The sequence below is a fragment of the Lytechinus pictus genome, chromosome 3 (genome assembly GCF_037042905.1).
Source record: "Lytechinus pictus isolate F3 Inbred chromosome 3, Lp3.0, whole genome shotgun sequence".
NCBI classification, from domain to species: domain Eukaryota; kingdom Metazoa; phylum Echinodermata; class Echinoidea; order Temnopleuroida; family Toxopneustidae; genus Lytechinus; species Lytechinus pictus.
In genome coordinates, this window is record NC_087247.1 from 67,027,402 (window position 1) to 67,171,580 (window position 144,179).

The window sequence follows — 144,179 nt, forward strand, 5'->3', positions numbered from 1 at the left end:
AACATCCTTGTTACTTGTCCTATATTTGCCAATTCACTTCTCACAGGTGGATATGAAGTATGACCGTTTTTAAGTTATGGGAGTTACACGCCATTTTGGAAGCCCTCTTGGATTTTAATGCAAAATGGACAATTGCATATCATTGTGAGGGGTCCCAAAGTATTATTTGATTCCTGAAACTATAGACACCAAAATACTAGTAATATCTCTCACGCGGATGTAAAATATACTAATGTCCCTTTGTAAGTTATAGCAGCCACTTTAGACTCCATTTTTTGGCAGCCATCTTTGATTTTTTGACATACTGGACCACTGAGTCTCCTTTTATCTTCTCGTAATGTATTATTTGACCCTTTAAACCATGGTTTAGAAACCACGCTATCATCTCCCAGGCATATATTAAATGAACTGTTATGTTAATTTGTTTGTAACAACAGCCATTTTAGACTCCATCTTTACAAGCTGTCTTCGATTTTTGGACATACTGGACCACTGGCGGTCCTGTTTTTCTTGTCCTAGTGTATTATTTGACCCTCTAAACAATAGTTTCGACACCACAATCATATCTCTCGTGTGGATTCTTAATGAAATATGTCAATTTTTCAGTAGCAGCAGTCAATTTAGACTCCATTTTTGGAAACCACTTGGATTTTTGGACATACTGGACCACTGGCGCTCCATTTTACTTGTCCTGGTGTATTATTTGACCATTTAAACCATAGTTTAGATTCCACAATCATATCTCTCGGGTGGATTTTTAATGAAGTATGTACATTTTTCAATAACAGTAGTCAATTTAGACTCCATTTTTGGTAGCCATCTTGGAAAATTGGACATACTGGACCACTGCATGTCTTTTCTAACCTGTCCTAATGTATTATCTGACCCTTTAAACCATGGTTTAGACACCAAAATATTATCTCCCTGGCAGATATTAGATGAACTATGTCAATTTTAGACTCCATTTTACAAGTCGTCTTTGATTTTTATGTCAATTTTTCAGAAACAGCAGTAAATTTAGACTCCATTTTTGGAAGTCGTCTTGGATTTTTGGACATACTGGACCAGTGAGAGTCTTTTTAACCTGTCCTAATGTATTATTTGACCCTTCAAACCATGGTTTAGACACCACAATCATATATGCAGGCAGATATTAAATGTACTATGTCAATTTGTAAGTAATAGAAGCCATTTTAAACCCCATTTTTGGAAGAAATCTTGGATTTTTGGACAAACTTGACCATTGACTGTCCTTGTAACTTGTCCAAATGTACTACTTGACCCTTAACACCACTGAATAGAAACAAAATTAAAGAAACTAACATAAGCAATAGATGAATTGTGGATTTTTAGGCTTTGGCGGCCATTTTAGACGCCATCTTGGATTTTTAGGTATACTGGTCTGCCTATGTTCACTCTAACTTTTATCAATAGCTCTTTTTACACCTTTAAACCATGAAATATGCCCCAAAATTCGATGTCTAGGTTGGATAATGAGAGCGTTATGGCCATTTTGGACGCCATCTTGGATTACGGAAAACCCTCAAGGAGGATATATGAGGACTTTTAGTATGTTATTCTAGACACATTCCTGGACCTATCCTGAAAAATTCAGCTTGTTACCTGAAATTTCCTTTCTTAAGCCTATTTTGGCCTAATGCTCTTGGACTACTATATGTGTATTCAATGTAATACCTAAAAACTTTGTTGTTTCTTTCTGATCAATTTTCATATTATCAATAAAAATATCAAATGACCGAATATTAATATTGGAGCATTGATTTTAAAGTATATATAATTTGTCTTTTTTACATTTAATGATAACTTGTTACTTCTGAACCACGTGGAGACTTTGGGTAGTTCTGTATTAATAGTTTCAATAAGATAAAGGTCATGGTGAGAAAAAAATACATTTGTGTCATCTGCAAATAAAATGAATTGAAGTAATGAAGACGAATTACAAATATCATTCATATATATAAGAAACAACAAAGGACCAAGGATTGAACCTTGGGGAATTCCACATTTGATAGGTAAAATATTTGAGTTGAAATTATTATAAGATATGTATTGTTCTCGGTCTGAAAGATAATTAGAAAACCACGATAGGGGGGTTCCACGTATACCATAATATTTCAATTTTTCCAGTAATATAGAATGATTAAGTGTGTCAAAAGCCTTACTTATATACCCCCAACATGGCCAAAGTTCATTGACCTTAAATGACCTTTGACATTGGTCATGTGACCTGAAACATCCTGTGAAAGTTTTAGGTCACATGATTAAAGGTCATTTAGGGTCAATGAACTTTGGCCATAATGGGGGTATCTGTTGAATTACCATCATAACTTCGAAAGTTTATGGATCTGATTCATGAAACTTTGACATAAGTGTAATCAAGTATCTTTGAACATCCCGTCCGAGTTTCAGGTCACATGACCGATGTCAAAGGTCATTTAAAGTCAATGAACTTTGGCCATGTTGGGGGTATTTGTTGAATTACCATCATATCTGTGTAAGTGTATTGATCTAGTTCATAAAACGTGGACATAAGAGTAACCAAGTATCACTGAACATCTTGTGCGAGTTTCAGGTCACATGACCAAGGTCAAAGGTCAATGGACTTTGGCCATGTTCGGGGTATTTGTTGAATTACCATCATAACTCTGTAAGTATATTGGTCTAGTTTATAAAACTTCGACATAAGAGTCACCAAGTATCACTGAACATCTCATGCGAGTTTCAGGTCACATGACGAAAGTCAAAGGTCATTTAAGGTCATTGAACTTTGGCCATTTTAGAGGTAATTATTAGATAGCTGTCATAACTTTCAAAGTCTATAGATATAGTGTTTAAAATGTGGATATAGGGGTAATCAAGTATCACTGACAACTTTTAAGTCACATGATCAAGGTCAAATATCAATGAACGTAGTATTGTATCATTATATGAATGGTGTGTGAATAATTACTTTATAGTAGTTTTCAAAGTCAGCACTGCTTCTATATTGAATCGCGTGATGCAGGTGAGACCGCCAGAGGCATTCCACTTGTTACGCTAATTTATGCAAAATTAATTTATGTATATTTTAAAAATTCACATAAAATGCTTCATTTGTTGACCGATTTTGATTTTTTTTTCTTCCATCTGGTAGAGCTTGATAAGGTTCACCAAACTTCTACACAGAATTTTTAAATTTGGAGTAGAAAATTATTTATGGTAATTTATGCGAAATTCATAAATCACAGAAAATGCCTCTTCTTTATTTTTGACTGACTTTCAAAATGCTTCTTCTTTGTCATTTTAAGTCTGATTTCAATTCTGTTTGCTTTATATGAGAGCATTAAGTGGGGGATCCAAAACTTCTACACAGAATTTTGAAACTCATTAAATATGCTAATTTATGCCTATTTTTAAAAATTCACATAAAATGCTTCTCCTTTGATTGTTGATCGATTTTGATTTTTTTTTCTCCCATCTGGTAGAACTTCATGAGGTTCACCAAATTTCTACACAGAATTTTGAAATTTTCAGTAGAAATTTATGCTTGCTAATTTTTGCAAAATTTATTCATAAATCACCAAAAAAAAATTCTTCATTTGTTGATCAATTTCAATTTTGTTTGCTTTATATGAAAGCTCGAGGTAGTGATACAAAATTTCCTCACAGAATTTTGAAACTCATTAAATATGCTAATTTATTCATACATTTTCAAAACTCACAAAAAATACTTATTTATTTGTTGAATTTTGATTATTTTTGTTCCATCGGAGAGCTACATGAGGTTCACCAAGGTTCTACATAGAAATTTTGACTAGAAAATTATTTATGCTTAATTTATATGAAATTTATTCATAGATCACAAAAAATGCTTCTATGTCATTTCTTCATCAATTTCTTCCTCAATTTATGTCACCAATATAATTCACTACATTGTCAACTGGGCTAAAATTAAAATTGTGTTAAATTTTGTTGCGAAATGCCGGATGAGCTCCACATCATTGATGTGCTAGTTTTAATGACAGCATAACTTAGAAAGTATATGGACCTAGTCAATGAAGCTTGGACATAAGGTTAATCAAGTATTACTGAACATCCTGCCTGAGTTTCAGGTCACATGACCAAGGTCAAAGGTCATTTAGGGTCAATGACCATGTTGGGGGAATCAACATCAAAATATTAACCGAAGGTTAAGTTTTTGAAATGTCATCATAACTTCGAAAGAATATGGGCCTAGTTCATGAAACTTGGCCATAAGGGTAACCTAATATTACTGAACATCCTGCCTGAGTTTCAAGACACATGACCGAGGTCAAAGGTCATTTAAAGTCAATGAACTTTGGCCAAGTTGGGGGTATCAGTTGAATTACCATCATAACTTTGAAAGTTTATGGATCTCATTCATGAAACTTAAAGAGTAAGAGTAATCAAGTATCACTGAACATTCTGTGCAAGTTTCAGGTCACATGATCAAGGTCATTTAAGGTCAACAAACTTTGGCCAAGTTGGGGTATTTGTTGAATCACAATCATAACTTTGAAAGTTTATGGATCTGATTCATGAAACTTGGACTTGAGAGTAATCAAGTATCACTAAATATCCTGTGCTAGTCTCAGGTCACATGACCAAGGTCAAAGGTCTTTAAAGGTAAATTCCAGTTTTGGTAACGATCTCAAAATGACTTTTTACAGAATCCAATATAATGACCACCCAAGTGTCTGTTTGTATGAATAAAAAATATGTGCAAAAGGATTCTGGAAGAAATAGTGTAATTGCTGAGAAATAAGCAAAATAAGCGCGGATTCGGGCACTTCCGTCGGGTCTTTATTCCAGCAATAATAATATACTGTCCCACGTGTGCCTATCTGTGTTGGCGATCTTCAGTGTGATCGTTTTTCAGCTTAGATTTTATGATTTCACAGAGTTCAGTTTATGTAACTGTACCAGATCTAGATCCACGATGATATAGTAATATTTAAACTTGGTTTTACAGACTTTCTCACGAAATCAGTGTTTACTGCAACTACTATCATTTAGCTTTAAGGTCAATGAACTTTGGTCATGTTGGGGGTATTTGTTGAATTACCATAACTCTATGTAAGAGTAAGAGTAATCAAGTATCACTGAACATTCTGTGCAAGTTTCAGGTCACATGATCAAGGTCATTTAAGGTCAACAAACTTTGGCCAAGTTGGGGTATTTGTTGAATCACAATCATAACTTTGAAAGTTTATGGATCTAGTTCATAAAACTTGGACATAAAATTAATCAAGTATCACTGAACATCCTGTGCAAGTTTCAGGTCACATGACCAAGGTCAAATGTCATTTAAAGTCAATGAACTTTCACCATGTTGGGGCTATTTGTTGAATTACCATCAAAACTTTCAAAGGTATATAGTTTATGAAATGTAGATATGGGGGTAATCAAGTGTCATTGACATGTCTTAGGTCGCATAAAGGTCAAATGTCATTTATTGTCAATGAACATAGTACTGTATCATATGAATGGTGTGTTTGTGAATAATTATTTTATGGTAGTTTTCAAAGTCAGCACTGCTGCTATATTGAATCGCGTGATGCAGGTGAGACTGCCAAAGGCGCTCCACTTGTTTAAAGGTCAAGTCCGCCTCAGGAAAATGTTGATTTGAATCAATAGAGAAAAATCAGAGAAGGCATAATGCTGAAAATTTCATCAAAATCGGATGAGAACTAAGAAAGTTATGATATTTATAGTTTCGCTTATTTTTCACAAAATAGTTAAATGCACAAATTTAGTCACATGCAAATGAGAGAATCAATGATGTCCCTCACTCACTATTTCTTTTGTTTTTTATTGTTTGAATTATACAATATTTCAATTTTTACAGATTTGACAATAAGGACCAACTTGACTGGACCATAAAATGTTAAACAATAGTAGTTCCACATGTTCAGGGCAAAATAAAACTTTGTTTCACAGGACAATTAGGAGAAAATTATAATATTTCATATAATAAAATACAAAAGAAATAGTGAGTAATGTCATTAGTTCCCTCATTTGCATACTGACCAGGATGTGCATAAAACTATTTTGTAAAATTAAGCGAAAATTGAAAATGTCATAACTTTCTTATTTTCCATCCGATTTTGATGAAATTTTCAGTGTTGTGTTTGTTGGATTTTTCTCTTTTTATTCAAATCAACTTTTTGTTGGAATGGACTTGTCCTTTAAGAATTCAATGACATATGCATTGTAGATAAACATGTTGGCTAAAGATCATATCAGAAGCCAAAAAACACCATAGTTGGAAATATTAAAGGGGAATGAAACCTTTTGAACAAGTAGGCTTGTGTGGAAACAAAAAAATCAAAGATAAGAATAAAGAAAGTTTGAGAAAAATCTGACAAATAATGAGAAAAGTTATGAGCATTTGAATATTGCAATCGCTAATGCTATGGGATCCTCCCATTCGGGCAATGCGACAAAGGTGTGTGATGTCACATGTGAACAACTTTCCCTTTGATGGACTATAAAATACACACAAAATTTCTCTTTTTGCTCTTTCTTAAGATAATTCAAACTCTTTATCCATAATGTATTCTTTGAAAATCTCTATTACATGCCCTCCTATAGAAAGAATACATGACCTACTGATAGGTGTGAAGAAATATATACAAAATTAATGGGAAAGTTTTTCACATGTGACACCACACATCTTTGTCATATTGCCACTTGGCGGATCTACAATGCAATAATGATCTAAACTTCAGGTTCTCTCAACTTTCTTATTGTTTATTCAATTTTCTCTCACTTTCGTTGATCTGTTTCTTTGATTATTCTGTTTTTTACACAAGCTATCTTGTTCCAAATTTTTCATTTTCCTTTAAGAAGTAGAATACGACAATAATGGTTTCATCATTTTCACTGTTATTGTGCTCTTAAACCATTCAAAATAACAATTTTTTTCGATGACCTGAATTGTATGATCATGGCCGTATGCAGCAGGGGAGGGGTAGTTGCTTCCCCTCCAGAAATATTGAAAAATTACACCAAAATTGTGCATGAAAGCCTTCAATTCCACTTTTGAAAAATACAAAAATACCCCAATTATAAGGTTGGTTGCTTCGCTCCCTCACCTTTGAGTTTCTTCGATTTATTTTTTACGCATTTTGCCCCCCCCCCCCATGAAAAAAATTATGTGTACGACCAAGTGTATATTTGAAAGGAGTTGTGACTACAGGTGTTTGTGTATGTAGAAAATTTCAAATTTTTCCCTTGTTTTTCTAAGTCTGAATTTAAAAAAATAATTTGAACCGTAAAATAACGTGGAAAATATTTCCTGCTCAGATGTTGAAATCTATTTGTAGAACATACGTTTGGCCCAAGCTTTATACTGCATTCACCTGTTTACCTGTGCATATTCAGATAGTATGAAACTGGTTTGCCTGGCCTGGCATAGCAGTCGACCAAGTAATAGGCAAACACTAAATATTCCAAGTGAAAACTACATCCATTTTTAGCCCACTCAACCCACCCCCTCAAAAAATAGATAAATAAATAATGATGATGATGAAGATGATGTTGGTGGTGGTGGGGATGATGGTTATACTGCTGCTTGTGCGGTGATTGTGTAAACTATTTTGTAAGCCATTATACCTTTTTGATGAATGATTAAAATTCACCATTCTGAAGGAGGGCTTGGTTGCCTTTCTGTGTCTAAGTTTTTATTGTTTATTCTTCCGGGGGGCACTTCCATTGACGATTGGATACCATGCGTTAACATGGGGTTTCGAAAAGCACCCTAAACATGTATTTTCCATGTTCTTAAGATGCACCCCTTAACAAGTATTGGCGTGTGAAACCCTACCCTTAACAAGTATTGGAAACAAAACAGTACCCTTGACAAGGGTACTGTGAATTGACCCCTAAACAAGTATACAACGATATTTCATTTGTAATGTCATGGATGTGATCAAGGACGTCGGCTTTACCTTTACTTTCATTGGGTTGAGTACTAGCTTAGAGGACTCCGTGATGATATTTGTTATTCATCACGGAGTCCTCTAGGCTAGTTGAGCACCATCCAATACACCTCACTCAAATCGGACCCTAAACACTCAGTGATGGGGCAAAAAAAGTACATCCAAAAAGTAAATCCTTTAGAAAGTATTGTAGTTTTTTATACCCTTGAAAATTGGACCGTAAACACATAGTTTTCCTAGCAAAATGTCAACCCTTCCATTATTTTAGTGTTTTTGACACCCTTATCACGTTACGTGCGTAAAATCTTGAAAAAGAGATCCTTCTTACATGTGTTTTTTTTTTCGGGAGGGGGGGTCACGCATGGTATATCCACTCTTCAATGGAAGAGCCCGCCCCCCCCCCCCCCCAGGTTTATTATTTTATCCGAATCTTGTCAGCTTGTTTTGTTTCCTTCGCGTCGATCATCATCATCATGACAAATTTGCCTTTGCCCAACGATCTGTCCCTCAATGGAATAAACTCCCTCATCAAGTAGTTAAAGGTAAAGTCCACTCCAGAAGAATTCTGATTTGAATAAATAGAGAAAAATCAAACTAGCATAACGCTGAAAATTTCATCAAAATCGGATGTAAAATAAGAAAGTTATAACATTTTAAAGTTTCGCCTTTTTCACAAAACAGTGATATGCACAACTCAGTGACATGCAAATGAGACAGATGATGATGTCCCTCACTCACTATTTCTTTTGTTTTTCATTGTTTGAATTATATATTTTTACAGGATTGACAATTAGGACCAACTTGACTAAACCATATAGTATTAAACAAAGCCAATTCCACATGTTCAGAGAAGAATTAATCGTGTGTTTTTTTTCATTTGACTATGAGGAGAAAATTAGAATATTTCATATAATCAAATTCAAAAGAAATAGTGAGTGGATGACATCATCAGTCTTCTTATTTGCATACAGACCAGGATGTGCATATGACTGTTTTGTTTTTCTTACTTTACATCCGATTTTGATGAAATTTTCAGTGTTCTGCTTGTTAGATTTTTCTCTTTTTATTATAGGTTTTCCCGTCCAATTTCGTCAAAATTTCAACCGATTTTATGATGTAATGATTCAATTTGCAACTAATTTGAATGACCTATGAGATCAACATTTAAATAGCCAAATACTTAATTCAATTTAATTCTATTGGCACGCGATTTCACGGTTATCTCATTTAAACAAGTATAAATAATAAACAACGATCAAATTAAAATAGCTGAAGAAGTGTTTTCAAATTCGCACCGGTACCCTCCTTGCGAACGTTTAGGAATTCAAAATTATTAATATGCAATCACTTATAGGATATGGACAGTGTTTTTCGTTGTTGTGTTTTTTTTTACTTCTTTTGAATAATCATGGAAATGGGTTTTACTTCTAAATTGGATGTTTACAATTTTACTGAAATGTATCATCCATCTGACAAACCATCATCGAAACAACAACTCGTTTTTGTTCCCCAAAACGATATAAATTACAATTATGTAAAATAGAAAAGAACAAGATGATGAAGAAAAAATACCTACCATTGGCAGAAGTCATCCACCCACTCACTGGCGGATCCAGGGGGTGTCACAGCTAGCTCGTGCCCCCCCTCCCCTTCGAGAGGCACAATTATTCCTCGGGTAAATGTGCCCCCCCCCCCTTTGTGAAATCCTGGATCCGCCCCTGCACCCCCTCATTAAAGGACAAATCCACTCCATCCGATTTCGATGAAATTTGTAGCGTTATGTTTGTTTGATTTTTCTCTAACGATTCAAATCATCAATTTTCTGGGTTGGACTTGACGTACCTATAATCACTAAAAGAATAACCGTTTACAACCATATCCTATAAGTGTTACATGAATTACGTCTTTATCAAACATACTGGAATAAACTGATTCTAACTGAAGAGATCAGAAAAATTGAAGAAAAAAAATTGTATAACGTAATACAAAAATGAGCACAGAAACATGTTGTCTGAATTTGGACGTTTAAAGTGCAAATATGTGTGCCGATAAAAGAAATTGAAAATGGTATTTTAGGCAAAATTAAACGATCAGTTCGTCGTCGCGAAATTAAATGACAACTTTGGGCCATTAATTTGAACGAAATTCTCACTAAATTGAATTTCTACAAAATTCAAAGGAATGATATAAAACGAAATTGAATGCTGAATAAATGAAAATGAGCCATGTGTGCAGAGGGTTGACAAAATATTTCGAATTTGAACGTTCTTTCATTAATTTAAAAGCAACTCTGATGAAATTGGACGGGAAAAACCTATAAAAGGCAATCTTATTGGAAAGAGTAAAATGAGAGGAACAATTTTAAAGTTTCATCAAAATCATCAATCATCAAAAGGTCTTGTTGTACTTTATATATGGAGATCCTCAAATTGGCAAACATGCGTCAAAATTGCTGATTTTATGGACAACTCCATTTGTTTTGTACACAATTTGTAAGATTTTCCCACTATATTTGATATTGCCTCATTCTGAGCATAATATGGGAAAATACAATTGACACCACATACGTCAAGGTCAGGATGAAATGATGTGAAATGTGTAAAATAAAGGGGCAAATCTAAACATTTGTCTACTCAACAAACGTGACAAATGGAGGGTTGTCCACAAAATCAGACATTTTGAAGCATGTTTGCTAATTTGAGGATCCCCATAGAAAATACAACAAGACTTTTTAAACGTCCATAACTTGCCTATTTCATAACCGATTTTGATGAAACTTGTATCAATTTTTTTATCTTGTTTTACTCTTTCCATTAAGATTCCTTTTCCTCTTGGGGTTTCTTTTTCGGTTTTGCAGTCTCGCATGATAGCTTCCAAAAGCTCTTGCAAAATCACCTTGAAAATACACCTCACTCCTCCTCATAACGTACATCCAAGTCTAATTTCATCTTCGAGGCTGCAGAGCCCTTTGAAGCTTATACAGTTGTAGACCAAAAGCTTCGGTCTCTTATATCTGTTATATTGGTTGTGTTCCGCTGAACTCCGTTGGCTTCACCCACCAATTACAGAGACCGAAGTTCAAACTCGACCTGTACAGGGACTCAATGGCCATATATGTTCATGTGAATAAGTTCGGATAAACCAGGGAGTGGGAGTTGCGTGGCAGCCGAAGTAATTAAGTCACTGTGTTTTTTCCTTTTAAGTTTATTTTTTCCCGTTTTGGTGCATTTCAGGCCAAAACGGAATAATTATCATGATTTTGGTCCAGCTAGTTCTTTTTATGTATTTTTATGAAATAAAGAAAAAACCGACGAGCCCCGGCCGTCGGGGGATTTTGCATTGTTAACCCCTTATTTTTTTTGTTTTGTAATAATATTTATTAATCATTCAGTTCAAATTCAAAAAATAGTGATACATTGTAAAATATTACAATTAAATATTAACAAAACACTGTTCACAAAAGACAAATAATTATCCATAATACAAATAATCGTACAACATGTCATGGTATTAACATATTCATATATATACAGTGGATAAATTCAGTAACAAAAATTAACCATTTATAACCAATATAAATTCACAAAATCATACAAAAGCTATGCAGAAAATTGATTGCTCAACATTGATTAAACTGAATGAAATTTATAATATAAAAAAAACGGAAAAGTGTTCGAGTGCTCACTCCCCACACAAGCCCATAAAAAAGAACGAAATCGCTCTCACACCCACCCACCCCCCCCCCCCCCACACACACACACAGACAAGACACAAAACAATTAGACAGTACCAAAAAAAATACAAAAAATAAGAAAAGCAGGAGGAAGCAAAGAAAGAAAGAAAGAGAGAGAAAAAGAAAGAAAAAATTTAAAAAAAGAGAAAGAGAGAAAGAAAGGAGATAAGTAACATGCAAAGTAAAGAAAAGAGGACAGTTTACAGTGACAGACAGACCAACAAACCCCGCACGTGTGCAAACCGGGTAAAGCCATCCCTTCCTCATCCTTAATTGCTTTTTAGGTGTTCCCACTTTTTATAGTGCTGTGTTTTTCGCTCTATAGCAATTTTCTTTTCTTCTTCTTTACTTTTAAAAAGCTTTACTTGTATCTCTTCAGCAGTTGGTAGTTTATGATTCCCCCTTCCGTGATATATTAATGACTGTTTTGTTTTTCTTACTTTACATCCGATTTTGATGAAATTTTCAGTGTTCTGCTTGTTAGATTTTTCTCTTTTTATTATAGGTTTTCCCGTCCAATTTCGTCAAAATTTCAACCGATTTTATGATGTAATGATTCAATTTGCAACTAATTTGAATGACCTATGAGATCAACATTTAAATAGCCAAATACTTAATTCAATTTAATTCTATTGGCACGCGATTTCACGGTTATCTCATTTAAACAAGTATAAATAATAAACAACGATCAAATTAAAATAGCTGAAGAAGTGTTTTCAAATTCGCACCGGTACCCTCCTTGCGAACGTTTAGGAATTCAAAATTATTAATATGCAATCACTTATAGGATATGGACAGTGTTTTTCGTTGTTGTGTTTTTTTTTACTTCTTTTGAATAATCATGGAAATGGGTTTTACTTCTAAATTGGATGTTTACAATTTTACTGAAATGTATCATCCATCTGACAAACCATCATCGAAACAACAACTCGTTTTTGTTCCCCAAAACGATATAAATTACAATTATGTAAAATAGAAAAGAACAAGATGATGAAGAAAAAATACCTACCATTGGCAGAAGTCATCCACCCACTCACTGGCGGATCCAGGGGGTGTCACAGCTAGCTCGTGCCCCCCCTCCCCTTCGAGAGGCACAATTATTCCTCGGGTAAATGTGCCCCCCCCCCCCCTTTGTGAAATCCTGGATCCGCCCCTGCACCCCCTCATTAAAGGACAAATCCACTCCATCCGATTTCGATGAAATTTGTAGCGTTATGTTTGTTTGATTTTTCTCTAACGATTCAAATCATCAATTTTCTGGGTTGGACTTGACGTACCTATAATCACTAAAAGAATAACCGTTTACAACCATATCCTATAAGTGTTACATGAATTACGTCTTTATCAAACATACTGGAATAAACTGATTCTAACTGAAGAGATCAGAAAAATTGAAGAAAAAAAATTGTATAACGTAATACAAAAATGAGCACAGAAACATGTTGTCTGAATTTGGACGTTTAAAGTGCAAATATGTGTGCCGATAAAAGAAATTGAAAATGGTATTTTAGGCAAAATTAAACGATCAGTTCGTCGTCGCGAAATTAAATGACAACTTTGGGCCATTAATTTGAACGAAATTCTCACTAAATTGAATTTCTACAAAATTCAAAGGAATGATATAAAACGAAATTGAATGCTGAATAAATGAAAATGAGCCATGTGTGCAGAGGGTTGACAAAATATTTCGAATTTGAACGTTCTTTCATTAATTTAAAAGCAACTCTGATGAAATTGGACGGGAAAAACCTATAAAAGGCAATCTTATTGGAAAGAGTAAAATGAGAGGAACAATTTTAAAGTTTCATCAAAATCATCAATCATCAAAAGGTCTTGTTGTACTTTATATATGGAGATCCTCAAATTGGCAAACATGCGTCAAAATTGCTGATTTTATGGACAACTCCATTTGTTTTGTACACAATTTGTAAGATTTTCCCACTATATTTGATATTGCCTCATTCTGAGCATAATATGGGAAAATACAATTGACACCACATACGTCAAGGTCAGGATGAAATGATGTGAAATATGTAAAATAAAGGGGCAAATCTAAACATTTGTCTACTCAACAAACGTGACAAATGGAGGGTTGTCCACAAAATCAGACATTTTGAAGCATGTTTGCTAATTTGAGGATCCCCATAGAAAATACAACAAGACTTTTTAAACGTCCATAACTTGCCTATTTCATAACCGATTTTGATGAAACTTGTATCAATTTTTTTATCTTGTTTTACTCTTTCCATTAAGATTCCTTTTCCTCTTGGGGTTTCTTTTTCGGTTTTGCAGTCTCGCATGATAGCTTCCAAAAGCTCTTGCAAAATCACCTTGAAAATACACCTCACTCCTCCTCATAACGTACATCCAAGTCTAATTTCATCTTCGAGGCTGCAGAGCCCTTTGAAGCTTATACAGTTGTAGACCAAAAGCTTCGGTCTCTTATATCTGTTATATTGGTTGTGTTCCGCTGAACTCCGTTGGCTTCACCCACCAATTACAGAGACCGAAGTTCAAACTCGACCTGTACAGGGACTCAATGGCCATATATGTTCATGTGAATAAGTTCGGATAAACCAGGGAGTGGGAGTTGCGTGGCAGCCGAAGTAATTAAGTCACTGTGTTTTTTCCTTTTAAGTTTATTTTTTCCCGTTTTGGTGCATTTCAGGCCAAAACGGAATAATTATCATGATTTTGGTCCAGCTAGTTCTTTTTATGTATTTTTATGAAATAAAGAAAAAAACCGACGAGCCCCGGCCGTCGGGGGATTTTGCATTGTTAACCCCTTATTTTTTTTGTTTTGTAATAATATTTATTAATCATTCAGTTCAAATTCAAAAAATAGTGATACATTGTAAAATATTACAATTAAATATTAACAAAACACTGTTCACAAAAGACAAATAATTATCCATAATACAAATAATCGTACAACATGTCATGGTATTAACATATTCATATATATACAGTGGATAAATTCAGTAACAAAAATTAACCATTTATAACCAATATAAATTCACAAAATCATACAAAAGCTATGCAGAAAATTGATTGCTCAACATTGATTAAACTGAATGAAATTTATAATATAAAAAAAACGGAAAAGTGTTCGAGTGCTCACTCCCCACACAAGCCCATAAAAAAGAACGAAATCGCTCTCACACCCACCCACCCCCCCCCCCCACACACACACACAGACAAGACACAAAACAATTAGACAGTACCAAAAAAAATACAAAAAATAAGAAAAGCAGGAGGAAGCAAAGAAAGAAAGAAAGAGAGAGAAAAAGAAAGAAAAAATTTAAAAAAAGAGAAAGAGAGAAAGAAAGGAGATAAGTAACATGCAAAGTAAAGAAAAGAGGACAGTTTACAGTGACAGACAGACCAACAAACCCCGCACGTGTGCAAACCGGGTAAAGCCATCCCTTCCTCATCCTTAATTGCTTTTTAGGTGTTCCCACTTTTTATAGTGCTGTGTTTTTCGCTCTATAGCAATTTTCTTTTCTTCTTCTTTACTTTTAAAAAGCTTTACTTGTATCTCTTCAGCAGTTGGTAGTTTATGATTCCCCCTTCCGTGATATATTAATGACTGTTTTGTTTTTCTTACTTTACATCCGATTTTGATGAAATTTTCAGTGTTCTGCTTGTTAGATTTTTCTCTTTTTATTATAGGTTTTCCCGTCCAATTTCGTCAAAATTTCAACCGATTTTATGATGTAATGATTCAATTTGCAACTAATTTGAATGACCTATGAGATCAACATTTAAATAGCCAAATACTTAATTCAATTTAATTCTATTGGCACGCGATTTCACGGTTATCTCATTTAAACAAGTATAAATAATAAACAACGATCAAATTAAAATAGCTGAAGAAGTGTTTTCAAATTCGCACCGGTACCCTCCTTGCGAACGTTTAGGAATTCAAAATTATTAATATGCAATCACTTATAGGATATGGACAGTGTTTTTCGTTGTTGTGTTTTTTTTTACTTCTTTTGAATAATCATGGAAATGGGTTTTACTTCTAAATTGGATGTTTACAATTTTACTGAAATGTATCATCCATCTGACAAACCATCATCGAAACAACAACTCGTTTTTGTTCCCCAAAACGATATAAATTACAATTATGTAAAATAGAAAAGAACAAGATGATGAAGAAAAAATACCTACCATTGGCAGAAGTCATCCACCCACTCACTGGCGGATCCAGGGGGTGTCACAGCTAGCTCGTGCCCCCCCTCCCCTTCGAGAGGCACAATTATTCCTCGGGTAAATGTGCCCCCCCCCCCTTTGTGAAATCCTGGATCCGCCCCTGCACCCCCTCATTAAAGGACAAATCCACTCCATCCGATTTCGATGAAATTTGTAGCGTTATGTTTGTTTGATTTTTCTCTAACGATTCAAATCATCAATTTTCTGGGTTGGACTTGACGTACCTATAATCACTAAAAGAATAACCGTTTACAACCATATCCTATAAGTGTTACATGAATTACGTCTTTATCAAACATACTGGAATAAACTGATTCTAACTGAAGAGATCAGAAAAATTGAAGAAAAAAAATTGTATAACGTAATACAAAAATGAGCACAGAAACATGTTGTCTGAATTTGGACGTTTAAAGTGCAAATATGTGTGCCGATAAAAGAAATTGAAAATGGTATTTTAGGCAAAATTAAACGATCAGTTCGTCGTCGCGAAATTAAATGACAACTTTGGGCCATTAATTTGAACGAAATTCTCACTAAATTGAATTTCTACAAAATTCAAAGGAATGATATAAAACGAAATTGAATGCTGAATAAATGAAAATGAGCCATGTGTGCAGAGGGTTGACAAAATATTTCGAATTTGAACGTTCTTTCATTAATTTAAAAGCAACTCTGATGAAATTGGACGGGAAAAACCTATAAAAGGCAATCTTATTGGAAAGAGTAAAATGAGAGGAACAATTTTAAAGTTTCATCAAAATCATCAATCATCAAAAGGTCTTGTTGTACTTTATATATGGAGATCCTCAAATTGGCAAACATGCGTCAAAATTGCTGATTTTATGGACAACTCCATTTGTTTTGTACACAATTTGTAAGATTTTCCCACTATATTTGATATTGCCTCATTCTGAGCATAATATGGGAAAATACAATTGACACCACATACGTCAAGGTCAGGATGAAATGATGTGAAATATGTAAAATAAAGGGGCAAATCTAAACATTTGTCTACTCAACAAACGTGACAAATGGAGGGTTGTCCACAAAATCAGACATTTTGAAGCATGTTTGCTAATTTGAGGATCCCCATAGAAAATACAACAAGACTTTTTAAACGTCCATAACTTGCCTATTTCATAACCGATTTTGATGAAACTTGTATCAATTTTTTTATCTTGTTTTACTCTTTCCATTAAGATTCCTTTTCCTCTTGGGGTTTCTTTTTCGGTTTTGCAGTCTCGCATGATAGCTTCCAAAAGCTCTTGCAAAATCACCTTGAAAATACACCTCACTCCTCCTCATAACGTACATCCAAGTCTAATTTCATCTTCGAGGCTGCAGAGCCCTTTGAAGCTTATACAGTTGTAGACCAAAAGCTTCGGTCTCTTATATCTGTTATATTGGTTGTGTTCCGCTGAACTCCGTTGGCTTCACCCACCAATTACAGAGACCGAAGTTCAAACTCGACCTGTACAGGGACTCAATGGCCATATATGTTCATGTGAATAAGTTCGGATAAACCAGGGAGTGGGAGTTGCGTGGCAGCCGAAGTAATTAAGTCACTGTGTTTTTTCCTTTTAAGTTTATTTTTTCCCGTTTTGGTGCATTTCAGGCCAAAACGGAATAATTATCATGATTTTGGTCCAGCTAGTTCTTTTTATGTATTTTTATGAAATAAAGAAAAAAACCGACGAGCCCCGGCCGTCGGGGGATTTTGCATTGTTAACCCCTTATTTTTTTTGTTTTGTAATAATATTTATTAATCATTCAGTTCAAATTCAAAAAATAGTGATACATTGTAAAATATTACAATTAAATATTAACAAAACACTGTTCACAAAAGACAAATAATTATCCATAATACAAATAATCGTACAACATGTCATGGTATTAACATATTCATATATATACAGTGGATAAATTCAGTAACAAAAATTAACCATTTATAACCAATATAAATTCACAAAATCATACAAAAGCTATGCAGAAAATTGATTGCTCAACATTGATTAAACTGAATGAAATTTATAATATAAAAAAAACGGAAAAGTGTTCGAGTGCTCACTCCCCACACAAGCCCATAAAAAAGAACGAAATCGCTCTCACACCCACCCACCCCCCCCCCCCACACACACACACAGACAAGACACAAAACAATTAGACAGTACCAAAAAAAATACAAAAAATAAGAAAAGCAGGAGGAAGCAAAGAAAGAAAGAAAGAGAGAGAAAAAGAAAGAAAAAATTTAAAAAAAGAGAAAGAGAGAAAGAAAGGAGATAAGTAACATGCAAAGTAAAGAAAAGAGGACAGTTTACAGTGACAGACAGACCAACAAACCCCGCACGTGTGCAAACCGGGTAAAGCCATCCCTTCCTCATCCTTAATTGCTTTTTAGGTGTTCCCACTTTTTATAGTGCTGTGTTTTTCGCTCTATAGCAATTTTCTTTTCTTCTTCTTTACTTTTAAAAAGCTTTACTTGTATCTCTTCAGCAGTTGGTAGTTTATGATTCCCCCTTCCGTGATATATTAAAAATTTGATAAGTAAAAGGATATGATTTAATAATTGTCTATTTTCTGTTGTCTCTTCTAATCCAACATGGATATCCTTCCACTGTAAGCTTTTAAGATTCGGAAATTTTAATATATTGCTACACAATCTCTATAATACTTTAACCATTTCACATTCGTAAAAAATATGTCTATAAGTTTCTTCATCTTTACCGCAAAAAGAACATTCATTACTCGATACAAATCGAAACCTATATAAATGGTGGTTAACAAAGATAATATTGTATGATAATTTATATTGAAACTCTCTTAACTTATTATCTAATGTGCAAAATCTTGGACGATAAAATACTTTTTCAATTTCTTTTTCAGACATGTTATTAGACGATTCGAGATTGTAAAAACTGACAGGAGTGTCGGCAATATTGTTTATACATGATCTATACAGCTGTTTTGAACAAACTGACTCAAACTGGAAAACATTTTCAAAGAAAATAAATTCAATCTTCAAACCATCAACTAAGGTATTATTTTTTAATTCGACTTTCCATTCTACAGGAACATGTGCAAATATTTCATTAATAGTTACTATTTCGTCGTCATTTAGACCCATAGATCTAAAATAAGTATTTGATTTAAGTTCACCATGTTCACCTACAATATGGTGCAATTTGTATGTGTTTTTTAAGAAAGCATTTTCATGAAAATACGCTTTTCCTTCATTTTTAATATACCTGTTATTGAAAAAAAAATCATTTCTTTTATTACTTATGTCCTTTTTGATAAACACAGATATATCAAACCAAATACTTAACATTTCCTGGTAGTACTTTGGAATTTTTATATTGATCATATCAGGTGTAAAATTACAGTAAAAAATTGAATTACCACCTAATGGTCTTAGCAGAAATTTGAAATATTTTTTCCATTTCACTTTCTGGTCACCGTTTACCAGTCTTTTGACCCACATCACTCTCTGTACCATTACAAAAAGTTTAAAATTGAGCATTTTTATTCCCCCTTGTTTATATCCCAGATACAATGTTTTTCTTTTAATTTTATCTTTTCCTCGCCATAAAAAGTCGAAACAAATTTCTTTAAAAGCCCATTCCGGCATAGGCGTTGAAGAACTTACATAAATCAATTTAGAAAATGCATATATTTTAAGAAGATGAATCTTTCCAAACAAAGTTAGATCTCTTTGTTTCCACCAATTTAATAACTTTTTAATTTTGCTTAACATTTCTTTATAATTCATTTCTTCAGCAACGTCAGGATTTAATGAAAAGACAATACCTAGAATTTTAACCATATTAACTTGTTTCCCAAAAGGGAAAGGGTGAGTAAGGCTAACAGAGGGTCCTAGAGGCAAAATAAACGTTTTGTTTTTGCTCATCCTAAGTCCAGATGTCTTCCTAAAATTTTCAAGAATTAATTCTAGTTTACATACTGAATCTAAATCTTCTACGAATATAGTCATATCATCAGCATAAGTATTTGTTTAATTTCCGTTTCACCAAATCGAATACCCTTTACTAAATTATCATTACGAATACAATGCGTTAAACATTCTATACAAAGTATAAAAAGGTAAGGGGAGAGGTGATCCCCTTGTCTTAGCCCCCTCTCGATTGCAAAATAACCGGTCGATTTCCCCCCATTAAAGACACAACTCAGCGAGTTGGTGTAAAGAACATTAACCCAGTTACTAAAAATCGGCCCAAAACCAAACGATTTAAGCACCCTTTGAAGGAAGGAATGTGAAATTGAGTCAAACGCCTTTTCAAAATCGATTGCAACTAAGTATCCTGGTTTATTAAAATTTGATGTATGAAAAATCATATCGTTTATTATTCTTACAGCATCGCCAATATTCCTATCATTTAAGTAACCTACTTGGTCGCCTGACACAATATTATCCAAAATGGTCTTAATTCTTTTAGAAAGTATTTTGGTTAGGATTTTATAATCTACATTAAGCAAGGAAATTGGTCTATAATTGCTAATAAACATCGGATCTTTACCTTCCTTATGTATAATTGTAATTATTGCTTGATTTTGTGAAGGTGACAATTCTTTATATTTCATAGCATCATTAAAAGCATTAAAGACTAGGTCACCTATTACCTGCCAAAATGTAATATAAAACTCGACATTGAAACCGTCATTTCCTGGTGATTTATTTAGTTGCATTTCTTTTAAAATTTCAATACAATCCCCCTGGTTAATTTTCACTTCGCAATGATTTTTTTTTGGTTTTCGCTTAGTTTCGGTAAGTTAAAAAAACAATCACCATGTTCTACCTCTCCTTTAGAATATAAGGAAGAATAAAATTCTTTGATTTCTTTTAAAATACTAGTTTCGTCATTAATTACATTTCCATTAACTTTAAGTTCTTTAATGAAACCTTTCCGACCATTGTAATCTACCTGTTGTTTAAAATATGCAGTTTCTCGTTCTCCACTTTCAAACCATGAAGCTCGAGATCTGATTTTTATACCTTCATTTAAGTACGCATAAATTGTTTTTAGCTCACTTCTTTTTCTTGCCAAAAGATCAATAAAAATATCATTTGTGTTCGATGATGTTTGCTGTAATTGAACTTCCTCTTCCAATTTCATAATTTCCTTTTCTAACTTATCAACCTTCTCTTTTTTTTCTAAGAATATTTTCTTGTGAAATTTCGAATTTCCATTTTAACATAATCATGAAAATTCCACAGTATTCTATTATCCATAATCTCTTCAGACAGCCGAAGTTTTAGACGAGTTATTTCCTCTTTCATTCTTTTAACATATTCTTCATCGTAACATAGGCTATTGTTGAATTTCCAGTATCCTGTCTTTATAACAGGATGAGCAATGGCAAAATTAAAATTTAATTCTATTGCAGAATGATCAGGCGACAAAGCCAGTATTATTTCACATTTTGATACTTTTTCAACAAAAATGTCTGATATCACCCAATAATCTAATCTGCTCTGCATGTAAGGAACCCGCTTGACTCTTCGCAGTCCGTTTCACGAGTTTCAATCTTATAACATCTTCTACTTGCCTCCTGTTTTACAGGTAAATAATCAAATTTTCTATCATTTCTACTCTTAAGTATATAACGGTATTTTGTTCCATAACTATTTGTGGTTATATTGATATCATTTTGGATGATTTTTGACATTTGATCATATTGAATTTAATGGAAAGAATATTGAGTTAAGAAGAAACTTTCCATCTTGAAACAAATGATACTGTGCATGTACTACACGGATTAACGTAATCCCGAATATAATTATATCTATTCCTATACCAAAATACGGGCTTACATTTAGACTGGGATATTTCGTATTATTTTTCTAATTACATATATATATGTATATATATGTAAGTTCGGCATATGGGCTAATACTATGTATGTCTTCTGTTAGCAATTCACCTTTTCCTGATTTTAGAATATTTGACAAAACTTTAGATGCTCGGTTGATAAAGTTCTGAGACATTCCATATCTAACAGGGATACCGTTCGTACGTACAGAGACGCTAGTCTTTATCATACATACCTCAGTATAATTCGCTATAATGTCCAGCCGGAGCGCTGGAGTAAGTGGTTCATTGTGATCAAATATGTTTTTATTCTAACTATGTTCACTGTAAATATGTAAATAATTATTATCAATATGTATATGTTTATTCCGTATGGGTTTGTAGAGCTGGTGAATACTTATTCGTTAATGATTTAACGTCTGCGGAATCAGACTGGCTACGGACTGTGTAGTTCATGGTCAGTCTGGGCAGTGAGACTGACCGCATCCATGAGCACAGAGGAAAAAATGTGATGTTTAGACTTATTCTTACAACATTGGCACAAATGGGAGGTGGACAGTAGTCTCTCTTTGTATTAGCGGGGAAGGGATTTGTTCGTTGTTCATTTCTTTACGAGATGGGTTAAGTGATTTGAGGCGTTTGGGTTCTGGCTATTGCTATGTATGCCAGGGGTCCGTATGTATTAAAATGTTTCCCGTAATTAACCCGTCCTTTTACATGACTGCATGAGGGGTTATATAGTCATCTGGGGTTATTTACAATTCTACATGAGCGCCTGATTCATTCTGGCACATTCATTTATATCTATATACTCGTTTACTTCTCTCAAAATATTTTGTATTCTTGGTATATAAGTAGGTTGTTGTTCATGCAGTCTATATTAGTGAATCTTTAAGTTCCTTTATTCATTCCATGATTGAGGTAGCTTATACTCTATATTATGTTTACAGTTTCAACTTCTTGTCTAGAGATCGTTTATCATTTATTCAGTCATATTTGTACTTATCCCATTCAAATAATGATAATAATAACAGTAATAACTAGAACTGCAATCGTTTCATTACGATGTGCATGCATTGACGTGTCTGATTTAGAGGTCAAGTCCACCTCATAAAAATGTTGATTTGAATCAATAGGGAAAAATCAGAGAAGCACAATGCTGAAAATTTCATCAAAATCGGATGTAAAAAAAGAAAGTTATGACATTTCAAAGTTTCGCTTATTTTTAACAAAAGAGTTATATGAACGAGCCAGTTACATCCAAATGAGAGAGATGATGATGTCACTCACTCAAAATGGTGCATGCACTGTCATGCATGAATGAGTTTAGAAAATGAAATATAAGGTACACAATAATGCATCATGGATAACATGTCTACCAAATCGGAATGAATTTGGATGAGGAGCGGAGGCAGGGGAGGACTAACAAAAATTACATGTTAATCAAAGTGGATTTTGGTACATTTTGCCCTCCATAGGAAGTTACATTCTCAAGTCAAAAGGATTTCGTCCATTGGGCCATTTTTAGACCATATGGCCGCTCAAAAAAAAGAGAGAGAACAGTTCATTAACGTAACTCAGTGTAAAGTACATAGCAGAACGATGTGCATGCATAATACGTTATGCCATAGACATTGTGTACAATTCTGTTGTTGATAATGCGTGCATTGTGAGTAGTATACCATGTGTTCAGATTGGCTTATCTTGAAATTTTCTGTTGTAACCTATGTCGTATTTGGTATCACTGGATAGGGCATTCCAATGCGGTGACATTGATACCACTTTTTTTTGTGCGCAAGCAATAGACCGGAAGTAAATGCCATATAAAGAAAGACATTAAAAATGACAGTTTTGCACAATAATTTTGAGCTTACGTCAGCTCTATGTCAGTTTCTGTCACAAAAGGTTGACGAACGGTTGAAGTATATATCAATACTCATATCTGCCAAGTTAGAAAGGATAAACTTCAATAATAAGGAAATAAGAGCAAGTTCAAGTTGTGCTGGCATTATAGTGCATTTTTGCGAATTTTGCTGATTTTCGGGAGCATTTTTCAGATATTTCGTCAGCTGTAAGGTATATTTTTTTCTAAATGGCATGAAAGGGCATATCTTGAACACCCTAAATCTAAAAAAGGGTACGGGTTTGGCCATGCATGACGCAATGAGGAGCATTCAAAGATAAGCGTTTTTGAAACTTTAGAGGGCGCTATTTCAGTAACGGAAATTCAGTGATGCGTGAAAACTAACTCCTATGTATGATATGGTACCAGTATCAATTCCTGAAAATATGAGCTCGAAATGAATAAAAACAAGAAAGTTATGGCCATCTTACGATTTTTTGACTTTACATTTCAATAAATATGACGTTTTTGAAGGAAGGCTATTTCGGATTTGAATTTAGGGCATGAAGATGGCATTTTGAAGGTCAGGTTATACGTCGCAAATGATGGAACAACTCTTTGACTATCTATAGCAATTTGTTAGAAGTCTGTAGAATGCAGGATGCGGGAGTTAGGACGAGATTAGTAATGGTATGCAAATGGACTTGAAATTTACAAAATGGCGCCTAGATGGTCATGCATGAGTGATTTTGAAGAAAGGAAGACGAGGGGCACAACTAGGGATGCTGGACAACATGTCTACCAAGTTTGGATGAATTTGGATGAGGGACGGAGCCAGGGCAGAGCTAACAAACACCATGTGTTAAACAAATGGGATTTTGTGGAAGAAGCAGAAGAAGAAGAAGAAGAAGACGACGGAATAGGAATACGGAACAAGAACAATGCATTGTCGCCGTTGGGCGTCAATGCAATGATGGTGATGGTAATAATGATGGTAGTGATGATAACAATAATAATAATAATAATAATAATTAGAACAAGAACAAGAATAAGAAGCGCGATATCTTCATCGTCTTATTTTTGGTCATCATGGCCGATATATTAACGCAAGTAGATCTAGTTTCTGATTGATTGTATAACCTTATCATAATCCTTGATTGGTATTATCCGAATATTTGTCGATATATTGTTGGTATATAGCTATTTGGATTGGAATGTGTATATGCCATGTCAGTAGACTAGGATAGAATTCCTTGTTGGAGTGTTGATACCAGTGATTTATGTGGTATATGAATGTTTAACTGATATATTGTCGAAGTAGTGTTGTGATTAAAATGCAGTCCGTTTCACGAGTTTCAATCTTATAACATCTTCTACTTGCCTCCTGTTTTACAAACTCATCTCAAGAGCTATCTTATCTTTGGTAACCAACCTCTAATTATTACGTGGGCTACACTATAATAAAAGGTTTATTTTTAAATTCTTTCTCCTCCAAAATCTGGGAAATATTTTGCAAAAAATCTAGTTGCTCCTGTTCTTTACTTCCTACAGGAAAATAAACATTTCCTAGTACAACCTGCTGATTTTGCAACAGACCGATTATGAAAATGTATCTGCCATTTGGGTTAAATAATTGTATGTTTTATCTTTATGTTGACCCCTCGAGCAATAAGTATCATGACTCCTTTCCCATGGTTTGTACCATGGCTAAAAATACAATTCCCCTCCCACAATGAACTCCAGTTCCTAACTATTTCTTGAGTACTAAAAGTTTCCTGTAAAAAGATAATATGCCCATTTTTGTTCTTACACCATTTGAAAATACTTTGTCGCTTATTTTTCTCTCGAATCCCCCTTACATTATTTTAAAGAAATAAAATTACAAACAGATTTATTTATTTAAGGACATGTTGAAAAGACACTACATAGGATGAGAAATGGATGACTGCCTCCACGGTCTACCCCACTCGAAGTCGACCATGATCAAAGTGTCACTGCAAACTGACCTTAAGAAGATAGAGAAAGAAAAGAAACAAGCAACAAAAAAGAAAAACGACACAGACGAAAACTGACCGCGAAAAGACATACCTAACTCAAACATAGGACACTCTAAATATTATTGTGTAACACCCACCCCTCCCTATACCTTAACACCCGATGCACTTGGTTATTTATCCCTCTCAAACGCAGGGAGTTGAAGAATCTAGTGATTTAGAAAACGATGGAGAGGATGAATCGTCAATGTCAGAGACACATAACATGGATGAAATTGAAGACAACCTTGCTTATCGAGGATGGTTAGAGCAAGCCATGACAGCCATCAAGGACCTGAGAGACGAAAAATATCAGAAATATATTTCAGAGGGAATGGAAGAAGAAGACGCTAAAGAAAAGGCTCATGTGAAACTACTGTGGGCCGTCAAACGCATCTTTTTCGATCTTTACTCCGAGTTCTTACAGCAGAACGTATACCTCGAAAAAGCTGACATCAATCTTGAGATCGTGTCTGATCTCACGGAAAGATTAGAGAATGGCATGGAATTCCGGAAAGCCGTACAGAGAGTCTTAGCCAGGCATGGTTCACAATTTGATGGTTTATTCCAGTATCAAGATGAAGGTGACGATGACGATAATGATGATGATGGAGAAGAAACGGAGAGCGAAGATGGAGTCTACACCTAAAGGCACAACATCACCTATAACCTTGTCAAAATAATGATAATAATAACCCAAGAAAACACCGTCAACATATTGTGTGGCCATAGTCAATATCAATCTAGCTTCTGAATGCCATCCATATACGTACATGTGTTACAATCAATATTAAGTTAAGCGAAGATACTTCACTTAATATTCACAATGAACAGTTAATAATTATCTTGTTTACAACGTATTTTTGTAACCTAACTTAAATTATTTTTACCCTAGCTTGCATGTATGAAAATCTGCTGTGTATGTAATATTTGAACCTATCCACATTGAAATGGAATAAAATGAATAATAATAACAAAGGATCATTCTTTACTACATAGTGTTTTATGTTATGTGATCACCATGTGTACTGCAGATGAATGAAGTTGATTTAAAGGGGAATCCAGCCTTGGCCATAAAATGTTGTGTTAGAAAGGAGAAAAATAAATTAAACAGAATGGTGAAAGTGTGAAAGAAATCGGACAAGCAATAAGAAAGTAATAGCTATGGCACGCCCATAGGGAAACAATTATGTATGTATTTCACTTGAAAAAAATATGTTTCTCTTCTACTAAACCATTTCACTCAAAGAAATTTATATTTCACTTTTCAAAAAAATATATTTCACTTTTATAAAAAAAATATATTTCATTTTTCAAAAAAATATATTTCACTTTTCAAAAAAAATATATTTCACTTTTCAAAAAAATATATTTCACTTTTCAAAAAAATATATTTCACTTTTCAAAAAAAAATATATTTCACTTTTCCAAAAAATATATTTCACTTTTCAAAAAAAATATATTTCACTTTTCAAAAAAATATATTTCACTTTTCAAAAAAATATATTTCACTTTTCAAAAAAATATATTTCACTTTTCAAAAAAATATATTTCACTTTTCAAAAAAATATATATTTCACTTTTCAAAAAAATATATATTTCACTTTTCAAAAAAATATATTTCACTTTTCAAAAAAAATATATTTCACTTTTCAAAAAAATATATTTCACTTTTCAAAAAAATATATTTCACTTTTCAAAAAAATATATTTCACTTTTCAAAAAATAATATATTTCACTTTTCCAAAAAAAATATGTTTCACTTTTGAAAAGAATCATTTCACTTGTTACATTTTAATTTTGAAAAAAAACAAATCCTTTCACTTTTGTTGGATATCACATGCGGCTGCCGTATTAGACCGTACGTAAAATTCATCTATCTATCTATCTCTCTGCCTAATATATATCTATCTGTTTAAATCTATCTATCTATCCATCTATCTGTCTGTCTATTTATCTATCTATCTCTCGAACTATTTATTTTTCTATCTATCTAACAATTATCTGTTTAAATATGTCTGTCTATCTATCTATCTGTCTGTCTCTTTATCTATCTATCTATCTATCTATCTATCTAATATCTATTTATTTATTTTAATATGTCTATATCTGTTTATTTATCATTCAATCTATCTATCTATCTAATGATTTATCCGGCTGTTTAAATGTCTGTATATCTGTCTTAATTTCTATCTATCTGCCTATTTATCTTTATCTATCTATCTATCTATCTATCTATCTATCTATCTATCTATCTATCTATCTATCTATCTTAAGTCTATCTGTTCAAAATATGTATGTCTATCTGTATGTCTACCCGTAGTAGGTCCATGGTCTACCTTTTATCTTTCAATCTAATATCTATTGATCTGTGCAAATAATCATGTCTGTTTATTTGCCTGTTTATCTATTTAATATCTATCTATTAAATCTGTTAAATATGTTATTCTATCTGTCTATCTATCAATAAATATATCAATCTATTTTCTCTCTATCTATATATCTATCCATCTGTTTATCTATCTGCGTATGTATCTATGTATCTATCTGTCTCTGAATCTATGTGTATATCAAATATAATATCATAATCACCGTTATCATCATCATCATCATATTTGCCATCAATCATCAGCATCATCCTCCTCATCGTATTTTTTATCATCAATCAATATCTATCTAATGTCTATCTGTCTATCTATCTAATACCTATTTATCTGTTTATATCTATCTATATATTAATCCCTTTTATTAATATATATCTATCTTCTATTGATCAATCCACCTATCATTTATCTCTCCATCCATCGATCTATCTATCTATTTATCTATCTTTCTTATACGTATCTGTTTAAATATGTATGTCTATCTGTCTGTCTATTTATCTTTCATACTTATATCCACTCATTTGTATAAATAATTATGTCTGTTTATCTACGACCGACCACCTAATTCGTCCGCACGACGAATTAAAATCTAGTTTCTTTTTCACTTGTTACATTTTAAATCTGAGTGAAAACAAATCCTTTCACTTTTGTTGGATAACACATACGACGGCGGCTGCCGTATTAGACTGTACGTAAAATTCATTCCTCACGTAAAAATCCATTCCTCTCGCTACGTAAAACATTTCACTCTTGTTGCAAAATTCATTTCACTCAATTGCAAAAAAATACGTTCCTCTTTTTTTTCGGCCTGTAGGCGGCGCACATCATTGTTGGCAGGACGAGGTAACAGAGATGGTTGCAAAATTTTCGCTGTGCTGAGGGGAGAAATCATGAATCCGGTTGCAACACACAAAATGACAAGGATATGGGGATACCAGCGAACCCAATTACGACACTTTCCCACGCGTGCCCGAGAATACACCACGAGGTGGGCCCATGAACACAAAACATAAAGTTTGATTTTATTGCTGATTATGCACAATAGCCAGTGCAATCAGCTGTTGCATTCTGCCCTACGATCAATCACTAACGTTTTGTAGGCATGATATGAAGCATGAATAGCTCCACGCATGGCACTACACTATCTCCGGAGCTAAATGGACAAGGTGTTGAAATTTCCCTTTTCTCCATTCCGTCTGTCTTTTACTTCATTGACATACGATAATCGCGATGATTGATGAAATGAAGCTTACAAAAGGCTACATTTCACTGGTCAACTCGCTTGTACTTCCGTTGCAAAACCAAATTCTCACCATTTTGTCACGCGGGCAGTGCTTCTAGCTTCAAACCAGACATAGGCGGTAAAGCATACATGACTGAATGGGTGAAGACGTCATCGCTTTCGGTGGACATTCTCTCGGCTTAACACCAAATTTTTAGGGTTGAGCGATGACGTCATCACTTAACTTCAGTCCCGTATACTCACTTTTCATGTCTGTTCAAAAGACGGTGAAGTACTGCCCGGCTGAGAGTAGCATTGGAAAACCCCCCATTCATGTCTCGGACAAACTGGAGAGAATTTGGTTTTGCAGTGCAGGTACAAGCGAGTTGACCAGTGAATTGTAGCTCTTTGTAAGCTTCATTTAATCAATCATTACGATCATCGTATGTCAATGAAGTAAAAGACAGACGGAATGGAGAAAAGGGAAATTTCAACACTTACCTTGACCATTCAGCTCTGTAGATAGTGTATGTATAAAGTATTCATGCCCCATGCCTACAAAACGTATAGCCAGACCGTGCTAAGGTTAGTGATTGATCGTAGGGCAGAATGCAACGGCTGATTGCACTGGCTATTGTGCATAATCAGCAATAAAATCAAACTTTACGTTTTGTGTTCATGGGCCCACCTCGTGGTGCATTCTCGTGCACGTGGGAAAGTGTCATAATTGGGTTCGCTGGTATCCCCATATCCTTGTCATTTTGTGTGTTGCAACCGCTTTCATGATTTCTCCCCTCAGCACAGCGAAAATTTTGCAACCATCTCTATTTCCCACCAACAATGAAGCGCGCCGCCTACAGGCCGAGAAAAAAGAGGAACGTATTTTTTGCAATTGAGTGAAATGAATTTTGCAACAAGAGTGAAATGTTTTTCGGAGCGAGAGGAATGGATTTTACGTGAGGAATGAACTTTACGTACGGTCTAATACGGCAGCCGTCGTATGTGTTATCCAACAAAAGTGAAAGGATTTGTTTTCTCTCAGATTTAAAATGTAACAAGTGAAAAAGAAACTAGATTTTAATTCGTCGTGCGGACGAATTAGGTGGCCTGTCGTAGATAAATAGATAAACAGACATAATTATTTAAACAAATGAGTGGATATAAGTATGAAAGATAAATAGACAGACAGATAGACATACATATTTAAACAGATACATATAAGAAAGATAGATAAATAGATGGATGGATGGAGGGATAAATGATAGGTGGATAGATTAATAGAAGATAGATATATATTAATAGATAGATATATATATATATATAACAGATAAATAGGTATTAGATAGATAGACAGACATTATATAGATATTGATTGACGAAAAAATATACGATGATGAGGAGGATGATGCTGATAATGATTGATGGCAAATATGATGATGATGATAACGGTGATTATGATATATTTGATCTAAACATAGATTCAGAGCATGGGCGGAAATCCCAGGGGGGACAGGGGGGACGTGTCCCCCCTACTCAAAATAGTAGGGGGGACACAATATCAAATGTCCCCCCTACTATTTTTGGTCTTTTATGATGGTAAGAAATACATCATTCTAAATCGAAATAAAACATGTATTTGGGGAAGAGTTGGGACAAGATGGCCTTACTTTTGGGATAACCTTTTTTTTTTGCTTGTCAAATGTTCCCGCCCCTTGTCCCCGTAGGCGGACCAGGGGGCCGAGGGGCCCGCCCCCATCCCCCTCTTGGCGGAGCAAAAAAAAAGAAGAAAAAAACGGAAAGAAAGAAGGAATAAAAGAGGGAAAAGAGAGGAGAAAATGAAGAGGATGACGAGTGCATAAAACAAGATGAGGGGAAGACTTGGAAAATAAAAAGAATCTTTCGTGCCACTATATATAACATTTTAGCTCTCGCTTCGCGCTCGCATTGCCTGTTAGGTGATTTACATATCTTGTTCAATATGGAGCTCGAATGTCAAGTTTGGAAGTCAACATACAAAACATATTTCACCTTGGAAATCGAACTTTCATTATTTTGTGTGATTTACAAATTGATTTTTAAAAAGTGCTCTGTAAAAATGTCAGTTTTATGGTCTGAATATTAACATTTGCTGCTTGCCTTACAATTTTTCTACAAAGTGCTTGAAATATAAAGCTGAAATTGACTCTTTTTTCAGATCGGAGTATCAAAGTTTCATGATTTACATGATTAAAGATGTACATGTATATAGAATGCTTAGATTCTAGGTCTAAATAATTTATGAAACACGCGCGCGCATGTTTATTCAGATACTCAACTTGTTCTCTATTTAAATCATTATCCAGTTTCAGATCACAATATCAAAATATTTCTGCTCGCGCTTTGTGCTCGCATTATTAATGTGGGAAGACCCAATATTACTCATCCTTTTGTACATCATGAACAGAGTGGCCCATTTTTAGGTCTAAATCTCACGGTTTTTTTTTCTGCTCGCGCTTCGAGCTCGCTTCAATTATTAAATTACATAGCTATCCTGTTCACGAATACAAAAACTGATTAAAATTTTCCATTCTTTCTTTAGAAAGTTCAAAAATTTTCAGCTTGCGCTTCGTGCTCGCATTTTTTGATTGTTGAAATATGTAACGCCTTCATGGCTAAGTGCAAGCAGTCCTTAACAGTTACCTTTTCAACAGGTACCAGTTCAAAACGTATATAAAAATTTTCTGCTCGCGCTTTGCGCTCGCATTATTAATACTCATCCTTTTCATGATTTACAAAACATGAGTAGAGTGTCTCGTTCAGTAAATATTATAGGACTAAATCTCGAAATTTTACGCTCGCGCTTCGCGCTCGCATCAATTGTTTACTTATATACCTATTCTGCTTGAGTTTCAATTCTTTAGGTGAAAATGTCAAAAAAAAATTAGCTCGCGCTTCGCTCGCATTATTTGATTGTTAAATGCTACTTTAACAGGTATCTTTTCCATCAGTTTATTTCTGCTCGCGCTTTGCGCTTGTAGTAATTATTAAGTTGCATACACATCTTTTTCAGGATAACAAACATTGCCCAGAATGTTCAAATTTAAGGAAAAAATACATAAAATTTCCAAAAAATTAGCTCGCGCTTCGCGCTCGCATCATATAAATAAGGATTATGATACTATATATTAATTTATAAGAATAAAGCTAAGAAGTGACTAAGGAGGACTGCCCCTTCAAAGAAACAAACAAAAATCTTCTTCGAGCTGCCGATCGGGGAAAATATGGCTGAAACAAATTTCCGCCCCCCCTATTGGCGAAGGCTGGATCCGCCCCTGTGTCCCCTCTACCTTTTGGGAGAGATTTCTGCCCCTGATTCAGAGACAGATAGATACATAGGTACATACGCAGATAGATAAATAGATGGATAGATGTATAGATAGAGAGAAAATAGATCGATAAATTTATTGATAGATAGACAGATAGAATAACATATTAAACATATTTAATAGATATATATTAAATAGATAAACAGTCAAATAAAGAGACATGATTATTTGAACAGATCAATAGATATTAGATTGAAAGATGAAAGGTAGACATACAGATAGACATACATATCTTGAACAGATAGACATAAGATAGATAGATAAAGATAAATAGGCAGATAGATAAAAAGACAGATAAATCATAAGATAGATAGATAGATAGATTGATTGATTGATAAATAAACAGATATACAGACATATTAAAAAATATTAGATAGATATATAGATAAAGAGACAGACAGACAGATAGATAGATTCGTAGATAGATAGACATATTTAATCAGATAATTAATAGACAGATAGATAGAAAAATAAATAGTTTGAGAGATAGATAGATAAACAGACAGACAGATAGATGGATAGATAGACATATTTAAACAGATAGATATATATTAGGCAGAGTGATAGATAGATAGATAGATATATCATGTAGGTAGATAGATGAATTCTACGTACGGTCGAATACGGCAGCCGCATGTGTTATCCAACAAAAGTGAAAGGATTTGTTTTCTCTCAAAATTAAAAAAAAATTTGTTGAAAAGTGAAATATATTTTTTTCAAAAGTGAAATATATTTTTTTTGGAAAAGTGAAATATATTTTTTTGAAAAGTGAAATATATTTTTTTTGAAAAGTGAAATATATTTTTTTGAAAAGTGAAATATATATTTTTTGAAAAGTGAAATATATTTTTTTGAAAAGTGAAATATATTATTTTTTGAAAAGTGAAATATATTTTTTTGAAAAGTGAAATATATTTTTTTTGAAAAGTGAAATATATTTTTTTGAAAAGTGAAATATATTTTTTTGAAAAGTGAAATATATATTTTTTGAAAAGTGAAATATATATTTTTTGAAAAGTGAAATATATTTTTTTGAAAAGTGAAATATATTATTTTTTGAAAAGTGAAATATATTTTTTTGAAAAGTGAAATATATTTTTTTTGAAAAGTGAAATATATTTTTTTGAAAAGTGAAATATATTTTTTTGAAAAGTGAAATATATTTTTTTTGAAAAGTGAAATATATTTTTTTTTAAAGTGAAATATATATTTTTTTCTTAAAGTGAAACATATTTTTTTGATAAGTGAAATATAAATTTCTTTGAGTGAAATGGTTTAGTGGAAGAGAAACATATTTTTTTCAAGTGAAACATATATTTAATTGTTTCCCTATGAGCGTGCCGTAATAAGCTGCTTTAAAATTGAGATCACTAATACTATGTAGATTTCAAATTGGCAACTGGGTAAGTAAATTATGATAAGGGGCAAGGACAACTTTCCCATAGGCCATGTACTTTATTATCAGGGATTTGTGGTTTTCTCCTAAGTACCCATTCCCCTGGGGCAGTAATCTAAATATAACCCAGGTAGTATATTGTTTTATGTTCTCATGAAAGAAAAATATAATTTGAAATAAAACTTTTGGGGAAAATTAAATTTTAGCCATAATATGTATTGGAGTACATGGAAGAGTAGTCCTTGCCTTACATCACTATGCCATCCCATATGCGGCCAATTTTAAGTCTCCATGGGTATAGTGATTACCAATATTTACAACTTTTAAAAATTTATAACTTTCTTGTTGTTTGTCCAATATTGTTCAAACTTTCACCTATCAACTTGTCTGATTTTTCTTTTCCTTATAAAAACAAGTTTTTATTTGGGTTGGATTCCCCTTTAAGCTGTCATCTACTGGTTTCGATGTATCGTACGTTTTTGCAAGTCACTGAGAGTGAGCGAGTCGTGTGAATCAAAATGAAAAGTATGGAAGTGTAAACAAAAAAGTATGAAAGAGTCAGAGAGTTTTGATGGGGAAAAGTTTGAAATGATTAGGCTCAGAGATGTCACTGTTATCATGATTATAATCACATTTTGGATTACCAATAATTGTTGCATGGTGATACAGTATGAAACAGCAGCAACAAACATAAACACCTAGTCGTTGCCTGTAGCAACCTCCAAAATTGAACACGGTCAAGAATATAATTAAACAAGGATCCCAATTGGTGTATAGCTTACTTAACCATCACTGATGGAACCACTAGCGTACCTACGGGGGGGCAGGGGGGGCACTCTGTCTGCCCCCCCCTGACGAGTCACAACCCATGCAAAAACGTATCTTTGCCCCCCCTGACGGGCTTGAAAAACCTTTTTTGCCCCCCCCCTGACGAGCTTTAAGACCTCTAATGCCCCCCTGGCGAGCTTGAAGACCTTTTTTTTTTTTTTTTTTTTTTTTTTTTTTTGCTTGTCAATTTTTTTTCTGGAACGAAATCCTTCAAGACCTTTTTTTTTTTTTTTTTTTTTTTTTTTTTTTTTTTTTGCTTGTCAAATTTTTGGGCGGACGGTTTTGCCCCCCTGTGGAAAATCCTAGGTACGCCACTGGATGGAACGCTTATCATACTCAAATGGTCCGTACGGTTGTTCTTATTTACTCCTTGCCGTTATAATACTGTACAATGAAGAAACTTGTACAACATTGACCAACACGGCGATGGAAAAAAAAATAAAAATAAACGACCATGCAGCATACCCAACTCGGTAGTATTAAATATTGATTTTCCGGCACGCGATGACATGACTGTAGTCGATTATGCAATACACATCGGATTCTTTTCAAGCCGAAAGGCTGACGTCATCCAGGGACTTTTACCACTGACGGGTTCGGACTAGAACTCATAATGGAAGGAGATGGAAAGTTAAGAGTATGTGTGGGGGGTGACCCGACAATTGCTCCGCCGACATCTGCTCCGCCGACAATTGCTACGCAAAATAAGACAGTTGCTCCGCCGACAATTGCTCCGGACAATTGCTCCGCCGACAGTTGCTCCGTCGACACTTGCTCCGCCGACATGTGCTCCGTCGACACTTGCTCCGCCGATATTTGCTCCGCCGATATTTGCTCCGCCGACATGTGCTCCGCCGACATCTGCTCCGCCGAAAATTGCTCCGCCGAAAATTGCTCCGCCGACAATTGCTCCGCCGATAATTGCTCCGCTGACATCTGCTCCGATTATACGACAATTGCTCCGCCGACAGTTGCTCCGTCGACACTTGCTCCGCCGACATGTGCTCCGTCGACACTTGCTCCGCCGATATTTGCTCCGCCGATATTTGCTCCGCCGACATCTGCTCCGCCGACATCTGCTCCGCCGAAAATTGCTCCGCCGACAATTGCTCCGCCGATAATTGCTCCGCTGACATCTGCTCCGATTATACGACAATTGCTCCGCCGATATTTGCTCCGCCGACATCTGCTCCGATTATACGACAATTGCATGAACATCTTATTTCTCCAAGTTGGTCTATGTTAAATGATAAGAAATTCATACTGATACAAATTGTTTTGTCGTTGTTTTGTTCTTGTTATTCGTTAATGTTTTATTTATTTTATTCTCCCCCTATCATCACAGCTTTCTGCTTAAAAAACAAAACAAATTGTTCTCCCTGCCGCTGCCACTTGACAAATTGTAACGGAGAAGGGGAATGACACACTCCCCATTGAAATTGTGAATCTGGATTTTTGTTCATATATTATTATCATTGGTTTCACTCCGGTCTTGAGCGGGGAGAGAATTTTTTTTTTTTTTTTGGGGGGGGGTGCTGGACACAATATCTCTTCTGCTTTCCAGCAACTTATACACCATACATTCGCGCGGGCTCTCTCTCTCTCTCTTTCTCGTTTTGTTCTTTCACGTTGTTTATTTTTATTGGTGACCGCTTGATTTATTGTATATTTATCAGTATTATAATTATTAATATTTGTATCAATAATTTTTATTTACGTCTTCGGCCTTATCTACCCTTGCACTTTTTTTCCTTCAATTTGTTTCAAACGAAAGTATGATCATCACTGGCGTACAGATGGGGGAGGGGCGTGCTAGGGGTCACGGATCCCCCCATTCTCCCTACCAATGAAAACAAAAGAATAAAGGAAAGGAAAATAAATGTCATCCTTGTCTCGCCCCCTCCATTTCGCCCCCTCCATTTTTTGTTGTTGGCTCATTACGCTACTGGTGAGTTACTATAAAACTAGACTTCGGTTGTATTTTTGTTCTATTCTGTGCAAAGCGACAATATAAATATATTATAATAAATGAATATATGTATGTATCTCTCTCATTACGTCTAAACAAATAATGTTATTTTTAAAAGACAATAATATATATACCAGCAATAATATAGTTACAAATTCATGAAACCCAATACGCATCTCACTGAATTGTGTGTGTGAAAATGAAGGTGTTTGCAGTCATTAAAGTGTAGTTTTGGTTGGAAAACGTTAATAAAACTGTCGAGAACGTACAGTCTTCATGATTTCATTTATCTCATGTTCTGATCAGTAAATCAAATAAAAAATTATAATGACAAGAACTTGTTAAGTTTATCCTTCTATTTCAATCCCATGAATAAACAGAAATCGCGATATTCAGAAATAATAAGTCATACACCTCCTTTTTTCCTCAAGCTCTCACTCACTCCCCCTCTTTCTCTCTCTCTCTCTCTCTTTCCCTCCATAACCCTTTTCACAATCATTTTTGTTTGATTTCCGCATAAGCAAAACGACGACGACAATGATAATGATGGTGATGATGAAGATGCTGATAATGATGCTGATGATGATAATGGTGGTACAATGATAATGATAATAAGTACATGAACACACGTTTTCTTCTCATATAGTTCATTCTTGGAAAATACATAGGCGGCCATATACACATGAAGGTACATATCATTTATAGAAGAAAATCTTGTTTGATTGATTTTTTTTATTTTTTGAAACTACGTGTAAAATTATATCCCCCATCAACAACAAATTGTTACTTACATTGTAACATCATTATGAATATAATTCGACTATTGGCGGACCATATTTAGATTTAGATTAAGATTTATTCATTTTCCGTTCACAAAGCACAACAAAATCAAAGTAACAATACATAGTCAAATTTAAAGTACAATATCAATCGGTATAATGCATAAGAATTAGAACGTATAAACAGTGAGAACTAATGCGAACTAAAGTAACCTTGACTAATAACTATATAAAACAGAACATATGGATTTTATTTTTGGATTATTAAAAAAAAATTAATTATCCTTTTTCTATCAGTGAAGAAAACAATCATGATCAACATAAAACAAAAAAGCAACTCATTATTATATACAGTATTATCATAATCTAAAGACCTACGGTGTGTATGACATGATGTGGATGTGGAGACCAGACTGAGAGCACTGTGTGTACGAGAGGATATGGAAACCAGAGTGGAGGGGTGTGCCGAGAAGGTGACACGACATGTAGCCTTTCACATGTTGGTATTTTCTTGAATATTAATTTTTACTTACTGAATGTCTTGGTCCCGGGGGGGGCACTCGACCAAAAAAGTGGTGGGGGTGTGCCGCGGGCGAGACAAAAAACGGGGGCCTTGGAGCGGGCTTATTGTAAAAAGGAGGGTCCTCGGAACGGGCTTCGGAACTACAGATGTTTGTGAAAACGGGGGTCCTTGGAACGGGTCGCCTGCGTGCGAGTGCGTATGCATCCCTATGGAACGTGCATGCAGCTGGGCTGCGGCACGACTGCCGGGCGCGCTAGCGCAGAGGCGATGGTCAGACAGCGAGCTGCGGCCGCTTTTCACCAAAATTGCGACCGGAACGGCGTAACGGAAAATATGCGAAGCCCTGGAGCGGATTTTTTTCTTCTTTTTTTCTCGAGAAGAAGAAAATGCTATGCTTTGGAGCGGCTTTCTTTGTTCTTTTTCTCAATAGGACAAAAATGCTATGCCTCGGAACGGAAATTTGAGTGTAAAAATGGGGGTCCCCTCCGCGGCACATACCCACTATGCATTATATACTGAGTGCCCCCCCCCCCGGGGTCTTGGTCATGTTTGTATGGCACAAAATTTGCCGACAGTAAACATTTTGCGTGACTACAGTACAGGTTTTCGACAAAATAAGGTGGGGTATACCGTTGAATTTCACCTGGAGCAAATGTCTCCACTTCGGAGCATATTTCGCCAGTCTGAGCGATTTTGACGCTAAGAATGGGGTATGTCTAATTTGTTTCTACTGTTATAACATGGAGCTATATGGTTATAATAATTACATGAAAACGCGTGTTTTTTTTTTCATTTTAATCGCCAGGCACGTAATAAAACTTACACAAATGCTCCCCCCCCCCCACCATGAATAAGCATTAAGAATATCTATCCCTCCTTTGTGCTTACCCCTTTTTTTCTATTTCTTTCTATATGCATGTATCAGGGGCCGCGGAGCCGGGGGGCTTTAGCCCCCCAATTTTCCAAAGCCGTGTACAAAAAACGTAAGAATGACCATATGATTGTGATTTTTAGCATGGACAGCCCCCACTTTTGACTCAGCCCTCACTTTGAAAACCGTTCCGCGGCCCCCGGCTGTGTATGACATTTAATATATCATGCAAGCATAGTTTAAGTTAACCTTGTAAATTCATGGAGCTATGCTCCATGGTAAATTGACGCCTTCAGCCTGTGCTAAAATTGTTATGCGTATGAAAGTACGAATAAAAAAATAAATAAATGATTGTCGCATTATCGGAGCAATTTACGGCGGAGCAGATGTCGGCGGAGCAATTATCGGCGGAGCAATTGTCGCGGAGCAATTGTCGTATAATCGGAGCAATTTTCGGCGGAGCAATTGTCGTATAATCGGAGCAGATGTCGGCGGAGCAATTGTCGCGGAGCAATTGTCGTATAATCGGAGCAATTTTCGGCGGAGCAATTGTCGTATAATCGGAGCAGATGTCGGCGGAGCAATTGTCGGCGGAGCAATTTTCGGCGGAGCAGATGTCGGCGGAGCAGATGTCGGCGGAGCAAATATCGGCGGAGCAAATATCGGCGGAGCAAGTGTCGACGGAGCACATATCGGCGGAGCAAGTGTCGACGGAGCAACTGTCGGCGGAGCAACTGTCCGGAGCAATTGTCGGCGGAGCAGTTGTCGTATTTTGCGTAGCAATTGTCGGCGGAGCAAATGTCGGCGGAGCAATTGTCATGGAACCGTGTGGGGGTGACGTTTGTATTTTGTTTTTCGAAAGAGGAACCTTAACATAATCTTGCACGATTCCATGCTTAACGTAGTACTATAATCCCTTAATTTATTTAAAGCAAGATGATTATCGCGTTTACATTTTGGATGAAGATGATGAGTGAAAAAAAAAATTGAGTTCTGATCACCACCTTCTCCTTCCTGTCAAAGTTGGGATGTTATCGTACTTCCCTTGCTTCCAATCAAAGCATATTATCCTGTACACAAAATTGATGAAACATAGGCCTCAGAATCATGGTTTAATGTTACTATGGATACTTTGACGATGCGCAATCACGTTTTTGTGAATTGTTGCGACATTATCTTCATGCGTGTGAATCGATTTCATTTTAGAGTTTAATATTCTTTATTTGGAGATCATCGCATTCATGGAATATGACAATGTATCTTGTTTACATCGTTGCTATGGATATTACGATGTCACACTATTATATTATACAAACAATACAGTAGAAACCATTATGGTGTTACCTTACCATCGTCGTAAATAAATGCTTAAAACACATTAGTACAATGACATGGTCATACTATTCTTTTGAATGTTAATAATGGTACTAATAATGAAGTAAAAAACAAACAAACAAACAAACAATCAATCATCCACCAGTTGTGTACCAACAGTTTTATCAATCGAAGATATCAACTCTTTGCTTGTTCGATTTCTCCAAGCAAGTACATGAACTAAAAATGAACAACACATGCTTGGAAAGCTATATACGCCTTGATTCCTTAAAACACACACTCGCGACTATTCCCTGGTTGATATATAAAACATTATTATTGTATAATTTGGGGATGAACACTCTTCCTATTATTGATTATTTCTTCCTTGATACGGTGATCTCATCGCAAACAAAAGAACAAGTAAAACAGACCGCATATGTGTATTGTTATCAATCGTCGATATACCCTCCTAAAACTCCCTCACTCCTCTTTACCTATTGTTTGAGAATTCCACTCTCTATTGTTCTCAGGGGATTATTCTTTTGTTTTCCGCGACATACCCTCAATATTTGCTCCTCAAACGGACTCTCAGACCACCTCCTATACTAGGTTCCACGAGCCTAATTACATCAGGAGGGCTAAAGATATTCGTTCGACCCAACCCATTCGAATTTTTGTCAATTTGATATTGCTGATTGACAAAAATGTATGAATGTGATTCAAAATCTAACACTGATTCTAGAAATGGTAACTACTGAACTTACTTTGCCCAAATTGGGAAGATAAATAAGTGACTTGGAACTATTTTTTGACTGGCGGAATAATTAGGGCTATTTTACTGTTTCAGTTGATGAATTCGATCGATTCATAGTTATCTTCATAAATGGCGATTTATTTTTAAAATGAGCTGGCTACGATACCCTTTCCTGGTCAGATTTGGAATGTCATATATATATCCTATCCATTGGTAGTAAACATTCCAACCTCTAATTTCACATTTATTTTTTATGAATTTTTCAAAAGTGCCATTTTAACACACAAGTCTGTGGGGAATGTTTTACGCGCGTGACACCACTACTTGCTTGCCTGGGCGGTATGCGGGTTGAAACCAATTCGTCTGGTGCTAATTCCTCCACTGCAGGGTCGATCTACATTCATTTTAGTCTAATGCAATTCTGTCCATTAACTTTTCGCCTAACAGGCTAACAACCATATGGTCCAATAAACATTTGGTCCAGTCATCACTTCGTCTAATCACCAGTCCGTCTATGACCATTTCGTCTCATAACTAGTTGGTCTAATATCAATTTTATTTTCCTTAATTTCGCCCAATTTTTAACAAAAAAGGAGGGAAAAGAGAGGAGAAAAAAAAGAAGAGGAGGAAGACGAGTTAAAAAAAATAAGATGAGGGGAAGACATGGAAATAAAAAGAATCTTTCATGTCACTAACTATATAAAATTTCGCACTCGCATTGCCTGTTAGGTGTTCCAGGGGCGGATCCAGCCTTCGCCAATAGGAGGGAATTATTTTTCAGCCATATTTTCCCCGATCAGCCGCTCGAAGATGATTTTTGGTTTCTGTGAAGGGGTGGTCTTCTTAGATTTATTCTTATAAATCGACATAAATATATAATATCATAATATTTATTTATATAATATAATTTTTTTTTGAAATCTTATGTAATTTTTCCTATAATTTTAACATTCTGGGCAATGTTTGTTTTCCTAAAAAAGATGTGTATGCAAATAAATAATTACTACGAACGCGAAGCGCGAACTGGTGGAATAGGTACCTGTTAAAGACTGCATGCAGTTAGTCATGAAGACGTTATATATTTTAAAAATCAAATAATGCGAGCGCGATGCGCGAGCTGAATTTCTTTGACATTTTTACTTAAAAATTGAAATTTTTATCAGTTTTTGTAATCGTGAACAGGATAGCTATATAACTAAACAAATGATGCGAGTGCGAAGCGCGAGCGGAAAAAAAATCGAGATTTAGACCTAAATACGGGACACTCTATTCATGTTTTGTAAATTTGGAAAAGAATGAGTAATTCCTACATTAATGATGCAAGCACAAAGTGCGAGCAGAAAATTGTTTATATTGTGATCTGAAACTGGATAATGATTTAAATACAGAACAAGTTGAATATCTGAATGAACATGCGCGCGTGTTTCATATTTAGATCTAGAATCTAAGCATTCTAAATACATCTTTTATCATGAAAATCAAAGCGAGCGCGAAGCGCGAGCTTAAACTATTTGATATTCCGATCTGAAAAAAAAGAGTCAATTTCAGCTACTATATTTCAAGCACTTGAATTGTAAAGTGGATATGGATCGCACGTACAGAGCTGATTTTTTTTCATTATAATTACGTTGAGTTTTGACATAGGACCGGTACATCTTTAGGACATGTAGGACATGTCATTATATGAAAATGATGAATGTCTTCCTAGGCAGCATCGACACTGAAAAAACCGTTCTCAGGGCCCGTGGAAGGCCTATAGGCTCCACTGGGCCTTCTATGAAACCCCATTTATTTTGTTGCTAGGATGGGCCATATTTTCTTAGCTCAAAATATTTATTAAAAAAACATTTTTTTCTCAATGTCTTTCAGGCTGGTCTTTCCTGCATCGGGGCCTAATTAAGTTGGTTGGTTTACGCAATAGGTCCATGGTTTACGTTAACGCCAGTGCGTGAACCGAAACTCGACAGTACACATTTTGGCGATTTTATTGATGGCCGAACTGTCAGGTCAGAGCTCATAGTCATACCATTTACATTGCGCAATAGTATTCGACCCATAGAAATGTATGCGTTATTAGTATACATCTCTATCGACGACGGATTCGACTAGTCTACGTATTTATGTGGGGCTTATTTACATTTTAGCAAAGTTATCCCTTTGTATTCTTCCAGCAATGTAAATCTATAAAATCTAGAATGGAAATATTCATTTTTTATAATTAATAGAAGTAGGCCTAATATAAATATTTTAGGATAATTTCATTCTGCTCGAAAATGAATTTAGGAAAAAATATAAGTTTGTTTGGAAATAAGTTAGCATTGCCATTATCAACAAAATATGGGGCGTGGCTCCTCATGTTCATGTGTTGTTGTCCTCAAAATAGATCATTACAGCATGATCCGAATTGGGACGTGTGCCTTTTTGTTGTGAATACACGCACGTACCGGTATGTATAAAGAGAGGAGAGCTGAGAAGATTGGAGTCAATGCGGAAATCCCATCATATTGCCTGTGTGTTGTGTCGCTGGGCCTAGCCTGTGTACCGTAGTTGTTTTTGCCTCTTCCGCGATGTTTGCTTCCTCTTTCATTCTTTGGCTGAATCGGGAAAAAAAGGAGATAATTCAGGATAAGTGCTAAGTAGATCAGATCTAGATCTATTTCAAGAAAGTCCTGGCATTGGGTTGGCTTGTCTAAATAAAGTCATAGATCGACTACAGCAGTACAGAGTCAGAGGGTAAGTTTCAGAAAATGAATCAATAATTTATAATGTCAAAACGTAGTAGTCATGGTACATGTAGTAAACTATTTACTAATACTAACGTTAGTAATAGGGATAGGGTGTGTTTAATTCAATGTCGATTTTCAAATTGAAATTAAACAGCAACATGAATCATGATTGAAAACTCAGTTTAGAAATCACCTACAATACATCTACACAAACAAGATCAGTGGTGCACTGTTCAGTGTCGAAAATATAAAGCCGTTCATATTTTGAATTTGATTGTCTTTAAATTGCCCGCTTTCGTTTATAGCGCAGCTTTGACCCATCACAAGAAAGGTCAGTTCTGGCACCTGTTTGCGTAACGTTAGGCTTCCACTGCGAGAGTAAATTTAAAGACCTTACAAAACTCAAATGTTTAAATTTTCCTCTGAATCCTGATTTGAAAGACGTTTACTTTTCGAACACACCCTTTGTTTCTAATTATATCCATGTTTTGTAACCACGTTTTCAATCATGATCCAAGTTGGCGTTTGAATTTGGAAACCGACTTTGAACACACCCTTAGACTAAAAAGTAAATTGTAAATAAAAATTAATAGCTTACTACACAGTGCACAGGCTGCTGATGCACTCACACTAGCAGTAGAGGTGCCGGTCCAAAATTGGGATTGTCCCAGAAAACAAGGATATCCCAGCATAAACAAAGACAAATCATGTCTTGATAAATTGAGACTGTCCTTGTTTATGGGCACAGCTTTTCTTCACTTACCCCTGCAGGACATGATGGCAATTACGGGATTGAGAGTGCTGAAAGTAGACTCAGTGACCTCAATTCCCCCCAGTTTACTGTCCATTTTACATGACTTGCAGTCTTCTAATAATCTTGTGATGAAACCTGATATGTTTACATTGACAAGCGCACTCGATTGATGTCGGCACTTGACAGGTGAATGAACTTTCCAGATTTCTTGTGTGGATAAATCTTTGGAAACTGAGACAGTCCCTGTAAACTGGGACGATCCCAATTTGCTGACTGGTCCCTCTACTGACTAGTGCGAGGTTAGTATTAGATTAGTATTCTAACCTTGAACAAAGAACCGCGTTTGGCAGTGGATTTCTAACTAGAGGGTCGTGCGTGCTGCGACGCCACTTCTGGCATCTGTGCACGGCGGAATGTAATGAACACTCGAGTGGGACTGATGTAGGTCTAGTGAAGATTAGGCTGTTCAGGCTGCTGGCTGTCAAGTTTATTCGCTCGGTTCACCGTTCTCTTCACTGTTTTCTTAAATTTGAGTGTAGTCGTCGTATTCATCTAGATCTAGACAGGAATAACTTACTATACTTACTTACTTTGGATAGGCCTACTTATGTGGAATATTCTGAATGAAGTCATTATGACTCTATTCAGTTCCAAATTCCTTCTCCTCTTTAGGTTGGCCAGAGCATGTCCTGGTGGGTCTCTGGTTCACATCTCCAATGCTTGTCCAGTCCATTCTTGAAGCTGTAGACACTGGGTGCATTAACTACATGCAATCCATTACTGAGACTATTCCATGGTTTTCTCATTCTTATGTAACATGATTTCTTATGTTTCTCAGTGACTGATCTTGGGATAAACAATTTCTTATCATGAACTCTGGTAGGCTCATGCACCTGATCCAAATCTGGCACTACCTCCTGGTCATATCTATGAAATAGCTTGAAAACTTGTTTCAGTCATATCCCCTTGAGCACGGCGGTATGTCAATGTAGGGAGTTTTAGTTAGATCAATCTTTGTTCGTATGGAAGGTTTTTTTACCTGAGGTACCAATTTAGTGGCCCTTTTCTGTACAATTTCTAGTGCATGAATATGTCTCTAGGGATATCATATATATCAACAAATTTTTGAGTCATTTGATTACTATCATCATCTATTGTAGACTGATAAATCAATATTTTGGTCAGTATATGCTCTGCTGAGACTTTGTCTGGCTTCGCGGTGTAGGAGAAGGACTGAAGTTAAAAAAAAATCAGAAAATATAAAAAAAACTTCTCCAAAACAACGGATATCACCATTTTATCACCATTTTATCACCATTTTATAACCTACCCCTTTTATTATACTGTTAAATCATTTGTTCTTAAGTTATACTCATTGTAAATATGTTACTTTTGTTATATACCACTATGTAAAGGGGCCCCGCCAACAAGCTGTGCTTCACTGGGGTCCCAAACCTATCATTCCGAGTCCTATGATGTTGTGCTTTGTACCACTGTTTGCGTTTGATATGGTTTGAATAAAATACTATACTACTATATATCAGTCTACAGGCAGGGTAGCCAACGTACTTCCGTGGAACAATGAAGTTTTTGGTCTACTATTTACAAAGCATCTTTTTGTTTTCTTTAGACTACTTTAATTTCTGATTGGATGCTTAAGGCTATAGACCCTAATCCCTTTTAAATTTCCCCCCAATTGGCTCTCCATAGTTAAATCACAACTTTAAACCAGAGTTTAGAATATGGGCCTTAGGCCTTTGGTCTAATTAGGCACTTACTGTATCTGTATGTGAACTCTTTCACAATGTCAAAGAAATGGAGTCGATAAAGCCAACATATTTTATGCCTTTAATTTGCAGTAATTGAGAATGCAGAATATAAAGCTGTTGGTGGTTGGTGATGGCGCTGTGGGGAAGAGCTGTCTTTTCATCTCGTACACAACAAACAGCTTCCCAAATGACTATGTCCCTACCGTCTTTGATAACTACTCGGCTAATGTGATGGTCAATGGTGTACCTTATAATCTAGGGCTTTGGGACACAGCTGGTCAGGTATGTTTATACATGTATTATTCATTCTCCTGTTGGTTTTTTTTATTTTTTTTAGATGTGTTGGTGCTGAATTAGAATGTTGATACAAAGTATTAGTCATGTATTCTACCATATTGAGATTGTAATTTAAATGATCATCTTGATTTGGGAATGTTAAACTTTTCTTAAGCAATTAAGATTTGTGTATTCAATATTTCTTGATTCTTTTTATTTAGTATAGATTTATACAATTTCACAAAGTTTTAACATAAGAATCTTTTGACAAAACTTTAATAGTAAATTAAAGTATATGATTTGAAACTTTAATGGTTCTTTGATATCCAGATGAATTCAAGTGTTTTTAGTGTATATCTTCAGTAGATATGACCTAAAAATGTAGGTAAAGATAACTGCAGATAAGCATTGTTAATGATTTTATTTACTGATCTTTTCATCCAGGAAGATTATGATCGCTTGAGACCTCTATCCTACCCAGGGACAGATATCTTCCTTATTTGCTATTCAGTGGACAGAAGGGCTTCCTTTGAAAATGTTGAAGAAAAATGGTACCCAGAACTAACCCATTATCTCCCTAATACACCAATTCTTCTTGTTGCAACAAAGATTGGTAAGCAAAAAACCCAGTCAAACCAAATTAATTTAAATTATTGAATTGTTGTGTTAAGCATGTTAAGGATATTCCACAGTTAAAATGAAGTTGACCCATGTCATTTTCACCAAAATTTGCACAGAATCACTTGGGTATCAAATTCCAATATTACATGCACTGTTGGGAAAATTTGCAAAAATTGATAAGTTCATGTTCTCATTTTCTTTCCCAGGGACTTTCATTTGGCAAACTTGAAGGTATGTGACGCCAATAAGATATTTACAAATGTTCGCTATGTACGAGCATAATGAACACCTTGCAATGACATTACCCTCCAGCCCCCCCCCCCCCCCCAATAAAAACTTGAAATCTTGGACCTGGAAAAGCAGATTTTGTAATAGGAGACCCCTTAATGATTTAAATTGACAATATCTCATTGTACTAATTTTATAATGATTGATTGATTATCAGATCTTCGTGGATCAAACACTGGTGGACAGTTTGTTAGTTTTGATGAAGGAGCTAGACTGGCAGCAAAATTGAACTGTGGCTTTGCAGAGACCAGTGCACTCACGCAGAGTGGATTGAAAGAATGCTTTGATAGAGCTGTAAGTTGAAACTTGTGATTGAAAATATCCACCAGGGAAGGGGCAAGGGGGGGGGGGAGGAAGGACTGTATAAACACACACACAACCAGAAAAACAGGAAGGGTATTTTTGTGTTTTGTTGTTCCTTGATTAAAAAGAAGAAATACATTAGCAGGCCTATATGTTTCAAGCAAAAAGGCAAAGTTCAAGATATAGATTGTGGCTGTGGAGGTTATTAATTTGCTTAGAGATATCATTTCGCACAAAATAGTCAAGAGTTTTATACAACCTAAAATTCAAAATTCTTTGTATCAGGGTATGTTTAACACTTGATGGGGTAGAATGTACACAGAAAGCAAAATTCAATTATATTCAGTTTAACCCTAAAAGGACTGGGCTATTTGAGATGTATTGAGGACAAGGGGGGGGGGAGGGCCATGATAGCCCCCCTTCTAATCTTGGCCGCCGTTAGAGCGATCGTGCCAAAATTTGGCATGCACATTCATTACCATATAGATTACAAGCCAGTATAAAAAAAAAATCTGATTTTTTTAAATTTATTATGAATAAAATATGCAAATTTATTCATGAAAAACAATATTTGCATATTTAACATCAAATTTCACTTCACATTTTCTTTTTTTTTTCCAGATGTCATCTTTCTTATCTAATTTAAAGGTTTCCACATAGAAAAATTACAAAAGTTTTTTCTTTGTTTTTAGAATTTCTTGTGTATTTCTTTGTTTTTACATCTTTTGTTTTTCATTGTTTTTTCTATGTAAATTATTACAGACCATTCAACAACTAAATTAACCCCTAATAAATTAAGCAGACCAATTAGAATGAAAAATAATCACCCTTTTATGAATTTCATCTCCCATAGACTTTGTACACAAAGTATAAAAATGAGCCATTTTCGGCATGACATTGTCTCGTGAAAAGTCACGAGACGTCCCAATGCTACACCCGTATGTTGCGAATTTGGTCTCAAAAGTTGCGCGAGACTTCAAAGAAAAAATTCATAAAATTTTGCATTTTGGAAATATCGCGCGAAGCGTTGAGGGGGGGGCCATCATGGCCCCCAATCCTTTTGGGTTAAGTCCATAAAGGAAATTTTGTTTTGAGATTTACGTAGTTATTGAAAACATAAATTACATGATAACATTTTAAAATACATGAATGAAAGACATAAAAAGTGGAAATGGTAATTATACCAAAATGGTGTATCATTATAAAAATATAAACATGACATCAACAAAGTAAATTTCCTACGTTTATGCATTCTATTATCTCCTCCCCCATGCTTGCCCTAACAAGGAAGTGATATAATGTGTCAGAGTGAAGAGAGAGAGAGGGGGGGGGGAGGAAATGTAGAGGGGAGCGAGAATAGAGAGGGTAAAGTTTTGTTAGGAGAGAGAGGAGAAGAAGAACAGGGCAGCAAGACACAACACAATTTCAAGCTAAATATTGTATATTGCATTGGGATTATTATATATTGCACTTACAAACTTAAGTCATAGTATATTATCAGCAACATATCAGCATAATATGTTCCCCTTTACATGGGTTGCTGTTTTGGTATTCTATTACCATACTCTGCCTGATTCCTAAAGCTGGAATGGGTTTAATAGCTTCAACAGCAAAATAATGTATACAATCCCCCCTCATCCCATGTCCTTATCAAATGAAATGAGAAAAAATATGTTAAAGACTGATAAAAAAAAAACAACCACAGCATTCTTTGTTTAGAAATATTTGCAGAACTTCTATTTGTTTTGTTTTCCAAATAGATTGAACTTGCTGCTAATTATTCATCGATGCAGAAGAAAAAAGGTTTCTTTTCATTAGGGGGAAAGAGCAAGAAGGTCATTCCTCTGCCTCCTGTTATGCCTCCAACAGGTGAGAAATACGATCCAACTCTTAAAAAATATGAAGCAGCCCTCAGTCTAATCTAATTATTTCAATTGGTATTTGTTTTTCAGTGACTGGGTGAAGAACTGAAATCCAAACACCATATATGGATAAAATATTATTCACTGAATTATAATTATGACATGGGCAATAAATTATGAAAAAGATGAATGGATTTCAACTAGTTTTGCAATAGCACTTGCATGTATACATTTTTTTTATAGCTATAATCACCATTTACATATTTTTCATTTGGCCCCATGAATCAGATATTGTGTGATATTATTAAAGTAATACTGACTAAAAAAAATTTACTACTAATATTATAGATTCTGTTCCTCAGTATCCTTTAAAAATATATATATTTTTCTTTAAAGGTCTAGCACCATGGATTGAAATCAAGACATCTACCTTGGGAACAGATATGTCAAGTATCCTTGATGACCCATCTGAAACAGACGTAGTCTTCCATTTAGACGATGGCAAGAGTCATTCAGCTCACAGATTTGTTCTGTGTAGTGCATCAGATTTCTTCTGTAGGTTATTTGAGCAGAAGCTACCAAAGGTATGCACATCAAGAATTAAAATCTGATCAAATCTGTCTAGCTTCATGTCTGTTTACACCCTTATCAAATCTTCAATTAACAATTATTGCTTGCACCAGCTTAGCATTGTAATTCACAAATGTCTAGGGAATGTGAAGTATTTTTTTTACAAAACCTGTGTAGAATTATATTTTATTGAAAACAGAAATCTTCATCATGTTTGTGATTATCACATCAAGAACAAAGTCACTTTGTCCAAAGTTCATAAACTAAACTCTATATTTGTTTTAAACATCTCTGGCTTTCTAATGTAATATTTGATCAATGTGCATTATATGATAGCCAAGCATTGTAAATTAAGAAACATGTACAGCATTACAATGTTTTATGGATCCCTTGAAAGTGAATTATTCTCATGAAATTATATTCCATAAAAGACTCAGATATGTCATATGAAAATGTTGTAGGAATTTCATTATTTTCTCTACCCTTTATCATCTATCATTTCATAATTCAATATATTTAATCTTGAATAGGATCAACAAGAGGACAGAGCGGTACGTGTTCCTGCCTTTACCTGGGATGAGATCAATAGTGGTAGTATTGCAGGTCTGTCTAGCATCAAGCAAGCAGAAGAAGGGGTTGGGCACCAAATTGATGTTTGTCTCTCTGCTGATATCTCCTCACAGACATTCACACATGTATTGAGATTCCTCTATGCAGGTATGTAGTCCTACTCAATGTAATTATCATTTTTTTTTAAACTTCATTGTGGATGTAGAATCTGTGTAATTTAGTTTTTTCAGACGTGTATCAATCAGATATCATTATCTTTGTCAGGGAGCGACCTTTAACGTTACCATCTGAAAGACGTGACCATGTCTCGAACCTCTGCGTCAATTTGTAACTTGCCCACGTAGCTTGGGATTACAGGCACACGCCACAACGCCCAGTTTGTCTGTGGTTCAGACACAAAATGGAGAAGTTACCATAGTAACAGTGGACATACTGTTCTGTCATTTAAATCTGATGTTGGCCTTTGTCAGATCTATACCTTTGTAGATTTAGGCTGCATAATTAATTCAAGCATGGGATTGGTGGACATTGCTCTTTATCCCTTCTGCATCACTGAATGCTGAAGGTATATTGCTGTGCAAAAATTTGCTTTTAACTTATTTTCAACTAATGAGTTTGTTTATGACTCTTGTTCTATTCTAATTTATATTCATATGTTTTTACTTGTAATTATTAGTGTTACTTCCATATTGGTGGCTGCTTTATTAGAGACCCATATTATAGATCATTTATTAATATAGTAGCAAAAGCAATTTTCTTTCTCAGAGCAAGTCTTTAAGAAATATTATGCATTCTTGACATGGGTGCTAAAAGGAAGACACCCTTGTTTTTCTAGGTATTCCTAACATCGATGAAGACACTCCAGAAACTGAATTAGAAGCTCTCTTGAAGGCAGCAGACACCTTTTATCTCCCAAGACTCCGGGAGATCATCAATAACATCCAAAATAGTGAGGAGTTTCTTAACCCCAGCATTGGCACATACCTTAATGACCTTACAGGTCAGAGGTCAAAAGAGTTGTTCTTCAAGAAGCCTTTATTTTCAGATGTACAATTTGAAGTGGAAGGTGAGCATATCCATCTCTTCATTTTGCTGCTTTGCATTCTATTTTTGCCTCAACACATAACTGCCATGACAACATCCAGAAGGATGATTACTAAATAACTCTATTTATACAGACGTTTTCATTCTGTAATACTTATTTAAGATTAGGTAATTAAAGAACTATTAGAGAACTTAAGAACTTGCTTCATACACCAGGATACATATCCTAAGCTGGGCACACATGAAATCATTCTTGACAAATGGAACACATTTATAGTTTGGTCCATTAAGATACCTGCCAAGAAAGTGAAATAGATTCTGTGCTATCATGCTGTGCCACTTTTAGCTCATCCGCCCCGAAGGGCCAGAAGAGCTTATCCGTCGTCTGTCGTCCATCCACAATTTCAAAATGCTTCTTTTTTGTCATTTCAAGTCCGAATTCAATTCTGTTTGTTTTATATGATAGCACTAGGTGGGGGATTCAAAACTTCGACACAGAATTTTGAAACTCATGAAATATGCTAATTTTATGCACATTTTTCAAAATTCACAAAAAACGCTTCCCTTTTATTTGTTGATCGATTTAGATTTTTTGCTTCCATATGGTAGAGCTTCATGAGGTTCACCAAACTTCTGCACAGATATTTTGAAATTTTGATAATAAAATTTTTTAAGCCAATTTATGCAAAATTAATTTTTGCGTATTTTTAAAAATTCACATAAAATGCTTCTTCTTTATTTGTTGACCAATTTTTTTTTCTTCCATCTGGTAGAGCTTCACAAGGTTCCCCAAACTTCTACACAGAATTTTGAAATTTTGTGGAGAAAATTATTTATGGTAATTTATGCAAAATTTATTCATAAATTACATAAAATGCCACTTCTTCTGTATTTGTTGACCGATTTTGATTTCTTTTCTTCCACCTGGTTAGAGCTGCATGAGGTTCACCAAACTTCACACAGAATTGTGAAATTTTGACTAGAAAATTATTTATGCTAATTATGCTGTTTTTCAATAATTATTTAATTTGTATTACCATTTTGTTGTGTTGTAATGACAGGTCAGACCATATATGCTCACAAAGCCATCTTGAAAGCTCGTTGTGCTGTCATGGCAGGGATGTTCAGTGGTGTCTTTGCAGAAAGTTCAACAAGTAAGGTAGGTTTCTACATTGATGATAATGTCAGCTGAAGGAACTAAATAGGTCTTCAAGCAGTGATAATGGATCTATTTTAATGTCACCAAATCATTTATCATTAATTCATCATAATACCTTTAGCAACAAACCTAATTGTTCAAAATTTTCAAAAGAAAATGAAGAAATAAAAAAGGAAAAACAAAAATAAAGAATGAATGAAAGAAAGATAAAGAAAAAGAAGGAAGAAATAAAAAGATTACAAAAGATAAATTGAAGAAACAAAGAAAAAGGGAAAAAAAAAATAGAAAGAAGAGAGAAAAAGGAATGAAAAAAGCAAAAATAATGACCAAAGAAAGAAAATTAGAAAGAAAGACATAAATAAAGAAAGAAAATGAACGAAAAGGGAAAATAAAAAAGGAAGAAAGAAAGAAATAAATCAAGAGAAAAAAAGGATAGAAAAGGAGACTGACAAAATAAAGGATGAATGAAAGAAAGGGTGAATACTTGTTACTACCAGTGGCCATTGAATTTGAGCAAGAAAGAATGTGGTCATCATGAGATGTGATAACACTCTAGCTATTGTAAATATTATGTTATTCAGTGGTGTCTTTGCAGAAAGTTCAACAAGTAAGATAGGTTTCTACATATTGTCAGCTGAAGGAACTAAATAGGTCTTCAAGCAGTGATAATGGATCTATTTTAATGTCACCAAATCATTTATCACTAATTCATTGTAATACCTTTAGCAACAAACCTAATTGTTCAAAATTTTCAAAAGAGAGAATATGGTATCAAATTTCATAAGCACACTTGAACATGCACAAACAGTATTAATCTGTCCACTGATGAGTAGCATTGATTTGAATTTGTTTTGTGAATTCTGACACTAAAGTCATTGTACAGGGTCAGTGGCTTGAGTTAAGGATATTGAAGATGACCTTTGTAAATTCATAATGCTGTGTGAAGAAGTGTATTTGTTAATTGTAATATCGACGTCTTGTTTTCCTCAGAAAATTTGAGTATGGAAAACATAGTTAATGGGAAAACAACTGTGCGATATTATTTATGCATTGATTATTTATGATGGTAATTGTACATGAGGGATCAAACTTCTCATTTTATCCCAGATCCCAATTCTTGAAACCAGCATGGAATGTTTTACAGCAATCTTAGAATACATCTATACTGACCATGCCCCTATAGAGGAGGGTGATGCTGTTGGTATCTTAGTAACAGCTGAAAGGTTTGCTCAAGACAGACTCAAGAATCTTTGTGAACTCTACATCACCAAGGAAGTGGATGTTAGTGTTAGAGATCAGATTGAGAAAGCAGATATTGATGTCATTGGTCTCCTTCACACAGCACAGGTAAATGAACTTTTTGAATCAAGTTCTTACAAGAATCTAAGGTGGTATTCTGAAAATGTTCTTATCTTTTATCTTATCTCATTGAGATAAGAAGACACTAAAATCATTGCATATCGGTATTCCGAAAATCTTCTGAATGCGTTCTTATCTCTGTTAGGACTGCCCCTTTCTTCTGTTTTTTAGATATTACCAAACAAAATGCACTTTATATTGGCAGTTTAACCAATAGAAGCGTTCCATATGTCAAGAGAATATCATGGGCACTGCGTGTACACTATTTTCTGGTGCATTGGGCGAAATTGGCATTTTATACGCAATGACTGATTTTTTAGCTCATGCGCTTATGCCATGGCATAATTTCAAAATGCTTCTTCTTTGTCATTTCAAGTCTGATTTCAATTCTGTTTGCTTTATATTATAGCACTAGGTTGGGGATTAAAAACTTCTACACAGAATTTTGAAATTCATTAAATATGCTAATTTATGCGCATTTTTCAAAATTCACAAAAATGCTTCTTCTTTATTTGTTGATCGATTGAGATTTTTTGCTTCCATCTGGTAGAGCTTCATGAGGTTCAGCAAACTTTTGCACAGAATTTTAAAATTTTGACTAGAAAATTTTTTATGATAATTTATGCAAAATCAATTTATGCATATCTTTCAAAATTCACATAAAATGCTTCTTCTTTATTTGTTGACTGATTTTGATTTTTTTGTCCATCTGGTAGAGCTTCATGAGGTTCACCAAACTTTTACACAAAATTTTTGAAATTTTGACTACAAAAATTTTTTATGCTTATTTATGCAAAATTTATTCATAAATCACAGAAAATGCCTCTTTTTCTTTATTTGTTGACCGATTCTGATTTTTTCTCTTCCATCTGGTAGAGCTGCATAAGGTTCATTAAACTTTTACACAGAATTTTGAAACTCATTAAATATTCTTATTTATGCACATTTGTCAAAACTCACAAAAAATGCTTCTTATTTATTTGTTGACCGATTTGATTTTTTTTTTGTTCCATCTGAGAGCTACATGAGGTTCACCAAGGTTCTAAACAGAATTTAGACATTTTGACTAGAGAATTATGCTAATTTATACGAAATATATTCATAGATCACAAAAATTGCTTCTTCTCTGTCATTTCTTCCAGAATTTTCTTCATCAATTTAAATTCTGTTTCCTCAATTTATGTCACCAATATAATTCATTACAGTGTCAACTGGGCTGAAATTATTTCTTTGCGAGAAGCCGAATGAGCACCACATTATTGATGTGCTAGTTTTATTTCTTGACATGTGCACAAAATTAATAAAGAAAGAAAGTAAAGAAAGAGATTAAAATAAAAAACGAGCAAAATAAAGAATGAACAAAAGAAAGAATAAAAAAATAAATGAATGAAAGAAAGAAAGAACAAACTAATGAATGGAAAGAGAAAGAAAGAACAAAAAAAGAAAAAGGAAAAATATGAATAAAAGAAAGAAAACCAAAAAAGAAGGAACACTAAAAAGGTTTAAAAATTAAGGGAAGGAAGAAAGAAAGAAAAAAAGGGGAAAAGAAAATGAAGAAATAAAAAAGGAAAAACAAAAATAAATAATGAATGAAAGAAAGATAAAGAAAAAGAAGGAAGAAATAAAAAGATTACAAAAGATGAATTGAAGAAACAAAGAAAAAGGAAAAAAAAAAAGAAATAGAATGAAGAGAGAAAAAGGGAATGAAAAAAGCAAAAATAATGACCAAAGAAAGGAAATTAGAAAGAAAGACATATAAATAAAGAAAGAAAATGAACGAAAAGGGAAAATAAAAAAAGGAAGAAAGAAATAAATCAAGAGAAAAAAAAGGAAGAAATTAAAAGAATAAAATGATTAATAAATGAAGAAAAAAAAAGGATAGAAAAGGAGACTGACAAAATAAAGGATGAATGAATAATTGTTACTACCAGTGGCCGTTGAATTTGAGCAAGAAAGAATGTGGTCATCATGAGATGTGATAACACTCTAGCTATTGTAAATATTATCTTACATATAGTGAAAGATAACAAAGATAAATGATAAGAACGTTTCAGAATACCACTTATCTACATTCTGTTCTTATCTTTTAGTGTGCTTTGGTTTTATATGCGCGAGTTATAAATTTATGTGCTCAATCAGCATAGGATGTAAAGCAAGGAAGATGAGAAAAAGATAACGTTTTCAGAATAGCAATTTAAGATCGTGACGTAGATAAGAACGTTTTCAGGAGAGCAGTTTAAGATCGTGACGTAGATAAGAGCATTTTGAGATAAGAACGTTTTCAGAATACTGTCCCTCCCAGGTCAAAAAACCAGTTAAGGACCAGTTCATCCAACTGGTACTGGTACCAGTTGATTCCAGTTAGCGAACTGGATTCAATATGGAAATTGGAATACTGGAATCAACTGGAATCCAGTTGATTCCAATACTGGAATCAACTGGAATCCAGTTGACAAATTGTAACTGGTACCAGTTGGAAATACCAGTTGGCAACTGGTCCTAACTGGTACCAGTTGACAACTGGTCCTAACTGGTACCAGTTAGGACCAGTTGGAAACATGAGTTGTCAACTGGTGCCAGTTAAAACCAGTTGGAAACACCAATTGTAAACTGGTGCCAGTTAGGACCAGTTGGAAACATGAGTTGTCAACTGGTGCCAGTTAAAACCAGTTGGAAACACAAATTGTCAACTGGTGCCAGTTAGGACCATTTTGAAACATGAGGTGTCAACTGGTGCCAGTTAAAACCAGTTGGAAACACCAATTGTCAACTGGTGCCAGTTAGGACCAGTTGGAAACATGAGTTGTCAACTGGTGCCAGTTAAAACCAGTTGGAAACACCAGTTGTCAACTGGTGCCAGTTAGAACAAGTTGGAAGCACCAGTTAGGACCAGTTGGAAACATAAATTGTCAAGTGGTACCAGTTAGAAACACCCTGCAATGTATAGCATAAACAAAAATGAATCATGTGGATATGTACATTCCCGATCTTTTACTCTTCTCGTATAATCACTCCTTCGTTTTCCTTGCGCACACACACATTAGAATATTGGTACCAACACCCCCCCCCCCTCTCAGGCGGTTATTTCAATTATAAATAATCTTCAATTATCTTTACATTGAATGTCCACTCCTGTTATAACAATGTGCAAGGACAAGTGAAATAATTATCCTTGCACATAGGACTGATGAAATGAATCAAGGTAAATTTGTAGCATTGTATTGAAACCTTGTTAATTTCCACATGCACAATATAACAGGATTGGACTGTAAACTTGCTCTGGTAAATCAATCCCTCAGTCTCTTGAAATCTGTACCAAAAAACATCAGAGAATGACAAAAGTCACAAAAAACATCTATATGGTATTTAAACTAGGAATTTAATGAAAGAAAATTATGTTACAAACTGTAACATGCTGTGTATAATTCTTGTATTATGTGTCAACAAAGATCATTAACTTACACAGTAAATATGTAGTCAATCCAATTTTTACATGCTAGCTTGGAGACAAAATTTGAATATTATGCATCTAAGCATTTACCTTCAATAAATAATATGTACTATTTTTAAAGGAATGATAAAGGAGTCTTTTTTTAATTATTATTTATTGAGATCTTGGGGCCCTCACTGGCTCTGAAGAGGAAACGTGAAACAGGTACCTTCCTTTCCTGTAGTGGCACTTGATCTTTGCTGGTAGATGCGATGTATCTGAAGATTAGAAGAAAAAAACCAATGGAATGAAAAATAATAAGTACAGTGAATACCGTAATACAAAATTTCAGTGGTGTAAAATTATATCTGCACATAAAGAAAATACATGGGATAGTGAAACTTCTCTAAGTTCCATATTTCAATGATTCAATTATAAATGATAGACAGCACATCATTTTTATTACAACATGTATAGTAAGTTCACATGGTCTTGGGAATACTTCTGAAATTGACATCGCAGAGATGAAATTGCCTCGACCTTATACCTATACATTTATTTTAATAATAAAGACTTAGACTATGTATGTTTGCTGACAGTTTGCATATATGTATCTAGGAGTCTATGTTGCACATTATCTGCTAACATCTGATGGGTATTTCATGATTGTCAGTGCCGACTATTTCAGTGAAATCATTGCTTTTGATTGGCTGAGAAGCACTGGCCTCTGACTGTTACTATGGTAACTGTCGGAAAAAGACAACTTGTTAATGCTGACAACTTTCAAAAAGCAGTTCCCAGAACATGTTTAAAAACGCAAGACAAAGCAAAAAAAAAAAAAATGAAATACAAAATTTTATCCGAGGATTAAAGGGATGGTCCGGGCCGAAAATATTTACATCTAAATAATACTTGAGTAAAATTCACAGAGCAAAATGATGAAAATTTCATCAAAATAGGATAACAAGAAGTTATTGAATTTTAAAGTTTATCAATATTTTGTGAAAACAGTTGTATGCACTTCGTCATGAATATTCATTAGGTGGGCTGATGTCACATCTCCACTTTCCTTTTTTTTATGTTACTAGATGAAATCATAAATGTTTGATTTTTTCATACACGTGTAAATGATGCGTCTCCATTGTAATGAAATAAGTTGCGTCAATAACTAATGCACCTAATCAGTTGTCAATCCAATTGTCAATAGTTCTTGGTTAAAAATGTCTTAATAAACCTAATCTCATATAATAAAATACAAAAGGGCAATTGGGATATGACATCATCAGCCAACCTAATGAATATTCATAAAGACATGCCTAGAACTATTTCACCGGAATAATGCAAATCTTTAAAATTCAAAACCTTAATTAGTTATCAAATTTTGATCAAGTTTTCAGCATTTTGCTATGTGAATTTTACTCTATTTATTGAGATATGTTTCCAGCCTGGACCATCCCTTTAATTCTACTTCTACGGTACCCCCACACATACTGGTAAGTCAGAGGTAAAAAACAACGAGAACCAATTTAATTTCAAAGATAAAAAAATACTTCAGCCTCCAGATTTAAGAAAAAATTCAGGAAATGTTATTTTAGTTCAGACTAATTGTGCACGTTTCATTTCGGAGGTCAATCTGAAATTATACTTCCAGTTTTAAATTCACGCCATTTGGTTATGCAAAAGCATGAATTAAAATTGATGGGCATGGGCCCATGTCACTGGCTAGCCTAGAGGACTCCATGAAGATAATTTTATCATTTTTACATTGTATTTTCATCACGGAGCCTAGACAAGCCTCCTATAAGGTTGCTCGTACAACTGTGTAAACAAAGATAGATTTCCCTCGGAAATCCACCTTTCCCATAATGATTTTTGGGCAAACATTAAATTTTTACATTTTGTAAGCCTTGATACTCTAAATGTGTACAAAGGCTTTAAAAAAAATTAATTGTAAAATGTACAAATTGGAAATTTTCTTACAAAAAGGATCACTTGCTTGCAGATCTAGTCCTCACTGCCTCTGAAGAGTTCACGTGCGACAGGTACATTCCTTTCCTCTACTGGCACACATTCTTTGCTGGTAGATGCGATGTATCTGAGGAATTTTTAAAAAAAACAATGGAGAGAAAAATAATCAGTACAGTGAACAACAGCGAATAACAAATACGTATATATTACAGTGAATAGCAATACATGTCTACACCTTAGGCGGGCAAGGGTTACTACAGAGTGTTGTAAAATTCCATTTGCACTTTAAGAAAAATACATGGGATTGTGAATCAATTTTTACATTGTATTTTCATCACGGAGCCTAGACAAGCCTCCTATAAGGTTGCTCGTACAACTGTGTAAACAAAGATAGATTTGATTTTTCCTCGGAAATCCACCTTTCCCATAATGATTTTTGGGCAAACATTTAATTTTTACATTTTGTAAGCCTTGATACTCTAAATGTGTACAAAGGCTTAAAAAAAATTAATTGTGAAATGTACAAATTGGAAATTTTCTTACAAAAAGGATCACTTGCTTGCAGATCTTGTTGTCCTCACTGCCTCTTGAAGAGTTCACGTGCGACAGGTACATTCCTTCCCTGTACTGGCACACGTTCTTTGCTGGTAGATGCGATGTATCTAAAGATTTTTTTTTAAAACAATGGAGAGAAAAATAATCAGTACAGTGAACAGTGAATAAAAATACGTCTATATTACAGTGAATAGCAATACATGTCTACACCTAAGGCGGGCAAGGGTTACTACAGAGTGTTGTAAAATTCCATTTGCACATTAAGAAAAATACATGGGATTGTGAATCAATGATTCAACTATAATGATAAACAGCACATCATCATATTTATTTAAAAAATGAGTAAGTTCACTTGGTCTTGGGAATACTTCTGAAATCGATGTCGCAGAGATCAGTCCTTCATGTTTATAATTCCATGGAGCTCAATAAATGGCTCTCCTTATGCCTCCGAATTTGCTTTCCTAGACACTCAATTTTATAAAATGCTCAATTGTTGTAGATTGTTATTAAAATTGTAAATGCAACAGCTGTGTAGCTATTATTATTAATTAATCTGTGGTGAAACTAGGCTTGGGTCATGTACAAAAATATCGCGCTCCTCAAAAAAAAAATTATAAGTAGGGTGTCCGAACTCATGTTAGGCCTAAAAAAAGTGCTAGAATTTCATATTTTACATCTTTAAAACCATTAAATCACCATCTCTTTTCCATAATTCTCATAATAGAAGATACACAAAGACCCCAAAAGAAAACTTGACATCTGAATTACCTAACTTACAGCCTCCTCATATGGAGGGCAGCAACGAAGTATTCGGATCTCTACTCCTGGCGGTTCTGAGCTGGGCCTTCTTCTGGAAACTACCGGTACCCCAGGTCATGTTCACTGACTTCATCTCCTCCTCGAGGCTCAGTATGACTCCAGGTGGTTTTGGGTCTCCCTCTCTCCTGAAATACACAGTCAAAAAGTGATAAACAGCTATTCATGAAAAAATCAGACTCTTAAAATGGTGGAAAAAATAATGAATTTCGATTTTCGGCATTTCAAAATCCTCAAATCGTGTGTAAAGTGATTGGTGCGCAGACACGAGGCGCTGGCCACTATCATAATGTTAAATCTGAAATTGAAAATCATTACTGGCCGAGTCTCAGATTTTTTCCAAGACCAAGAAAATCAGTTTCACATTCGATCACATATCTCTCTCATTTACTTATAACAATATATGGAACAATATCAACTGAAAGATTTTGTGAAATAAAAAGAAATTCATGTTAAATCTTAACACAAATCGTAAGGTCAATATGATGTATGTGCGCAGACTTGCACCGGCATGGCAGCCACACATCCACGCCCGGCTAGTCGCGGCCGGCAGGCAGCGCTGAGGGGCAGTAACAGGATGTCCTGACGAACTCTAACGTAACAGCTAGCCCCGCAGCTAGCTGCGAGCCGCGCCATTTAACAAACTACGAAAAGAAAATCATAGAAAATTGTTAACTTACCTGTAGAGCCTACTGCGAATGTCTTAGCTTTCAAGTCATTGTCCAAATCTGGTCCGTGTGATTTCAGTGGTTGAATTATTATTAAAACGGCCTTCTTTATCCTTCTTTATCGCACTAGCACTCGATAAAAGTGCGGTGCAAATTAACGGCGCGGCGAAGATGGCTCTTTCAAATTCAAATTAGATTGGCGGTTTGCGTTTGGCGGCGCTGGTTAATTTGCATAATTATACGGACGATAGCGATCAGTGGCACTCAGTGCGCATGCGCAGGCCCGCCCGCGCCCGGTGATTGAAGGAAGATCTGCTGAGTCAGGAATAATGAAGGGGGGGGGGGGGGTCTAAAGCAAGAAAGAGGTTTTAAAATAGATATACGAACTTCTTAACATAAACATTTCTTCTTGTTTGGTTTTGGTTGGCAACCAGTCAAGAAATGACGATTTTTGCCTCTGCTTTTGGAGCTTTTTTTTTTCTTTGAAAGTTTAAGAATGAATTAGCTTAATATTTGTTCTTTATTTCTATTTTATTTATTTTCTTTTTCTTTGAAAGATAAAGATAGCCTTGCTTAACATGGCAAGGTTGTAAACTAGCAATAAATATGCGCGTTATAAATAGAAAAAAATAGCTATTCTATTCACCTTCAAAAATATTTTTAAAATATCAGTGAGTTAAAAAAAGAAAAATACATTAATTTTTATATGATTTGTAAAAATAGTGTAAAATAGTCCTCTTTAACTTAAATTAGAAAAAAGGGATTAAATAGGAAGAAATTTTTTTCTCGCAACAAATATCTAGGATAACAATTTTTTTAATGTAAACTAGAAAATTTCACTGAGAATAACATGTTTCGATTTAAGTTATATGGTAATATCGAACCACATACTTTAATGAAACTTTTCAAGGTGGAAATATTAAAATTAACATAAAGAATAATTAAGTTAGTTATTATGTAGATATTTTTTTCCTCTTATCCTCAATCGAGCTGTGTATAGGATGGATAAATGCATGGCATTTATTGTGGTAAAAGGCTGAATTACATGAATTTGTACAGAGCAAAATTTCAGTAAACAAATAAGCAACAAAAAAATAACAAAGTATACTAATGTATAATATTGGAAAGGGGATACAAAAAGAAAAGTATACAGGGAGGGGGGGGGGGAGTAATGTCAAAAGCAGGAACGGACAAATGTTGGGAGTAGGCTAAATGTATATACCTTTAACATAATGAACATTTTCACATAAATATATATTTAACCAATGTTGAATGAATAACAATACATGTAGATTAAAGAGTGGATTGTATGAAATAATACTTGCTTTTTTTAAAGAAAAGTAACGCTTTGTTGATGGTAACAATAATAATAGTTATAGGAAACACATTCATGAATGATAATCATAAAGAATTATCTCAAAAGGAATTAAAAACAAAGATAAGAGGACTTTGAAGTAATATGATCTGTACAAAAAATATAAATATTAATGTAAAGTGGGTTACAGCTATATTGAGCCAGTGACTTGTCGGATAAGAAATTTGAATGATTACTGCAGATATCAACAATTACAAAAATATTTCAAAAGTCAGTTACAGTTTAAGAGAAGCGACAAATAAAACAACAAAGGTATGAAAACATAGTTCTTATATAATATATATATATATATATATATATATAAACTCTGTTGGAAATAAGTACAATGCATTACCACTATGCCTCTTATATACATATATATATATATATGTATATATTATATGTATATATTATATATGTATATACGGGTTCTTACTAGAATCAACTGGTAAGTCCTATTGGTTCTAACTGGTATCATTTGGTTTGATATTCCAGTATGGTTAATGGGTTTCAAGTGGGTTATGGGTGGCCTATGGGTTTCAACTGGTATAATCTGTTCCAGTTTGGTTTATGGGTTTTAACTGAAATCAGCTGGTAGATATATACTGGTAATGCCTATTGGTTCTAACTGGTATCAATTGGTTTGATATTCCAGTATGGTAAATGGGTTTCAAGTGGGTTATGGGAGGTCTATGGGTTCCAACTGGTAAAATATGTCCCAATTTAATTGATTTATGGGTTTTAACTGGAATCAACTGGTAGTATACTAGTAATGTATGTTGATTTTAACTGGTATCAATTGGTTTGATATTCCAGTATGGTTAATGGGTTTCAAGTGGGTTATGGGAGGTCTATGGGTTCCAACTGGTAAAATATGTTCCAGTTTGGTTTATGGGTTTTAACTGGAATCAACTGGTAGTATACCAGTAATGTATGCTGGTTTAACTGGTATCAATTGGTTTGAAATTCCAGTATGGTTAATGGGTTTCAAGTGGGTTATGGGAGGTCTATGGGTTCCAACTGGTATAATCTGCTCCAGTATGGTTTATGGCTTTTAACTGGAATCAGCTGGTAGATATGCCAGTAATGCCTATATTGGTTCTAACTGGTATCCATTGGTTTGATATTCCAGTATGGTTAATGGGTTTCAAGTGGGGTTATGGGAGGTCTATGGGTTCCCGGCCAACTGGAACACTCTGATCCAGTTTGGTTTATGGGTTTTAACTGGAATCAACTGGTAGGTATACCAGTAATGCATGTTGGTTCTAACTGGTATCAATTGGTTTAATGATATGCCAGTATGGTTTATGGGTTTAAGGTGGCATTAACTGGTATATACACCTATTGGGTTTCTATGGGTTCCAACTGGCATCAAATGGTCCAGTTTGGCTAATGGGTTTTAAACTGGAATCTATTGGTAGATAAACCAGAAAGGCCTATTGGTTTTAACTGGTATTAACTGGTGTACTAATTTATACCAGTATAGTTAATTGGTTTCAACTGGAATAAACTTGTATGTTTTCAGCATGTCCAGTTGGGACAATGGGTTTCAACTGGAATATACTGGCATGGTGGGAGTTTACCAGTTGTGCCAATTGGTTTCAACTGGTACCAGTTGACTCCAGTTGAAACCAGTTAAAATTTCAACTGGTTTCAACTGGTTTTTTTACCTGGGCTGTTCTTTATAAAGCTTTGCTTGACCTTGCGTTGAATCATTCTTCTTCATTGCTAGAATGACATACCCTACACCATGAGCAGAACAGTGCACTGTAAGTGAACCAACTCATGGGAGTGTTTTCTATTGATGTTCATCAAGAAACAAATGACTTCATAAATGAATGGTGTCTGGCATGGCAGACATGACGGATTGAATGATAGTGTTATTGGTTCTTTCATTTCATTTAAAAAAAATGATAGCAAACCTAAGCTCATGATACCAATTAGTTCTCTAGATAATCCTTACACTAAATGGTTTACAAGACTATAAGACCGCTGTAGGATGAAAATATCTTTAAGGATATATTTGCCTATTCTTGTATTTGTCTATATAAATTCCTTTTTGTGTATATAACGCTAATTTTGCAGTAACAATTGTTAGCCAATTTTTGGGGTCATAGTTCATTCATTGTTTATATTTCCTACATAGTTCCACAATGCTGATCAGCTATCAGCCTGGTGTCTTCATTTCATCTCATCCAACTACCTAGCCTTTGAGAAACGTGATGAATTCTCTCAGTTAAAAGGAGACAACCTGAATCATGTTACTGAGAAAAGATGGCCACCTGTCTCTTATCTAAAGGAAGTGGAGATATGGGAGTCTAAGTATGGGGAGAAGAAGAAGAAATCAGATGAGAAATGTTCTATCATGTAATCAGAACAAAGGGAACTAATAAAGAGGCTGAAATAATGCCCATCATAGCTATAGGGCTCAAGTATTTGGAGAACATTATATCACATGTCATCTCTATGAAAGTTGGATTTAATTCAGAGTTCAGCAGAATAATCCAATATAAAATTTAGAGGGATTTTATAATTTAATGGCATAAGTATATATAGCGCAATCATTCAACCCTTATGAAACGTGTTCATATCTACTTGACAATTGAAACAACTTCAAACTCGATAGAAGTTCTTGTGCAAGTATGACTGGTTTTTACTTTTTCCTTTTTTCATTCCCTTGTGGTACTGTCCTGTGCCATTCCATGACAAAATGACCAATGATTTGATTTGTGACATAAAGTGTGGCATTCAAGTTATATCTCTATTTATGTTTTGTGTGACCTCTTACACAAGGCTATTTGTCATTGAAATTCAATTCAATTCAATTTTGGTTTATTAGATATAAAACATATACAAACAATACAATGCTGTAGTCCGAAGACTAATTGTGCAATGTTTACGTTAAAATACGATTTACATTCGAGGATTACCGGTGTATGTACGGTACACTTACAATTATCTAAGTTGGAAAGAGAAAACAGTCGATTGATTGAGACATGTACACATGTATAGGTATTCCAGCAAGCAATGATTTGATTTGTGACATAAATTACGGCATTCATGCATGTGTGCTTAAAGAAGTTACAGCTCTATTTATACAATATTTTTTCTGACCTCTTATAAAAGGTTATTTGTTTTGGAAATATGTATAGATATTCCAGCAAGCATGAGATATAATTTTCTATTCTACATACTTAGAATGTTGCTTTTTTATTGGTGAAAAGTAAATCATGTGATTGTAGATAAAACAGCGTTCCGCTTTAAGCTGATCTCATGTCTTAACAGCTTTGATCTTGAGAATCACACTAAACATTATCATTAAAATTTGGTATTTGCATTGTGCTCTTCCTTTTGTAAAGTTGTGTTGCACTGTATTTCCTAATAGGATAGCACTCTTAAATAACTTATAAACAAGTACAAATTATCCACAAACATATGTATGCATGACAAGTAAGCAGGGTTGCTCCCATGAATAATTGATTTTCTTAGCTTTAGCTGAATTAGATTGTATGATTTCAGTTTAGGTGCGTTGACTTGAGCTTGAAACTTTGTCATATGTGTTTAGTTTCATTGAAACATTGATTTTGATTGGCTATGTTACCATGGTGCTAACTTTTATGGAAGAGCTAACTTTGATGCTAACTCTTATGGAAGAGCGCAGAGAATTATCAATTATCAAACACTTTTGCATCCTTAAAAAGTATATTTAAAAAAGCTTAACACTGAATGATAAGTTACACATATATATTTAATTGGATTCTTTTAAGGTGTGCTTATATCCCCTGTGATGTATATTCAGAACTAATCATGTATCATCATGTACCTGATATTATCTGTCCATACTTGGCAGATGGTTTTATTTTGCATTCTACCCTAGATGGAGAAATCCTTGCCGGATTAATTTGTTATTTTGTGCTGTTTTTATTAAGGTGGACCTTGAACACATCGATTAAGAAAGACCTTTTTTTTTTTTTTATTTTTTTTATATTTTGGCTACACTTAAAATATGATTGGGGATGACCAGTCCTAATAAAAGTATTAAGGATTGTTCAGACATTATCTGCAAAAAATATCAGCAAGGTTTTTCGTCTCGCCTGCATAGCAGAGCAAGACTATAGGCGGCGCTTTTCCGATGGCGGCGGCGACGGCGGCGTCGTCAACATTGAAATCTTAACCAAGGTTAAAGTTTTGAAATGTCATCATAACTTAGAAAGTATATGGACCTAGTTTATGAAACTTGGACATAAGGGTAATCAGGTATTACTGAACATCCTACCTGAGTTTCAGGTCATTTGACCAAGGTCAAAGGTCATTTAGGGTCAATGAACTTAGACCATGCTGGGGGAATCAATATCGAAATCTTAACCAAGGTTAAGTTTTTGAAATGTCGTCATAACTTCTAAAGTATATGGACCTAGTTCATGAAACTTGGACATAAGGATGATAGTGTATAACTGAAGATCCTACCTGAGTTTCAGGTCACATGACCAAGGTCAAAGGTCACTTAGGGTCAATGAATTTGACCATGTTGGGGGTATTTGAGGAATTGTCATCATAACTTTGACATTTTATGGATCTAGTTCATGAAACTTAGATGTAAGAGCAATTAAGTATCCCTGAACATCTTGTGCAAGTTTCATATCACATGATCTAGGTCAAAGGTCATTTAGGGTCAACGAACTTTGGTAATGTGGGGGGTATTGGTTGAATTATCATAACTTTAAATTTATAGATCTAGTTCATGAAACTTAGGACATTAGAGTAACCGTGGATCCCTGAATATATTGTGCTTGTTTGGTCACATGACCAAAATCAAAGGTCATTTATGGTCAATGAACTTTGGCCGTGTTGGGGGTATTTGTTGAATTTGCATCATAACTTAGAAAGTGTATGGATCTACACATGTAGTTCATGAAACATAGACATTGAAAATCCGAAAATCGATATTTTATTGTTCGAAATAGACATGAAATGAAATACTCCGAAAATTTGCTTTGCCCAATTGATCGTGGGCCCGGCAGCCGCTGTGCAGCGCCAGATCGACGAGGCTCTATCCCTTTAATCATTGAACGCCAAACAGAGTAGCAGCAACTCCCATCTTTTAACGTCTTTTGGTCTGACGCGGCCGGGGTTTGAACCCCCGACCTCCCGGTTGTGAGACGGACGCTCTACCAACTGAGTCAACGCACTGGCATAAGGGATATCAAGTATAAATGATTGTTTTGCACATGTCTTAGGTCACATGATCATGGTCAAAGGTCATCTTGGGTCAATGGACATAGTATTCTTTTGTGAATACCTGTTTTCAAAGTCAGCTCTGCTGCTATATCGAATTGCGTAATGCAGGCGAGACTGCCAGAGGCGTTCCACTTGTTTTATCTACAAAATCAATAGGGTATGAGGCATCGGACTAAAGTGTGTAATGTGTGTTTATTGCATATTTGCGAGGCAATATGTGGCACCATATTTTAACACTGAAAAATAACATTCCGAGTATTGTCTGTTTATATCTGAACAAGGTTTTGAGATGAAGGACCTACAATGTTATTTTATTTATCACATGTACGCAATAATAGAAATTTTAGCATTACCTCACATTTAATATCTTTGAAACAGTCTAAGCATCAGCAGCTAGCCCATCAAATGTGTTTTAGCAATGACTGATGGATGAAATGTGCAAAAATATGAACCTTAGCCGTAGTCTTGTCATGCCAAGCTCTGATGATATTCTTCAACTTCTATCTGTCTCATTTGTATCCCTTAGTTGCAATAAACCAGGCTTTGCACCAGATATTTATATAAGTGCAATCAAAGTGACTAGATATGTTCACACCTTTATTCATTACTGTTTTTGCATTTAACATTTCAAATGTTTTTTACTACCTTTTTATACAAAATGTCTAAATGATACGGCTAGTAATGTAATAATGATCATAATACTCTAACAAGGTTTCAATAATAAGAGTACAACAGAGATGTCACAAAGTTCAGAAGATATATATGTAGAAATAAAATGAAGCCCATTGTTTTTTTTTTCTTTTTATTAAGAATGTACAGAGTGACTGAATTCCAATATGTGAAATTTTTTAAAGTAATATTTATTCTCTTAGAATAATTATGCACAATTTGTACAAAATATATTGCTTTATTTTACACAAATATTCTCATTCAATATAGTTATATATTTATTGTGACTATATGATTTTCCTTACTAATATTTTTAATTTTCTTAGCTCTGGTCATTGTTTCACATGTTTTATTGACTGTAGAGAATATAAAAACAGATGATTATTCTTTACCTTTAGACAATGCTATACAAAGTGATATAGGTAATAATCAGAAATATTGCATACGCCAAATAACCTGAAACATAGTTTAAAATGTATGTACATATATTAATACTGCCACTGACACATTGCCAATTTGTGATACTTATTTGTTAACATTTGTTTGTAAATAAATATCTGAGACACTTTCAAGACTTGGCAATAAATATATTTTCAATCATTTGTATATATGAAGAAGAATTTTATTTGCAGACAAAGTGTATACATGAAAATGGATTTGGGGAGGAGGGATATGATCTCTAATTTTACTCCCTATTTTCAAGAGGGTTTTGAGAAAAAATTTTGGTGAAATCACAATTCCTAGATTCAATTACAAATTGTGTTGTTCAATAGACTTTTTTCCTCTATTCTTTTGTGATCAAATAATTTTTTGAAAATTACAGAATGTTAACACTGCGTGAACCTTTTAGATTTACCTTAACTATTAGTTATACCACAAAGATCCCATCACATCTGTTGTATTTTTTTTTCCAAGGAAAGAACAACTTTTTTAATTTCATTTTTGTCTCATCTGAATATTGGAAGGGAGTCACAGGCAGCATTGTCAGCATAAACAAGTTCCACAGGATCAATGACCTTTGACAGGTTGTGGTATCAACATAAAAAAAAATTAACTAAGATAAGATTTGGACTTTTCAAAATAATTATGATTGTTTAACTCCAAATTTCATAAAACTGAAGTATAATGATTGTCAAGTGTTGGCAAAAAGATAATTTTAATTTCAATGTCACAAGGCCAATGTTAAAGGTCATTTTCGGTCAGTAGACTTATCAACTTCAAAAACTTATCAAAGTCTAAGATTTTGAATTTTCAAGACAATTTTGAAATCTTAAGTCCTTATTCACTTAAACCTGGATAATGGCAAAACAATATAAAATTATATTGCTTACCATTCTAAAAGGGTTTATTAAATGAAACTTATATGAGATGGATATTGGATATCATAATTATCAAATGAACAATGTGTTTCTTACTCAAGGTCAAACTCTGTTCATAATAAGTTGTATTAAAATGTATCATCTTGCTTAAGATTGCTCGAAAATGATGGGTTGGAAAGTGTCTCGTTTTTCACAGCTGAGTTTCATATTATACTTCCAATTATTATTCCCATACATTTCAGCCAGTTTGCTAATATCACGCAAAATGATAAGATCATTGCCTTTGAAAACACATTAAATCGTCCAGTCATTCGTGGATTTTATGTCAGATAGACCTATTCAAAACATGAATCTAAATAACATGTATAAGTAGAGCAAAATGAGAATTAAATGAAATGAATTTGAAAAAGGAAAAATGCTATTGTCACAAAAATACATAATTTCACTATTAACCAAGACTATGTCTGTATTCAAACCTTTTCAAATTGCAATTAAATAGAGATACACTAAAAATACACTCTAAAAATAAAATGTTAAATAAAAAATTAAAAGGTTGTAGGAGTGACAACTTTTTCCAACCTTGCATAAAGCTGAATCCGACTATTTAAGTGTTGGTTGAACCATTCAAAGTGGTAAACGCAACATTTAGAAAAGCCTGTCTCTCTTCCAACCTTTGATTTGTGGATTTAACAATTCATTTTTTTTTAGAGTGTAGAGAAACCAGGAGCGGGGGGGGGGGCAGATAGAGAGGAAGAGAGAGAGAGAGGGGGGATATAAGTGTTTTTGAATGGCAGCTTATTTTATGACGCGTGACGTCGGAACTTCGAAAAGCAATTAACAATAGTTCCTGAAAATGCAACCTGGTACAAAGTCCGTCTCACATGGACTGCATGAATTCACATTGACATTTTATTCGTCATTGAAGAGGAAATATCAAACAACTTTATGAGTGCGCCAGTTGATATTATACATCTACTACAGACCATTCTTTGAACCATGTCTAATTACATTGGATTGAATGTTGGTGGAAAGATATACAGGACATCTCGCACAACATTGACCAGTATACCAAGGTCATTCTTTAGTTTAATGCTTGATGAATATATGCCGTCTGCGAAGGATGAATATGGCAACTACCTCATTGATCGAGATGGGAACATTTTTAGACATATTCTAAATTTTCTGAGATGCAAGAAACTCATCCTTCCAGAAGGATTCAATGAGTTTCGTCTATTGGCATGCGAAGCTGATTTCTTTCAGCTTGGCACATTAAAGGAAGAAGCTTTGAGTGTAATCGGCAGTTCTGAAATACTCGGTCTAAATGTTGGCGGGAAGGTCTACCAGACAACCAAGGAAACACTCATGAGAGAGCCTAATGGTTACCTTGCAACCATCATAAGTGAAAAGAATCTATACAAGTCCAGAGATAAAGATGGAAACTTTGGAATTGATCGAGATGGAAAACTATTTCGCTACGTCCTTAACTTTTTGCGTGAAGGAGCCTTGATTCTGCCTAAAACATGGAATGAATTCAATCTACTGGTCAACGAGGCATCATTCTTCCAGATTCCCGCCATCTGCGAACACTTAAACAGTTTGAGATATTTTGGTGAAAACAATCATCAGGCAATATGCTTCTTCCATTTTTACTCTTGGCATGGTAATTACGTAGCATATACGAGTCAGTACAAGCGTCGATTAGAAGGGCTGTTTTCCTTCCGGTTAAAATCTTGTAAATACATTGAATCTGTATTTGGTGTTGACGTATTGTCTTTCACATTGGATGACTCGCTTGCTGGTGAGTCTCTGGAGTGGTTCTATCCCAACAGTTCAGGACATAAATGTCGCAAATGCCTCACGTATCCAGAGAAAGAACAAGATATCATCAACATGCTTCAGATTGCTAGGTACAGCATCCACCGTTCTATTAATTTGAATGAAGAATCTACTAAATATGAAGTCACGAGTGCCCCTGAAGAAACATCCATGTAACTCCACACTATACTGATTATGAACGTGGCTTCAAAAATTAGTATTTTGTCCAATCTCGGCAGTCTCGTAGCGATAGCTGAATTTTCAGTCACTATCAGGATTAACATTAGTATATCTATAAAGATTTTTCTTGTGTTCCCGAGCGGCGAATCCAGCGTGCTTATGAGCTTGGCTACACCACATGACTCCCATTTTCAGAAGAAATATATTGGAGAAGAGAACGAAGAAGATAGCGAGTTCGATCAAAATGACTTTTGTCTTTGACCACCGTGACTATATAAGGAAAGGAATGAAAAAACGAAACAAAATCTTGTTAATCAGTTGAAACATATTGTAAAGAACTTAATGTGTATATACCATGGGATACTATGGGGATACGTATAACGTCGAAATTAAAAAAAAAAGGATGATTAGAATTTATTATTCAACTGCATTTGGTTTTGATCATTGATTGTAATTATCTAACCAGTGATATAATTTACTCCAGTGTATAATTTATTTAGGTAGGCCTATTTAGATAATTTAATTCACATCGTCCAACCATATATGCTTTATGATTAGATCGATTTCCACTTCTTCCACGAACATGAATAGTGCGTCCTGTAATTAACCACACTTTGAATTTAATGCATGTTGGGGGATTTTTGCGTTACAAGACAAATGTGTTCATTATTATGCTTGACAAGCTTTAACAAAAGGGAATGCTCTCCTTTATTGAATATGGTTATGCTTGGATGGTTATCAAGAATTCGATTGTGCCAAATACAATTGATGAAGGTTCGAGTCAACCTTTTCTATCATGTTTGTTTGAAGATTTTCATTTTGAAAAAAAATATACAAGAAATTCCTTTTTTACTTTTTCTGTTCTGAATAGGCAAATCGTATTTCAATAATACTTTTCCTATTATCATATGTTGTTTAACATAATATGTGATATATTGCTTTGACAAAGGTTACTATTGACTAGGGCTATGTGGAAGAGGAAAGAATGTGTTTTCTTGAAATATACCCTGTAATAATATTATGACTTGAATATTAATATGGATGAATGGGGGGGGGGGGTGTGGGTGTGTTGACGGGTGTTACATGATTTGTTAATCTGTTTGTAACATACACTCAACTTCAAAGCGGCGGGGGATTAGTCCCTACTATGTTTCCATGCAAGCACGGAAGAAACAACCAGGCATATTATCATTACACTCTCTTATAAAGTTCTTGGGTCAGGCGAAAGGTACCCCTTACTGCAGACGAGAACGCGCATGGTTGCCCCTAAGCTGGACCGGAAGAGGAGGGGCTTCGCAGCAAATGGAAACTAAAACCGGCTAGATTAATAAAAACAAATTTTTTTTTTTTTTAGTTGCGTAGCGAGAAGGCGGGGGGGGGGGGCAGGGGGAAATGCCCCGGACGGCACTTTCACGGGGCGTGAAACATAAAATGAAAACAACTAATGAAGACAAATAATTCGAAGAATAGATATGCATAAAAGCTAGTTTGAGGCTCCACTGTACATGTAAAAATTAAAATCTGGCCTCCATGCCCAGTTGCATGATCCCTCTCAGAACCTTGTAAATAAAAATAAAATAAGACGGCTAAATTTAAAAGCTGTATGTGCATCTGTCTCATAAATAAGCCTATAATGCCTCTCGTATATTATATATGGCCTAGCATATAAATTATGAAGCGTTTTATTCCAAAAGGAGCTTAATCCACTTTTAGCGTTTTTCTGTAAATCAAGTTTTTTTAATTCACCACTTTCCCTTATCCACTGCTGTTTTATTTTGACAGTTATCATCTTCGATTAATTAAATTATGTCTCTATTTTTTTTTAATTTAATATCAATATCAAAGATTTTTTTGAAACTTTATTTTTGATGGATTTAGCTTCTTTTGGAAAACCTTTGTTGAATGTCCATTTTTGCCAATTTAAACATCTTTAATATTGTAGTTTTGTGAATTGAACACGAAATACATAAATATTGCTAGCAGAGTAGGCTACATTTTACATCATATCTGATGTCTATCCATTGAAAAATGTAAAAAGGAAAAAAAAAACATATTTTTTCATCTTTTCTAAGGACAGTTACTTTTCGATGTTTTACTCCCAAATGAGCTTAATCAAAAAAATATTTAAAAAATAGTAAACTTCTGTAATTGTCATCAAAATTTGTACAGATTGTGTGAACTTGTATCCACAACATGCAGGTGACAACATGTACCTAAAAAATTGAATGCATAACCTAATGTTAGGTAGTAAAATTAACAAATTTTGAATTACCCGGTTGTGGATTTAACTCCTTTTGGAATAAAACTGTGTTGGATTTATCTCCTTTTGGAATAAAACTAAAATTTGCAATCAATATTTACCAACCTTCCCATTTTTTTTTAAATGCGATAAGATACATTTCATTCCCAGGTCTAAAATACGTACATCAACATCTACATTTTGATTATAAGTGGATTTAGCCCCCTTTTGGAATCAAGCTCTTCATAATTTATGTTGTAGGTCTGTAAGTATTTGCCCCTCGTAGTCTTTCTTGAGGGGCGTCCTTTTTCAAGCCTTTGTGCTTATGACTGTCCCCTCCCATGCAATGATTGTTTATTGTTATTTTACCGTGATATATTTTCAATATATTTTCTGTTGTATGATTTATCTTTTGCATGGAAATAAAGAATCAATCAATCAATCAATCAAACAAGCCGAAGGTCAATCATTTGAGAAAAAAAAATTAACATCTCATGAGGACGGTATTTAGATCAGGGGCGTAAAAACGAAAAAAAAGAAAATGGAAAAAAATCGTAACTTTCAGTGTGCGACCACGTCCCCTAACAATCTGCAGCTATGTAACTATATAATACAGTATTGTAGGTTTCAAAATAATTTATGCCACATTTTCTCGATCTCCAAACCCATGATCGTGGCCCTTGTTTATTATTTAATTGTTAGTAGCATTTTTTTACTATAAAAAGCAAGTTACAACTGAGTTAGTAATTAAGTTACATTTTATATTTTCAAGTTGGCATCGATCTTAAATGGGACGCACGTCGTTTATTAAAGTGGAGGAACTTGTGAGTGGAGGAATTGCTGTTAGGGCTGTTAGCCCGAATTTGAAGAGGCATTTAACAAATTATAAACCAAGTTTATATAAAAATATACTGTTTGAACCTTCCGATCTTGTCAAACTGCAGAATTTCATAATCTCTCGAGATAAATTGGTATTTTATTAGTGAAAACATTCCTATAATAAAAGTATATGCCTATAATTTTATTTACATTGCGATATTTGATAAAACGAAACCGATTTTTTCGAAGATTTATCATAACTTAATTAGAAATCAACAGAAAATGTAAATCTAAGAATCTATTTCTTCATCATGATCCCGTAACCATAGTAACATAAATCTTAGGCTGATCTTAAATCGCATTGATTGTGTAGGATCAGTAAAATCAGCCATTTGGTCAACCTATATAGGGCATGATCAATCGATATAAGCTTTATGTTACGGGTCCCGGGTATATCTTTACTAGATTCCGTTATGAGTAAGAAAAGAAAATCCGAAGAAAGGATCCCATTATCAAATCATTAGGTAGACGGTTTCTGAACTGCAAAAAGACTCGCATGTCTTAAGAGTTCAATACATGACTTTTAATCTGATACTTCAATCAAAAAAGAAAATGAGAAAGAAAATAAAAGAACTTTAGAACAATGCTTGTATTTAAATAATGTAATGAAATGAACTTTTATAAATTATAGGCTAGCTGCCGCACTTACTAACACTCCGTTTGGAAATCGGTAAAAAATATTTGTTTAATAAAGTTATGAAAATGAACGAATTTTAAAGACTTTGTTAATATTGATTATGTTTTCTGTGACATGTGGTTTTCTTTTTGAAATTCAGATACCATAAGGGCACTAGTATTCAACCCGGCATAATTCAAAGATTTTGACATATTCCCCAAAATATTTAGAAATAGGGAATTTATCTTAATTTCATACCTTTGTTATTTCCAGGGTAATCTGTTGTCGGTATTTTCTTTATCAATCTGTCGACTGTATGCGCGGAGGATCGAATTATGCGGCGATGGCCTTTTGCACTGAATGGTACTAGTATTCAACCTAGTGAGGATTGATGGCAAATTTCAAAAGGGTTTAGATTGCTAAATTAGATCTAGATCTATGGAAGTCTCTGGCTTTGATTAATTCCCTGTTTGGTCTCATCTCAAATGGTCTAGTCCATAGTCGGATGGGACAAGGGCAGATTGAGAGACAGGGCCATCTTTCATCACTAGGTTGAATACTAGTACCGACGGATTGAATACTAGTAAAAAAAACCGTCGCCGTAAAATTCGATCGCCCGCGCACGCAGTTGACGGGTTGAAGAAAAAAATAACGGGAAAAGAATAACCAGCATTTGCTCTTGGAAATAAGACAGGTTTGAAATTCAGGTAAATTCCATATTTCTGTATATTTGAAGAAACTCTCCAAACGGGTTGAATACTAGTACCCTTACGGTACCGTCCATCAGTAACTTTTTATAAAAAATTGTTTTATCTGCATTAATGTGTGAATCAATAATCATTTAAAGGAGAATGAAACCCTTGAAACCAGCTGAATCCATATCAAAGAGAAAAATCAAAGAAACATATTGTTGAAAGTTTGAGGAAGATTGAATGAATAATAAGAAAGTTATGAGCATTCGAATATTGAGATCACTAGTGCTATGTAGATCCTCCCAACGGCAATGCGACCAAGATCTGTGATATCACACACGTACAACTCCCTCATTACTTCAGTACTTATTTCACTTATATTCTCACTTTTATAGAGTCTATCACAAGGTGAGGTGTTCTCTTTATGAGATGACAAGTACAGAGGTTTCACAACATTATATCATTGATGAATCGTTTGTCATATGATTAGAATGAGCAAAAAGAGATGTTTTGGGGTATATTTTCAGTGTCCAAATGGGAGAGTTGTACGTGTGTGACATCACAGATCTTGGTCGCATTGCCAATGGGAGGATCTCCATAGCATTAGTGATCTCGACATTCAAATGCTCATAACTCTTTTATTGCTAGTCCTATTTTACTTAAAGTTTTGTTGATCTTATTCTTTGATTTTTCTGCTTTCACAAAAGCTAACTTGCTCCAAGAGTTTCATTCTCCTTTAATTTACCAGGTGAAAGACGAGACATAGCTTTACAATGATAAGTCAGTTTGTGATTCAATAATTCAGCGATAATTCTCGGTTTCGTTTCTTTTGGGACGGGAGACAGAGAAGGGGGGGGGTGCGTTGAGAAAGAGTTCGACTTACCACAGGAGGGAGTTTACTGGGTAGTAAATGACTTGGCGGCACTTCGTCTTGCACTTCGTCTTTAATGTTTTCTTCTTCTGTCTCTCTCTTTCTGAAATCATGTATACCCCGTTCAATGGAGTTAGTTTGTTTCTCTCTTGAAATATTTTTAATCTCAATCCATACGATGTCATTCGTCATCTTTAGCATCCCTCGATGAATCGGATTACTGGATATATTGAGAGCGCTTATGTTAGATACTTGGTCAAACATCCATTCACTTGCCAACACTGGACGACTTTCTGTTTAAAGGCAATACATATTTTTTTTCAAGAACATCTTTGCTTGAATACAGTCATAGGCCCTCAATGGGTGGTGTGTCATAAAGCTGTTCGATTCACACGGCCACTTGATCTTAAGACGACCATGACAACAGAAAGTTTGCCCGCATAACACACAAAAAAACCCACCAAACCAAGGGGCAAAAAAAACGCTACCAAAATATCAAACCTCTAGATCTAGATTTAATAGTAATATAGAGCCTCTAAAATTTAAATGGGGGGGGGGGGTGTATGCTAACAAACATTAATTGAGCATATAAGACAAAACTTGAATTTGTTTTAAATTTTACGAAACAAAATTTGTAGACCTAGCTTTATAGATCTAGACGCTGAATATTGCTCATTTTATTCTTAAAAATAAGTTTTCGAAAAATCTCATTAAAAAATGAGCAAAACATTTTCTAGCAAATATCACAGCTAACGTTATAGGATGGGGGTTGGGTGTCCGGACACTTTATATTTTTGAAGCCTTCTTTTTTGTCTTTGGATTAAACTAAAAATATGAATTCAATAGGCCTACTTGTAATCATCTTCTATTTTGTTCTTTATAATATATCCTAACATTTTGTACTAAAAATTTATGAAACTTCGCTTGTAAATTTTTCCAAATGACTTTTTAAAAATTGATCGTCCGGACACAACCTGTCCGGACACACAACACCTGGGTATACGTTAGTCATTTTCAGATTGAAAAAAAAAAGGTGCTCAATGTCTTTGCACCCATTCATACACGAGGAGAGGTCTATGGGATTTGACAAGAAAACTGCATTTTGAGGCTGCATGTTACATGAAATTCAATATTATTTCACCATATTTTACTCGGATTTTTAAATGATCACCTTAGCAGTGTTAATTCTGTGGTCGTTGCATGTCTTCTTTTATTAGAATCGCGCAGTAGGCCTACCGATAATTATGCGCAAAACAAGCTGCACAGACTTGGCGCACCACGCCACAATACAAACCGGAACGAACAAACTTACCACAAAGTTTGCAGGCGTAAACAAAGCAAACGTAAATGAGTAAATACAGGTCAGAAAGGTGCCACTCGAAATATAGTTTGATATTCAAATTCATGTTTTTTTTTCCAAGATCACTCCACCCTGATCATGTTCACTCGATCTTGAACCACATTCCTTGATTATGCCCGGCGCCGCGCGCCGACAAGTTGTAAGGCGTAAATCAAGATGCGCATATAGACATTGCGTTATACAGTTATAAGGCGCACCAACGCCAATTTCTGGCTGGTAGAGAATCTTCCTATTTAGCTAGCTAGGGCTTGGGTACGGTTTTGAAAAAAAAAATAATCATCATATTTCACCAGTTTCCTTTATTGGCATATCATAACTACCTAACTCATAAGAAATAATTCGTGCGGATCTTAGATTACAGAGGAGGAAGGACAAAGAAGAAGATCATTATTTCACCATTTCGTATAATATGGGACACCAATTAATTCCACAGGCACTCGGAAGCTCAAAATTGATTAATCGTTGACGTAGCATAATATCTATATTTAAATTGTAATGAAGCAAAAAAAAAAAGATGACGAAAACACTATACATTCCTTTTTAAATATAAAATCTTTCGGTCTTCACCCTGCCATTAGTCAACCAACTCGTATTTACTTTGAATGGAGTATCTCAATAAACAAAACATTTGCAATACACATGAAATGTGGTATTTTATTATAATAACTTCTTTTAGCGTTTTCCAATCATGTGTCGTAATGGCGAAACAATGGTCTCATCAGGCTGACATTTATTATGTTTTACATGATTATAATAAAAAACAGAAAAAATATATTGTTTAAAAGTTTAAACGAGTTGTTTAAAATAGTTGCTTAAAAGTCTGAAAATAATTGGTGGGGTGACTATGAGGCGCCGAATGTACCAATATTATATAGAACAATTATTTGTTATATAATCATTATTTATTAAATAATAACTATTATTTATATATAATTTACATTTTATTTGTAAATAACTACTATTATATAAAATATCATTTCTAATTATTTATATATAATTCCAAGTAATACTTCATTATTTGTAAATAATAATAGTTCAACATTCCATTATTTATAAATAATGATTATTTGTTTTTCATTATTTTTTTAAATAATGATTATTTGTTTTTCATTATTTATAAATAATGATTATTTGTTTTTCATTATTTATAAATAATGATTATTTGTTTTTCATTATTTATATATAATGATTATTTGTTTTTCATTATTTACAAATAATGATTATTTGTTTTTCATTATTTATAAATAATGATTATTTGTTTTTCATTATTTATAAATAATGATTATTTGTTTTTCATTATTTATAAATAATGATTATTTGTTTTTCATTATTTATAAATAATGATTACTTGTTTTTCATTATTTACAAATAATGATTATTTGTTTTTCATTATTTATAAATAATGATTATTTGTTTTTCATTATTTATAAATAATTTGTTGAGTTTTCCATTATTTATAAATAATGATTATTTGTTAAATAATGAAAACGTCTACTTCATTATTTATAAATAATTTTTTCGAGTGCACCATTATTCTCATTATTTATAAATAATCATTATTTAATGTTCGAGTTTTCCATTATTTATAAATAAAGATTATTTGTTAAATAATGAAATATCTACTTCATTATTTATAAATAATAATTTTGTTTCAATATCCCATTATTTATAAATAATCATTATTTATAAACAATTTTTACAGTTTGCCATTATATACAAATAATCATTATTTATATACAAATAACCATTATTTATTAAATAATGCCATTATTTATTAAATAATGCCATTATTTATTAAATAATGCCATTATTTATTAAATAATGGAAAACTCGCTATAACATGCAAATGTGGGACCGCCCATGATATGAATATTCATGATGCGATTTCCTTTTTCGTGATTTTTCTTCACAAATTTTTGTCCATTTCCTCTTCATAATGACATTTCTTGAAGCAATTTTCTAGGGATATGGTCTGATTGTAATATTCTTCATTTTCTATATAACTTCGTCTTCGTAGAAATATCAAAAAGTGTAATTTTATACGATTTTTCCTACAGTTCACAATCCCCATAGGCGCGCGTGTACGGTAGGGACAACCGGTGAATCGACGGAGTGCTCTTCATCGAAATACTACGTTGGTTGGTCCCCGGAAGTGGCGGGCGGAATTTAGCCCGAATCCTCGATGGAAGTCGATCAAGTGCATATGAGCTGAGAGAGTGAAATATCAGTGTACTTGTACAGGCCCTTCTACTTTTTATAAATATTTCTTGTTGCTTTTTTTGTTAAGTTAATTTTTCCTGGTGTAGAGATAAGTTTCAGTTCTAATAATGCACTTCAAATACATTTTGGAGTGTCTGTTTGAGGCGTTTGGGGCGATTTCACCCTGGCCCCAAAATGCTCGCAACGACAATACGGGGGCATGATGACCCCTAAATTTTAAAAAACTTATTTTTCTATTGAAAATTATCACAAAATTCACCAAAAGTGTGCACGAAAGCCTTCGTATTTCACTTTTAAAACTCCGAAAAGTGCCCAAATGACAAGCTTGGTCGCTTCGCTGTGTCGCTTTCAACTTGAGAACGTTTTACGCGTCTGCTCCCCCCCCCCCCCCCCCTCCTCCGAAAGAAATTCTGTATACGGCCATGCTCTAAAGAGCCTGGCACATTGATTTATGTATACTTTCATTTTCATTATTTTTATCTCATTATTAACATGGCCTTACGCAGAATTTTTTTCCAGGGGGGCCGGGGCCGGAGCATGACGCGCGTAAACTTTCTCAAAAAAATCTTGAAAGCGAGACAGCCACGGGACCAAGCCCAAATGACAAGCTTTGTCGCTTCGCTGTCTCGCTTTCAACTTGAGAACGTTTACACGCGTCTGCCCCCACCCCCCGAAAGAAATTCTGTGAACGGCCATGCTCAAAAGAGCATATGGCACATTGATTTATATGTACTTTTCATTTTCATTATTTTTATCACATTATCATCATGGCCTTACACAGAATTTTTACCGGGGGGGGGGGGGCCGGGCAGCTAGGACGCGCGTAAAGTTTCTCAAAAAAATCTTGAAAGCGAGACAGCGACGCGACCAAGCTCAAATGACAAGCTTGGTCGCTTCGCTTTCTCAAGATTTTTATGAGAAAGTTTACGCGCGTCCTGCTCCCCCCACCCCCCCCCCCCGGAAAAAATTATGCGTAAGGCCATGATGATAATGAGATAAAAATAATGAAAATGAAGTATACATAAATCAATGTGCCAGGCTCTTTAGAGCATGGCCGTATACAGAATTTCTTTCGGAGGAGGGGGGGGGGGGAAGCAGACGCGTAAACGTTCTCAAGTTGAAAGCGACACAGCGAAGCGACCAAGCTTGTCATTTGGGCACTTTTTGGAGTTTTAAAAGTGAAATACGAAGGCTTTCGTGCACACTTTTGGTGAATTTTGTGATAATTTTCAATAGAAAAATAAGTTTTTAAAAATTTAGGGGTCATCATGCCCCCGCGCGTATTGTCGTTGCGAGCATTTTGGGGCCAGGGTGAAATCGCCCCAAACGCCTCAAACAGACACTCCAAAATGTATTTGAAGTGCATTATTAGAACTGAAACTTATCTCTACACCAGGAAAAATTAACTTAACAAAAAAAGCAACAAGAAATATTTATAAAAAGTAGAAGGGCCTGTACAAGTACACTGATATTTCACTCTCTCAGCTCATATGCACTTGATCGACTTCCATCGAGGATTCGGGCTAAATTCCGCCCGCCACTTCCGGGGACCAACCAACGTAGTATTTCGATGAAGAGCACTCCGTCGATTCACCGGTTGTCCCTACCGTACACGCGCGCCTATGGGGATTGTGAACTGTAGGAAAAATCGTATAAAATTACACTTTTTGATATTTCTACGAAGACGAAGTTATATAGAAAATGAAGAATATTAAAATCAGACCATATCCCTAGAAAATTGCTTCAAGAAATGTCATTATGAAGAGGAAATGTACAAAAATTTGTGAAGAAAAATCACGAAAAAGGAAATCGCATCATGAATATTCATATCATGGGCGGTCCCACATTTGCATGTTATAGCGAGTTTTCCATTATTTAATAAATAATGGCATTATCTAATAAATAATGGCATTATTTAATAAATAATGGTTATTTGTATATAAATAATGATTATTTGTATATAATGGCAAACTGTAAAAATTGTTTATAAATAATGATTATTTATAAATAATGGGATATTGAAACAAAATTATTATTTATAAATAATGAAGTAGATATTTCATTATTTAACAAATAATCTTTATTTATAAATAATGGAAAACTCGAACATTAAATAATGATTATTTATAAATAATGAGAATAATGGTGCACTCGAAAAAATTATTTATAAATAATGAAGTAGACGTTTTCATTATTTAACAAATAATCATTATTTATAAATAATGGAAAACTCAACAAATTATTTATAAATAATGAAAAACAAATAATCATTATTTATAAATAATGAAAAACAAATAATCATTATTTGTAAATAATGAAAAACAAGTAATCATTATTTATAAATAATGAAAAACAAATAATCATTATTTATAAATAATGAAAAACAAATAATCATTATTTATAAATAATGAAAAACAAATAATCATTATTTATAAATAATGAAAAACAAATAATCATTATTTGTAAATAATGAAAAACAAATAATCATTATATATAAATAATGAAAAACAAATAATCATTATTTATAAATAATGAAAAACAAATAATCATTATTTATAAATAATGAAAAACAAATAATCATTATTTATAAATAATGAAAAACAAATAATCATTATTTATAAATAATGGAATGTTGAACTATTATTATTTACAAATAATGAAGTATTACTTGGAATTATATATAAATAATTAGAAATGATATTTTATATAATAGTAGTTATTTACAAATAAAATGTAAATTATATATAAATAATAGTTATTATTTAATAAATAATGATTATATAACAAATAATTGTTCTATATAATATTGGTACATTCGGCGCCTCATAGGTGACGGCCTTAACCAAAGCGGTTAAACATATAAACAGCATTTTCAAATTGTAACCATACTATGTTAAAGGGCCTTCAGCCAATATAAATTATGACTACAAGAAGCAAAGTTTATGCCAAGGGATTTTTTTTAGCAAGGGGATGAGGAACATACTGAGAAACTGAACCTACCAACCAATCACACGTCAGGCACTTCTTCAAAGTTGATTTACCGTGGGACCTTTTCCAGACTTTGCAAACAAGAGGAGTCTTTCATAAAACAAAATTAATAATCCGTGATTTCCACAAACAATTTGCTCTGACCCAATCAGATGCTAAGATTTTGGTAGTTTATAAGTCAGTAAAATAATTGCCTATTTTGTTTCATGAGACGTTCCTAAGAAATTTAAAATATACTCTTTTGACTCCACATCTTTTAAACAATTTGCCCCAAAACCAGAAAATATCAGGGTACAGCCGTATTGCCCAACTGGACTTTTAAGCCTTTTGGCAAGGTTGAACCAAGGATTTCAATTCCTCTTTTTCCATTCATTCCCTCTCATTCGAATATGCCTTTGCATAATTATTAAAGGTCAAGTCCACCCCAGAAAAGTGTTGATTTGAATAAATAGAGAAAAATCAAACTAGCACAACATTGAAAATTTTATCAAAATCGGATGTAAAATAAGAAAGTTATGACATTTTAAAGTTCCGATTATTTTTCACAAAACAGTTATAAATTATGCACAACTTAGTGACAAGTATGCAAATGAGGTAGTCGATGATGTCCCTCACTCACTATTTCTTTTGTTTTTTATTGTTTGAATTATACAATATTTCATTTTTTACAAATTTGACAATAAGGACCAACTTGACTGAACCATATAGTATTAAACAATGCTAATTCCACATGTTCAGGGAGGAATTAATCGTTGTTTCACTTGGCAATGAGAAAATTTCATATAATACAATACAAAAGAAATAGTGAGTGGATGACGTCATCAGTCTCCTCATTTGCATACAGACCAGGGGAGCGTTTCATCAATATTTTCATCCGACAAGTTGTCAGATCTGACATCTTTCCATGATTTTGATTGGCTAAGAGGCACTGTTCCTATGGTAACTGTCGGATAAAATGGGACTTGACGGATAAAACGTCCGACAAGTCCTTTCATGAAACGCCCCCCAGGGGAGCGTTTCATCAACATTTTCGTCTGACAAGGGCTGCGTTTATGCGACCTCAAGCCAGAATCATGATTTGAATCATGATTTGAATCATGATTCAAAACACAAACCTGAATCACGATATCACAGAATCAGCGTTTAGACGACCTTCGTTCCAATGCTGTTTCTCCTCAGATTCGGGCCAATCCAGTGCGCATCACTAGTGCGCAGTTTGACAGAGGAAGTTTTTCGCACGTGTTTCGGCTCTCGAAAAATCTTTTGCTTCCAGAATTCAGTCTATACCTCATTTTGTTTACTTCTATCATATAGGGTCAATATGCTTCTATTCATCTTGTTAGTTTATCCAAAATGGTGTTCGGAAGTGAATTTCAGCGTAGATCCAATTTACTATTGATACTGTATAGTGTATACTCAACAACTGATATCATTGTCTGTCCAGTTAATTCATTTACTAGAACTTGAAGTTGAAGACATGACCAAAAAATGAAAAGTAGTGGACGATGCGATGACCAACACAGAACTTGAACATGACAAGAAATGCATGCGTAGTACATAATCATGTACATACAATGAGCATATAGAGAGCCTTGAGCTTGGCAAGAGTCAAACCGAAAGTAGCCCGACACAGTGAGGTCATATAATCATGATTCAAATCACGATATCGTTTATTCGAACATTTTCGTACGTGATTCTGCAGAAACGTCTTTCCAAACGCCCCTTTTTTCGTGTTTCATGTTTGTGATTCTAATCATGATTATATTCAATTTCGACTAAACGCAATCGTGATTCTGCAGAATCGTGATTTGAATCATGATTCAGATCATGATTCTAGGGTAAAAAAGTGGCGGATAAACGCACCCAAGTTGTCAGGTCTGACAACTTTCCTTGATTCTGATTGGCTAAGAGGCACTGTTACTATGGTAACTGTCAGATAAAACAGTGCTTGTCGGATAAAATGTCTGACAAGTCCTTTCATGAAACACTCCCCTGGATGTGCATAATAACTGTTTTGTGAAATTGAGCGAAACTTTAAAATGTCATAACTTTCTTATTTTACACCCGATTTTGATAAAATTTTCAGTGTTATGTTTGTTGGATTTTTCTCTTTTTATTCAAATCAATATTTTGTTGGAGTGGACTTGTCCTTTAATCTTCTCTACCATATTCGTAAACAATGCAAATGCAAAAAAATCACAACACATACTGTGAAACTATAACTCTATTTAGCTTTTATTACTGTTATCATCATCGTCGTCACTTTCATCTTCTCCTTCTTCCCCCTCCTCATCTTCTTCATCGTCTGGGATTCCCAAATATTTCTTTCCATACCTTTTGCTGAAATCAACAGTTTTCTCTGCTTTAGTAAACCATTTACAACAGGACTTGAAGATGCAGATGATCATTAAGATATTGATGACGGCTACAATGAGGATCCCAATCTCAAGGAAGTTGAACTTGAATTTGGTCCACCTTCGCCATGTTCCCTGTAAGGAAGAAACACTGGTTGTTTTCATTCTTCTTGTCAAAATTCTTACCAAGCTCTCTTTCTTTGAATGATTCTAAAGTTAAATTTAATGAAGCTTTTGCCACTCCAACTATCATAGCATCATAGTATACAATGTATGCCTTTACTGCAAACATAAAATGCATAAAAAACGTGCGATATACTTTCTGTCTAATCCCTAGTTATATTCTACCTTCCCCTTCTTAAGTAGGTTTTATGACATTAAATAAATGATGTCGCAAAGAACATTGCAAAGTTACATTATTATCATGTAAAAATTTCTAACATTTAAAAAAAAAATAGAATTTCTCTCACATAAGATCTGTAACTTTTCGGTGGTATAACGTGGACTGGGGGCACAATTTCCTTGTCTTCAGATTTCTGATCAGTGTCTCGTTTAGAACGTAGGATGACAATATCAAGCAAACTCTGTTTTGATGATTCTACTTGCATCACATTGTGCTCCCATCCGATCGACTTGCTCCTGGCCAACGAAAAATTACCTTAAAAAAAGGATGAACAAAGTAGTCTGACACTACAAGTTTTTTTCCGGACATTTGATAAGAGAGTTTTTACAGACGTATATCAATAAGATTATGATTGTTTGCCTCTTGAACGAACATTAATGTCGTACTCCGACAGCATACTCGCTTTTCTTTATAACGAAAATGCTCCACCCTCTGATTCATGTCTAATTTCATGCGAAATAGGTCATTTCGCAATCACTACGCTAATGCTTTCTATAACGCGGAAAATCTTTTGTCAAAAGTCATTTAATGACAAAACAGCCTTTGTCGAAAATCGTTGAATAAAAACAGCCGCGTCTTCCCGGATTTTGTTAAAACGAAATATTTGTAATGATCCACCACCTTTCGAAAAAACCTTTCAGCTATCCATTATAATATGAGTTGACTTGCATTTCCAAAGGAATCGGTATGTTGTAGAGAGCGTCTGAGTAGTGAAATCTTGTGAAAATACTTTAATAACCCTTGTGGAACGGTGTTCGGTGTTGCAAGAAAATATTTGCGATCAATTGCAAATATTCTATTGCAATTTTACAACTGATATAGATCAACGTTAGCTGTAGCAAATCAGATTAAACTTTTTGTTTCAAGGAGCAGATTAGCCATCAATTACTATTTGCAATTAACTACAAGACGTATGATTGATTTAGGGACCAAAAATAGACTTGCAATTGATCGCAAGTTTCTTGCAACACCCCAATACCCGGTAGTAATTTTCTTAATTGATGTTGGTTTGCCAAGATGGATAGCCATGAGAAAAATGATATAGATCTAGGCCTATCCATCCATCGATATCAGCATAAGGCATAAGTAACATCACCACCATCATCGTTACCATCAAAATTATCATCATCATGCATCAGCAGCATAACCAACACCAACACCCTCATCATTATCGTCACCATCATCATCACCACTATCTTCATCATCAAGCTTATCATTGTCATCATCATCATCATTACCTTCATCAAACGCAAGTTCAGGGGACTCTACAGAGTGAACACAGGGGCAAATTTACAATTTTACTGGCTAATAAAACTAGATTTTTACCCGTTATCAAAAGGAGAGCAAGGCGAAAAACAGTTGCAGCACCCGGCAACAAAACAAGCAAAAGGCACGACCCTGATGTTTCCGCAGACATGGTAAGAAACCTTGGGATTCATGTCCAAGGACGGATAGAGAATGTGTATGAGCATTGCGCATAATAGCGCATTAACAATTCCGCGCGATCACATTCTGACGCTTACTAGCGCTCAAAACTAGGCAAGTAATTCAGAAGCACACTGTCTTATGGGGTGTTGCAAGAAACTTGCGATCAATATTATTGCAAGTCTATTTTTTGGTCCCTAAATCAATCATATATCTTGCAGTTAATTGCAAACTTGAAACAAGAAGGTTAATCTGATTTGCTACAGCTAAAATAGATCTATCCATTGTAAAATTGCAACAGAATATTTGCAATTAATTGCAAATATTTTCTTGCAACAATTATAGCTGTAGCAAATCTGGGCCCCATCTTACAAAGAGTTACGATTGATCCAATCAATCGTACTTCTATGGAAATCCATCTGTGTCATAATTTTTTCTACAGGAAATTTGCAAAATGTGCATTGAAAACAAAGGAAAACACACCAAAAATAGTCAAGAAATCAATAAATTTATGAATATACATCATATCTAGAATTTTTTTTGAAAAAACATGCATTTTACATGTTGACTTTGCTGGCTTTCCATATAGTGCGATTGATCTGATCAATCGCAACTCTTTGTAGGTTAGGCCCCAGATTACACTCCTTGTTTCATGGAGCAGATTAGCAATCAGTTGAAAAATGTGTAATTAATTGCAATACCTATGATTGATTTAGATACTGAAAATAGACTTGCAACTGATCGCAAGTTTCTTGCAACGCCCCAATACTCACAGCAAAGATACTATTTGTTGTCCCTTTAGGAACGGGTATGAAATGATTTGTATATTGTTATAGATACAGTAAAAACCATTTTCAATTTTCTGAGAAAATTACATTTCAACAATTTTTTTTACCATACGATATGTAGGAAAGTTTCTCGCATAATCTATGACGTCACAAATGAAATAATCAAAATTCGAATAACTTTTTAATCTTTGATGGAATTTTCTCAATTCTTATTTCTTCAGTGATATTTCTATTCTATTTTTACATCAACACCAATACATATTTGGTGTGTATCACTTACCACAAGAAAGGACCACCTGTTGCCTGTAACTTTTAAACAGATTTATGAATCAGGCACATGAATACATCTTGATCATTAATTATATATGCCCATGAGAATAGCAAATATCAATCTATTAACATTCATATCATTAAAACATTGCTAAGAAACAAAGGAATTATGGATATAGTACATTTCAAAGCATACAAGTTTTTTAAATTGATTATTGTAATTCATAAAGATAAAAAAATGTATTTTCAACTGTTTTCTTAGTAGGCAAATGAAGCAAGAATAACACTACAGTGCAGAGGGGATAACCTATACTGTGAAAATTTGAGGGGGCAGACACTACTAGGATCTGTCACTGAATACAACCCACTAAAAATAGAAATTGCCTTTTCTAAAAAAAATATGCTTATTTATGTAATCAGGTAAATCTTAAATGCAAAGGTCTTTGCTTTCAAACATAATCTTTTACTTCAATACGAAAACCAATTTCTGTTATTGGACCCTAATCTTTTTAGTTCAAGGGAATGGTGAACATCAATGACAAGGTTTATCTTTATCATTTTCATAATTAAAACTATGTCATTTCATTTTTATATTTCAGAATTGTTAGACTGGCTGAAAATTCCACAATTACAATACTTTTGTCACTCTTAATTTACTTGACAGATTTGGTTTGAATCTCATCAAATCTACTCCCAGGTGTACGGTAATGAGTGCTGAATTCAACCAAAGCTTCATCTTCCATTATTCTAGGAGCTATAATTTCATGTTTACGCATTCGATCTATCCACTGATGCAATAAAACCAATGATTCTGGAAGACCACCGGATCCAAGAGCCATAGAGGAAGGGATTCGATAGATGAATGGCCAGATAGCATAGTCAACCATACCTGGTGAAGAACCTGCATATGATGAGAATGAAAGTAACAGCTGAAATACCAGTTCCTGATTTATAATCCTCAACACTCTAATTGATCTGGGCTGGTATTCTGAAAATTATCTCATCTTTTCTCTTCATTACTGTTAATCTCATAACATATTTTGAAGGTTGGCTAAGTATACAAGATTGTGTCAATGGATCATTCTCAAGTCAATAAGGGCACCTCATTTCTGATGACTAAGATAATTTTTAGGACACCTACCCCCGGTTTTGTTTATCAGTCAGATTTAGGCTGGAGTAATCATCCTCTCTTATTTTTGAGAATCAGATTAAACAAGAAAGATGTAAAAAATATGTATGAAGATTCTGATCTAAGCACCTCTATACTTAAAGAAAACAAGTGGAGCGCCTGACCTGCATTACGCGATTCAATATAGCAGCAGTGCTGACTTTGAAAACTACTATAAAATAATTATTCACAAAAAATGCCATTCATATGATACAATACTACGTTCATTGACCCTAAATGACATTTGACCTTGATCATGAGACCTATGACTTGTCAGTTATACTTGACTTGACATTTCACAAACTGTATCCATAAACTTTGAAAGTTATGACAGCAATTTAATAATTACCTCTTACATGGCCAGAGTTCATTGACCTTAAATGACCTTTGACTTTGGTCATGTGACCTGAAACTCAAACAAGATGTTCAGTGATATTTGATTCCTCTTATGTACAAGTTATATGAATCAAAATCCATAAACTTTCAAAGTTATGATGGTAATTCAACAAATACCCCCAACTTGGTCAAAGTTCATTGACCCTAACTGACCTTTGATCTTGGTCATGTGAATTGAAACCACGGTTCTCAGCTTTTCAAGAAAACAAAATTCCCTGATTTTTCCCTAATGAAGCTTAAAAATTTCCTGATAATTATTTAAACCCATTCCCAGTTTTGCATGTTTTCTAAGTTGTTGCAGTGAATAATATGTATTTTCAGTATAAAAACAGTAATATAAAACTAATTATTACCACCATAACCAGTTATTCAATGGATGTTGTTTTGATATGCCACAAAATATAACAGAGTCTGACTGACTACCATGCTTTCAACTTTTGGGCCGATCGAAATTCCCTGATTTTTCCCTCATTTCAGGCATTTTGCCCTGATTTGAAGTATATTTCAACAAATTCCCTGATTTTCCGACTGGAAAAAAGTAAAATAATTTTCTGATGGGCTGCGAAACCTTTGAAACTCAGGCATGATGTTCAGTAATATTTGATTACCCTTATGGCCAAGTTTAATGAACTAGGTACATAGGCTATATTTTCGAAGTTATGATATAATTGCAAAAACTTAACCTTAGGTTAAGATATTGATTCCCCCAACATGGTCTAAGTCCATTGACCCTTAATGACCTTTGACCTTAGTCATAAGAACCTGAAACTCAGGTAGGATGTTCAGTAATACTTGATTAACCTTATGTCCAAGTTTCATGAACTAGGTCCATATACTTTTAAGTTATGTTGTCATTTCAAAAACTTAACCTTCAGTTAAGATTTGATGTTCATGCCACCGCCGTCAAAAAAGCAGCGCCTAGTCTCACTCTGCTATGCAGGTTAGCCAATAGGTAATGCAGGTGACAGAAAAAAACATATGCATCCTCCCTATTTTCAAATCCTGACTCTGCCACGTGACTACAAGTATTGCAAAATATATCTAATGTCATAAACTCTGGTACCAGTAAATGATATCCAAATGCAATGAGTTGTTCAACTATATTTGAATGAAGGACAAGAAACCCCCAAATTATGACAGATAAGATTAATAGGAAATGATATACTCTCACATGGTACTTATAAATTGAAAGAAACACACTGGCCTGAATGAAGTTTCATATCCATATTCATATCCATATCTGGAACCATGCTTGAGGCAGATTTCATGCATTAATTGTTCTTAATTCAAACATGGTCTATATTGATAATCAAACATGTTAACAATCATACATGAAAAAACAGCAAGAGCTGGAAAAATCATGTTTACAAGTTGGTGTCGGCACAATTAAATACATAATAAAAAACATAGTAAAATGCATTAAAAAGGCTATACATTTAAAGGTTATTACAATTTAGATAAAGCATAATAGGCAATGAATAAATGAATGAAAGAATGTAACATGATAATGGCAGACTTGAAGGAGAAGAGACCGACATTTATTTAAATGACAAAAATAATTGTATGGTGGGGTGGGGATGACCATTTTGCATTGCCTTTCCTGGTCAGCACACTAATCTTTTGTTGACTATGTCAACCTAAAAAGGCAAAGGACTGTTTTTAAATCTTGTTGTTCTCATTGGAAATTGTTGATAGTTGTTTTTACGACGAAGAGATATGTTTGTATGTTTTTTTCCGAGGTAGCCGTTTCTTAAAGAGGGTGAGTTGAAAGTGATTTTTGCAAATTTTTTTACAGTGTCAGTCTTCTCTCCTCAAGTGTTGGTAAATTACATACTTGACATGCATTTGTGTATGTGTTGTAATTATGTCCTAGGATAATTTTACATTAAAATTAATTGAATTAATTTAGCATTTATATTGAAAAGGCAATTGAATTGCATTGAATTGAATTAATTTAGCACTCATACTATTTACTATACATTGGGCATTAATGAACTTTTAGGTTTCGACTTTCATGTAACAATTCATTTATAGCCATGAACTTGAATTTTTTAACTGCTTGGACTAAGGTGGGTATTCATTATTGGTTCCTTCTCCAATATTTTGGCTTCAATCTGAGAACTTAAAGCTACCTTTGTGAATTTAGGCTATTAATTCTTAGCATGCAAGAGAAAACAATACTCTCCCCAAGTACTATGTATAATCCAGTGAGAATGATGAATTTGGCAAGATAAGGGAAAATAGATCCTACCAAAGAAAAAGGGTGTTCCCCTGTTCTGCAGCTCATCTTCAATCGAGTTCATATGTTTGAGTAGTGTAGTTCTTAACTCTTCATTCTTTCCCTTCTCTTTTGCTGAGCGATAAAAGGCTGGAATGGACTGAAATAGAAGCAGAAATATCTCTTGAGCACACATGTTACTCAATTAGATAGCACATTATCTCATTACCATTACATGTATGATAGATAAATCATGCACTGCATTACATGTATCTTTTATAACAAATAAGCATGAATCATGACAAAATATAAGATATTAAATGACCCAGCGAAAAAAAGAAGCCAAATAACTAGTAATGTAGAAGACCCCTCCTGTATATAAACAAGAGTGTCCTAAGGCAAGCACATGATACGCCCACCTGTAACGCGGAAAACAGAGTTATTGTTCAAGCAAGAAAAAAGGGAGGTGGCGACTTCACCTTTGACCTTCTGACCTCAAAATCAATACAATTCCTGGGATCTATGCTAGTATCACAGGGGCGGATCCAGCTTTCGCCAATAGGGTGGGGGGCCGAAATTTTTTATACCCTGATCGGCCGCTCAAAGGTGAAGGGGCAGTCCTAACAGCCACTTCTTAGCTTTATTCTTACGAAACACAAATAAAAAATAATGTCATATAAGCCCTAATTAAATAGTGCGAGCGCAAAGCGCGAGCTAAGTTTTTTTAAATTTCATGTAATTTGTCCTGAAAATTGAACATTCTGAGCAATATTTGTGATCGTGAACAAGTTGTGTTATGTAACTAAATAATTACTGCGGGCAGAAATTCATAATATACGTTCTGCCTGATCGAAAAGAGACCCATTAAGGACTGTTTGCAGTTACCCATGAAAACAATACATATTTCAACAATCAAGTAATGCGAGCGTGAAGCGTGAGCCGAAAAAAGAAGAAGATATTTTGAGCAAAAAAACGGGACGCTCTATTGATGTTTTATATATCATGAAAAGGATGAGTAATTGGGTAGGTATCTTCCTCCATTAATAATGCGAGTGTGAAACGCGAGACGAAAAACTTGTATATTCTGATATGAAACTGGATAATATAAGCATGTTTTGAATACAGAACAAACTGCGTATCTATATAAACATGTGGGCGCGTGTTTTTGAGATTTAGACATAAAGTCTTGGCATACTAGTTACATTTCTTTTATTATGAAAATCAATAATGCGTGAGAGCGAGCTGAAAAATTGATATAACTATCTGTAAAGGGTCGATTTAAGCACTATTTCAAGCACTGTGTATGGAAAATTAAGAAGTCAATATGGATAGCACTTAACAAATGATGCGATTACGAAGCGCGATCCTTTTAAAAAAAATCATCATTTCAACCTAGCAGTTAAACAGAAGTTATCACATTTACAAAGACTTCAGAAGGGTAAGATGAAAACATGTCAGTGTGTCCTTGACCTTCGACCTTTTGACCTCAAAATCAATAGGCTTCCTCCTGGGAACCATGCTAGTATCATACACACCAAATTATATGAGCCTAGGTTAAGTTAAACTTAAGTTATTGCGTTTACAATGACTGCAGAAGGGTAAGATGAAAACATGTCAGTGTGTCCTTGACCTTTGACCTTTTGACCTCAAAATCAAGAGGCTTCCTGGGAACCATGCTAGTATCATACAAACCCAATTATATGAGCCTAGGTTAAGTTAAACTGAAGTCATCGCGTTTACAAGGACTGCAGTAGGCAAGATGAAAACATGTCACTATGACCTTGAAATTTTAACTTCAAAATCAATATACTTGCTGGGATCCATGCTAGTATCATACACACCTGACCAAATTATGTGAGCTAAGGTTAAGTTAAACTGAAGTTATCATGTTTACAAAGAAAAGTTAAGGACGGACAGACAGACAGATGGACGGACACCAAGCGTGATACCATAATACATCCCGTAGGACGGGTGTATAAAAAGTACATATTCATTATACAAAAATGGATACATCATGATAAAATGCTAGATCTGCACCTGCATCTTATCCATAAATCATATAATTCTCAAGTAAGACAATGAAATGCTAATGTAGCTTGTATACCTACATTTCCAAATCTCTGAATGAATAATTTATCCCTGGCTTTGAGGTAAGCATCTGCTGGGTACATAGGGGTGTCTGGGTAAGCCTCATCTAGATACTCACAGGTGACAAGCGATTCCTGGATCAGTTTGTCATCCAATTCTAGAGTTGGGACCAGACCATCAGGGTTCTTGTCAAAGTACCACTCTGGCTTCTTGTATGTGTTCACGTTCACCAACTCATAGCTATACATGTGAAAGGGGTAAGGGGTGGAATGTTAAATGGGGAAGTATAAAAAGAAATCTAGTCCTTGAAATGATGAAAGGTCATATCTCCCAAAATATAGCTACTGATCAGAAAGACATAACTGTGATAACAAGTGGAACGCCTGTGGCAGTCTCCCCTGCATTACGCAATTAAATATAGCACCAGTGCTGCCTTTGAAAACAACTAATGAATTAATATAATGTGATATGCGCTATATACAAGAACTGCGTTTTCATAACTATTCACATAAGAAAACACTAATATGATAATAAAATATTATGCCCATTGACCCAAAAAGACCTTTGACCATGATCATGTGACCTAAGACATGTGCAAAACAATCATTCATACTTGGATTACCCTGTCTATGTTTCATGAGCTAGATCCCTAAACTTTCTAAGTTATGATGCCAATTCAACACATATTCCTAACACGGCCAGAGTTCATTAATCTTTAAATGACCTTTGATCGTGGCCAAGTTCCTGAAATGCACACATGGTATTCAGGGATACATTGCTGCTCTAATGTCCAAGTTTCATGAACTAGATCCATAAAGTTTTAAAGTTATGACAATTTCACGGTTACACTTCGTAATTCCGAAGGTTCTTCATTCCGAAGGTTCGTAATTCCGAAACACGTAAATTGCCTATACCTCGATGTTCGTTAATCCGAAAACGTAAAAGGGTTCGTTAATCTGAACATTTGTGGCGTTATTCCGAAGGTTCGTTTTTCCGAAGATTCGATAATCCGAAAACAAAATAAGGTTCGATGTTCCGAAGGTTCGTTAATCCGAAAACGAAATAAGGTTTGTTGTTCCGAAGGTTCGTTAATCCGAAAACAAAATAAGGTTCGTTGTTCCGAAGGTTCGTTTGTCCGAAAACAAAATAAGGTTCGTTTATCATTTCGTTTTTGGACTAACGAACCTTCGGATTAAGGAACCTCATTTCGTTTTCGGATTAACGAACCTTCGGAATTACGAGCCTCATTTCGTTTTCGGACTAACGAACCTTCGGAATTACGAACCTTATTTCGTTTTCGGATTAACGAACCTTCAGAATTACGAACCTTCGGAAATACGAACCTTCGGAATAACCGAACCTTCGGAATAACGAAGCTTCGGAATTACGAATGTATGCGAATTTCACAAATACCCCCCAACATCAAATTTTGTTGACCCTAAATGACCTTTGACCTTGGTCATATGACCTGAAACTCGCACAGGATGTACAAGGATACACTATTACCCTTATGTTTAAGTTTTATGAACTAGGTCTGTATACTTTCGAGGTTATGACAACATTTCAAAAACTTAACCTTGGTTAAGATTTCGATATTGGTTCCCCCAACATGGTCAAGTTCATTGACCCTAAATGACCTTTGACCTTGGTCGTGTGACCTGAAACTCAGGCAGGATATTCAGTAATACTTTAATACCCTTATGTCAAGTTTCATGAACTAGGTCCATATACTTTCTAAGTTATGACATTTCAAAAACTTAACCTTGGTTAAGATTTCTTTGTTGATGACGCCACCGTCGGAAAAACGGCGCCTATAGTCTCGCTCTCCTATGCAGGCGAAACAAAAATAAATTATTCATATCCTACAATATACATTTTAAAGCAATTTTTCATTTTTATAATGAAACAGATTGAAATGAAATCCAATCTAGGCTCTGCTGCTAAATTATTTTTAACTTTTCATAATTTTGCATGATAACATTGTAGTCATACCAGCAGTAAATTGCCAATTCGTTTAAAACCATCCTGTCCACTCACCACATGGTCTACCTTCATTTTGTTTAATGCCATTTCGTCCATCAATATTTTGTCAACCACATATTTATATTTCATCCATTTATTATTTTGTCCAATAGTCATTTTGTTTAATCACCAGTTGGTCTATAATCAATTCATCTACAACCATTTTGTCTATTAAATCCATTTCATCTAATGCCAAATATCACCCATTAATCAGTTTGTCCAATGCTCCTTTGGTCCAATAGCTATGTTGGCTACTTTCAGTTGGTCCAATATCCACATCTCCTTATCAACTCATCCAATTGCCATTTTGTCTAATTATCCATCAACCATTAGGTCCAATGATCAGTTCGACTAACAACCAAATTGTCTAATAAGTTATTATTATAACCATTTCGTCCAATTCCCAAATCGTCCAATAGCCATTTAGTGTAATAGCCAATCCGTACCAATAGCCATTTCATCTCATACAAATATTTTGCATTATCTGAGGAGGGGAGCGAAATGATAATACCTTGAAATTATTGATGATACTGGTAATAAAATTATTTTGAAAACTACTACCAGGGGTGGATTCAGGGGGTAGAGAGAATGAGATCCAGGCTCCCCTTCCCACATGCACACAAAAGGTGGGGAAAAAATGAAATGTTAAAAGCAATAAAATTGAAAAAAAAATCCTTTTATTTTGAGTTATTGCCCCAGTTTGATTTAAAGAAAATTTTACATATATAATGATAGCAAAATATGGTTAACTAATGAAAGACAACAGCATTGATCCATATATATACTAACAAGAGTGTTGCTAAGGCGAGCACATGATATGACCGCCTGTAACGCAGAAAATATTAGAGTATTGTGTACTGGTATTCAATGGAGCACTAGTTGGCTATTAGACCAAATGATAATGCATGTATTTATAGTGGACAATGTGGCTAATGAACCCATTGGCAAAAATATATATAATTAGACCAAATGGCTATTAGACCAACTGGCTATTAGATGAAATGGTGATTGGAAGAAATGGTATTTTTCAACTATGTGGATAGTGGACCAACTGATGGTAGACAAAATGATATTAGACCATAGTGATGAGTGGATGACATGGCAGTAGACAAAATGGCAATAAACCATACCAGTCAACCATTGTGGGCAGGGGAATCTTGCAATATAGGCTACTTACTCAATATCCTTTGCTGCCAATACCAATCTTGTCCTCTCAGCATAAGGACAAAAGGCCATACTGTAGAGACGAAGAACCCCTGGCTTTAGGGCTGGCAGAGTCTCTCCTGAGGGAAAAAGAGACAAAAATAAAAGAAATTACAACAAAATTTATTACTTTTTAAAAAATAACAGATATTTTTCTCCATAAAACCTCAGATTCAAATGCAAATCACTGTTAATGGGATGGGTTGATTTCACAAGCAGTACATTCGAAATCCTTCAAAAAAAGACATTTGAAAGAGTTAAAAGAAAATGGAGCTACCAGAACTATATCTATCTGCCCCCCCCCCCCCAAATGCATTTCTCTTTGAACAACTTTAAGATTTCATTTTGATCAGGTGATGTGTCCTGGTCAAATCAAAGGATAATATGGTTTGGTGGTTACTGTTTAGAGCAGTGGACTCATGATTGTGAGGTCCTGAGTTTAATTTCTAATGTCTTCAAGCTCAGCCACTAATATGACAGTTCAACTCTTTACAGGCAAAGTCCACCCCAGAAAATTGTTGATTTGAATAAAAAGAGAAATATCAAACTAGCATAACGCTGAAAATTTCATCAAAATCGGATGTAAAATAAGAAAGTTGTGACATTTAAAAGTTTTTCTTATTTTTTCACAAAACAGTGATATGCACAACTCAGTGACATGCAAATGAGACAGTCAATGAAGTCCCTCACTCACTATTTCTTGTTTTTTTTTTTTTAATACAATATTTCATTTTTTACAGATTTGACAAGAAGGGCCAACTTGACTGAACCATATAGTACTAGATAATGCTAATTCCACAAGTTCAGGGAGGAATCAATCATTTTTCACATGAAAATGAGGAGAAAATTAGAATATTTCATATATCACATAATGAAATACAAAAGAAATAGTGAGTGGATGATGTCATCAGTCTCCTCATTTGCATACTGACCAGGATGTGCATATAACTGTTTTGTGAAATAAAGCGAAACTTTAAAATGTCAACTTTCTTATTTTACATCCGATTTTGATTAAATTTTCAGTGTTATGCTTGTTGGATTTTTCTCTTTTTATTCAAACCAACTTTTTGTTGGGATGGACTTGTCCTTTTAAACTTTAGATGTAAATGTTTCCGTTGTAGATTGTGGTTTGGTGTAAGATGGAGGAAAGCTGTGCTAATGAGTTCCTATGGGAGATGCATCATCAGAAACTCAACCCGAGACGACACGCTTAACATTAAAAAGTTAAGTTAAGAGTAATTATCAAAAGCTGAAATTTGTCTGTTTTGGAGGAATTTCATTTTTTTTTACTTTTTAGATTTCTCCTCCTACACAGATGGCTAATCATCATGCACACAGTGTAAGGGACCTTTGCTTAATATATCATTCCCATAAAAAACTGAGGTTCTGATTTTTGATGAATCTTATTTTTTTAATATAAAATTGCACCAAGGTAATGTTGATTAGTACTGGTATAGATTATTTTCAAAACTTCAATCACTCTTCATAGACCTAAATATTCTTATAAAAAATGTTGTATTAACGGTGAAAATCAAAAATTTTGGTGAATTGGTCCCCTGTCAATCTATGGAGGTGTAGTGAACATGACAGAGTCCAGCAGAACAACCGACAAAACAATGAATCAAGTCAATGACATTGAGAGGATATTATGTCGCATCATCCTTAGGGATCAATAATTGACTCATGTGAACATGCTTTGGAAGACTTCACATCTGTCATATTTCTGAGTGACACAAAGGGTTAGTTGACTTCTCCTAGGCATCAAGATTTCCTCCTGTACCTGCGCAGTGGATCGTTCTGGCATCTACATTATTCCCACCACTTGGATACCCCACTATGCAGGACTGCTTTTTACTGTTCGTCTACAATATCCACTGATATAAGATTATTTATTGCATACTTATGAATCTCTAGGCGTCTCAGCAATGAAATTATGAATGCATTCCACTCCACTGTTTTGAATATATAATTTCATTCTCCAATCGTAATTTCATTTCACCAGTAAAGATTGAACATAAACATTTAGATTTGCGCAATAATAACAAATGACAAGCATGTGATGTTAGTATTTGAATCACATTAAATTCATGTTTAATAAATATTAGGAATTATTTCATATTCAAAAATTATTATCAAGTGCAATAACCTAACTCCTCCTGAATAAGACACACTGTAGGCCTACCCTTTTCTAGAAAGAAATAATCTTTTGCTAAAATTAAACTTTATGATTTTAGTATGCAACTTGCAGTCTCATAGCATCACATGTTTTCTGAATTCATTAACTTACTTCATTATTGTTCCCAGTGTTTTATTACATTCTATTCAATCTAGTATACCTTTAAAATCAGTTATATTCTTGTCTCCTAAGTTTGTTAATGTTATATTTTCTGTTTGCTGTTCTGTTGGTGAGAATGTGAGCTTCTATTTCCCATCTTTAGTTTGAACATTACTTCACATAGCATAGACTAGTTTATTATAACACCCCACAACTGGTGGTTTATTCTTAAACTCCACACTAGTTTATCTGCAAAATGTGTTTCTTAATCAGATTAGATCTACTGTTGTTGCATTTCACAATTGGAAAGAATAATTCCTATTGACATTATTTTTACTGATATCACGATCTTCTTAATTCACTCAAAGTATTAATGGTCTATCAATTCCTATACAATCTAGATCTATGCAACAATTTTTAAAATTTACATTAGAGGGGTCTAGTAACTATTGCTGTAAGTTCCATTCATATTCTTATATCCTATTTTTCAATTTGCTCTTTTTCTTTTTTTCTGTATCTTGATATCAAACAAGTTAGAATAAAACAGATATATTAGAACCTATTCACTAATTGTTTATCAGTCATAATTTCCATTTTATCAATGTTTAACAAAAAACTAAAAATTATGTTAATACAATAAGTTGATCCATGATATTGATTTGTGCATTACTTTCATATTAATTCTGATTCTTATTCATAAATTGAAAATTTTCAGCCTACAAGGTGCCTGTTTGATGTTGTTTTATTAACCAATTCAATTCCATTCAGAGAAAGAAGCTTTCGGTCTACCCGAATCGATGTAATATAGGGTCTAACTTGCTTGAAGTTTCAGAGTTTTTATTTTGCTACATAATTGGGTTTATTGCCCTGATGAGGAAGAATGCAATGAAATTTAACAGACTTATCAAACAGGCTGGTAAGATATTAGGAATCAAATCTAAAATAGACTCTCACTAGCGTACCTAAGGGGGGGCAGACTGCCCCCCCCTGACACAAGCAACAACAAAAAAGGAAGCGAAAAAAGGGAAAGAAAAAAGAAAAGAGGAAAGAGAGAAGAAAAGGGGGAAGTGGAAAAAGAAGAAAGAGTTTAAGAGAAAGGGGAAAACAAAACACTGGACTGCAGACTGTCGGAAAAAATTATAAACTGTCAGGCACACATGGCTGTTCAAACTGATTCGGTTTTTTAGTTCCACCATCTTTGTCGGTAAATGTCAATTACCGACAAGATTATGTTATATATATTTTATTATGTCTTTTGACCTTGTTATGTTATATTTATCATAATTATGTACAATTGTGAAACGGAAAATAAATCAAATCAAATCAATTAAACTGTACACTTTTATCGGTAAATTGTGATTTTTATGCAATGCAACTTTTAGAGCTCTCTGTACCGATAGTGAGGACGGACTGGGCTGACCAGGGACAGGAAAAAGTTAGAGAACAACTTTTAGGGAATATAATTATAACAATAAAAATTTCGCGAGTAGCGCTCGCATCAATTTTTCAGTTGAAATATCAAAAATTTTCAGCTCGCGCTTCGCGCTCGCGTCAATTGATTAGTTAGAAACCAATTTAATCACGGTTACAAATAGTGCTTATAATATCCAGTTCTTAGGCCGGAATATCAAAAATTTCAGCTCGCGCTTCATGCTCACATATCCTGTTTAGATATATCCATCCTGTTCATAGTTAAATGAAGTGCTTAGAATGTCCGGTTTTCAGGTAGGAATATGAAAAATCAAAAATATATCATTAGAAACCAATTTGTTCACGGTTACAAAAATTGCTTAGAATATCAAGTTCTTAGGTCGTAATATTGAAAATTTCAGCTCGATCTTCGCACTCGCATAAAATTCCATCCTGTTCATAATTAAATGAAGTGCTCGAATGTAAAGTTTTCAGGTCAAAATATCAAAAGATTTTAGCTCGCGCTTCGCGCTCACACCAATTAATTGTTTTTAACTACCATTTTGTTAATAGTTTTAAAAAAAAGTGTTTAGAATGTCCACTTTTCAGGGGGGGAATATCTCAAATTTTCGCTCTTCGCGCTCGCATCAATTAATTATTCAGTTAGAAACCAATTTGTTCATGGTTACTAAAAGTGCTCAGAATGTCTAGTTCTTAAGTCAGAATATCAAAAGTTTTAGCTCGCGCTTCGGCCCGCACGACTGTTTAGAAACCCATCCTGTAAAACTGCTTAGTACGACTTGTGTCCAGTTAGGAATATCAAAATTATTAGCTCGTGCTTCGCGCTTGCATAATTTTATTAAGGAAGATACCCATCCTATTCATAATTAAGTGCACAAAATGTATTGTCTTAGGTCTAAATTTTTAGAAAAAATTCAGTTCGCGCTTTGTGCTCGCAATTATTATTTTTATATGGTTATTTTTAACTGATTTCAATGTCAAATACCTCTTTTATAACGTCTCCAAATGAGCAGAATTGGGAACATAATGTAAACACCTTCAAAGAGGAATAAAAGAAGTATTTTAATATAAACATCGCAGTTACCACTTGATTAGAAAAATATCGATCACGATCCAATACATTTTATTTCTGGAATGATATACAAAAAATAATTAATTTCTACAATAAAGTGCAATCGCCCAGTAGCAAATATCAGTAGTAGCAAGATCCAAACTGTTTTATTGGGCACCCCCTGGGTAACCTTTCCCATCTTCAGTGCCACTGCCAGACCTACACATCTAAACGTGTAAGGGGGGTGAGGTGGGCTGCAAAATGCAGGGCCGACGAGGACTGGAGGTGCCCATATATCCTTGTGTATTGGTAATTTTATGACCGAATGTATAATTTCTGCATGTTTCACATCATGTAAAAAGGCAAAATAATAATTGAAAAAATGTTCGCTCGCTTCCTCGCTCAAAAATTAAAAACTGTGAAGTTGATATTTGGGCAATGATTATCAGCCCCCCCCCCCTTGTCGCTTGCCCCCCCTGACGAAATATAACAGGTACGCCACTGCTCTGATTACAGATGAAATGTCATTAGTAAGGTCAAAGACATTCTCGCAGATAACAAATACCCTCCGCATATAGTTGATATAGACGGCTGCATTCCGGAATATGTCTTCAAAGTACCTTACAAATAGATTTTTAAATTCTTTTGTACCCATCTCAATAAGACTGTACAACTCAACGCCCGATGTTTAACACCAGTAACCTTTGATCTGTTTTGAAATTTTTTTGGATAAATAATACACTATCGAGAAGCAGAAGTAGTAGTACTAATAACAATATTAATAATGATGATGATAATAATAATAATAGATATATAATGATAATAATTTCATAACATTACATTTTAGATAATCTAGACTCTAGTCATTTTACAAGGACCAGTTAATTTCTTAGGTGTCCTGTATAGAATATAGTTCAAAATGTATCTCGTTCTTGCTTCATAGATTGGTGGTACAACGCTGTGCTAAGTTGCAATGAAACTTAACATATTTTGTACGCCATGATAATAATAATAATTGATAGAATAATGACAGGGCCTATCAAGAACTATAATGGTAATATTAATTCACTGATCATGTTAATAATGATAATAATAATATAAAAATAATAACATTAATAATATGTATAGTAAAATTAATAAGAACTATAATGATATTGTTGTTGTTGTACTTTAAGTGTATCAGGCTATATAATATTTATAGTAATGTAATGTAATGGTATTACTGAAAATAACTAGAACTAGACCTAATTCTTTATTCTGTTCTGGTTTTAACAGAAGATTTTGTAAACACAAGCTGGAGCGAAGGGATTGGTGAGTGAATCGACAGTGGAAGATGGCAATATAGCGGTGTGCAATATCAAAATATGTTTAATTATAATATAACTTTAAGGTAGGAACAGAGTTACTTAATTACATATGAACTTACGTTTTAATACTCTTATTTAATTACAGTCTTTGATTTTCATGTACTGGTAAATCTTGTGCTTTTGTCAAATTTCAAAAGCACAAAATTTACAAAAGTTTTGATGTAATACTTATATAGACCATGCAGTAGATTATACCATTTTCTCTCTGTAGACTTCTTACGCTGTTCTCTTCTCTTTCCTTCTTTTACTATTCTGTTCCATCAGTCATCTTACCTTTCACCCCTCTACCTATTTTTCTTCTCATCTAGATCCACTCATTCAATGACCACGGTTATGATATAAAATTATAATAACCTTGTTCTCAGTTACATCTCCATGTGTGGCAAAATAAGGGTGGCAATTTTGGCTTATTTTCTCTTTGTCTATGGGACAAATGCTTGATTTTCTTACACTGTCAGTTTTCAATACAGCTATTTATCATGTAACTTGGCTCTTATGTAAATTTGATTCTTTAAATAATTTTTTTCTTAATTAAAAATAGAGATTGAAAAATGAAAATTTTCTTGCCATATTACTTTCCACCAATAGAGGGCGTACACACAAATATGCCCCAAATTCAAGTTTTTGAGCGCTCTGGTGAATACAAAAATTATTCCCAAGTTACTAATGAAAAATAAATTGCAACTGTATGGAAATTAGTAATTTTGGTCACAAAAGTGATATTTTAATGATTTTTTAAAGTGTGTGCTATGTACAGCATTGGCATACGTACACTATTAGTAATAGTATTAGTAATACTATAGTTCTACCTGTATAAGTTAGATTTCCCACAGGCAGGATGGTTGCAGACTGTGAACAAGACTACAAGTGGATAGATCTAGATTAGGCCTAGGCCTAACGTAAGATGCAATATTTTGTCTTACCTGTTTTGAAATGATGTTCTGCTGGCATTTTGCTTAAGTTTAAAGGGAAAACAAACAATAAACTGATGATAAGTCTGCCTAAAGTAAAAGCCGTGGTATGTTAAACGCACAGGCGAGTAGAATCTATCGGAGACCGGTCGCGGTGGGCGATGGCGATGGACGACAGCTGAGACTGAATTGTAATAATACGAGGCCGGTAAACTGTGTTTACACGAACCCTGGCCTAGAAAATATGCCCAGTCATTCTTAATCTAATATGATTGATTATGTCCGGGCGTTCATAGTCCATCTTGGGGTCCATCCATCGGTGCCCGCGTACCCCGCGCATTACCCCGGGGCATTACCCGCCTTAGCAAACTGTGCACACGTACGTACGTAGACATGTGAAGCGAAGGTTCGCTTAATTGTACTGTGTACGCTTAGCTTGATTGTGCATTTTGATGCATGCGCAATCAATCGGATCGTAGAAGTAGAAAGACAGTGGCGGATCCAGGGGGTGGCACAGGGGGCGCGCGCCCCCCTAATATTTGTGCGGCGCCGAAGGCGCCCCTCAAAAAAAAAAAAAGTAAAAGAAAGAAAAGGCGCTGCTTGAAAAAATAAAGGAAAGAAAAGAAAAGGCGCCGCTTAAAAAAATTATGCACTGATATAATATTAGCAACAGTAAGGATAGACTATCCCCCAGCAAAGCACAATCATATCATCTTCCTTATCTTTTCTTTTAACTACCCTTTTCCCAACAACTTCGCATAAAATTCCATCCTGTTCATAATTAAATGAAGTGCTCGAATGTAAAGTTTTCAGGTCAAAATATCAAAAGATTTTAGCTCGCGCTTCGCGCTCGCGTCAATTGATTAGTTAGAAACCAATTTAATCACGGTTACAAATAGTGCTTATAATATCCAGTACTTAGGCCGGAATATCAAAAATTTCAGCTCGCGCTTCATGCTCACATATACTGTTTAGATATATCCATCCTGTTCATAGTTAAATGAAGTGCTTAGAATGTCCGGTTTTCAGGTAGGAATATGAAAAATCAAAAATATATCATTAGAAACCAATTTGTTCACGGTTACAAAAATTGCTTAGAATATCAAGTTCTTAGGTCGTAATATTGAAAATTTCAGCTCGATCTTCGCACTCGCATAAAATTCCATCCTGTTCATAATTAAATGAAGTGCTCGAATGTAAAGTTTTCAGGTCAAAATATCAAAAGATTTTAGCTCGCGCTTCGCGCTCACACCAATTAATTGTTTTTAACTACCATTTTGTTAATAGTTTTAAAAAAAAGTGTTTAGAATGTCCACTTTTCAGGGGGGGAATATCTCAAATTTTCGCTCTTCGCGCTCGCATCAATTTAATTATTCAGTTAGAAACCAATTTGTTCATGGTTACTAAAAGTGCTCAGAATGTCTAGTTCTCAAGTCAGAATATCAAAAGTTTTAGCTCGCGCTTCGGCCCGCACGACTGTTTAGAAACCCATCCTGTAAAACTGCTTAGTACGACTTGTGTCCAGTTAGGAATATCAAAATTATTAGCTCGTGCTTCGCGCTTGCATAATTTTATTAAGGAAGATACCCATCCTATTCATAATTAAGTGCACAAAATGTATTGTCTTAGGTCTAAATTTTTAGAAAAAATTCAGTTCGCGCTTTGCGCTCGCAATTATTATTTTTATATGGTTATTTTTAACTGATTTCAATGTCAAATACCTCTTTTATAACGTCTCCAAATGAGCAGAATTGGGAACATAATGTAAACACCTTCAAAGAGGAATAAAAGAAGTATTTTAATATAAACATCGCAATTACAACTTGATTAGAAAAATATCGATCACGATCCAATACATTTTATTTCTGGAATGATATACAAAAAATAATTAATTTCGACAATAAAGTGCAATCGCCCAGTAGCAAATATCAGTAGTAGCAAGATCCAAACTGTTTTATTGGGCACCCCCTGGGCAGTGGCGTAGCTACGGGGGGGCATGGGGGGGCACGTGCCCCCCCCCCCCCCTGAGATTTGGTGTGCCCCCCCAGGTGCCCCCCCTGAAAAAAGTTGGCAGAGCAAAAAAAAAAAGGGAGAAAGAAGAAAAGAAAAAAAGAAAAAAGAAGAAAGACAGAAGAACAAAAAGGAAGAGGAAGACGAGTGAATGAAATAATGTGAGGGGAAGACTTGCAAAAAAAAAATCTTTCATGTTACCATATAAAATTTTTGCTTGCGCTTCGCGCCAGAATTGCCTGTTCGATGAGATTCATATCTTGCTCAATAGGCTGATATGGAGCAAGTTTTGAAGTCTATATACAAAACATATTTTAGCTCGGACATCGAGCTTTCATTATTTTTTTCATTTACAAATTTAAGTGCTCTGTAAAATGTTTGTTTTTATGGTCTACATATCATCATTTTAAGCTCACGCTGCGTGGTCACATTGTTTGATTTGCCAAGTTCATATTGTCTAGGTGTATTCCATAATGTTCCATTAAACAAATGTATTCAGAATGCCCAGATTCTAGGTCTAAATCTAAAACATGCGCGATGGCCTGCATGTTCTTTATTTAAAATGTACTCAAATTATCCAGTTTCACGTCAGAATATCAATAATTGTCTGCTCACGCTTCATGATCGCATTATTAATGATACCCAATTAACTATATCCTATTTATGATTTACAAAATATGAATAGAGTGTCCCGCTTTTAGGTCTGAAATCTAAATTTTCTACCTCTCGCGCTTCGCGCTCGCATCAATTGTTTAGTTACATACCTATCCCATTTATTAATACAAAAAGTGCTTAGAATGACCATTTTTAGGTCGGAATGTTAAAAAAATTTGCTCGCGCTTCGCGCTCGCATTATCGAAATATATACCGTCTTCGTGGGTAACTGTAAGCAGTCCTTAACAGGTCCCTTAACAGGTCCCCGATAATGCTAGAACAGGTAATACAAATTTCTGCTCGCGCTTGGCGTTCGCAGTAACCATCTAGTTACATACGAATCTTGTTCAGGATCACACATAACATTGCCCAGAATATTAAATTTTCAGGACAAAATACATAAAAGTAAAAAAAAAAAATCGCTCGCGCTTCGCGCTTGCACTTTTTATAAGGCTTATTTCATGTTAATGTTGTTTTATAAGAATAAAACTAAGAAGTGACTGATCGGGGAAAATATAGGTGAAGATAATTTCGGGCACCGTCCCCTATTGGCGAAAGTCGGATCCGCCCTTGTGACACATACACACACACACCGAAAAAATGGTGCCCCCCCTGAAAAAGCAAGGACCCCCCAGTGCCCCCCCAGGAAAAAAATCCTAGCTACGCCACTGCCCCTGGGTAACCTTTCCCATCTTCAGTGCCACTGCCAGACCTATACATCTAAACGTGTAAGGGGGGTGGGGTGGGCTGCAAAATGCAGGGCCGACGAGGACTGGAGGTGCCCATATATCCTTGTGTATTGGTAATTTTATGACCGAATGTATAATTTCTGCACGTTTCACATCATGTAAAAAGGCAAAATAATAATTGAAAAAATGTTCGCTCGCTTCCTCGCTCAAAATTTAAAAACTGTGAAGTTGATATTTGGGCAATGATTATCAGCCCCCCCTTGTCGCTTGCCCCCCCCCCCCCTGACGAAATATAACAGGTACGCCACTGCTCTGATTACAGACGAAATGTCATTAGTAAGGTCAAAGACATTCTCGCAGATAACAAATACCCTCCGCATATAGTTGATATAGACGGCTGCATTCCGGAATATGTCTTCAAAGTACCTTACAAATAGATTTTTAAATTCTTTTGTACCCATCTCAATAAGACTGTACAACTCAACTCCCGATGTTTGACACCAGTAACCTTTGATCTGTTTTGAAATTTTTTTGGATAAATAATACACTATCGAGAAGCAGAAGCAGAAGTAGTAGTACTAATAACAATATTAATAATGATGATGATAATAATAATAATAGATATATAATGATAATAATTTCATAACATTACTGTTATGTTTTAATTGGGTTCATCCAGCCGAATAATGACACATTAAAGTCTCAAGTTTTGCTTAACTCAAAATGTCTGTTGAATCTTTATTGCTCCTTCATTGTAGTCTCTGGTGTGTGTTGGGCAATCTCCACTTATGCATGTGTATACATAATACAGATTCATACATGTTGCTAGTCTGTACATGCATACCTTATTACACATTTATCTTATTCTTTCTTTCAAACCTTCATATATAACATTCCTCCCCCTTACATAAATGTACATGGGTAAAATTTTGAAATATAAAAGTTTCCACTTTCTGTGTTCCATGCAATTACGGCTTTATAATTTCAACCACTATTTCACTTCCATACTTCAACTGGCAATATTTCACTGTATGAAGTTTTAGTTATTTGGCTTCGAATTTCTCAATCCTCAGTATTCTGATTTAAAATAATCTCTGCAAAGTGTTCCTTACACTTGTATGTAATCAAACTTTCTGTTACAATTGTAAAATATAACAATCTCATAACACAACTTTAACAAACTTATTTCTTGTCATTAACTTCACTTTGAAGTAACCATTTATGCCTTAATTAATTTCTAACAAAACACATGTTTTTTCTTGTGTGTACTGTTAATAAACTGTTAAACTCTTTTTTCACCTTTAACAAAACATATATACCAAGTTACCATTCAACAACTAACTTTTCTTTGCTGTTAAATTCTTCCTTATTGTTATCCAAAATGCAAACAATTTTGGCTTGTATAATTCTTATCTTACTTCATGTTAATACCAACTTTATACCTTTCATGAATTACTGTCAGTTGCATGACACATTACAACATATTAAATCATTTTTTTTTTACATCTGAAACTAAATATAAGGCAACCTTTTAACTTTTGTACATAACAATTTGACCAAAATGCTTTACTTGCAGAAATACACCACATAATCCTGAAATCTTTTTGGTGTGCTCACATTTCTACGAGACATTCTTCTTTCTGGTTGTTTTGTGTCTATGTTTGCTGGCATATTTTGTTTTGTTTCTTTTGTATTTTCTTCATTTGTTTGTGTTGTTTCACTTTCTGAAGCATTCTCTGGCTCTAGATTAATGTCAGGCACAGGGAACACAACTGGTGGTTCCTCTGGAGGTTGGAAATCATTCCTTTCACTGTTGGCATGTTCACTGGATGGGGAATACTTCCTCATCTGGTCAATATGACGGCGGACAACTCTACCATCAGTCAGTTGTACATTGTACATGACTTCATTGATGACTTCAAATACTGTTCCATAAAGCCATGTTGTCCCTGAGCTGAAGTTCTTGACCATCACATGATCATTTACAGCAAAGACCCTTTCTTTGCTTCCTCTATCACCTGTTTTCTTCATGGTAGACTGTTTCCGTCTAACTGACTTGCTCAGATCTGGACGCAAATTGTCGAGTCTTGTGCGGACTTTCCTCTTGAACATCAGTTCACTGGGCGTCTTCCCTGTTGTTTCCTGTGGTGTGACTCTGTAGGTCAACAAGAACATTTGAAGTTTCTTTTCAAAGTCACTTCCTTGTCCCTTCTTCATTGCTGTTTTGACAGTTTGTACACCTCTCTCTGCAAGACCATTGCTGGCTGGGTGCTTGGGTGCTGTCTGGATATGGCAAATGTTGTTGTTATTCATCAGAGTGGCAAACTCTTCTGAAACAAATTGTGTGCCATTGTCTGTCACAACGGTCTCTGGTAATCCGTGTGTTGCAAACAATCGTCTAAGGGCGATCACTGTGGCATTGGCTGTGGCTCGCTTCACTCGAATAGCTTCGAGCCATTTGCTGTGCGCATCTACGACGATCAAGATATTCTCGTCACCAATGGAGGCATAGTCACAGTGGATCCTACTCCATGGCTTCTCAGGAAACTCCCACGGGTGTATGGGTACTGCTGCGGGGCTGTGCTGATTCTGTTGACAGCTTTCACAACATCTCACGTGTTGTTCCAATTGAGTGTCTATCTTGGGCCACCATACGTACGACCTGGCTAGTGACTTCATTTTCACGATCCCTGGGTGCGTACTATGTAACTCGTTCAGGATTCTCTCCTTCATTTCTAGGTTGTCAGGGATAATCACTCTAGATCCCCAAAGGATTATATCATCTTCTATGGACAACTCGTCCTTCTTACTTGCGAAGGGCTTCAGTTCATCTGGCAGATTTCTTGTTGCTGGCCATCCATTCAGGATATGATGCTTTACTTTGGACAGTACTCTGTCTTTCTTGGTGGCACGTTTCACCTCCTGTGCATCAACAGGGCGTGTTTCAAGGTCATTAAGCATGTTGATTCGGGGCATTGGTGCTTCATCTAGCTCTGCGAGCTCTGGATGATTCCATGAAGTTTCTTCTCCCCGGAGTGGTAGGCGAGACAATGCATCTGCGTTTTGGTGCTTCTTTCCTTCACGGTGTACTATCTTGTAGCTGTATGCCGACAAGATCATGTGCCATCTTGCAACACGAGCCGAGGCCATCGGGCTCGCTGGTTTGCGGTCTCCAAAGAGTCCCATCAACGGCTTGTGGTCTGTCACAATCGTAAATGACCTTCCATGAAGTTGCTTGTGGAATTTCTTCAGTCCGAAGATTATCGACAGACTCTCCTTTTCATACTGCGCATAGTTGACTTCACTTGGCTTGAGGGTACGTGAAGCAAAGGCTATGGGGTGTTCTTGTCCGTCTGATTCCACATGGCTTATCACCGCACCTAATCCATATGGGCTGGCATCTGTCTGTAACAGAATGGATTTGGCTGGATCATAATGCGTCAGAATGGTGTCAGTCTGTAGTAGACGCTTTGATTTCTGGAATGCTTTTTCCTGATTCTTTCCCCACTTGAACTTAGGGTCAGGCTGGCTGCTTCTCTTCCCACTGGAGGTTGATCTGAATTCTGCTTTCAGCATTTCAGTCAAGTGCACAATCTCCTGGGATAGGTTGGGTATAAATTTGCGATAATATCCAAGTAAACCAAGATAAGCCTGGAGTTGGCTTTGATTCACTGGGCGTTCTGCCTGGCGTATGGCATCAAGTTTGTCTTGAAGAGGCCGGAGACCTTTCTTGTCAAGGCGATGACCAAGGTAGTCAACCGAGTCTTTCATCAGTTCGCACTTCTCCTTCTTCAAGCGTAAACCATTGCTTTCTAGTCTTGAAAGAACCGCTTCCAGGTTTCTCAGATGATCTTCATCAGTCTTGCCACTGATAATTATGTCATCAAGATATGGCTTGCACATAGGGATGTCTGCCAAGAGGCTCTCCATAGTCCTCTGAAACATAGCTGGAGCGCTTGCTATCCCAAAAGGTAGTCTTGTATACTCAAAGAGACCTCTATGTGTGTTGATTGTAGTGTACTTGCGGGCTTCTGGATCTAATTCTATCTGATGATAGGCGTGACTTAAATCCAGCTTGGTGAATCTTTCTCCACCTTCAAGTTCCTGTAGGAGGTCTTCCAGAGTCGGCAGGGGATACTGTTCTACCTTCAGGACTTTGTTTGCAGTTAGCTTGTAATTACCACAGATTCTCATCCGTCCATCTGGCTTAGGGACTGCAATGATTGGGCATGCAAAATCTGCGGTCTTCACTGGCTTGATGATGCCGTCCTCCAACAAGCTATCTAATGCTTTGTCTATCTGCTTCCTGGCAGCATAGGAAACAGGGGCTGCTTTGTAGAACTTTGGGTCATTGTTCTCTTCTTGAGGATACACTTTGGCCTGGTATCCTATCAGTTGTCCGACTGAACTATCATCAAACAACTCCGCATGCTTTTTGACTACATCTTGCATAACATCTTGCAAATTATGCATACTGCTGGGGCTTGCTTCTGCAATATGGTTGGCTAACTGTGCTAACAGTTGTGGATACTTCTGTAACCAGTCCCTTCCAATCAGGCTGGCACCTTGTTGGACAACAACTAGCTTCAGCTTGTCTGGCTTCATCTGTGTTTCAAGCTGAACATCAACTGTGGCTTCACCAGAAATGTCTAATTTCCCTTCTGTATAGGATTTGAGTCTAATGTTACTGGAAGTTAGCTTGGAATCTTTGCTGATTCTACTGTACACTGCCTTTGAAACAATAGACCACGGACTTCCAGTATCAATTTCGAGCTGTACTTCTGCGCCATTCACTATCACAGTAGTCATATATGGATCAGAATTTGATAATCTGTAAATCGATTCGTCTTCCAGATGATCAATTTTTCCTTCTTTGGAGTTTGATGCAGAGTCCTCATCATCTAAGTGATGTGCTTTCTTTGAAGATTGTGTTTTCTTTTGATAGAATTTCTGCTGGTAGGCTTTCACTAGTTCACACTGGCTTTTCGTGTGACCAGTTTTTGAACATTTGTAGCACTGTTCGTCGCGAAATTTACAAGTCGCTGGCTCATGGCTGCTACCACCACATCTCCAACATCTCTTTGGGCTTGGAGTAGAACGCTTGTCCTTGGACTTAATAACCGTCTTTGCTGGAGTCCTATACTGTTGTTCAGCGGTCACCTTCCTTTGAAGTTTATGAACCGATGTAGGATCATCATGTGGCTTTTGTATCTGCTTGATCTGTTCCACATCTTGCTTCGCTACTTCCATTGCTGTCGCAATGTTGACTGCTTTTTCAAAAGTCAACTGGGGCATTCCCAATAGCTTTCGTTGTATGTTGACATCTGAACATCCTACTACTAGTCTGTCTCTCAACATGTTCTCAAGTTCTTTGAAGTTGCAACCATCGCTAAGCTGTCTGAGCTTTGCTAAGAACTGAGGGATTGTTTCATTTGTTTGCTGAGTGCATGTGTAAAATCTATATCTTTGCACAATTTCTGTAGGCTTTGGCGAGTAGTGTGTAGTCAGTGCATCTTTACATTCTTTGTATGTTTTTGCTAATGGCTTATCTGGCTGTAACAGTGCACGAAGGGTGTGATAACCTTTGCTACCTAATCCTGTTAAGAACAATGCTTTTTGCTTTTCATCTGATTTTATGTCATTAGAAGTGAACCATGCCTCTAAGACTTCGGTCCATTCTTCAAATGTGTAACCAGAATCTAACTGGGGGGCATTCCCAATGACTTGATTAGCCATCATGGGTACTTGACTAGTACTTACACTTAACAGAATAACAACATAGGCTGTAGGTATACACTGTAAAATACTTCTACTAGACCTGCATAGGCTTAGTCTATATCAACTAGGCCTGGTCTTAAGACTACACTCTCGCAATGTGGCTATTACTCACACTCAATAACTTAATAACCGTGTGCAGCTAGATTATGAATTCCTGTACGTGCAACATGCACTCTAGTTTCATACAAAATTACAGGGCTGCTGTATTTATAGGGCTAGACCAATGTGACAGTACACTATTTGGTCCTATGCTTTTCACACTAGTGTGATCAATGCACATTTCTTGTACCTAGACTCTATTGATCACTCAATTTATCAAACAGGTCCTGGTCCTGATAATATTGGACTAAATTCTTTTAGTTCTTGGTCCTAGCAAGTTAGACCAACTTCAATTCGTTCCTGGTCCTAGCAACTGAACCAATACTAGTAGATATAGATCTAGACTAACTCTTCAGGTCTCAAGGTTCAAACTTATAGGTCCTGGACCTTAATAGTCAGGCTATGTAAGTTAGACTAGCTCAATAGACAAACTATACATCTATCATGACATGGCAATGGACTTAGACCTCTTTGATAATCGGCAACATTAATTTTTGTACCAAAAGCTTACCATTTGTTACCTTAAGCTAGGCACTGGAACTGTATCTAAATGCTTGTGTTGGCTCACCTGCAATTAATGCTCGTTTTAGCACAATAGCATTAAATTCAATGGTCACTCAAATACATTTCATAAATTTAATGCATCAAATATCAAGCATAAACTGAGTTCAAAGTCTTTACACTGAGTCCATTCAGTTATCATTCAAGTCTAGAGTCTTGCTTGCAAAGTTTCAGTTTCAATGTTTTATCCATTCATTGTGTAAACACTGTTCTGAGGCTGAGCTTGATTCATCCTTCAGAGTTCAGGCTTGACTGGACCTGGGCTGGACCGGGCAGGGTCATGGGCTGTGCGAGGCTTGGCAGGGCCTGGCGGCTGGGCTGGACCGGGCAGGGTCACTCTTAGTAAGTGCAAGACTTGGCTTCGACCTGGCGGCTGGGCTAGGTCGCATCTGCACTGGGCTGGGCTGAGCCTGGAGCAAGGCTGGTCTGGATTAGGCTGAGACTGGACCAAGGCTGGGCTGGTTTAGGCTGAGACTGGACCAACAATTGGCTGGGCTAGGCTGCGACTGGTCCTGTACTGATCAGGCTGGATCAAAAGTTCATAAACAGATGCTAGGGCTTGGGCTGTCGTGTAGAGACTAGAGTTCTTTGGCTTTGCTGGTTCCAATTTCAATAGGCTAAATTCTACACGGGAACTGGGCTTCACTTCAGTCTAGACTGTTTGCTAGTCCTGGTCTAATTCAAAATGGCTGACAAGTGTAAATTATGGTTTAGCTACCTATTCTGACTGTGGCTGACAGCTGCATAGCGTCCATAATACACCACTACAATAAATCAATATGACTTATAACTGCATAGCGTCCATACACAGATTTTCATACCTGGGACTGTAGATAGATATGGCACTGACTGTATCACACAAAATTGTTTCACAATCCAAAATTGTAATCCATCCACATCCACTATTTTCCTGGGGCTCAGGCAAAATTATTCAATACAGTTGATCCCTAGCATATCCCGCATCTCGTCGCCAAATTTTGTTATGTTTTAATTGGGTTCATCCAGTCGAATAATGACACATTAAAGTCTCAAGTTTTGCTTAACTCAAAATGTCTGTTGAATCTTTATTGCTCCTTCATTGTACAGTCTCTGGTGTGTGTTGGGCAATCTCCACTTATGCATGTGTATACATAATACAGATTCATACATGTTGCTAGTCTGTACATGCATACCTTATTACACATTTATCTTATTCTTTCTTTCAAACCTTCATATATAACAATTACATTTTAGATAATCTAGACTCTAGTCATTTTACAAGGACCAGTTAATTTCTTAGGTGTCCTGTATAGAATATAGTTCAAAATGTATCTCGTTCTTGCTTCATAGATTGGTGGTACAACGCTGTGCTAAGTTGCAATGAAACTTAACATATTTTGTACGCCATGATAATAATAATAATTGATAGAATAATGACAGGGCCTATCAAGAACTATAATGGTAATATTAATTCATTGATCATGTTAATAATGATAATAATAATATAAAAATAATAACATTAATAATATGTATAGTAAAATTAATAAGAACTATAATGATATTGTTGTTGTTGTACTTTAAGTGTATCAGGCTATATAATATTTATAGTAATGTAATGTAATGGTATTACTGAAAATAACTAGAACTAGACCTAATTCTTTATTCTGTTCTGGTTTTAACAGAAGATTTTGTAAACACAAGCTGGAGCGAAGGGATTGGTGAGTGAATCGACAGTGGAAGATGGCAATATAGCGGTGTGCAATATCAAAATATGTTTAATTAATATAACTTTAAGGTAGGAACAGAGTTACTAAATTACATATGAACTTACGTTTTAATACTCTTATTTAATTACAGTCTTTGATTTTCATGTACTGGTAAATCTTGTGCTTTTGTCAAATTTCAAAAGCACAAAATTTACAAAAGTTTTGATGTAATACTTATATAGACCATGCAGTAGATTATACCATTTTCTCTCTGTAGACTTCTTACGCTGTTCTCTTCTCTTTCCTTCTTTTACTATTCTGTTCCATCAGTCATCTTACCTTTCACCCCTCTACCTATTTTTCTTCTCATCTAGATCCACTCATTCAATGACCACGGTTATGATATAATAACCTTGTTCTCAGTTACATCTCCATGTGTGGCAAAATAAGGGTGGCAATTTTGGCTTATTTTCTCTTTGTCTATGGGACAAATGCTTGATTTTCTTACACTGTCAGTTTTCAATACAGCTATTTATCATGTAACTTGGCTCTTATGTAAATTTGATTCTTTAAATAATTTTTTTCTTAATTAAAAATAGAGATTGAAAAATGAAAATTTTCTTGCCATATTACTTTCCACCAATAGAGGGCGTACACACAAATATGCCCCAAATTCAAGTTTTTGAGCGCTCTGGTGAATACAAAAATTATTCCCAAGTTACTAATGAAAAATAAATTGCAACTGTATGGAAATTAGTAATTTTGGTCACAAAAGTGATATTTTAATGATTTTTTAAAGTGTGTGCTATGTACAGCATTGGCATACCATAGTATTAGTAATACTAATAGTTCTACCTGTATAAGTTAGATTCCCCATCACAGGCAGGATGGTTGCAGTGAACAAGTGGATAGATCTAGATTAGGCCTAGGCCTAACGTAAGATGCAATATTTTGTCTTACCTGTTTTGAAATGATGTTCTGCTGGCATTTTGCTTAAGTTTAAAGGGAAAACAAACAACAAACTGATGATAAGTCTGCCTAAAGTAAAAGCCGTGGTATGTTAAACGCACAGGCGAGTAGAATCTATCGGAGACCGGTCGCGGTGGGCGATGGCGATGGACGACGTCCAGATCAACTTAACTGATAAAGCTGAGACTGAATTGTAATAATACGAGGCCGGTAAATTGTGTTTACACGAACCCTGGCCTAGAAAATATGCCCAGTCATTCTTTATCTAATATGATTGATTATGCCCGGGCGTTCATAGTCCATCCCGGGGTCCATCCATCGGTGCCCGCGTACCCCGCGCATTACCCCGGGGCATTACCCGCCTTAGCAAACTGTGCACACGTACGTACGTAGACATGTGAAGCGAAGGTTCGCTTAATTGTACGCTTAGCTTGATTGTGCATTTTGATGCAATCAATCGTAGAAGTAGAAAGACAGTGGCGGATCCATGCAGGGGGGTGGCACAGGGGGCGCGCGCCCCCCTAATATTTGTGCGGCGCCGAAGGCGCCCCTCCAAAAAAAAAAAAAGTAAAAGAAAGAAAAGGCGCTGCTTGAAAAAATAAAGGAAAGAAAAGAAAAGGCGCCGCTTAAAAAAAATTATGCACTGATATAATATTAGCAACAGTAAGGATAGACTATCCCCCAGCAAAGCACAATCATATCATCTTCCTTATCTTTTCTTTTAACTACCCTTTTCCCAACAACTTCGCCGGTTAAAAATAATCAGCAATGCGCTGCCTGCATATAACTGGCGCCAATCAAGAATAATCAGCGCCACCTTAATCTAAATCGGCGCCGGACAAGAATAATCAGCGCCATTTGGTTATAAATCGGCGCCAGTCGAGAAAAATCGGCACTGCCAGAGTCTTAACCGGCGCCGATCAAGGATAATCTGCGCCACCTAAATATAAATCGGCACCAGATACAAATAATCGGCGCCATCTGGTTATAAATCGGCGCCGGTACAGAAATAATTGGCGCTGCCAGAGTCTTAATTGATAGACATCCAATGAATACAAGATATGCCAATTCGCTCAACGTTGTTATACCTAAACCGAACATTGAGTTTTTTAAGAATAGCTTAAGATATGCAGGAGGAAATGTATGGAATAGTTTAGATTCAGAACTTCAGAATGCAACTTCAATTGATACTTTTAAAAGGAAATATAAGAAAACACACTTCGCGTAACACTCTCTCCGCTCTTCATTCTATTCATCTTTATGCCGGTTTATGTTTTCAACTTTCAATTTAGTATTCATCACCCAGTGCACATATATCTTTTGTTTTTTATATATCTATGTTTGTTAATACCGATGTCACTCATTTTTTTTACTATTTACTATGTCTGAATTTAAATTGTTTAATGCATTTTTTTCTGTACATTGTTAGATGTTTACTATGTCAACAGGACCATGTTGAAAAACAGTGTATATATTATCTGAACATGCTTATCCTGTATAAAGATTTTTAAATAAATAAATTAATTAATTAATTAATTAACCGGTGCCGATGAAGAATAATCAGCTCCACCTAAATCTTAATCGGCGCCGGGCAAGAATAAACGGCGCCATCTGGCCATAAATCGGCGCCGGTAAAGAAAAATCGGCGCTGCCTGAGTTCGTGACCGGCGCCGATCAAGGATAATCAGCGCCACCTATATCTAAGTCGGGGCTGGTCAAGAATAATCAGCGCCATCTGGTTATAAATCGGCGCTGCCTGAGTCTTAACCGCGGTGCCTATCAAGAATAATCAGCTCCACCTAAATCTAAATCGGCGCCGGACAAGAATAATCAGCACCACCTGGTTAAAAATCGGCGCCAGTCAAGAATAATCGGCGCCCCCTGGTTCTAAATCGGCGCCAGTCAATTTATTATGAATTGCCGCTGCCTGAATCTTACGTGACGTCGGTAAAAATAATCAGCACTACTTGTTCTAAATCGGCGCCGGTCAAGAATAATCAGCGTCCCCTGGTTCCAATAAATAGGCGCCAGTAGAATAATGAAGAAGGGCCTATTGCCAACCAAATCTAGATCGGCACCGGTCAAGAATGATCAGCGGCACCTGGTTATACATTTTATTGTTGAATGGTCATAACAAAGCTTATCACATGCCCTTACAGAGTGGACTGGGGCGGGGCAGTTGCCCACAGAATGACAGATGTCATGAAATCTTTAATTTATTAAAAAAATCCCAGAATCATACAAAAGCGTAGAGCAAATCCTTTAATTTTGATCTTATTTTCCAATGCTTTAATAAAAAGAAGGTCAGTCACTTTTCTTCTTTACACATTCCACATTGTGCCACCTCTATGGCCTTTAGTTTAAGACAGCTACTATCATGACTATAGTGTTTTATGAAGAAGATTCGATATTCTAGCCCAAAACTTTGCTAAAACCCGTTGCTAGTACCGGGAGTGTATAATTACGCAACCAGTCGTATATTGAGATTGAGCTACACAACTCGTTCTTTATTTATAAAATCGTGCTTAAATTATCCGCTTCTCAGATTGGAATATAAAAATTTTCAGCTCGCGCTTCGCGCTCGCATCATTTCTGTAGCAAAACCCCATACTTTTCATGATTAAATAGGTGAATAGAATGTCCCTTTTTCAGGACTAAACGTCAAAAGAACTCCCGCTTCGATTTGCAATAATCTTTTGCTGGATATAATCTTGTTCTTTATTACAAACGTCCATTAAACTGTCATTTTTTTCAGATCGAAATATCAAAATTTTAAGCTCGCGCTTCGCGCTTGCATCTCTTGTTTTTTAGATCTTAATCATTGGTACCAAAAATGCATAGAATATCAAGCTTTCTGGTCAGAATATAAAGAAATTTCAGCTCGCCCTCGGCACTCGCATTATCTGTGTAGTGAGATATGTATCCTCCTCATGAGTTACTACAAACAGTCCTAAACAGGCACATTTTTCCTGTTTTCAGGTCAGTATCCTAACAAATTTCAGCTCGCGCTTCGCCCTCGCATTAATTTGTTGGTGAGATATGTGTCTCTATCTCATGAGTCATATAAATATATATATATATATATATATATATATATATATATATATATATATATATATATGCATATGTGTGTGTGTGTGTTTGTTTGTTTTGTGTGATATCGAGCGCCTTTGGAAAGTTGATTCATGATTTTGCCCCCCAAATCTTAAAAAAAGGATCGACGCCCCTGTGTATATATAAATTTATACATATAGTAAAAATAACTTGTATCTCTATTAATATACAAAAGTATTGGCCTCATCGCAATAAAAGGGTTAATACACAAGATTTTGAAATCGCACATAACATGCATAATTTGTGTTACTTTTTGCTTGTTTCTTTCTTTAATAAGTTTTTCAATCTCTCTCTCAATGGCGTAAATCCGTGTTGATGGATGGGGGGGGGGGGATGACTGAAATATTTTGGCATTTTTTTTGCAATCATATTTTAAGATATGCAAGGAATTGTCATTGATATGTCCACAGTGGCGTACCGTGGGTCACGGCATGGGGGGGCACCAGCAAAATTTTTGAATCACTGAGTGAGTGCGCTAGTGAGCGCGCGAAGCGCGCTCAGTTGCCTATATACTGACCTAATAGAGCCATTTTAAGGACAATGTCATTAAACGGATATGTATCTCACTGATCAAATAATGCGAGCGTGGAGCGCGAGCTTAATTTTTTTTATATTCACACCTAAAAAGGGACATTATAATCAAATTTGTGTAATCATGATAGGTACCTGTCTCGCTAAACAATGCGAGCGCGAAGCGCGAGCTGAAAATTTAGATAATTCAGACCTGAAGTGGGGCATTCTAAGGTTTCTTTGTAGGAATTAACTAGGACCATACGTATTTCATTAACCAACTGATGCGAGCGCGAAGCGCGAGCTGAAAATTTTTGATATTCAGATCAGAAGAAGGGACATTTTAAGGACTGATTTTAGGAATTCATGAAGAGCAGACATATCTCACCAATCCACTTATGCGAACGTAATCACGGACATGAAATGTTTCATATATACGAAGACCTTAACATTAGGCAATCACTTTTTGAGTCATGAAAAAGAAGCATATGTCACTACATAAAACAATGATAACTCAAGTGCTAGGAAATATATTTGGTTTATATTGACTTGAAAACGGGATGTTTTAGTACAACATAATTATATATCTCGTTAATTAAACAAACAATGCGAGCACCAGGAACAATGAAGACGTAGGCCCTGGGCAAATTATGTTTTATAAAGTTATGATAAAAATGTTTCTTATGTAATGTAACATAACATAATTATAATATAATATAACATTATAATGAATATTTTCTTCTTTCCCACTACGTTTCTCTTCCTTTCTCCCTCTTTTCTCCTTTTCCCCCTTTCCCCGTTTTTTTTGGTCAGCCGATGGGGGGGGATGTGCCCCCCATACCCCCCGTAGTTACGCCACTGTATGTCCATATGGCAAATACCCCTCCAATATTATTATCTTTTTTACCCCATGATGGTTTAATGGTTTTATTAGAGATTACATTCAAATTTTTTTGAGATTCCATCTTATTCTTTTCCCAAAGACCCCAACATTGAAGAATTGGAAGAAACGGGGGTTTCTCTTCAATGTTATAAAAAGGACATAAGTATTTCGTTTGGAAATGGTGAACTGGCTCTTTATTTGCATTTTATGATTAAATAATATTGTTTTATTTTATAAGCGGTATTTTAGGAAGAATTTTCACCGATAAAACAATTATCTCTTGTGATTTTTTTTTTCATTTCTTTCGTAAAAAGTGTGGGGGGGATGTTTGTAAAGGCCATCCCCCCTCCTCGATAAGTGGGAGGGGGATATATCCCCCATCCCCCCGGGATTTACGCCAGTGCAGTCTCTCTACAGTGCGTATCAAAAAAAAAATTACACTTTGAAAAAACCCTGGGAATTGGAAAATATACAACCTGTGGGTAATTTTTTCACATATATTCTTGGGTTTGGGTCTCATCTGGATCTATCCAATGAAAGTAAAAGTTCTGACAGAATGTTACACTTGAGTGAGCACTATCCATTTTTGTAAAGCTCGCAGAAATCTGTTTGCGCAGAAATGCTCGTTTTCACGCTGTGTCAAGGGAAAAGGCGAAATCAAACTTACCTTGCGAAACATTTTTCATACATTTCCCTTGCACTTTTCGTCAATTGAAATAAAACGGACTCATTCAAGCATTTTGTAACAATTTTGCCACCCAAATTAAAATGTTAACACTTAGTAAGCACAACTTTTACCCTTTTTGTGCCAGCTGGATCTGAGGACACAACTGAATCTAAACAAAAGTTTAGATCAGACATCTCCAGCATTTTTTCACGAAGTTTTTATCATTTAAAGTGGGTTTACATTTCATTTTTCATTTAATACTTGTTTTGTTTCTCCACACCTTTCACAAGCTTGACAATGATTAACAAATTAAAATCAAGCCTAAGCCATTTCATGTAAATCACAGCTCATTGTAAAGCAAATATCGTCACGATGGCCTCGGTGTGTGGGGGAGCGGGGTGGGGCGCAATGGCACTCTTCGAAGTGTTTTGGACAAGGAAACGAGTTAAAAAAAGAAGGTAAAAGATATCTTCAAATAAATTTTATTAGCTAAATTTCATGTGTTCTTCATGATTAAGGTCTACTTTTATTTGCATAATTATTTCAAAGTTCTGCGCAAATCATTTTTCACTAACTTTTCCAAAGTAACTGGTGCTCACTCAAGTGGAAATATTTTTCGACAGTTATATCGCCTTTTGCTTAAATGGATCTGTACCAATGTTAAAATGTGAAAAAATCTTCAGGATATCAAAAATGTATAATTTTAAAGGATTTGATCTAAGTGTAAACTTTTTTTTTGATACGCACTGTATATATATGTTTTAGAAAGATTATATGTTTAAATTGATGTATATTTCTGTTATAATGAGATATGTTTAAGTGGACTTCAGGGAATGGTCGTACGCAGCAAGGAGGAGGGGCACATTCGCGATCTGCTGTTGTGAAAAACAATTTTTTTTCCTTAACATTTCATAAAAACTATGAAAAATGTGCAAATGTGAGATGTGCACCAAATTTTCGAGTCTTGCCCCCCCCCCCGGAAATTTTATCTGCGTGTGGTCATGCAAAATGGCATGACTGGAAATCCTACATTTTGAAAAGAGCATTTGACAGGGTCAGACTTTACCCCTTTTTCAACATTTCTTTTATGGCGCCGGTGAAGTGCAAAAATATGTGTGCCGCTCGGCAGTGCGCCGGCCCCCCCCCCCCCCCCCCCCCCTTTCGCCAAAAGCTGGATCCGCCTATGAAAGATGTTCTTCCCGGTGTAACGATACGATCTTAAGCTTTGTGTGAAGGACCCTGAAAAGTGGGCGGGGTTGATAAAAGATTCACAGAATGATTTACATTTACCAACGATTAATAATTGATTGGTTGGTTTTATTTGTTCAACGCCTAATTTATACTTTGGTCACATTTGCACTACGGCGAGTCGAAAACAGCCGTTTTAACATTTTTTTGTACCAACTACATATAGGTGGTTTGAATTGAAATTAATAAAATGGCTTCGACTCGCCGTACGGCCGCCTTAGAGCAAATGTGACCAAGGTATTAGTTATATCTTGTTGTACGCAAGCGCTGGGAAACTCATCGAGACTGCAATAAGTTCATTTTATTTGTCTTCCAACTTTGAGTTTGAATACATGACAAACATACAAGTGTGTATGAAACAATAAGCAGAGTACATGATAAAACATATACAGGTATACATAAAACAGAGTATGCAGAAAACATTGTTTTTAAATACATTATACAGCTTAAGATAGAAAAGAGATAATTTTAAAGGAAGACGAGGAGACCTAAGTGAAGCAATGCTTGTAAATTAAGGTTCCTAATTACGAATTCAAAGAACATTGGATAAACAACACAGAAATGGCAATGTAATATAATATGATAACTAAAGAGAGAGGCGGGGAGAGAAGAGGGACACATTTATGTACAAAAGGGACAAAAAAGGGGACATGAGGACAGAGACCAGCCAGGCCCGGGAAGGGGGGGGGGATAAAACGTATTGATAATTTAGCATTAACTGATAAATAACACACGAAAAATAGGCTTTACGAATCACTTCCATAGTTACTCAGTAAATAAGATTTCAATTTTCGTTTAAACACTGTAGAACTGACAGCATGTGTATAATATCAGGGTCAAGTGCATTCCAAAACCTGGGTCCAGTGCCCAGTGCAAACTAGAGTGCCCAAAGTGAACTTTGTTCTTGCACGAGATATATGGAGAGTGGAAGATTGTCTAGTATTATATTGTAATTGTGTACTTGACTATTTTTCTTAAATATCAGTGCCATGCAGGGCTGAAGGGAGACTTCCTGAATCAAAATCATACATAAGAGATCCTAGCTGTAGTAGGGGAGAGAGATAGGGTTCCCATGCACCCAAATGATATATTTTTTAACCTACATTTTTGTAATCCGTAAGATGTGTAGTGAATGAATTTTGATGTTAATTCCCAAAACGAAATATTGTCCCATGGGGTTCAAATTCAAGATGGCGTCCAAAATGACCGCCATATTCATGGGATTTGGTTTTTCGTACATAGATTCCGACACAAACATTTATTTGCCACAAAATTAGTGTCATATGAAAGATAAATAAATTTTCTACAAGTTGATACTATTCATCGCATTTCTGCGAGCTTTACGAAAATGGACAGTGCTCACTCAAGTGTAACATTCTGTCAAAACTTTTACTTAATTGGATAGATGAGACCCAAACCCAAGAATAAATGTAGAAAAATTTCCCACATGTTTTATATATTTAATTCCCAGGGCTTTTTCAAAGTGTAAACTTTTTTTGATACGCACTCTATAATTGATTAATACAAGTATTCCATTCATGTCGTCTATAATTGATTAATACAAGTATTCCATTCATGTCGCCAAGTGCTCTAAAATCAAAGCTTTTAGTATTTAAATTTTAACATTTTCTCGGACGGTTGCTAAACGCTCCCTTGCGAAAAATATTTCGGCGCGCTCTGAATGCCAAATTATAACGAAGAATTTTGCACGTAAAGCTCACCAAAAAGTTTCGTTTTTTAATAGTATTTTCATGACCTGTCAAGTCTGATGGTTTTATAGCTGTTTCAGATGCTTGTCAAACACATTATTGCAATGGATTCTTAAATTTTTCAATCTGTCAAATCGATATGTTTGCCGCATCCCCAATATTTTCATGGCGATCGCCCCTTACCCCAAGATAGAAGCAAGATGTAAAATGATTCGAGTCTACTCTCTACAATAGGCCCTATGTGTATATACTTTTGTGTTCTACAGCAGGGGCGGATCCAGCCTTCGCCAATGGGGGGGGGGCCCGGAATTTTTTTCAGCCATATTTTCCCCGATCGGCTGCTCGAAGATGATTTTGCCGAGATTTTTGGTATCTTTGAAGGGGTAATCATTATAGTCACTTCTTAGCTTTACTCGTATTGAATAAACATAAATGTACCATAATCCTTATTTATATACTGCGAGCGCGAAGCGCGAGCTAATTTTTTTTTACTTATTTTTCCTAAAATTTTGAACATTCTGGGCAATGTTCGTTATCTTGAAAAAGATGCGTATGCAAATCAATAATTACTACGAACGTGAATCGCGAGCAGAAATGAACTGATGGAAAAGGTATCAAAGACTGCTTGAAGTTAGCCATGAACATGATGAAGACGTTACACTTTAAAAATCATATGATGCGAGTGCGAGCTGAATGTTTTTGAAATTTTTACCTAAGGAATGGAAATTCTAAGCACTTTTTGTAACTTAAACAGAATAGGTAATTGATGCGAGCGCGAAGCACGAGCGGAAAATTTCGAGGTTTAGACCTACTGAACGAGACACTCTATTCAAGTTTTGTAAATCATGAACAGGATGAGTAAGTGGGGATCTTCCTTACATTAGTAATGCGAGCGCAGAGCGCGAGCAGAAATTTTTTTTATACGTTTTGAACTGATCGAAAAGGTACCTGTTATAAGGACTGCTTGCACTTAGCCATGAAGACGTTACATATTTCAACAATCAAATAATGCGAGCGCGAAGCGTGAGCTGAAAAAAAAATCCAGATTTAGACCTAACAAGTGGAACGCCTCTGGCAGTCTCGCCTGCATTACGCGATTTAATATAGCAGCAGTGCTAACTTTGAAAACTACTATAAAATAATCATTCACAAAAACTCCATTCATATAATGACATAATACCACGTTCATTGACCATAAATGACATTTGAACGGTGACTTAAGACTTGTCAACTACATCCATGTCCACATTTCATTCACTCTATCTATAAACTTTCAAAGTTATGATGGCAATTCAACAATTGCCCCAACATGGCCTAAGTTTATTGACCTTAACTGACCTTTGACCTTGGTTTTGTGACCTGAAACTCACAGGGGATATTCAGTGATACTTGATTACTCTTATATCCCAAGTTTTATGAACTAGATCCATAAACTTTCAGAGTTAGGATGGTAATTTAACAAATACCCCCAACACGGCCAAAGTTCATTGACCTTTAATGACCTTTGACCATGGTCATGTGACCTGAAACTCGTACAGGATGTTCAGTGATACTTGATTACTCTTATGTCCAAGTTGTATGAACTAAATCCGTAAATTTTCAAAGTTATGATAGTAATTCAACAAATACCCCCAACTTGACCAAAGTTCATTGACCCTAAATGACCTTTTACCTTGGTCACGTGACCTGAAACTCAAGCAGGATGTTCACTAATACTTGATTAACCTTATGCCTAAGTTACATGAACTAGGTTCATATACTTTCTAAGTTATGATGTCATTTCAAAAACTTAACCTTCGGTTAAGATTTTGAAAATAATTCTCCCAACATGGTCAAAGTTCATTGACCCTAAATGACCTTTGATCTTGGTCATGTGACCTGAAACTCAGGCAGGATGTTTAGTAATACTTGATTAACCTTATGTCCAAGTTTCATGAACTAGGTCCATATACTTTCTAAGTTATGATGTCATTTCAAAAACTTAACCTTAGGTTAAGATTTGATGTTGACGCCGCCGCCGCCGCCGTCGCCGTCGGAAAAGCGGCGCCTATAGTCTCGCTCTGCTATGCAGGCGAGACAAAAACGGGACACTCTATCCATGTTTTGTAAATCATGAAAAGAATGAGTAATATGGGATCTCCCTACATTAACGAGCACAAAGCGCGAGCAGAAAATGTTTGATATTGTGATCTGAAACAGGATAACGATTTAGTAGAGAACAAGTTAACTATCTGAACAAACATGCGCGCGCGTGTTTCTCTAGGCATTCTAAATAATCTTTTTTTCATGAAAATCAAAGCGAGCGCGAAGCACGAGCTTATACTATTTAATATTCCTATCTGAAAAAAGTGTCAATTTCAGCTCTATTTTTCAAGCACTTTGTAGGAAAATTATGAGGTGGATATGGATCGCAATTTAATAAAGAGCTGATATTTTCAATTATTATTACTTTGAGTTTTAACATAGGACCGGTACATCCTTAGGTCATGCATATGAAAATGATGACTATCTTCCTATTCCTCTTGCTAAGTGCGAGATGAAACAAAAGGGACAATTTGATTATTATATTAATATCTTATTCATTAAAGGACAAGTCCACCTCAACAAAAAGTTGATTTGAAAAAAGGAGAAAAATCAAACAAGCAAAACACTGAAAATTTCATCAAAATCGGATGTAAAATAAAAAAGTTATGACATTTTAAAGTTTCGCTTAATTTCACAAAACAGTTATATGCACATCCCACTGAACTAGAAATACGTATTTCTAGTTCAGTGGCACATCCTGGTCGGTATGCAATTTGGCAGACTGATGACGTCACCCACTCACTATTTCTTTTATATTTTATTATATGAAATATTCTAATTTTTTCCTCCTTGTCAAGTGAAACAAAGTTTTATTTCTCCCTGAACATGTGGAATTACCATTATTTCAACAGTTTATGGTTAAGTTAATTTAAGTTGGTCCTCATTGTCAAATCTGTAAAAATTGAAACATTGTATTATTCAAACAATAAAAAACAAAAGAAATAGTGAGTGATGGACATCATCGACTCTCTCATAAGCGAAACTTAAAAATGTCATAACTTTCTTATTCTACATCCGATTTCAATGAAATTTGCAGCGTTATGTTTGTTTGATTTTTCTGCTTTTTTTCAAATCAACTTTTTGTTGGGGTGGACTTGTCCTTTAATGAATAAGATATTAATATAATAATCAAATTGTCCCTTTTGTTTCATCTCGCACTTAGCAAGAGGAATAGGAAGATAGTCATCATTTTCATATGCATGACCTCAGGATGTACCGGTCCTATGTTAAAACTCAAAGTAATAATAATTGAAAATAAAATAATAATAATATAAAATAATATCAACAATTTTCTGGGGTGGACTTGACCTTTAATTCCTAATGAGGGCGCGAAATCTGATATTATGGCCTGAAAACTGGACATTTCAAGCACTTTTGTAATTATAAATAGGATGCATCAAGTTAATATATACACAACAAAAAAAGTAAGTCCCCCCTTAAACAAACATCAATAATTTCCGAACCAATGCGAGTTTTTAATATATTTTTACATGAGCGTGTAGGTAATTTTATAGGCTACCCTCTGAGTAAATGTTATGGACGTATTTTACGTCATGCTTCAGTGAGCACCGTCAGAAGGCAAAAATGTCACTTTTCAAAAGTCACAAGCCAAATATCATGACTTTGATTCCATTTTTATTGGAACTAATTCCACATTCTCATCATGAAAAATAGACAGAAGGCTTGTAAAAGGTACTTTCTAAAAGACGATACAACATTTCTGGCTAAATTTCACGGTTGAATGAACACAAGTCCAAATTTGCTATAATTGGATTTTTTACACATTTCTATCAATAAAAATGATAGAATATGATGACAGTTATTTTTGGGAAGAGTATCTTCAACAATATTCATTGTTTCACGGTTCAATGAACATTTATTGAAAACAAAAGATACGATTTTCAAATATCAAAGGCAAGTATTGTTTCATTTTGGTAACTGTAAATGATCTATTCTCAACTTTTTCGTTATGTTCATGACCAATTAACATGCTTCAATGATTCAAAGGCGTTTAATTAAACATTCACGCTTGAATGAACATGTGGAATGTGATTAGCTCTTTTTTACGTTATTGGAAAAAATGCAATTTGTAACTATGGATATCTATCACAAACCTCCTTGCATGGTTCATTTGATTTGATTTTTATGAAAATCCCGATGTTTAATGCATCAGTGAGCACACAATATTCGAAAATTATGCAAATGAGAAGAAACTTCAAGGCCCTGGCCCCACTCTGTACCGTATATCAAATGGTTATTTTGGTGTGCGCACATTTTGGATAGTGTTACACTGAAGCCATGTGCGAAGTTTCATGAAATAACTGTTGGCAGAAGTAACAAAAACCGTCCATGAAACAAACCCTCATTTCATATTTGTTAAAATGTTGACTTTCTCTCTCATAGACTTGTGTACATTATGGGTGCATATGTTTAAAGGAGAATGAAACTCTTGGAGCAAGTTAGCTTTTGTGAAAGCAGAAAAATCAAAGAATAAGATCAACAAAACTTTTAGTAAAATAGGACTAGCAATAAAAGACTTATGAGCATTTGAATGTCGAGATCACTAATGCTATGGAGATCCTCTCATTGGAAATGCGACCAAGATCTGTGATGTCACACACGTACAACTCTCCCATTTGGACACTGAAAATATACCCCAAAACATCTCTTTTTGCTTATTCTAATCATATGACAAACGATTCATCAATGGTATAATGTTGTGAAACCTCTGTACTTGTCATCTCATAAAGAGAACACCTCACCTTGTGATAGACTCTATAAAAGTGAGAATATAAGTGAAATAAGTACTAGAGTAATGAGGGAGTTGTACGTGTGTGATATCACAGATCTTGGTCGCATTGCCGATGGGAGGATCTACATGGCACTAGTGATCTCAATATTTAAATGCTCATAACTTTCTTATTATTCATTCAATCTTCCTCAAACTTTCAACAATATGGTTCTTTGATTTTTCTCTTTGATATGGATTCAGCTGGTTTCAAGGGTTTCATTCTCCTTTAAGAATAAGTAACTCCCTATTCAATGTGGTAGAACTTTTTTCAAGGCTGTCTTTAGCAATGTCATTTGGCAGTAATGTTTATCAACCTATGGGCAGAATTCTGTGCAAAAATGAAATCGATTTGTTTATTTATGGATGAGTGAGCACACATCAAAGTGGGAAATTGGGTATTTTCAATGTCACAGACCCATTTTAAATGGTAATAAAGTGAATATTGGGGGCAAATTCGGTTTCAAATGTGACTTTAATTGCTGTTGTTTTTATCATCCATAATTTCTATCACCACACACTTTCTGAAGTTTTAAAATTTTCATGGTTGAGCGAGCACATTCGAAAACTTAGGAATGAATACTCTTTATACTGCATAAATGTATTTTTTCTTACAAATTCTCATGATCAGTTTAATTTATGGACAAATCAGTGGTGGATCCAGAATTTTAAAATGGGGGAGGGGCCTATAATCGGGGGAGCCACCAACATTTTCAAATTTTAACATGATCTAACAAGTTGTAGAGGATACTACCATAAACCCCTTTGATGATACGTCACTATACAGGGGCCGCGGAACGGTTTTCAAAGTGGGGGGGGGGGGGGCTGATCATGCAAAAAATCACAATCGTATGGTCATTTTTACATTTTTGTACATGCTTTTGGAAAAAAGTGGGGGGCTGAGCCCCCCCCCCCCCCCGCGGCCCCTGCATTATTGTGCTCACTCAACCATGAACATACGATATCAAAATTGTGTGTGGAGTGGCTAAATGATGGATAGTAAAACAGCATTAACACCATAAAATTCACCTAAAAACAACTTTTGCCCAGCTTTGTACTTGCACAATCTGAAAAACGACTCTTGTGACTTTCAAAAATGGTCATTTTTAATTCAATCTTTAATTACTCATGCATGACTCAACCGATCAATCTAATTTTTTTCCCAGAGGTTGCTTAATGAGTGTAGAAAACCACCTACGAAATATCATATCTCAAAATAATTCCGTTCAAAAGTTACAGCAATTTGATTTAGGGGGGACTTACTTTTTTTGTTGTGTATATTTTGACCATTAATGCGAGCGCAAATCGCGAGCCAAAATTGTTGATTAACTGTCATGAAAAGGGGATTTTTCAGTAGTTTGTTGTATAATCAATATTGAGACATACATAACTCGCCAATCAAAGTGCGAGCGTGCAGCGCTAGGATAAGTTTTGACAATCAGACCTGAAGAGGGATATTTTGAAAACTGTATGGAATACACGAAAATAATAGGTACTTGATAAATCAAAATTTGCGAGCGCGCAGCACGAGCAGACAATGTTAATATTCAGACCATAAAACTGACATTTTTACAGAGCACTTTTAAAAAATCAATTTGTAAATCACACAAAATAATGAAAGTTCGATTTCCGAGGTGAAATATGTTTTGTATATTGACTTCCAAACTTGATATTTAAACTCCATATTGAACAAGATATGAAAATCACATAACAGGCAATGCGAGCGCAAAGCGCGAGCGAAAATTTTATATAGTGACATGAAAGGGGCATGAAAGATTCTATTTATTTTTAAGTCTTCCCCTCATCTTATTTTATTCACTCGTCTCCCTCCTCTTCCCCCCCCCTTATTTCTTTCTTTCCTTTCTTTGCACCGCCAATAGAGTGGGGGGGGGGCGGGCCCCCCTCCTGGATCCGCCTATGTTCTATTACAGAGCAGTGGTCATTGGGCCGTTTGTTGCAGCTTTTATGAATGCTGAACGAGTATCCCATTCAATAATTTAACGATGTTGCAGGTGTAGGCCTAAATTTATTTGTATAGTGTAGTATAGTATTATTTCCGTATGTGAAAACACACAAAAATGCAGAACGGATGGAGAGCCCATATTCAGTTTAGTCGACATGACTATACTGTTCTTCCACCATATTTGTTCTTCCATGGGGTTCACATTTGTAAAGACCATAAAGTGCTCCAAATGCTAAGTTTCACTTCAAACATTTTCTCCCTGGTCACTACATTCCCTCGTAATATTTTTAAGGGGTGTCATTGATATTAAAACTCCATCTCCTGTTCTGTTATACCTTTAACGTTCAAAGTCTTAAAAAACGCCTAAGGAGAGAGTAACAATTAACACAAACCCATTTCCTAATAAGCAGTCCTACCCCCTCCCCTTATATCGTTAAATACCCTCTTCTACATCTATAACACCAATCGGGCCCTGATGCATGATACAGATGAAAAATTCTCAAGTATTTTGAAAATGTTATTTTTTTTTTATAGGAGGGGGACTAGCAGTGGCGTAACTACGGGGGGGCACGTGCCCCCCCCCCCCCCAAAAAAAAAAAAAAAAAAAAAAAAAACGGGGAAAGGGAGAAAAAGAGGGAGAAAGGAAGAGAAACGTAGTGGGAAAGAAGAAATTACTAATTTTATATTATATTATAATTATGTTATATTACTGTATATTACATACATAAACTTTTTTGTCATAACTTTATGAAACATAATTGGCTCAGGGGCTATGTCTTCATTGTTCTTGGTGCTCGTCTTGTCTGTTTAACTAGATATAATAGATCAAATATTTTTTTCAGAATACTATAGTTTCCAAGTATATTTGAGAAACGTGACGTTGTCAAATCAAGTCAATATACACCAAATATGTTTCCTCGCACTTCAAGCTATTATTGTTTTATGTAGTGACATATGCTTCTTTTCATGACTACTTAAAGTGATCCCCCCATTATAAGGTCTTAATATGAAACATTTCCTGTCCGTGCTTACGTTCGCATTAAAGGATTAGTGAGATTTGTCTGCTCTTCATGAATTCCTAAAATCAGTCCTTAAATGTCCCTTTTTCTGATCTGAATATCAAAATTTTTCAGCTCGCGCAAAGCGCTCGCATCATTTGGTTAGTGAAATACGTATGGTCTTAGAGAATTCCTACAAACAAGCCTTAGAATGCCCCTCTTCGGGTCTGAATTTCCTATATTTTCAGCTCGCGCTTCGCGCTCGCAATATAGTGAGATGCGTATGATAATCATGATTATAATGACTACAAAAATTTCTTCATGTGTTTAGATGTAATTCTACCCAAATCAGCAAGCGCTTGGCACTCGCATTAGATGAATATGGTGAGATATGTATACTCTTAATGGATTCCTTAAAAAATAGTCCTCAAAATATCCCTTTTTCTGATCTGAATATCAAAACTTTGCAGCTCGCGCTTCGCGCTCGCATCATTTGGTTAGTGAAATACGTATGGTCTTAGTGAATTCCTACAAACAAGCCTTAGAATGCCCCTCTTCAGGTCCGAATTTCCTAAATTTCAGCTCGCGCTTCGCGCTCGCAATATTTGATTAGTGAGATGCGTATGTTAATCATGATTACAATTACTACAAGTGCTTCCTGTGTTTAGATATAATTCTAACAAAATCAGAAAGCACTTGATCTCAGACAAGGGCAATGAATCAATTTTGAAATTATTACATTCATTAAATACCTATATTATTGCTCTATTTTATCACGGAAAAGAAACTTGCATAACTTTTCTATTTTCATGATATTGAGGGGTAAAACATATATTATGACTTGATCGGTTAACAGTCAGTCCGCAAGCCCCTGTGTTAATGAGCAAATGAGCAAGATTTATCCAAGTCCTCTCGGGGCTGAATTCATGTCCCTGCAAAATCTCGTGAATTGTGAGACTTTCTTTCTCAAAGAATTTAACCACTTTTTCCTTGAGTAATATTGATTATTTTTGTACCATGGGCAAGAGTAAATGTTACCCTTTTATATTGGTCATTTCTTTTGAATGAAATATTTTGATAAATAAGTGAATTTTTTACCTGAAAAGATGCATCAAACAGAATTTTCTTCCTCTGTTTTCACTTGCAAATTGTGCAACATTTTGTGTTTTAGGCACCAACATAATTTATATCATCAGAAAGCTCAAACTCTATTCTTTCTTACAATGTCACTCTTGATATGTGGCATCTTTTAGATGGGTCAGCAGCCAGTTATTTCCATCAAGATGCAAGACGAGATTTCTGAAATTTCTGAGTAACATAAAATCCAGAGTTCTGATTGGCTGAATACTGTTTTCAAAACAAACAGGCGCGGGTAATTTGAAGAGATTACCACATGGTGAGTGTGACCTTGCAGAGGCCCAGTGTGGGGAACATTGGAATTTGCGTGGGTGTGTGGTCTATGACCAATCAGAGCGCAGTATTCTTGTTTTTGAGCTGCAAAATGTACTTGGTCTATGAAAAGCTGGCTGCTGACCCATCTAAAATACATCTTCTTATAAAAATTATATCATATTAAAGCTTAGATCTTCAGCTTTATCATGATTTAAAAATCATTTGTGCCCAAACAGAAATTAAGTGTGAAAACAACAACTTTTGTTGCATGAAAAAAAAAATTTGTTTCATGTTTTAAATCAAAAGTTTTTCCTATATTACAACATTCTTTTAAAAATCCAAACACATGACCTAAAAGAATGATTCTTCTTCTTTACAAAGATACCAAAAACATGAAATTTGGTCAATATCTATAGCAGCAATGGCCGAATAAAAAGAGGTGTTTTGGTTCGCACCAAGCTCATTAACTATGCAAAAACCCTCTTGTCATGAATATCACTTGGATAAAAGAAGCTACTTTTTCAGGGCTTGCGGACTGACTGTTAACCGTAATAATGTCGAGCTTTCTTATTGACGCCCTCTCGGGTTAAAAAATAAATTGATATTAGAACACCGTTCGAATCATGCATATTCATTACGACTCATGCATATTGATGAATACGTCATGGCGCATGCGCAGTATCAAGAAATCCCCGTGCAGTACAACAAAGTGCAGTACTGTGTGTGTGCCATAGAGATGTATACTAATTACGCTAGAGTGCGGAGTCGCCATAGGCGCGCGTACTTAACGTCTGTGATTGCGCGGAGCGTGGTCGGCCATTGCTCGATAGGTCTTGATTTGCAGAAGTACCCGGATGTATACATAGTTCGTGCGTTGTAACGCTGTGAAAAAGGGAAGCCGTCTCCGGCCTTTTTTCTTGAAGAAAAGAATCCAACCTCATTACAATCGAAAATATGAATGACAAAGTGCATCTCAATGAATTATTAGAATGATTACATGGGGATTATGCTATTAATTTGTCATTTTTACCTGACTTCTCGGGATGAAATTCTCCACCGGAATTCTCCCAAATAATTTGCATTTAGGCCTACTTGTCCATGTATAGGCCTATTATAGATAATAATACTAGTAGTTTGATAATAACACATAAATAGATAGATAAAAATAAAACATAAAACGTACATTAATAGAAAGTTTGACAATTAATTAAAAAGACAGAGAATTAGCCCATCTTCTCAGGATTTCCCTACATTTAAATGCATTGTCCTTGGGCCCACATCATACCTTCATTCACGTGCTTCGTTTTGATGTTCTCTTGACCAATTCGTTCATGTTGGATATGATTTTGTAATATCTATGTAGGCCTACTTATGTAACTTGCTTTAATTTTTATGAAATATATCATTTTTTAATTTGTATACTAGTGTTTTGATCTTTGATTACTATATATGCGGTATTCTAATTTTATTAGCAAGTAGAATAAAGAGCATCTCATTATTGCTCTTGGTGAGCCTCCCGTTACACCATCAATGTTAAAACTTGTGTTATTGGGTGTACGTGTTGAATTTTTCTCATAGGAAAATTATAAATTCCAAAACCTGCAGGCCTATATGGCACTTAAAATGAAATACTGATTCAAAAATATCGAGAATGACTTTTTATTGTTCCAACTTTTTGCTTTTTAATTCCTTTCACTTTAAGTTAGATTTTTTTTAATTCGCTTTTTAGGGGGTGGGTGTAATTAAAATGGCATAAGCACCCATGCAAATTCACTTTAACACACTGAGAAAAAAGAATACAGGGGGCGCGACCAGACCCCTCCCTGAAATGAAAATGAACATTGCATAATAAATGATTGTGATTTTATGCACTACCCATCAATTTCAAAGCCATTCCGCGGCCCCATATTTTAATACAATAATTTTGTTCATCCAGGGAAATCTTGTTATAAAACAAAACTGAATAATCAAACTCAGGTCCATAGAAAACTAGAAAAAAAAACAATTTAGTAGATACTAGTACGTTTAAAATGACAAACAAAACTGAATATGCGTAATTATTTGGGTGCGTTTATCCGCCACTTTTTCACCCTAGAATCATGATCAGAATCATGATTCAAATCATGATTCTGCAGAATCACGATTGCGTTTAGTCGAAATTGAATATAATCATGATTAGAATCACAAACATGAAACACGAAAAAAGGGGCGTTTGGAAAGACGTTTCTGCAGAATCACGTACGAAAATGTTCGAATAAACGATATCGTGATTTGAATCATGATTATATGACCTCACTGTGTTGTCGGGCTACGGCTTTCGGTTTGACTCTTGCCAAGCTTATGCTCATTGTATGTACATGATTACTCTGCATGCATTTCTTGTCATGTTCAAGTTCTGTGTTGGTCTTCGCATCGTCCACTACTTTTCATTTTTTGGTCATGTCTTCAACTTCAAGTTCTAGTAAATGAATTAACTGGAGACAATGATGAGTATAGAGTGTCAATATTAAATTGGATCTACGCTGAAATTCACTTCCGAACACCATTTTGGATTAACTAACAAGATGAATAGAAGCATATGGACCCTATATGATAGAAGTAAACAAAATTAGGTTGAATTCTGGAAGCAAAAGATTTTTCGAGAGCCGAAACACGTGCAAAAAACTTCCTCTGTCAAACTGCGCACTAGTGATGCGCACTGGATTGGCCCGAATCTGAGGAGAAACAGCATTGGAATGACGGTCGTCTAAACGCTGATTCTGTGATATCGTGATTCATGTTTGTGTTTTGAATCATGATTCAAATCATGATTCAAATCATGATTCTGGCTTGAGGTCGCATAAACGCAGCCTTTATCTGTTAATAATAATTGCATAGGCCGGTGCCAGTGTTTTGGAAATCTTTGCCATAAAGTTAATATTCAAGCGACACAGACACAATTTCAAGAAAGGAATATAATTATAGTTGAGATTAAATTTGGATGATCACTCAACAGCGGACAATTTGTAATATTTTATTCCAAGTATTTGTCAGTGTTTTATTGTCAATATTACTGTTTAATATGTTTGGTTTTAGTACTCAAAATTTTGCAACCGCTTAATTATATGATAAGTTTATTAAGTTTGCAATTATCTTTGTCATGTCTGATATTGTTATCAATTTGTTTTTTACACTCAGTTTTATAATATTCTTTGTAGTATCATACAAATTATAATATCCCCCTCCTGCCCCATTTCTTCTCCTATCCTTCTTCTTCTTCTTCCTCTCCTTATTATTCTGTCCTTGATTTGTTCACATAATATTGGTCCATTGGAATCATTATAGGATCACAAACACCAGCGATATATCAACAGAATATTTCAGTCGGTTTGCCTATTAGCATAGTATATCAGCCGGGTTAAATCAAGTCTGACTATCAAGAAAATCAAAGTGAAATTTCTTTATGTTGCACATTGTAATTTGTTTACCCTCCGAAATTTTGAAATGTTTGCAAGGCAATAATATACTGTAATCATCCTACCGCCCCCCCCCCCCCGAATTAGGCCTCCTGTACATTGCAAAATTGTACGACTGCATGTGCGCATTTGATATGCAAATTTTTGCTGTCAACAAACTTTTGATCACATGTAAGAAAGTAATCAATATGATCGAAGGTTGCCTACATTGGAAATCTAAATCATCAATTAACTAAACCAATGCGTAAATCATTTTTGAATATTATCAATAAAAAGTCATTTTATGATACTCACGAGTTATTGTGATATTGATTACATCGACATTTTAAGGCCACGGGGAAAAAGGAGTTCGGCCCTATTCTAAATTTCTTTATTACGATTTCTATGTGTAGATCTATATGGAAAATGAATTATAACAATTATCAAGGGAAAAAATAATTTATCAACAATCAGCATCATACTAATTAGGAAACTATACTTTAAAAAAAAATGGAGTCTTGTTTTTTTTTATACCTTAAATGTCTCAGATGCATAAGACACTGTGATAGCTAGGGCCTAATTTCTGACGTCAACTTGAATACCAAATTATTCGAATTTGTTAATCAGGACCTATAATGATATGCCTTGGCATACATGTTATTTTTAAAATTCATCCCTTCCAAATCATTAGAAAATATAAGTCATTTTAATGTATCGAAATGTTATGACCAAAGCAAAAATAATTGGGGATGTAGCCTACTGATCGTTGGCCTGTCATACTATGCGCTATATAGGCCTATATAGGCATATTTGTCCTCAGTTTTGTTAGAATTTTTGTTAATTTGAACTTTAATCCAGTGCAATATTTACAATTTTGCTTTCCATTTGCTTTCGCGCTCATATTTCATCGTTTTGTTCCGGTTTTATGCTCATCCATGTACATGCCCCACAGGTACTGTACGCGCATGGCAGGCTGCGAAGACCTATCGAGTAATGGCGGCCGGTCTCCGCGTAATCACAGCGATTTTACGAAGTACGCCCTCTAGCGTTATTAGTATATATCTCTATGGTGTGTGCATAGTAGCTGAGTAGAAAGCAAACAGCGAACGGTGCGTGCAAGCTCAATGATCCGATGCTAGCCGAGCCGGCTAGCGACATGCTTGCGCTCTGCATTAGTTTCAGATATAATGCACTAGTGCTGTAGCCGAACCGCCGAACCGCCGAACCGAACGGTAGTTCGCCGAACATGGCACTTCCGAACCGAACAGAACCGAACCGAACACTAAGACTTGGTTCGGAAGTTCGGCAAAAAAAAAAAAACGGCTTTCAGCTAATAAATTTATAAGTTTACACCCTTTCTAATCATTATATTTGCGCATTCTCTATTTAATCTTCTTTGCAATTGTATGTTGGAAGTATGCGCTTATTTTGCGGTTACTAGATTTTGTTTTCATTTTCATGTTGACATTGTGGTTTTTACGGCCCTGATTAAGAAAGGAGATCCGATGAATGATGTTGCGCGAGCTTGCGCTATAATCATTTTACTGGCTTTCATCATCTCTCGCTCTGAGGCCGAATCGCCGAAGCATGGTAAAGAAAACCAAAACTGTATGAGTGTTCATTGGTTAAATCTAATTATCTAAAATATTGTTGTTTTTAGGTGGCGAACAAGATTCTTGTTTGAAAATCTTCAAAGTATTTTGAATGAACGAGCTCAATAAACTGAAAGTGAAAGATGAAGTACCATTAATATTACGAATTACGATACGATGTGATTAAGATCGTAACTCGTGTATTGTTCCGGCGGAGAATAAAGATCTGATTGAGGTGATTGACATTATTATTGAGGTGTCGGCTCGATACTGTCTAGTTTTCATGATTTTAGAGAGAAGTAAAGAGTTTTGAAAACGAGAGATCCAGTGAAAGTGGGAAATAAAGTGAGTGACTGTTAGAGATGGAAAGGAGAGACGCAAAACAAATAATATAGAAATGAGATGAGGTGAAGTTATCTTTTTTATTATTAACAATCAGATGAAAATAAAAATCAAACACTCATGAATGATTACGGTATAGCATATAGCAAGATCTCGTTGACAAGTTGAATGAAGAAAAAGCCATGCGGAAACATTCATCTCTTGGGGGAAAATGACCCCCAATCTTTACTTTTTTTTCCCTTTCTTATCAACTTCTCAAATTAACCATAAACAATTCGATGATAACTCTACTCCCCCTGTCCCATTACAGTCGTAAAACTTTGCATCCCACTTGGTCTGTATGTTCATGGTCGAATGAAATCTGACCAATGAAATCACAGAAATCTCAGGAATTGCTCTTCAATCAGTGAGCTGAGTTTCGCGAGCAGACAAAGCACGTGGCTGCATGTACCGATGCGACAATCAGCGACATGCGATTGGTGGTTTAGTTCACCCATCGAGCCAATTAGCGAAAGGCGCATACATAAGCACGCTTTCTTCGACACGCCCCTGGCCCTACTATGCCTATAGTAATTCAGTGCACTGGCGCTGGTCGCCTCGTATGTGATGCAATTGCCAATCACGTTTGGCCGGACTGTATATATAAATATTCATGAGCTCAGAGTCCCGCTACAAGCCTAGCCTAGCCTCGAGTGCGAGCGCGAGCGTAGTTAATTTGGCAAGTATCCAAAGTGTGGTCCAGGTATGGACGACTAGGAAGAGTCGCCATTTTAGAACTGTGAGTTACCCAATAAATCTGTCATCAGATAATCAAATTCGAGATAACAGTTGATTCGTTGAGCGCTATAACTTTCATAGTTTCATGTCAACAAGATAGAGATAAAATGGTTTGATGTGACAGAGGTACACGCGAGCACATGCAGTCAATCAAGTACAAATTGTCTACCGGTACGCTACGTATACCTGAATGAACTATAGCTTTATCAGTCTATCATGATCATTACCGAACCCCGAACCGAACCAATGTTCGGCAAATTTCTGCCGAACCTTGCCGAACCGAACCGAACCCGAACATGGCGCCTGACTTGCAGCACTATAATGCACTATTAGCGATAGCACACACAGGATAAGAATATATTGAGCTGTAGCTCCATGATTGTATCGTACGTGAAAAGGGATTCAGACACGCTGATTATCTGACGTGAATGACGAAGCAAATGGTAGCCCAATTACTTTCGGAATCTTATGTCATGAATCTGAAAGTACTCCAAGACCATGGACCTATTACGAATAGGTCCATGCCAAGACTAAAAGAGATACGAGAATCCCAGAGATGGGCAAGGGCCGAGTTCCGAGTTTGATCTTTATTCTGTGGATTGTAGCTCTTTTATGCACCTTTTCCCTTCATACATAGCTTGGCGTGCTATATACGGGAACTAGAGCGAGGTGCTAGCGCAGCTTACTGTATACTGACTCCTTGGCCCTTCCCAAAGGAAAGGGGGAGGGGGGAGAGAGAAGAAAGAAAGAAGCGGATTGGTGAAAGAGAATCAGGAGAGCCATCATAAATACAACATACCCTAATTTAATATCTTTCCTAAATGTTTCAGTCAGTTTCAGATTATTTGGCTCCACTCGCAAAGTACAGAGGAGAAATTGGAAAAAAAAGTTAAAACAAAAATATTTAAAACTCTAAACAGACGGCCACCACCATTCTGTCTACAGCCAAGCATGAAGAAAGGGAAAGGGCGAAGAGAAAAACGATTACTTTCAGGGCGGGTTCTACGATATAAAACAGGGTTTATTTAATACGGGGTTAAATATAGGCCTATAGTAAAACAACGAAGATTCAACCCCAATGCAGGGTTAAATATAGGCCTATAGTAAAACATAACGAAGATGCAAACCCAATGCAACACTAGACTACTCTTCGTTTGTTTAGATTGAACTCGCGAGGTCAAAAGGTGAGCTGAGAAACCTGTTGATGCGAAGTACGTACGTGTAGTCTACATTGTGTAGACCGTGATAGCACGCATCAAGTTGCAAATTTCGAACAAGCAGAGTAGAGGCGTCATGAGCCAAAAAAAAATGAGGGGGCAGACTATGGAACGCGGAAAGGCTAAAATTTGATCACTGTCACTTTTGATTTGATGGACCTCCGTACCAGCCATCATCAAATCAAGTGCAGCCATCAGTAAATCAAAAGTGGCCATCATCATATCAATTTTCAGCATCATATCCCTCTGTACCAGCCATCATCAAATCAGTTTCTAACATCAAATCAATGTTGTCCTTTCGGCGTTCCTGATGTGCGCGCCAAAAGGACACCTGTAAGTTGATGGCAGCCACTTTTTATTTGATGACGGTTACTTTTGACTTGATGACGGCCACTTTTTATTTGATGACGGTTACTTTTGACTTGATGACGGCCACTTTTTACTTGCTTTTTATTTGATGACGGTTACTTTTGACTTCATGACGGCCACTTTTGACTTGATGGCGGCTGCTTTTGATTCGATGATGGCTGCTTTTGATTTGATGATGGCTGCTTTTGATTCGATAGTGGCCACTTTTGATTTGATGATGGCTGCTTCTGATTTGATGATGGTTGCTTTTGATTCGATAGTGGCCACTTTTGAACTGATGATGGCCACTTTAGATTTGATGATGGTCACTTTCAATTTTTTTATCGCTTTTCATTTGATGGTCACTTTTTGTTTGATGGTCACTTTTTATTTGATCACTTAATTTGATGGTCACTTTTTATTTGATGGTCACTTTTTATTTGATGGTCACTTTTCATTTGATGGTCACTTTTCATTTGATGGTCGCTTTTAATTTGATGGGCACCTTTTATTTGATGATCACTTATTTGATGGTCACTTTTAATTTGATGGTCACTTTTAATTTGATGGTCACTTTTAATTTGATCATCAATTCTTATTTGATGGTCACTTTTAATTTGATGGTCGCTTTTTATTTAATGGTCACTTTTTATTTGATGGTCACTTTAAATTTGATGGTCACTTTTTATTTGATGGTCATTTTTAATTTGATGCTCAGTTTTTATTTGATGGTCACTTTTAATTTGATGGTCGCTTTTTTGTTGCTCACTTTTTATTTGATGGTCACTTTTAATTTGATGGTCACTTTTTATTTGATCATCACTTTTTATCTGATCATCACTTCTTTGACGGTCACTTTTTATTTGATGGTCACTTTTTATTTGATGGTCACTTTTCATTTTATGCTCATTTTTCATTTGATGCTCACTTTTAATTTGATGATAGATTTTTATTTGATGGTCACTTTTTATTTGATGGTCAATTTTTACTTGATGGTCGCTTTTAATTTGATGGGCACCTTTTATTTGATGATCACTTATTTGATGGTCACTTTTTATTTGATGGTCACTTTTTATTTGATCATCACTTTTT

At 35.2% G+C, this 144,179-nt stretch overlaps 4 protein-coding genes and 1 long non-coding RNA gene across 5 annotated transcripts; 2 read left to right on the top strand and 3 right to left on the bottom strand.

Moving 5' to 3' along the window:
• The first annotated feature begins 43,336 nt into the window (after positions 1–43,336).
• On the top strand, positions 43,337–55,660 carry LOC129256794 (rho-related protein racA-like). Its single transcript, XM_054894959.2, has 10 exons — positions 43,337–43,760; positions 46,367–46,558; positions 46,997–47,165; positions 47,619–47,755; positions 49,525–49,633; positions 50,023–50,210; positions 50,727–50,913; positions 51,602–51,832; positions 52,872–52,969; positions 54,077–55,660. The coding sequence occupies exons 2-10, from the start codon at positions 46,376–46,378 to the stop codon at positions 54,404–54,406; spliced, it is 1,632 nt and encodes a 543-aa protein (XP_054750934.2). The 5' UTR covers positions 43,337–43,760; positions 46,367–46,375; the 3' UTR covers positions 54,407–55,660.
• Positions 55,661–57,684: 2,024 nt separating this feature from the next.
• Positions 57,685–61,922, bottom strand: LOC129256562 (uncharacterized). The gene is made up of 5 exons (XR_010293151.1): positions 61,778–61,922; positions 61,050–61,225; positions 60,270–60,388; positions 59,739–59,853; positions 57,685–58,036 (listed from the first exon to the last, which is right to left on the bottom strand). It is a non-coding gene; the product is annotated as an uncharacterized LOC129256562 (long non-coding RNA).
• Positions 61,923–67,116: 5,194 nt separating this feature from the next.
• Positions 67,117–75,095, top strand: LOC135153663 (uncharacterized). Its single transcript, XM_064097617.1, has one exon. The coding sequence runs from the start codon at positions 71,342–71,344 to the stop codon at positions 72,335–72,337; it is 996 nt and encodes a 331-aa protein (XP_063953687.1). The 5' UTR covers positions 67,117–71,341; the 3' UTR covers positions 72,338–75,095.
• A 14,242-nt stretch (positions 75,096–89,337) lies between these two features.
• Positions 89,338–106,060, bottom strand: LOC129256146 (glutathione S-transferase omega-1-like). The gene is made up of 5 exons (XM_064097618.1): positions 105,588–106,060; positions 98,515–98,620; positions 95,336–95,555; positions 93,261–93,387; positions 89,338–90,346 (listed from the first exon to the last, which is right to left on the bottom strand). Exons 1-5 carry the CDS (start codon positions 105,613–105,615, stop codon positions 90,099–90,101), a joined length of 729 nt encoding a protein of 242 aa, XP_063953688.1. The 5' UTR covers positions 105,616–106,060; the 3' UTR covers positions 89,338–90,098.
• Positions 106,061–110,494: 4,434 nt separating this feature from the next.
• On the bottom strand, positions 110,495–114,664 carry LOC129259741 (uncharacterized protein K02A2.6-like). Its single transcript, XM_054898001.2, has one exon. It carries the CDS (start codon positions 114,662–114,664, stop codon positions 110,495–110,497), a length of 4,170 nt encoding a protein of 1,389 aa, XP_054753976.2.
• Positions 114,665–144,179: the final 29,515 nt, after the last annotated feature.

Excerpts from the sequence above, each read along its gene's own strand:
- LOC129256146 (XM_064097618.1), bottom strand. The coding sequence starts at position 105,615 with ATGCCAGCAGAACATCATTTCAAAACAG. Across the intron at positions 98,621-105,587 it reads AGAACATCATTTCAAAACAG|GAGAGACTCTGCCAGCCCTA; the intron begins GTAAGACAAAAT and ends TTTTTCCCTCAG. Across the intron at positions 90,347-93,260 it reads GGGAACACCCTTTTTCTTTG|GTTCTTCACCAGGTATGGTT; the intron begins GTAGGATCTATT and ends CATCATATGCAG.
- LOC135153663 (XM_064097617.1), top strand. The coding sequence starts at position 71,342 with ATGTCTAATTACATTGGATTGAATGTTGGTGGAAAGATATACAGGACA.
- LOC129259741 (XM_054898001.2), bottom strand. The coding sequence starts at position 114,664 with ATGGCTAATCAAGTCATTGGGAATGCCCCCCAGTTAGATTCTGGTTAC.
- LOC129256794 (XM_054894959.2), top strand. The coding sequence starts at position 46,376 with ATGCAGAATATAAAGCTGTTGGTGGTTGGTGATGGCGCTGTGGGGAAG. Across the intron at positions 49,634-50,022 it reads TCCTGTTATGCCTCCAACAG|GTCTAGCACCATGGATTGAA; the intron begins GTGAGAAATACG and ends TTTTCTTTAAAG. Across the intron at positions 52,970-54,076 it reads CAGAAAGTTCAACAAGTAAG|ATCCCAATTCTTGAAACCAG; the intron begins GTAGGTTTCTAC and ends ATTTTATCCCAG.